The following is a 144179-nucleotide window of genomic DNA, read 5'->3' as shown; positions in this document are numbered from 1 at the left end:
ATGAAAAAGAAATGAAAAATAACCCAACTGAACACCCCACAACATTGACAAAACATTTCTCAAGATATGAGTATTTTGGGGTAACTGTGAGCCAAGACAACTGAGCTTGGCTCTCTTTACAATGAAAACCCTCGCTGATAAGAGGCCTCAAGTTCAGCATCCCTTCAGAAGTAGTAATCCTCTGTTTGTGCAGATATGTTTCAAACAAGAACACAGAAAGTATCACAGTACCTGCCACTTCACTTTACCCTTCACAAGGTCTGCATTTACTCTTCAAAAACATTTGATGGAAAAAGCACCATAAAAGAAAGAAATTGTAGAAAGCACACTAAAAAAAAATAACTATATACATATATGCTGTGGTCACAAGTGCCTTTTGTCATCAAGAGAGGAATCATTCCACAAATAAAAATAAACTAGTGTAGAAGCTATCTATGTGTACCTTCCAATACAGGGCCTTGGTGCTAACAGGAGAAGGGATTTTACTTTATCCATCAACCTTGAGAAATGTGATTAATTTGTAGAGTAAATGTAATATTTAGTGAAAGGTAAAATATGCTTCATTTTCTTTAGCAAACTAATTTATTTTACACAGTGTTTCATTTAGATAAGCATTATAGCTGAATGGTTCATTAAATAATCTTTTGTCATTTTTGATGGCATCTTATTCTGAGTATGCATAAAATATGGGGGTAGAGGGTTAGGCATACAAACATATGCATGAATTTACAAATAGACATTGCTGATTCCTCAGGCTGAGTTGGTTACAGTGGTACATAATTAGAATCTTAGTTGTTGATTTAGTCTCAAGCAAGGCAAATGAAAATGGGTTAAAATTCAGTAATTCTAATAAACTCAATAAAAATGAACAGTCTGAGGCATCACACAGAAGGATGACCTTCAGGACTCAAATAGCAGAAATGTGGTAAGTACAACACAATGTTAACAATCAATTACATCAATTACGAGAAATTCTGTTGTAAATTGGGAACTCTTCAGCTGGAAATGTCTGAAGAGAAGAAAGCCTTGAACATCCTCAGCCAGAGGATGCCTGGTTACCAGCACCACCATAGCCACTGGGGTCAGAGGGCTAATATGATCTCCACAGGTATCTGGTGAAGCATTTGTCAGAAGAGCTCTAAGACTGTGTGAGTGTTACAGTTGTTCTCTGATGAGAGCACTCAGTGTTAAACAAGAGAAAGAGGGAACATGGAAAAGAACAATCTGAGCTTTTGGTTTGTTGAGGCTGGTAAAATGGAAAGCTGAAAAGGGATGTTTCTGCTGCCTATTAAAGATGATAATGTCAGTGGGAAAAGGAGGAAAAGGAAAAAAACTACTTAAATACATAAGTCTGCAACAAACCCTGCCCCTGGAATAATCTCATTATGAATAAATTCCTCTAATACAGTGATCAGCCTACCCAGACCTTGTTGCATGGGCTGGAAACAAGCTTTTGGGTTATAAGAGAGCCCTTCTAGTTTCTGCTATGGCTGTTTATTGAGACCTAAATCCACAGCAAGGCAAGGCAAGGCAAAGCTTTCTCTACAAGCTTTTCAAAGGGACCAGGAGTTGTTCCTCTAATTGTAGATCTTTCCAATGGTCATGCCTCTGTAATGGTGCAGCAAGGAGACCTAATATGAATAGTATCAAAGGGGACTTCTATTTGGAGAGATAATATCCTCTTAAGTCAAGCTAAGAGAACTGGAAAATCCAATGAACTTTCAAGCATTAGCATGCTCTCCCCATTGCTGCCCTGCCAACTCACATCACAGATTTTAGGACAGTACAAGGTAGCATCTGGCCTTTTTGATTGTGCTCAGGCTTTCAGGCTGAGATCAATACTGATGAGAGCAGAGTTATACAAGCAGTGCTCTTTGAAGCTTAATCCTCTGTCCCCTTTGCCCAAGACACACTCTGCTCACACCACAACCTTGTGCTGGAGCAGCAGCCCACAACTACCCTGGTGGCTTGCAGACAGCCTGGATCCACTCACCACTGGGTTCCCAGTCTACTACATTCACACGTGCTCATGGTTTTACAAAGAGGTGGCTAAATGCCTGTAATTGCATAAGTTATGTATGGAGTGACAACAGAATTCAGCCTCCTGGGCAGGAAAGACTAATGCCAAAGGGAAAATTCTTGTAACTCTAAATTGATAAAGTGTTCTTAACTTGAAGGATTTGGGCCCCTTAAATGCTTTACACAGAAAATTAAAGATAAGTCAGACTCCCTTGATTGTGCTAAAAGCTAAAAGGTGCTTAACGTAGCTTCTAGGGAATGAAAGGAGACTTTAAAGTGACCAATAATAGCAAAATATCACCAAGTCCCATTTGGACCTCATGACTTAATCTTCTCCTTGGGAGGATTATTCCAAGAGAGTTTTTAAAAACCTAGACAGAGGAATTACAGATTTGTATATATGTAACGTAGGTGGAAGAAGCATGCTCAGTTTTAATATAGGCCCAAAATAGCAATTTAAAGGTGACTCAGCATTGTGGTGTTTATGAGATGCTGTGGGTGTCAGATAATTCATAGTAGAAATTCAAATGTCATCATACACTTGGCAATTCCCAGAAAATTCCCCAAAGAATGGGGCTGGTAATGTGGGACAAAGTTTAGGGTCATCTGGAAATAGTTACTGTCAATCAAGCTCTTCTAGCAAATTATTATTTTTGAGAGAACTTTGAAGTTTTTTGCATGGAGAGAACATTTTCTGAATCAAATGGAAAAGAGAGGCACTTCAGCATCACCATGGCCTTGGCTACAGGATTAAGCAATGTGCTTAAGCAAGGTCTTCACGTAGCTTCTCAGATCCAAAATCCCCAGGGCTAGAAATAAAGAGACATTTTGTGACTTCCTCTCCCCCATGGTGTCCAGCATCCACTCTGTAGTACTGAACCCCTCAGATTCATCTCAAGACTTCCCATTCTAGGGAAAAGACCCTCACAGAGGAGCGCCCTGGAGCTGTGTTGTGATTTAACCCCAGTTGGCACCTCAACACTACACAGCTGCTTGCTCACTCCCCTGCCACAAAAACTTGCAGGCTAAGAACAGCTCAATATTTGAAACAAAGTGAAATATAATAATAATAGTAAATTGAGGAAGAAAGAGAGGAAAAGAGAACACCCAAGAAAAACAGGTGATGCACAATAGAGTTGATCACCGTGTGCTGAACAACGTCAAATCCCATCCCCACAACCAGTAATCCTGTCCAGGTAACTCCCCCAGTTTAAATACTGGGCATGACATTCTGTGGTAGAGAACATCTCCTTGGCCAGCTGGGGTCAGCTGCCCTGGCCATGCTCCCTCCTAGTGCACCTGCTCAGTGGTCAAGCATGAGACACTGAGAAGTCTCAGGGTAAGCACTGCTCATCCACAGCCAAAACACCAGTATGTTATCAACATTCTTCTCACACTAAATCCAAACCACATCACTCTACCAGCTACTTAGAAGAAATTAACTTTATCTCAGGCAAAACCAGGACAAGCTGCCTCTGCTTTCACACCCCTCTGCAGCTCCTCCCCGCGTTCTTAGCTTATCTTCCCTCCTACACCAAGATTTTGGTGCAGCTTGGGGTTTCTTGTAGAGTCTAGAAAAATGTCTTCATTCTTGCAAAAAGGGAAATAGAAAGAGAAATTTCATGCAAATGGGTCTAACCTGATTCAAGAGGGGGCAAAGGCTCTGCCTCAGTTTTCTTAAAGAGTACTGCTCGGCCAGGAAGAATCACTGCAACACACCATACTGCATGCCTACAGTAAACGCTCATTTCAAATTCCAAAGCCGTGGGTGAGATACCTAATTAACAATATATGGAGGCAAGCTGTTGATATGGCTCACACAGGGACTCAGATATCAGAAAGGGCCTGGTGGGAATTCAGCACTACACATTTGAACCTGTTTAATATTTGGAGCCAGGTTCTCTGTTTATGTATCTCAGCAGGTCTTTATCACCTTCCACTGAAGATAGGGTCAGTTCATTAGATCAGGCCTACATCCATATATTGAGGAATTCAAGTGTGAGCCGTTCTGAACCACAATCAATCATCAGAAAACAGGCATAATTTTAATTTTATAATTATGAGAATAATTGCAAAAGATTAGTAGTCTAGCCAGCTGGAGACTTTGCAAAAGCCTGAAGGCAATTAAGCTGCTATAATTTGAAAGTATCTAATCAATTTAATTTCTTTTCTTAGATAAAGCAGCATGAACTTCAGTTTGCATTGTTGGAGGAGGCCTGTTGGGTGATGAATAAATATTTCTGGTAGATTAACCCAGCCCTATCACAAGTCAGGAAGATTCTTTTTGTTGGTTTCAGTAGGAGTTGATCAGGCTCTGTTCAGGAAGAGCACAAGACCTGTTTAATGTGTTTACATTTACTATTTCAGGCAGGACTGAACTGATTTAACTGCCACCTCAAAACAAACTGACATTTAAAAAACAGGTTGCAGAGACTTTTCTTCAGGTTGGCCAAGCAAAATGCTAGGAGAAAAGTAGTGCACACATAGAATTATCTAGCAAAATCTAAGAAATGGGATGGGAGGAACCACTGAAATCGTGACAGAGTGATGAAACAAGTAATGCTTGCTTCGTATTTCACAGGTCATTCTTATTTCTTGAAAGAATGCCCTGATACCCTGCTGAAATTCAGTGGATTCAAATTACACCACAGACAGGAGAGACAGGAATATCATAGAATACCAGCAGTCTTGAGACAACATGTATTTGATGACACCCTGGGACACAAATCTTTCCAGGATTTTTGCACAAACCTCAGACATCTTCTTGACATTTTTATGGGTTTGGCAGTGGTATAACATAATTCCTGGATCACCAAGTATGCTGAGAGTCACATCTATAGGAACTAAAGGCAATCTCAGGGAAAATACAACCCTCTCCCTATTCAAGATCAGAATTCTCATGGATTTTACTCCTTCCCACCGCAAACTGGGATTAAGCAGCATAAAATCCATACTTTTAAGGTCCCAATAGACAGAAAGTCTTAAACACAATAAAATGTGCCACCCTGCCCTCAGACTGTGACAAAAAGTCAGAGATAGGATTTCAAAAGTGGGCTTGGAATATTCCACAGGTATCACTCTCTTCATGGAGAGTTTGGGGATTCATTGTTATCCTTTTCGTCTTCTTTCTCATCTTCTCACCCTGGGGAAACCCTGGTTTCTGTGGGGTAACTTGTACCATGCACTTGCATCTGCAGCCTGAACACCAAACTGCAGAGAGAAGGAATCAGACTGGAAAAAGCCCAGGAAATACTTACTCATAGTCCAAGCCCATCATTTGAGTAGCCCTCTGGATGGCAACTTGTGCATGCATGAGGTTACAGGCAAAAAGTCTGGGGCCATAGTATCCTGGTCATTCCACCCATATTCTGAGCCACTTTGGATACCTCTGCATGCTGCTGCACCCAGCTGCATCCTTAGACACTGCCTCTGCAGGTACACCACTCTTCTGTCTAGGAGACAGTCACACCAGCTCTGACATCTGTCTTTTTAGTAAAGTAAAAGCTTTTGGATAAAAGACTCAGCATGCCTGATTGCTTTGCTGTTTGCTCGAGGAGAAGGTGTGCTTCAGGGTAAAAGTGCCCTAAGTGCTTCTCTCTGCCAAGACATTCTCATTTAAGATTAACAGTATAGCACTCTGATTTTAATATTTCTACGGTGTAATAAAAGCCGCCCACCACTCCATTTCTGCTTCACAAAGCTAATACGACTCAGATAATTAACTCAAAGACAAATGATTATCAAGCTACAGGACATTCACCAGTGGAGTCATTAAACCATTTAAACATAGAACTGCTGCTCTATTGACTGACAATCTTTATATGATTAGCTGAAGTCATTTCATGATCTTTTCAGCCAAAAGCACAAAATACGACTGCAGTTTCCCAGTTTTCCTCTTCTGAATTGCTACATTAGCTGCCTCTGAAGTTTGAATCACAAAGATTTTTGAAGTTTCTGCTGTTATCTATTAAAGTAATTTATGGTTCATACTATTTCAGGTGGCATACCTGCAAGCAGAGACGGCACTTTTGCTCTAAAGCTGCTTTTAAGTTCTTTAAAGCATTGCTGAAAAGCAGAGGGGAAAAAAAGACTTTTCAAGTAGAGTGACTATCAGGAAAGCATGTTTACTACAACCCACAGCTACAATCAGAACTGCAGCATGACATTTTGGCATACCAAACCCCCCCATTTAGGGCTTTCTCCTGCCACCCTCTTGCAGCTTCATAAATCCCTTACAGTGCATCAGACATTCTCCTGTCACCATGTTGCAGTGTGTTGAAATCCAGAGCAATCCCCACACAATCCCTGATGGCAGAGGTCTCCTTTCCATCTAATTCTCCAGCTCCACTTGCTATACAGAAAAGGGCCAGGAGGAAATGCAGGGGATTAGTTGGGGACAGGCAGAGCTGGCTGCAGGTGCCCTCTGCCAGGACTGTGCAGGCAAAGAGGGCATTGAGAAATCACCTTCCAATGAAAGTCCTTTCTCCGGGGCTCTTGCAATTGCTTTGCTACCAAATGTTATGCAATTTGAACCCTGTAGGCAGATCAAAAAAGAAAGTGGAGAAATATCATCTTGATCTGATTCAGTATACTTATCAGTGATTTGAAAATATAAAGGAAATCACTTTTGCTAAGCTATGCAGATGTCAAACAGATAAACAGTGATGGGGGCTGAGTGTTCACAAAAGCAGGACAAGGACATTCAATAAATTAGACATATACAAAAGGTGTATGAGTACAATCAAGAACCAAACTATGCATCAAGGGGAAAAGAATGTCCCCTCTGTCTAAAGAAAGTGGTGCTGTGGATGCAAAGCCCAAGACTAGAAAGAGACTAGAGATGATAATAATAATAATGAACAACAAAGCATGAGCTCCCAGTGTTATCAGGGGATCAAAGGAGATCAGGGACAGAAAACAAGGGGTCATTCAATACCCTTCCAAACACAATGGCAAGGACAGACATACAAATCACTCCCTTTTCAAAAAGCTTTTACAGATTTTGTGTGTTTTTAACTAGTGAAGGGAATTACCATGAGGAAGAAATACTGGATTCCTTATCTCGGTTGTTTTCTTATCAAAGCTGAAGAGCTTCTCTTTTATAAAAGTGCAGTTCAGCAAGCCTTCTTCAGTCTATGGGATTTGTAAAGCAGTTATATTCTGCATAGCTTTGCCTCATCCCTTCTAGCAATAGTCAGCCATAATGATAATGGAAGAAACAGAGCTAAAATGGTTGTCCAACTTCCAACATGATTTTTGCATTCTTGGTTTGGGATAGAAACAAAATAATGCTTATTAATGTAGAATCAAAATCAGTCAAGTGCCCCAGTATCTTCTAGGACATGTTGAAGTGGCACAGGGAAACCAGTGGCTGGGTGAAGTCTGAGTAAAGCAAACTCAAACTGAGCATCTTAACAGAAGGGATGAACAAGACCATGGTTGGGTAGCAGGAAGAAACTCACAGGATAATGAAGGAGATTCCCTGTTCCTATTGTTGTCAATGAAAACTCTTGATGCTGAAACCAAAAAGAACACACAGACATTGTTTAGTTTATCTGGGAGAAAGCCAGAATTTGCACAACATCATGATACTATTTATGTACTGTTGGGACAGTTGTCTTATGAGAACAGGAATGAGATATAAAAAAGAGAGATAAAGAACAGACTGTGAAACCAGGTGCCTGAATAAATGGTGCCTTTCTTAACACTAAATTGGTATTAAGGAGTAAAATTCCAGTTATCAGAGATTTGGTGACACTCTTATCTATTTTATCACATGACCAAGGAACAAAGAGAACTGGATTCAATGAGAAAGGCAATTACATTTGTTAGCAATCACTATAAATGCATTATAGCAATTAGCATATCAGTATTTGGAATTCATCACTCCTCTCTAACACTTAATCAGTTTAAATCTTTGTAAACTCTTAAATGCTTGACTGAAATGAGCAGCACCTGCAGTAGCTCTGGGTGGATTTCAGATTAAAAATACCATGATTGCTATCTTTGGAAGCAAAAAAATGTCACAGAAAAGTGGTGATATACCACTCCCTGCAATATTCATCTGAATGAGTGCCCTGTCATATATTGCTTTTGAGTCTTTCTTCTTTCTCCTTTTCAGATAAACCCAGCCAAGATCACAGTACTGGTAAAACAGGGCACTGGGGGAGATGGTTTCTAACCCCTTTGAGGATGTCAGTTCCACCTTTTCCTCTTCTAGCAAGGGTTCTGGCTTGATGTAAATCTTTGCATGTAGCAAGTAGGAAAAGAGTGATTTTACATTTTCACAGTGCTGCACAATGATATTACCAATTGCAAATTTAATCTGCAGTGTGGACTGCTTATGGCTCTGCAGCTGAGTCACTGTGAATGCTTGGATCTGCTTTTGTAATTTTGAGAAGGATTTATTTAAAAAAAGAAAAAAAGAAAAAGAAGTGCAGGGAGGGAGGAAAGGACTAAACTGGCTCATTGGTGCTTGGCAAACACCTGAGTCTTTTTCTCTGGAATGGAGGATTAGTGGGCATTAATCCTTCCTGAAGGCAGTGTATTCAGCTGATCCCCATGGGGAGCATGGTCCACTGTGACTATTGAGATGTACTGCCTCAGAAAACCTGGCAACTGGCCTTGTCTAAGTGCCAGGAGCTTCCCCTTGAGAGAGCCCTGGCACCTAGACCAGCAGGGAAAACTCTATTCCCTCCAGAAACAATACTGGGGCTCCAGCATGCTTGAGCTATCCTCAGAAGACAGGCTGTCTTTGGAAGGACTTGTATATTTGTCAGCATCTCACGTGTGGGAGTGCAAGCACAGAACCTACAAGCACCAGGCAAGCCTGGTAAAGATTTTCACAAGAGTTAACCTCTAGTAATATTTCATTCAATTTCCATCTCAGTTTTTTTAAAGTCTGAAATTGGAATCGCACAAACCAATGGCAAAGTTGTAGTAGCAACAAAATACAGAATTAAGCCTGTTTTCAATTTTTTTCAATTGGAACAGGGAACCAATATTGTGAATGTTCAGGGTTTTTTTCAAATAATCTCTCAGTGTTCAACTGCATCCAGGTTTAGTTTCAATATATTGCTCCCTCTTCCCCTTGAAGCTCAGATGGTGGTATTTTTTGTTCAATAAGACAGATGTGGAAATAATTCATTACCTGCTGTAATGCTGGAGGCTGAGGAAATGCATTTATGAATGCTTTAGGGAATTTGTTTACATGCACTCATTCATTGTCTGTTTTACCCAGACTGAATGTCCTTTTTTTTTTTTCTTTTCCTAAACAAGACATTTGGAGACATTCTGAAGGTTAATTTAGCATATCTCAAATGTCACCTAAACGCTCACTGACAAAATTGATCTAATGTCTTTTCCACCCTCCACCACAGCAAACTCTTAGCAACTTATTCACTTAAAAATTCTTTGGGCCACAGTCTCTGCAAACTGCAGACATCTAGAAGCATGAGCAGAACCCTTGGTTGTGATGGAATAAATCCCACTTCCTTGTTTTCCTTTGGTTTCTTCTTCATGATTTCCACAGAAGATGATAACAGGGCAGACAGTTCCACCTACATCTCCATGCACCTACAGACAAGGGTGTTGAGAAAGAAGGGATGGGCATCCTGTAACACCACTTAGGCTGACAGCTTGTCAGACCTTTGGGCAGCAACTCTCAGTGCGGTTTGAAGACAATGGATTTTCTCACAGCTGTTGAAGCCAGTCTGAATCTAAGACACCATATCCGTCAGGCTGTCTGAAAGAAAGCTTTATTCTTGTTAGGGTTGTTTTTAGCCAGATAATTCCTCAGAACTGCCAGCATGCTGGGAGGTGGTGGGGACATTCTTGTGGAGGACGGTTGGAGGTGAAACTGCAGCAGCCCTGACAGATCAAATCTGCACCAGGATCACTGGAAGGGTGCACATATCCATGAGCAAAAATTGCCTGCACACTGTCAAGCCTGATGAGACACCTTTAACTTACAGAAAACTGGAGGCACAATCTTCACTCTACACAAATTCCTGCCTCCCTCCCACACAGGGTGGTCCTGCAAAGGTCTTAACCCTGTAGACACACCAAATGAAAAAAAGATCTGGGTTCTCCAGGTAAGACCTGTCTCTGGCTAGCCTGCATGTTGACATTTTTATATTATTTGAAAGTAGACATAAATATCTAGATTTGTTAGGCTGCAAGTTGAACTTTACCTGAACTCTATGGTTATGTTGTGTAAGTCAAAGATGGATTAAAGTGAAATCTGGAGCTAACAGTCTGAACATTAATAATGGTTAGAATAGACAAAGCTAGCAGCTTAAATATTGCTGAAAAATTAACAGCTAGAGTGGAGAGTCCCTAGGTCATGGTATATGAGCTATAGCAGACACATTACAACATTGACTGCAGAATCAGCTGAAACTCTCACAAAATCTGACCTACGGGAGTATGAAGACAACAACATTGCAACATTTGGTAACAAAACAGGGAACCAACAAAGAGTGATAACATCCCACACTGTAATTTGTCTGATTGTCCATACTGTCACATGAAGGACGAGGAGCTCAAATTGCAAGGGTGTAATTGCCATGGGATTTCTCTGTTTGGGATCCCTCATTAGAGGCACCTGGCTCGAGCTCCCAGAGACTGTGATTGGTCTGTGTCAAAAAGTCTCTAGCAGAGATGAGAGCCTGGTGAAAAAATTTCTCTAACACTGCAAGACAAAGGCAGAGTAAGGCCCCAGTGCCCCTTCAGACTTCCCCAAAGTGAGCCGCTCACTTCACAGAGGGTGCAGACCAGTGCACAAGACAGACACCAGCTGGTGGGTGTATTGCTCTCACCTAACCAGAACTTCCCACCACAACTCCTGAAGAATGAATTCATTGCTGACAAACCCACGCTGAGGGTTGGTCCAAAGACTTGTGAAACTGCTGATCCCCACAATTCAGCCATTTATGCTTGCCATAGTACATCTTCAGTAGTCCAACAACAGCGGGGCATCACCATTGCAAGAAAAGAGTCAGACCTACCAGGGTACACAGTGACCTTGAGCTTCTTTCTTTGTCAGTCAGTACAGAGTGGCAGGAAAGATGATATGAAGTTCCCAACGTGTCAGCATCCATCCAAAGATGTACTCAAGTAAGCTGGCCTGAAACAGACGCAGGCAGATGGTCAAATTCCAAGTTTCAGTTATTTACACGTCTATCAGAAAAACTCAATCCTCATAACTGTTCCTACAGCAAAATCCCAAACAATATTTCTTTTGCTACTGAATGTGACTTTGTTTTATTTGGAAATATCAACCACAATGATCAAGCTCTGAAATACCAGAGTGAAACAACAGCAGGATGAAGGGAAGGAAGGCATTCAAAGTTACTAGAAGGAAAACTGCAATTTTCCAATCAGCTCACGAACAAGGGTTCGCTGACACTCTGACAACTAGAGCTTCAATCAGCCTGCCAAGTCTATTTAATCTAATTTGCTGATGAGATCAGGCCAAGCCTTACTATTCGTTCTGTTCCTTGATCTAATGCTAACCACACATATTGCTGTAGCTCGTGCCATCCACCCCTGTACCCTTGGGACTCTCCAAGAACAAGTGTGCATACAATGCCTGGTTACCCTTTGGTGATAGCACAGAAAGAATCCTTCTTTTTACAAGTCAGTGCTAATCTAAGCACACCAAATGAATTAGCCAAAATGCAATAGTGATAAAAGAGCCTTACCATGGTGCAGCTTCAGAGAGAAGGAGGCTGATATTGTCTCTGTAACTATAATTACATAACAGGCATGTAAAGCAGCAACATAATCACTCAGCCCACACTGTAACTGTGCCTTGGAATTGCACAAAATTGATAGTAAGAAAACAACAAATAAAGGCACACGGCAACACATGCAGTTTCCAGGTGAGGTACAGTCAGTTACTATGTAAAAGACTAACAAGACAGGCCAAGAAAGAGAATTTGCCATGAGGATGTCAAACGCTGGAAGATTTGGATCTGTGACACATTCCACTCCCAGACAGGGATGAGTTTGGTAGCTCAAAATTCTCACAACCCTTGTTTAATCCAGTACAAATGATGGCGATGTAGTTTATCCCTGCTCAACTGCTCTCCTCATCTGCCAGGCAAGGAGGGAGAGGAGGAAGGATCACGAAGGATCACGAGCACATTTCCAAGAGGAAAACATTGCTCCTTGCTGGCTGCATTTTTCAAAGCGAGCCAACACTGCACCTCCATACACAGGATCAATGTAGCAACAGCAGAGCTCTAATTCAGATGGATACTTAAATATGCAACTTTATTCCACTGATTACCCTTTCTACAAAAGGTCATGCTACCATCTCTCCAACCCCATTCTCCTGCATTCCCTGGGATATTTGCCAAAGGAGGATAAGGTTCAAGAGTGGAACAATCTTTGATATGCGGCATGAAATTAACTCAGCCTGCCTCCATTCAAATACACACCTAAATGCCAAAACCACATTTAGGTGTGTATTTGAATGGAGGCAGGCTGAGCACCAAAATGCAAGTTCAGTCCACTGGTTCCAGGTGCTAGACTCTGAGTTACCTGTACTAGGGTAGCCCCTACTTCTCCCTCATCCTTCCAGCCCCCCATCCACAGCACACTCTATGCCCATGGCTAAACGTCTCCCAGAAAGTAAGGAAGCCACTAATCTTGCTAATCTGAGAGCAGAAGCACAAAAGCAAGAGCGGGGGCATTTCAGGCAGCTCACTATGCAGGGCTGAAGGAAAATGGTGCCAACCACACATCTAGAGAAAATCATATCAGCCCCCTCTGCCAGCTACAGCAGCTATTTTTGCTTTGCCATGTAGACTGTGATTTGCACTGAATGCTCAGAATTTCCCCCTCAACTTTCTTTGGGATAGGGATGGACTTCACCTAGAGGTTTATTGAGCTTGCACAGTCATGAGTGTTAATGGACAGCATCCAGAAAGGGCCACTGTTCAGACTGATACACCTTCATCCACAGACAAAGAGGGTCAGCTCCACCATAGCTCAGATTCCTCAGCTGGAGGTGAGTCCAGAGCAACATGAGCAGAAGCATGGTTGTAAGAAGCAGATTTCTTTACTGAACTTTAAAGATTAGATACCTTTCTGAAGCGATTTTTGACCTTCTAAAAATGTCATTTGTATTCATTCAAGCAATTTGCAACATGAAAGTTTAAATATTATTCAGGGGAATCCTTTGTCCTTTTCAAAATGCCGTTATATTCATCAAGACACACATATTTGTTATTTATATGTCTCTTTTTAATTCTATTTTGCTGTAGTACTGAAAGCGAAGTTCATGACCTTTAACTACACTTTGAATTCCTCTTTACTTGCATTGCCTCAAGAATTTACACCACACTGAGCTTGCTGCAAGGCTCTGAGGCGGTTTCTTTACCTTCTTTGAAACATACTTGTCTGGAGGTAGGAACCAGGGCTGTGCTCACGGTTCAGACAAGAGCCCCATGCCCCTGCAATGCTGCTAGCTGTTCTCTGTGCTGCGGGAGGAGAGGGTCCCTTAGCAATGCCTGGGCGTCTCTCTGTTCTCCCTCACACTGGCAGAGCAGTAATTGGGATCTCTGCTCTCCCTCACACCGGCAGAGCAGTGCTAGGGATGCAAACGCCGCTGTACAGATGCACACGAGGTGGTTTTTCATCTGACCGGGCGGGATACCAAGACTGCTGCAACTCAGAGGCACATCTGCATAAACACTCGGGGCCAGTGCTGCTGCAGCTACGTTGCCTTTGTCATTTGAGCTACTGAGATGAAAGCCTTACGCCCCTGCTTTTATGCCAGCTACCATCTTTAAATCCCTGCCTGCAGAGTCAATACGCTCCCAGCCCTTCACCCGTCCTGTCCTCATTTGTACACAGGCAGCAACACCATGTCAAGAAACATCAGTGCTGCAGGTTTCAGGCTCACTCCTTGCTTCTAGCTGTAAGCCAGCACTTGCAAAAAGAGTGTTTAAATCAACCTAAATCCAAAGGAAAACAACTATTTCCAGAATGGCAAAATTCCATTATTTTTGCATTTCCATTTAAAGTGAGAATTCTTTTCTGGGTTATGTATTAGCATCTCATCTAGTTATACAGCTTACAAAGGGTAAAATGTTGACATAAGAAATTTTACACTGAAATGAGCTATGTTTCTGCAGTTACCTGAGCAAAAACATATGGAGAATATGAAAAGGCAAGAAAAGCAATTTTCTAGAGCTCTGATGTACTCAATTTATACAGATAACAGCATATGAAACATTGAACTGAAAGCAAATGCCAGCCACTATGGACCATGACTAAGTACCCTTGGATTGAAGTTGATGCGCATTCCTTCAGTTCAGTTTAGTGTTCCCAAATTCCTTGTTGCCAGCAAATGCCAGCCACTATGGACCATGACTAAGTACCCTTGGATTGAAGTTGATGATGCGCATTCCTTCAGTTCAGTTCAGTGTTCCCAAATTCCTTGTTGCTGCTGAGCTTCATTCCCAGTCAATTAGCAGAAGCTGCACTGTGCTGCCAGGTAACAAACTGTCTCAGTTAGCAAATAAATAGTCTTTCAACCAGGCAAATGTAATTCAGGTGTTCTAGGTGCCAGGTATCATGGATGTGCAAGATTCCGGAAACTCCTTCAGGCCTTTGTGTAATAGGAGCACACTGGATCTGTCCCACTCCATCCATATGGGCTGCTACTGGGTACTGAGTCATGTTCAACACATCAGACATTATTTTTTTCAGCACTTCAGTGTCTGGGAAAACAACCACTAAAATCTTACAGCTCTGTACTGGGGAGGTTTAGCTTGGATACTACGAATATTTCTCCACCAAAAGGGTTGTCAAGTGCTGGAAGAGGCGGCCCAAGGGAGTGGTTGAGTCACCATCCCCAGAGATGTTTAGAAAAGGCAGAGATGTGGTGCTTAAGGACATGCTTTAGAGGTGGGCCTGGCAGTGCTAGATTAGTGGTTGGACTCAATGATATTACAGTTCTTTTCCAACCTAAAAATGATTATATGATTCTAAAACACTCGTGCCCCAGGATTGGCACAGCTGACCAGTGCCAGGGGGGCAGTCTGTATCCAGTACCTGTCCTTCCGGGTGACACAGGTGGCACCTACCTACAGCACTGCAAAGCCTGCTTGCTTTGCTCAACACAACCACATACCATAACCAAAGGACTTAATCCCCTACTTCCTAGCAATTATCTCCTGACCTCTAAATCTCTGGCTGTTTGGTGCAGTTCAATCACTTAATATTTTGTTCTGGATTTTCATACCTGTGTCAATGTTAGCTGTTGACAATGCATGAGATAGCATAAAGCTCCCTCTTTTTAGCCAATTCTGCAGCCTGAGGCTTTCCTTTACATATCACATAGTTGTTTTCTTTTCTTTATCCCTGAGGAAGAGTAGGGGGAATGCTAAATAAAAATAACAAAACCTTGACCTTAGACAGGGTATCTCAGATACAGCTCCACCCTACAATTGAATCTCATGCCCTCCACCTGTGCATGCACACTCAGGCTGCTAACAGCTCAGGTGATAACTGCTATGTACCTCATTTCTCTGTCCCCTCTTAATCACAACAATCTTAATATAAGCTTGAACAATTGTCATGAAACATCCAAAATTTTATAAATTATGGGAAAAACTCCATACTACTAGTATGGAGTTCCCTTGCAACAGGAGAGCACTCAAGCAGAGCTGGTGAGGTATTCAGCTGTGGTCAGTTCTCTACCCAGGACACATTCACAACCTCATAATGCATATCTTCACAGATACTCAACTTTGGCATCAAAACCAGTCCCCACTTTTCACAATTTCAGGCTTTAGGGTGTAACTTTGTAACATACAGCAAGTGTCAGAGAGGGCTTGCTTAAAGTTTTCCAGCATGCATGTTTCCTTCACCTTCATCTCTCAGCTGTTGGCTACACATCTACACACAGTTTGCACAAGCACTTTAAATTAGCTTTAATTTCAGCGACACCAAGTATTACCTTGACCTATTTCCTGTATGCTGTTCCCCATAAAGCTGCAGGAATGCCTCAGCTAACCAAAGGAGAGGGTGGAGAGCCAGCAGACCGTGCTTTCTGGCAGCAACAGCAGTTTGTGGAGCTGCTGACATTGGCTTTGTACTCAGAAAGCAGGCAGCCTTTTGAGCTGTCAAAGCTTTCCAAAACAATCGTCTGGTAAAATGTACTCTGAGGAAAAAGCACTGCTAGAGTACCTTGGATGAAAACTCTGATCCAGCATTGTGCCTAACAGAAATCCACTATTCGCATGCCCTTGGACCACACAGCACACGTGTGCATGCCTAGACCCTGGAAAACCCACAAATGTGTCAAAGTTAATCCCTCCAAAACCAGCACAAGCCAAAATTAAGGTTGGGTGTGATAGTTAATTTATTCTTTCTTTCTACATGTGGACATTATAGAACAGAATTGCTACCACAAAGTATATTTGATTTATACAGCACATGAAATAGGCTACCCAGATTAATTCTATTTAATTTGTTTACCTTATCCCAAATGTTTAGTGCATGGCCACACACCTTTACTCCACACTTTTCAGATGTGCTGCCTTAGATTTCTATTTCATAGCCATTATAACACCACAAGTTTGCATTAGACACTTCAATGAAATTATGTCCCCAACACCCTTGTGAGGAAATCCATCCTTCCCTCTGTATGGACACAGAAGAGGAGTCTTGTATCACCTGGTTTAAGTTGATACTTCCCAGTCAAATTTCCTAGTGGCTTCATGGACAGCTGCAAGGGCTCAGCCCTTTGCAGCAGATTCCACTTGCATTGGTGAAGGGCCCAAACTAGGAAGCCTTTTTCACCCTCAAGTTTGGTTGACTTAGTTAAACTACCAGCAGCTAATGAAGGGGATAAATATGACTCAACCATGCCTTAGGAAACAACCCACTATATTAGAGAAGCACACATCACTGTCTCCTCCCGAGCTGTGGCAATCTGCATGTCAAATGCAGACAAACACACTCCACATCCTTGCTGCCCCCAGGCCAGTCCCCTTGACCCTCTGCACCTCACCAGACCCACAGAAATGCCTCAGCTCCACAGCTTGCCTTCCAAGCCTGTGCTGATGTTTATGCCAGCAAGCCATGAAAAGGGCAGGGATGTGCATAAACTCCTTGAGCACAGCCTGCAAAAGTGAGGCAAGAGAGGGACATTTCTGTCTGGAGTATGAAGCTGGAAATAATGTCTTAAAATCAGGCTGATGCAACCAATATGCCTTATAGATACCTTGTAGGCATCTTGGTCCTTCCAGTGAAAGGTCTCTCTCTCACTCTTATGTATAGAGCTGTGGGAAAAAGCTCTGAAATATAAACACTTTCCAAAGGAAAAAAAAAAAAACCAATTAATAGCCCTATGAACAGTAAAGCCTGCTCTCCTTAACCTTCCCTCCTTTACCATAATAACCTCTTTTCCCATGTCCTCACTACACCTGCACAGAGACAGCACTGTTTTGGGGCAGAGGTACTCAGGCAGCTGGGTTCTGATGCTTTTGCAGGGCAGAAGGAAACTCTGACCTCTCTTGCCATCCTCCTGTGCACAGTTTCACCAAAACCTCTACGAAATATCCTATTAGAGCTCTACCTCCTCATCAAATTTCACTGAACTCAGGTAAGAGTTCAGAAGTTTTTTGGTAGGGCCTGACAGAGCAGGGCTGTTGAAGGTTCAGCATCTCAGGCTTCTATCAGTCTTGTTTGACTTAGCCACTGAAAAAAAGCTGGTTGACTGTCCATGTATTTCTCCATGCTGCTTTTTCTGCCTGGTCGTTTGAAGGTTCCTGTAGCTGTGTGATGAATGAGACTACAAATTCAGCTGATGTAAAAAAAAAATAAAATAAAAAAAAAAAAAAAATCCCCAGATAAATTTCATCTGGACCAATTCTTGATCTGGTTTATCGCCCTGACTACAAGAAATTTCATGCTGGCATGCGAGCTGGCTGGGGGACAATGAATTAATCAGTGACATTTGTGTTTATGCTGTCACATATGTGGAAAGACAGCTTTAGCCAGACTAAATCTTTCCACCATTTTAATATCACTTACCTTAGGAAGGTTTAGAAAAAGATTTAACATTCCCATAACTGTATTTTGCATTAGCCATTCTCTTAATGTCAAATCAGCTTTTCATTTGTTCAAATGTTCATCCTTCATTTTATTTTTAATTCAATGAAAAAGAATAATTTATTGATGTTTTTCTCTAATTGAATGTGATTGCTATGTCTCCCCTCAGCCTTTCAATCTTTCTCAGTCACAGAATAGTTCTGGGAGGTGATATTACAGCTTGTACAAATTGTGTGTTTAGACTTCAGTAATCCTGAGGAAGTAGAAAATCTCTGCCTCAGGGAAAGTTTAGTTTATCCTCCTCTAAATCCTTCCAAAATCAAACACACATGCTAGTAAATGGATAGGCAAGTTTCATCCAGTGATGAGACTGAACCCAACCACTCATGAAGCAAAGCCTGAGTAAATGGGTCCCTGGATACTGGAAATGTAGACTAAAACCAAGGCAACCTCCCTAAAGTCGCTGGAGTAGCACTTGAATGGCACCTCACCTGGCAGGGATAGCTGCTACAGATGAAACCCGCCTGAACTCTGGCGTGCCAGCTGTGCAGGTCAGCACGCTCCGTGGTGACAGCCCACGGCACAGTGTGACATTCCCAGCTCTGAGGGCCCTCCTACACGGACCTTGCTGGTCACTCACAGCCACCCATCTTGCTCTCACAGCTGTGATTTAGGCACTCACAAAGGAGTCAGCAAAACTCATGTATGGGGTCTGTGTCCAAGGGTGCAAGTCATGTCCAGAAAGATTCTCTGCAGTGGACCTCTGCCACTGACTCTGCAGAAACAACAGATACAGAGAACTCAATAAGCTGAGCCAGCAAGAGGTTTTGGCTCCTTTGCTTTTTACCTTGAAATTGTCTCTCTGCTCACATACCCTCCGCTATCAGCTCAGATGGCAAGAGAGAAGGGTGCTCACAGTCACGCCTTACATGAGAAAGTACAAAGGGTTATCAGGAGACCAGAAACTGATTAAATGTGTCTGTACTGTTTGCCCTCAATTCTGTTTCAAAATTGTGTGCTTCCTTCATCCTTGGTTCTTCTTGTAATCTGACCCACAAAAACAGATCAGTGTAATCTGAAACACTGTCAGAGAATACCTTCTGACATTTTGGCCACTTTATCAGAGGAAATTACCTTGATTTATAAAAGGAACAGTAAAATTTTCATATGTATTTACTGTAATTTCCTGTCACAAATTTGCAGAATAAAGTTCCATAAGGAACTGTAAGCATTTACAGAGTGGTAGCAACATGAAAAGGTTCATCACTGTTATTACTTACTTGTGGAATTTAAACAGGAGAGCACAGAACAGGTAACTCTCCACTGTAGTTGCCTGTTCTGCACAGACAGCATTTAAATCCCTTTAGCCACAGAGTGAAATATTACTTTTAACACAAAGGCATTAGGTAAAGCATAGTGGTTATAAGGGTAAAAAAGTGGTAAAAAGGTGGGGAAAGAAGGGGAAAGCACAGTGAGACAATAGGGAACAGAGGTCCTGCGCCTTACCTCACTGACAGCAAAGGTAACAGCAACCATGTGCTGCCTAAGAGAGTCCAGATGATTTGAAACAATTCAGAAAACCCACCTGAACAAAGACAAACCAAGCAGTTAAGCTGGTAAACAATAGTGCTATGAAGTGACATCACCAACCACAGGCCATTCAAATTTTGTGGTTTTAAACACACTGGACATATCCTCTCCTGTTCCAAAAACTCTGACAGCAGGAGTGGGCATTGTACAGGCCACATGTTCACTAAGTGCAGCTCCTCACAAAAGCTTTCCAACTGAACTGCTTAGCACAGCAGAGCAACATCCTCCTGTTGCCTCTTCAGTGACTTGTCTTAATGTGCTTTAACATCAGTCTTGGAAAGAGAACAAAAAGAGGAGCCTCAGAGTGGAAGGACTGTGCAACTCTTCGTGTGGCAGTAAAAAACAATGAACAAACTCTAGTCCTATGTCCAAAGCAAAAGGCAACTTGAAGCAGTGATCACTGAGGATCAGGCAATCTTTTTAAAACAAAAAACTTATTTCTTTCTTGACAAGCTTTCAAGATTTACTGTTATTACTTCTATTACTACTCTTTATAACAACTATTACACACATAGCCCAGAGTAAGCTGCTTGTGGGATATCAGCTTCTCTCCCTTCCTCTTGGCGTGAAAGTTTCAGTTTAAATAGCCAGTTCTGAGTGACTGACTTGACCAATACTTTTTTTCTGGAAGTTTGGCCAGGACTGCACACCCTAGAATGAAAGCACACAAAATAATTAATGACTTTGGAAAAGGCATTCCTTCACCTCTTTTGTAAGCTTTCTTCATTATTCCCAGTGATTAAGAATCCAAACAATCCCTTCATTTTGGCCAGAGTCCTTCCTCTGTACATCAACTCTGCCACATTCATTAGTCAGACCAAATTATATTCCTTTCAAAGGACTGCACCATGACACAGTATGTAACATTTGTCCAAAGTGCTCTTAAGATGAAATCAAAGTCCTTAAGAAACTTGGGTTCCGCTATGACCTAAAAAAAGATGTCATGCAGATTTCCAGCAGCCTGAAGAAATCCCTCAGTAAAGCCTATGTCTGGATGTGCTGCTTAGGGTAGTAGCAATGTTGTCCTCCCTAAAAACAAATCCAGCTCCTATTAACTCATGGCTTCAAGACCACACAGAACACCACATGCTCTGATCATTGGCATAAGCCAGGCATTTTGACAAGATTTGCTAAAACTGGGTCAGTTTGGAAGACACAAATGTCTTCTCAGTTTCAGCTATACAATTTTTCTCAAGTCTATTCTGTTCAGTTTTATCCCATTTTCCAGCACCGAAGAGAAACAGAATAAAGCAAAATGGAACACAGGCAAAAGAAAAAAAAAAGACAGAGACATTCCAAATAAAGTCTGACTTTATTGAAACAATGTTTCCTTTAGACAGTCCAGCTGCCCCCTGACATTGCAAATATTTATGCTTTTCAATTAATTTCAATTAGAACTTTATTGCTTCACTACTTCCTTATGTGCAAGGGCAACTTTACAAAACAAGTCATCAGTGCTGACAGGTTTCCTTCTAAATTCAGATATTAATTCAGTTGCACATCGAGGGTTCAAAGAAAGACAATAAGACAATACATGTCACAAGCTCCTAATTCAAAAGCTTTTTTACAATATCTTTTTATTTCAGGCAAAATCTCACAGATGAAACAAACCTGTAGTTCTTCAAGTAAATAGGCAAGATGTCATTAGCTTAAAACTAGTTACAGATTCTGTAAGCACCACTTCCTAAGTTTCATTCGCTTTAAGCATTGACAGTAGTAAATTCTAAAATTAAAGTTTTGAATAAAGAAGTTGTGGAATAAAATTTCTTGTGATCATCTTGTTCCCATCTATTCTTTCTCAAAGTAATTGTCCTTTTATTTTTCAAGGTCAGGCTGGATGAGGCTTTGAGCAACCTGGACTAGTGGGAGGTATCCCTGCTCATAGCAGGGGGTTGGAACTGGATGACCTTTAAGGACCATTTCAACACAAACCATTTCATGACCAAATTATATAGTAACGCAAAAATAGCCAGTGTATCAAATCAAAGATTCTTTATGCAGCAGCCAGTAGCATGATAACTGCAGCTAAATCCAGCAAGGATCTAGAACAAAGAAAATGAAGGTTAAGGAAAACATCTACACCTAGTCCTTTTATACAATTTGTGTTTTGAGTCAAATGGCCTTTGAAATACTTCAGGAATGTAAAAGTTTCTACTTAGTTTCTACATTTACTAAGCTTGATTCTAACTTTAGCTTTTTCATAAAAATTTTAATGAGCAGTGGAAGATAAAGTTCTCCAACTACAGATGCATTACATTTTAACATTCCAAATAAAAGCAAGACAGCAATTCATACACCATCATAAAGCTAATTTAGGAAAAAAAAATAGGCAGCATCCTACTCTTGGCTATTTTCAGGCTTTGCTACGTTGCTTAAGCCAAGAAAAAAAGCAGGTTTTTCAGAAATAGTAAACTATAAAAGCCAATACTTCAGAAGAAGCTGGGATTTATTTTGCAGAGCTCAGACAGAGATACCTACACCAAAACACTAACTGCCTGCAAATAATGTTTGCTAACAGCATCTCAAGACACTCCAGGGACTTGTAGTCAGAGAAGCTGAGCAACTGGTTGCTCAGTAACATGAAGATGATACTGCTCAGGTGCTCGAACACAGGGATTATTAGTAATGGAAGCAAGAATTTGGTGCACTGGCTTTGAAAAATAAGCTTTGTCAAGCCCAAAGAATGAACCAGAGTGATTTGTCTCCTTTGAGGCAGACATTAAAGGAGAGAGGTTTTCCGGTTGCAGGCTCAGTATCACCTTTAAATGCAATCTAGTCAGTGTTTTCATATTCTTCAGGCTAAAAACTGGACCTCATCCTTCCTACCAAGCAGGCAAAACAAATGCTGCTTGCACTCAAGACTCATTTTAAACATTAATAACCTTGACAGGGTGGAAGACTGGCCACAAGGATCTTCCCTGAGTCCTCAGCCAGATATGAAATCAATATTATTCATTCACTCTGTGTTTTCTATCCATATCTCTTGATCTATTGGCAGTAAGTGTTCTATATATGCTGTAACAGGAAGTAATAAAGTTGTTGAACTATTACATGATGAACCCACTCAAACAACTGATGCTTTCAGACATTATATGAATTACATCAATAATGGAAAATTACAGCATGAGATCAGGAGCAAGCCAGTTTGCTGAGAAGGAGATTCTGCCTACCCCTGTAAATCCTCCTATTACTCTGTTCCAACCTAAAAGGTCAGCTTAAAGCTCCACTACAAACAGTTCATCACAACACTTGACTTTGATTTTGTACTGAAACAAAAGTGCTTATATTGTACAGCTACAGCTGAGAACTTATTGTAGCACTGACAGGTTTCACTACCCAAGCAAATTCTGCACAGCTGACCAGCTCTCATACTTAGAACTTCTGCATGCCATGCAAAAAACCAATGCTGATTTCTATGTTTATACTCTTCCTTATATATCTGCTTTTGCTAAAGAGTTTTCTTCACTTGGAATGAGTTCTGCATTTTGGAACTCCATGTCTTAATCATAAAAATCCAAGACTTTGATTCAAGTTCACTATTTCAACTGAACTAAAAAAAAGGCAAAAGAGCATTTTTTAAAATGGTATATGAACAGAATGAAGTGCAGGGCAGTACTGAATAGGACTTAGCACCTTCATTTCACAAAGGTGCTTCATTTGGATTCCATACTGAATATTAAGCTTGCACAATTATCAGAAGTCTGATACCAAATTCTGTCCATTGTACTGAAGAAATTTAATGCAAAGCAAGCAGTATTTCAGATTCCAACAGACATTTCAGGCAGATTGTCATAGTTTAACCTAAGTAAGCAGCCAAGCCCCACACAGGCATTTGCTCACCCCTTCACCAGCAGGATCAGGGAGAGAATCAGGACAGCAAAATCCAGAAAAGTTGTGGGCTGAGACACACAATTTAAGAGAGAAAGCAAAAACTGCACATACAAGCGAAAACCAAAGAATTAATTTAGTGCTTCCCATGGGCAGGCAAGTGCTCATCCATCTCTGGGAGAGCAGGGCCCCACCACTCACAGCCGTGACTTGGGAATACAAACACCATCCCTCCAAACATCCCTCCCTTCTTCCTCCCCTTCCCCACTGTGTTATACACTGAACATGATGCCATGGTCTGCAATGTCCCTTTGGTCAGCCTGGGTCACTTGTCCTGGCTGTGTCTCCTCCCCACCTCCCACGCACCCCCAACTTCCCACCCAGTGTGGCAGCACACCTTGGCTCTGCCAAAATACAGCTGGCAGTCAAAACCAGCACAATGAGCCAATATTACTAAAATGTAATGGAAACTGTCTTCAAGTATGGAAGTATTCCAGCTTTATGCCTAAATTACTTCAAGGCCTGCATGTATTTAAAGCCAAACTTACTTGTGTTACACATTTATTGATTCGGATCTTCCAAAGAGAGAAGCAACTTCAATGAGAGCTAAGAAGCCTCCAACTTGTGTTTTCTGGCTGAGGTTGCAGTGATAAGCATAATGTTAACATGGTGCTCCTATGTGTTAAATGTTGTGTCGTTTAAACAAAAATTCCTTCCTTTGAAACTGAGAGCAAATTACTGAGATGACAGGAAATTCGTAACATAGGACACCTGATTCAAGAATTCACAGATTTCTTCCTCACAATCATATGCTGCATTTCTTACTCCATATTTTTTCATTACTAAATTTTATGACATTAATATCAAACAGATGAAAATAATTATTTGGGTTTCAGAGCAGTTTAAAGAGTGGAACAGCATAATATCCCTGGAGATGAAAATTTGCAGTGTCTGGCCATGTGCTGAGTAACAGTCACCTCCTCAATAAATGATGAACATTTTTACAAAAGCACATCTTTGAACCTTAACTTTCAAATGTTTCTTCGTTCCACCAGTCTTTTCACATATTCCTGCACTGATATTTTGAATAAAAAGGAAGCCAGAAAGAGATGTGTGATTTTGGTTTAATCATCTGCAGTCCTTCTGTGCGTTTTTTTAGTTGAAAGTTCAGCTGCAATTGTATCTGCTGTGGTAACTGTGTTATACGTCAGTTTAACAGACATAAGAGAAGCGTAACACCTACCAGAAACATGAGCACAATTTCCGTCTTTCTCTTTTTTATTTAACCACATAAGTACATGTCAACAGTTGGCATAAACTTCATAAAAATACAGTACCTTTTTGTGCCGAAACACTAGTCACAATGTTTATATAAAGACTTTTTCCTGCTTCCTTGAATTCAATTAACATTTTAAAAAGTGACTTCCCAAAAGCCCTTTTTATGTGAGTTTCCTTATAGAAATTTTTCCAAAATCTATTCTGTAAAAGTTAAAAAGCTAATGCATTTTCAGCCGTTCTCCCTCACCCTCTCAATAAAACAGATTATAAAAAAATAAGATGTCTTAGAATACTGATCAGTTGTTATACTACTACTTTATCACAGGTTCCCATTTAATTGACACTGTTACAGGCGTGATGGATGGTGTCCCTACAACATCCAGGCTCACCAGATGCTATTAGGGCTGAAAAGACCAGTCACACCAATAGACTGATGCGAACAAAAAAACCGAGTTGAAACAAATCCAAACCATGAACGACACACGGTGAAACATCAGACCTTAGCACTCTTATGATGCAGTAGAATCACAGTTACTGTGACAGCTCCCAATGGCAATAAACATACAAAAACTCTACCAAGTCAGTTAAACGACTAAAGGGTGTCCTCGCACTGGGTATCTCGCAAAGTGAGCTCTCTAGTATCTAATTATAATACTGGTGTGACATCAAGATGACAGAAAAACAGCAGAACCAGTCTAATAATGCTGGAGCAATTATACCCACACAAGTGACTATACCCAACTGGGATAAATTTCATTTTTCTTTAATGCTGATGAAAAAGTCCAGGCAGGATCTAATATATGGGGAAAGGAAAAAGAGCATTAAATTTTGAAAGTAATTTCTTATCAAGTTAGGCGCTGAAGGTCTAGTTAAGGCAGTGAAGGATTTATTTTAGTATCTTTCTAAGGCTATGACAGATTTTTCCTGAATAAAGCATTTTCCCTTAAAAATTTCATGTATATTATGCCAGCTTATTCTGAATGCATAAGAATGCTAAAAACTCTTGGACACTGAGAAGCTAAACTATTGCTTACTGCAAATATTACCCTTATTAGTCTTCTTTTTTAATATCAATAGGATTCCAATAACATGCACCAAAAAAATGAAGTCTCAAGTCCACCTACGAACTTTTCCATAGCTACTTTTAGCTCTTTTTGGATCAGTGTTAAATAAAATGTGCAAACATATAATCATTTGCATAGCAAATCTCAAGGGACTGACCCTGAAATAGAAATCCAAACTGTTAGGTTTAAGATATTTCTATAATCAGAATTCACTTAAAATGGTAAAAAATAAAATACACATTTTTCCATTTTAAGTCTAGTAAAAAAGGTATTTCTGATTTAGAATTCTTACAGTTACTAGTTTAAAGATTTGAAAGACTGATGCTTCATTGCATTGAAATGTTATTCCTTTGGAATCTTCAAGACTCTGTAATTGCTATTTTCAAATACTGTGATGAAATATGGCCTGGAATCCTTGCTCATAAGGGTACATAAAGGAATTTTTCCTCTATTAGCAGGATCTTCGACATCCCAAATTTCAGGCATACTGCAGCCAGGCCTAAAAGACAGGAATATGAAAAGAGAAATTAAGAAATGCCATGAAAAACTCATGAAGCTTCCTTCGTAGTGCCACATGAATACTTGATCGTACCATCTGTATTTTTTTAAGTTTGTCTTTATACTAGAAAAATTATCAGATTTCAAAATCAATAAATATAGTAGTAATTTAAACATAGTATTGAGAATGTGTAAAATGCATCTGGCTTTTGTGGTTATGTAATAAATAAAGAATTAATTTGGAGGAGGAAGCACATAACACAAATTATGCAGCACATTATATATTACCGGGGATCCTTAAATCTTCCTATAAAATGGAGAGCGATATACATATTTCTAACATTTCTAGAGAAAATTCAGGAAATAAAACACCTTAAAAAGTAGTAATTCCTTGCTTTTTATAAAAGATCATAGCCAACATCAATTCCCTGTACAATTGCCTAAGTTATAAAAACTTCGAATATTCTAATTTTATCAAATAACAGAAAAGAAATTGAGCAGATAAATTTAATTTTATTCTAAATGAAAAAATAAAATCAAAAATCCGAATTAATTGTGCTCTGGACACCAGACAGGGAAACCAAGGGGGGGGTGAGGGGGGAAATAAAAGCACAGCTCTTTCTGAAGAATATCTTAAATGCAACAAAATTTTTAGTGACTACTAAAATGGTCATAACATTTTGGTGCTCCAACTATCTTTTACTCTGCACCTTTTATTCACACTAGGCTTTCATTATACACACACATCTGTTCCTGCCATCAGAGAACAACTGCTTCTTTCCTCTGCAATGACTTCTTTCCTTCAGTGTTTTACAGAGAAGTTTAAAAACCCATACCACACAATTTCCAGGATTACACAAAGAACACAGGGCTGCTAATGAGGGTAAAGTCAATCATATCAGTTACTATCTACACATGCTGGATAAAAATGTATTTTGGACACTTTTAATAAATAAACCACAAATCAACACTCCAAAACTTGATATTAATCCTAGACTACATATTTCAGGGGTGTATCATTCTTGTGAGAAAGAGGGAGATTACTTACTTTTTTCTGCTTACACACAATGACTCTTCAAGGATGTAGTAATTCACTCCTAGTTTCATCAAATCTCTTTTTACTTGACTTGCAGGTTTTCGACTGTACATGGAATACACTACTTTAGTTCTTGCCCTTCAAAATAAAAATCTAAGGGTTAGCTGCAGTAGTGCATGAAAATGTAAGCTTTAACCTTAGACTGGAGAGGAAGGCTTTTTTATTTCACAAGGTAACTATGCTAAAGCAAAGTTTACATTAATAATGCCATTTGATCATGTCTTCAGAAATATAATGACTCCAAGAACAAGTTATACAGCCCTTTGTTTTTTCTGTACCAGGAAACAACTGTGTAACAAGATCCATGGGTACTGTGATCTGGAAGTGTAAAGGTGTCAAAGCAATGCATCCACCGTGTAATACTCAAGGCTAGAAATGACCTTGCTTGGATTGGGGTGATCAGGAGGAATCAACGCTGTGCCAAGTCTCTCCACAAAAGATCCCCATCACTGTGTGTCACTTGCTGGGACATTTTGAAATGCAGAGCACAAGACCTGGAGCCTGCCTACATCCATCAAGCAAAATCAGCCCTCTGACACCATGATCCTGTTTTGGAAGTAGATGACCTTTAAGGTCCCTCCAAACCAGGCCAGTCCATATCATATCCAGGAACATCTTCCTCTCAATGTGCAAAGCACGATGTTCTTAAAGCCCATCCATCTTCTGACACTCAATACAGGTATTGCCTGTACACCTTATTTTTCCCAAACATGCCCTGTCCCATGATTTTGTAACTAGGACAGAATATTTCAGTTGACAGGGACCTACAGTGATCATCCAAGTCCCACGGTTTGACCAATTTGAGGCTGACCAAAAGTTAAAGCCAGTTAATGCCAGGCAGAGAACTAAGGACATAAGGCATGTAAAAGAAATCCCTGTCCTTTCTCTTTTATCCCCCTCTATCTTGCTGCCTTCTTGTTCGTTGGATTTCTTTCAAGCAGTCTCACCAAATTAACAAAAAAATGATGCTACACTATTAAATTTAGTAGAAGACATTCATGACCTTTTCAGATAAATCAATTTCAATTTAGGCAAATATCCTGATTTTGAAAATAACAAGAGTACAAATCTTAGTAACTCCACCACAAAATTTCAGCTTCAATAATTAAGCAATGATAACAAAAAATGACAGCCCATCACAGAAAGCTAACAGAAATAAATGTACTGGCTATCTTGGAAAAAAAATATATCTGTCTACAATGGCAGGAGTAACTAGAATGAAGAAAGGATAGAATTGTACTGATAAAATAAAATTCCTTAATTCTGATTATCTTGTATGTAAGTTTGAAGCCATATCTGTCCCTAGAGTGTATCCTTTTTGATGAACACAAATCCTCAAGAAATAAAGCAGGCGTTTTCAATCTAACTGAAATAACAAATCCAGTTCTATCAGATTTTAACACATTTTACAATATAACACAATGCCATTCCTACTGTGTATTACAGACATTATGAGAATCAATAGCAGACACAAATAAAACCTCAACTGCAACATTTACCTCAATCCTGCATCTTCATAGTGAGGATGATTTACAATAGGACGAAGTGTAGACAATTTAACACTTGCCATTGTAGGCATTGCTCCTGCAAAAACTGCATCTGAAATACACAATCAAAGGCATTTTTGAAATGAGGAAACAATCATTCCTCATTTTGAAATGACGAATCAAACAATTAGAGAAGCAATTCAAATATCAGAACACTAATCCTACAGAAAAACCATGAAAAGGGTAGGGTACTCCTTTTTAAAAGGCTGTATGTGACATCAACAGGAAATGCACAAAATCAGTGTTTTAGTTTGGGTTTTTTGTAACCTTGAACTCAATATAAGCAATTAGATAACTAAGCATTTAAGAATGGAGATTTACTTAATACATCTTATTTTTCTTGAATGGGTAGAATAACATACTTATTATAACAACTCTTTCATCAGTGTTACATGGGCTGTAAAATCTCAGTCCACTATGGCTTTAACATATATTCCCTTTAGAAAGGCAAGTACCTTGCTTCCAACCAGTTTTCTGACAGATTTTAGGAAAAGAAGGGGTGCAACCACAACATATATAGACATTTTAAATTCTCTTCTAGCAAAACGCTGATCATGTACCCATATACAGGACGAGCATAATTTATGTAAAAACCTATTTTAATTCGACTTGGTAAAGATGCTTTTGTTAAAATACTCCACCAGTGGTTAGAAGCTCCAGACCAGTAGCCAGGAGTCTTACAAAGACAGCTTTTGGAGCCTTTTTTTACTAGACATAGCTTTTATGTGGAGAAGCAGACATGCCAGAGCTACAGATAGTAGCAACACCTCTGCAGTCATTTGTGACAGGTTCCACAGTTCGACCTCACAATAAATAGGGACATCCTATATTATTAAATAGTTCACCTTTATATTATTAAATAGTTCACCTTGTCTAGTATTGACTTGTATCCACTCTAGAAGTTCTTCCTGTGGCAAATTGCTAAATTCTCCCATGATGTTCCACTGAGTTCGAAGGTTTGCAGATCCCTCTATTGTCATCAATGCTAAAATAGCAAAGACCAATGTTTTGGGCTGGACTTTATAGAAGAGCCATCCAAACAACTGAAATGCAAGAATCAATTAATTCCTAGACAACAATTCTGTAATGTTGTATGCAGAACAATTAATTTTTATTTCTCTATGAGGAATCTAACATATATTGCACTATGAAACATCTCTGCTATTTCTTCTCCACTAAACTTCAGATTATAATTCATAGTATTACAATATAGTTCAGAACATAATACTACATATAATACATACTGTATTTCAGAATGGAATTCCTAAGAATTACTCATGTTTTACAAATATTGCACATCACATTTGCAATTCTAAATAAATTTTAAAAAAAAGAATTAAAAAAATTCACATTAATGTAAACTTTTAAAGCTCAAATATCAAATGTCAAGTCTCCAATATCAAAATCTGCAAGTAAAGATGCTTCAATAAAGCTAACTGGACTTTTACAGTATTTTATCTCCTGTTTCCACCTAGAGTTTTTATCTGTAGTATACAGATTAGAGATTGTACTGCAAACTTTTAAAACATGTAAGAAAGACAGACTTGGAGGATAGTAAGCTTAATGCTGCTTTATACCCCACTCTTTCCTTGCTTCAACTGGGGCTTGCATTGTTTCCTAATGACAATTTTCACAATATGTGAAAACAGATAGTTAAAAAAGTAGTACTAAACTTGCTGTGTTGAAGCTTGATTTGAACAGTAACACTTCACCACATCCATATTTGAATCATTAAGTTAGAAAGCATAAACAACATCGTCTTTTTTCCCAATTAGAAGGCTCCACACATCAAAAATATCAAACCCACACTAAATAAATGCATTTCATTCATAGTACTGTTACCTGGGTTTTTTTAAATTAAAGCATGAAACAATAAAAGAAAGTCTCTCAGTAGAAGCTCCCACAAGGCTGACTACACCAATTAAGTAGTGTGTGTTACCTTTTTTATAAACCAACCAAAAACTACCTCAGATTATTAAAATTCTCCAGCCACCTCTCCAAAAATACAGTATACTTTACTCTCATCCCTAAAGACTCATTAAACACTCTGAGAAAAACAGCAATACTATCCAGGGAAAGTAAATATCCCAAACAGGCCTGACCACTGTGTGGATCTGGAAGGATGAAGGGAAATTAATTCATTTGTAGGCTGTTCTATATGAGTAAACCTCCTTTTCACCAACAGCTGCAAAAATGTCACTTCATTGACATGTTAGAACTTTGACAGTTCCACAACGTTTAAAATCAAAGAAAATTACATTGCTGTCACACTTTTATAAAGCCTCACTGATGTTCAAAGTCTCTGAATTTAACACTATTTTGTTTACACAAGGAGCCTAGAATGATTGAATATATATGAAATGCAAAGGAAGCATTACTTTCATTGGATGCTGTTCCTTAGGTGTTTTGGTTTTTTTTTTTATCAATTCAAGGTTTTGGGTTGTTTTTAGTTTTTTTGTTATTTTCCCCAAATGAATACTTTAAGTATTTCTCCAGCTATTTTATTTTGTTTTCAAAATTTCCACTCAGGATAGCATCATTTCCCTTAACAGAAAGAGGAAATGTGTGGATGTAAATGGTCAAAAGTCTGAACAGTAACAACAGCAGATCTGGGCCTAACTTGAAGCACAAACAGTAAGTTAAATGACAAAACTGAACCAATCCCTAATTTAATTACTCCTCTTTTTTCAGCCTAAGAGAAGTAAAGGTTCTAGTCACAGGTTTCTCATACTTAAAATGCAGCTGTACAGAACAAGGGAGTTACTTGCTTTGCAAAGATGCAGCTACTTTATACTTTTATTTCATTAAAAATCCTTTCTTGAAAATGTGTTATGAAGTGAATTACTTGCAATGAAAATCAACATTAGATCACTTCTTTTCACCAGAAAGCATTCCAGACAATGAAAATACTCTTTATTAGAAAAAGGACATTATCATTTTTATTGCCCATCAGCTGCCACAAGCTCCTGGTAATGGAAAAATGCAAAGTGCAAGAATTCATGCAATGGGCTGAAACAACACAACATACAAAATTTCTTTTCCATGTGCAAACAGTAATTTTTGGCCTCAAAACAAATTAGATATACTAACATACTACTGCAGCTAAGCTCTCATGGTCTGCTAGATGAAAGGATAGTGTTGACCTCAATTGCAATAACTGCCTATCTTAAATTCGCTTAATTTTTTCTTGCATCTGTAAAACCAAATTGTCACTTATTAACTTATGTTCACTCAAATATGTAAAACTTTATCCTGTGATAAAGTGTACTGAGTGTTAATGAATCATTTTGTCACAAGTCCCATCTTCCTCCATCCAAGAAACTCTGGATCAGTATTGCACATACAATCAGATTTTTCAGCCTCAAAAAACTACTTCTCCTCAGCTGCCAGTAGGATAGAAAAAGCTCATTAAAAACACTTGATATTTTCCTGGCCCTACAAAAACAAGCAAACCAACCAAAACAAGAACAACAAAAAAAGGTTTTCTTATTGTTTGCTTAAGTCTTAGAAGTGATCTGCTCAAAGGAGGCTCAACAGCCTTATGGGGCAGTGTTTCTCTACCATGCTGAAGCCAGCCCTGTATTGCTTGGAAGATTATCAGCCTCCCTCTACTAAAGCAAGGACACACCTTTTCAGATCAGAAAAAAATCCAGCTTGTCTTCTACAGGTATCAATCAACATCAACCTGGGGAACAGCTGGACAGGCAAAATAACCTTCACTAATAATAGGACAAGGAAATGGATTTTATTTTCCTTAATGCTGTTCACCTAAAGTTGGATTCACTTGAACACTTCTCCTCAGGCTCAAGCCAGGTCCAGGATATTCCCAGGGTGTATTATGTAGCACTGCTGGTCGTTTATCCCTTTCTGCACAAAATAAATGTCTGACCTGCAGCAATCTGAAGCCCTTCCCTAGCAATCACGACCTGTTTCTTTCAAACCAACTATGCCTCCATGATGCTGCAACGAAGGAAGGAAAAGTCACTGGACCAGAATCACCTGATCCAACAGGGCATCTCCCAGCACAGGCTATCATCTGCAACTGCAGCTCCCTGGAAAGATCACTGTCACTCTACAACAGCAAACAGCAGAACAGGCAAAGGCCCAAAATGCAGCTGGAAGCAGCAGATAAAAAAATATTGATAAAATACTGTCTTCCCTTCCAATATTTACACATTTATGACATGTTATGGTACCCTCTAAGATCCAACAGGCAACAATCATGAAAAGCACCAGCATTCACTAACTGGCCTGATGACCTCAGCTGCAGTACTAAATACCCACAACAATACAGGAAAAATTACTGAAATGCTATTACTCAGGTGTTTTTTTCAAAAAGTCACCATGCAGCTAAAAAAAATCAGCACAGATTTCACTGTGGCACAAAGTATATAAACATACTTAGTTCTGAACTTCACTACAAAACTCTACTACTACCACCACCACCACAACCAACATGGCAGAAAAGCCCATCAAGAAATACACAGTTAAAAAGAAGAACTAAGAACAAATCAATTTTGGACAGCATTAATTTAAATCATAATTGTTATCTAGAAATTGCATGTTAAAAGAACATTTTTTTCATTTTGCTTTTCTGACTTCTGAAAAGCAGCTTCATTTCAAATTACTCAGAAACACCTCATGAAAGTTCACTTAGAAAAACAATCAGGGCAACTGCTATTGCTTTAACAACCAGATCACCTAAGAGGATGCCAGAATTTCAAGAACAACTAAGAGCTGCAAAACTGAACACCTGTGAATGTTCCAGAATAGCAAGCATGCAGAGGAAATTCCTAAGTCCCGACACTCAATTACAAGGTGGCTAAAGAAAGAGGTTTTGATAATTTCTTAGCATTTTATATTTTAACTGTAGAGATTAATTTGATATTGGCAAAAACACTTGGCACTTTCACCTATGCCAAGTACATCAGGCATCAAGAAAGGGATGAGCACATTTAAGCAAACTGATCCTGTGCAATCTGTCCAGTGTTATGAAGAACTACCTTCTCTAAAGATCATTTAGGAAGCAGTTCAGTTTTCTGGGAAGCAATTATTTGTTCACTGGCCTAACATGAGATAGCGTTCTCCTCTCTGCATAAATCTGTCTCATTCACTCATCTTCCAGTTGTTTGACAATACAGGGGTATCAGCTGTTCCAGAGACAGGAACTGCCTTCACCATAGCACCCTAAATTCTCCTTTAGACACTTTCTACAAAACCACAGTGCAGTGCAGGGTGACAGGAACCTCTGAGGATCCAGCCCTGCTGCTTTGAGCATGGTCCCCAGAGCAAAGTGCCCATCGTCCATGTCCAGACAGCTTCTGAGTACCTCCAAGGATGGACACGCCACCACGCCCCTGGGCAATCTGTGCCAATGCTTTTCACCCTCCCAGAAGAAAAGTTTCCCCATGTTCAGAGGGAACTGCCTGTGTTTCAGTGTGTGCCCATCGCCTCTGGTCCTGCCACTGGGCACCATGTGACAGACCCTGCCATTCCTCCCAGCTCTGTACCATCAGCAAACATGCTGAGGGTACACTCTGCCACACCATCAGTCCATTAACAAAGACACTGAGCAGCCTTGGACCAGCACTGGCCCCTCAAGTTACTGGCCTTCAAGTAGACTTGGCACCACTGATCTCTGGGCCCAATTGTTCAGACATTTTTCAATCCACCTTTCCTGCCTGCTTCCCAGACAAAGGACCACTTACCCTACTTCTGCATGTTCAAAGCTTCCAAAATAGCTATTTAAATATAGATTTAATCATGTTCACTTCTCAGAAACACAGATAATGAAACATGGAAAGCCTATTCTAAGACCTTTTCTATCTGGAGGAAATCTAGTAACATTTGATGTTACAGATTATTCAAAGTAGGACGATTAAGTCTGAGTTAGGCATATGAGTTTTGATTTTTATGACTGAAATGTTTTCAACATGCAAGACTTCAAACGAGACTTCTAGAAAGAATTAATAGGCAAGAAATATGCAAGGCAATAAGCTCTGAAGAGCTGTGAAAACACAGTGTAAACAAAGACAAACACTGGATAAAATTAATAGTCAATAAAAACTAGCAGTGGCATAGAGGTGTGCAAACACAGTAAAATCTAAGATATGTCCCCCTGTGCTCAAGCTTGATACACAGCATGTTAACTTGTATAATAATGCAGTTGGACAAGTTGCATAAAGCAAGCCTTTTGCTTTATTTGGGAAGTGGGGAGAATGGAACCATTTTTGACAGGCAATATAATTTAGTTTATTTTTATCTGGTACTCCCAGATTCAGCAATTACACACAAAGAAATATGCTTCAGGACAAATATCTGTGTAATAATCTAAGTACTGAGACAGCTACAGGATAAAAGAGACCTTACCTGTTTTGAACACACCAAGGAAGCCATAATACACAGATGTGGTGTTAAAAACAGCTTTAGTCTCATGATTAAAATCGCTAGGACACTGTATGCCAACAGCTGCAATGCATGGAATACCAGCTGAAAAGAAAAAAAGAAACCACAAGATGCAGAAGCAAATTGGCATACTTTTCATTTCTGTCTTAAACACACAATTTCATTTTCAGTATAGCTTAAATGATGAGCTTGTCTGAAAGAGTCCAAGTCAAAGTAAAGATATCCATATTTCAAATGGTGATAATGACTTCGTTATCTTTTATCTAAAGTGCATGTAGTATGCTAATAAATGGAATAACAGGAAGGAGAAACATTATCAATAAAAGAAAAAGGAGCTAGAGAAACAGCTAGCTATTTAAAAAATCCTCAGCCACTATCAGGCTTAACTTAGACAACAACAGAATATGTAAAACTTCTTGTATAACCTCATTATACAAGAGGTTAAGAGACCTCTTAGAAGTCAAGAGACCTTGCTTTTTAGTGCCCAAATTACACAAGTATGAAGTAAGAGAAGAAAATAAGATCATCCTTGATAATGACACAATGAGAGGCAGCCTGCTTTAGTATTCTGAAAAGCACCAGATATGTCACTCATTACTCCTAACATTAATCTATGTTACTTGTCCAAGTGCTGTGCTAAACCGGAGGCATTTTTGCAATCAGTGCTTTTATCTGATTGATTATCATAGAATCATTTAGGTTTGAAAAAGCCTCTAAGGTCAAGTCCACTCATTAATCTAACCCTGCCAAGTCCACTGCTAAACCATGACCCTCAGTGCCACATCTACATGTCTTTAAATGCCTTCAGAGATGGCGACTCCCTCCCTGGGCAGCCTATCCCACTGCTTGATAACTCATTCAGGTATTTTTCCTAATACCCAATCTAAACCTCCTCTAAGGCAACTTGAGGTTAAACCATGACAGACATCTACCAACTCTCTGGGCCACCTGATCCCAGTGTTTCACCACTCTCATTGTAGTAAAATTTCTTCCCTACAGCTTGCCTAAATCTACCCAATTCCAGTACAAAATCATTATTCCTTGTCCTAATGGAACAGGTCCTGCTAAAAAGCTGTCCTTGTCTTTCTTACAAGCCCCCTTTAAGCAATGAAAGGCCCCATTGAAGTCTCCCTGCAGCCTTCTCTTCTCCAGCCTGAACAACCCCAACTCTCTCAGTCTGTCTTCATAGGAGAGGTGTTCTATCCCTTTGTTTTTGTGGACCTCTACTGGACCTGCTCTAACAGGTCCACGTTCTTCCTGTGCCGAGGGCTACAGAGGGGGACACACTATGTTGCTCTGCAATTTTACTAAAAAGAACCATGTGTGCTACAAGAATCATTATGGCATATGTCAAAAGAGAATTTGAATATTACACGTCATGTGATACCCCAGTAAAGGAACTAATCTCCTTCCCAGTTTCCATGTGGGAAACAAAGTCCAGCCTAGCTTCAGTGTCTTTTGGAACAGCTACAGTAAAAGCCCAAGATTCCTCTCTTGGAGAATCACCCCTATTAGCCAGTATATTCCTTTGTTCAACATTTCAGAGTTATTCTGGTGACATACCAGACCCAATTTAAGGTGAGGGAAATAATGATGCAAATACTTAGATGCAAATAAACCACCTGTATCTGCATCAGCCCATTGCAACCTGCATTTCAATACTGAGTATTTGCATCAACCATTGGAATAAAATTGTGCAGAAAAAGAATCTTACCTCACCATGGTTAAAACGTTCTTCTCTGAAAAAAATAACAACCCAAAACCCATCATTATTTATGTACTACAGAAGAAATGGTTTTATATTCGAATAATCTCTAATGGCATTAGACAATGCAACGAATCCAGTAAGCATGAATCAAATGTCAGAATTTTTTCCCCCCCATACAAGTTTTGAAATAAATTGCAAATCTTAACTATCTTCCTCAATCCCTGTATCTATTTGGAAATCTCAAGTATTGATTTTAGCAGGTTTTTTTAAAATTACTTCCATGAGATGAAACTCTGGTATTTTTATAACCTGGAAGAAATTAATGGGGGAAAAAGAATTTGCATTCACTATTTATAGTAAAAAAGCAAAAAAAGCACATAAATACTGCTTTAGGAACAGAGCAGAAAACTAAATCATTAAATATAAAATCTAGGCATAAATGGGTTAAAATGTTTAAAACATGTTTAGCAGATAACCTTCATTTTAGTTATAATATAAAAACACCATTTGCAATACATCCATTCAGTTACTGAACTGCACATAACTAACCTTTCAAAAAGGACTTACATAACATAGAATTCCGAATTTTGCAGCAAATAGCAAATCAAATGAACTTCCAGAACAAAATTCAGTTTTACATTAAAAAAGAAGACAATACTTACTTTTCATATCGGCCTGGGTGAGATAAGGACCACAGAATATATTTAATTGCCTGAAGAAAACAAGAGACAAGAAAAAGTATGAACATACTTTCAAAAGGATTTTGAAGATTTTCAACATTTGCTAAATCAAACTACACCTGAGTAATCTCTTTTTGAGATAATGATAAAAGACATGCAATGTTTTACCCAGAACTTCTTTTAGCGGATGTTTAATTAGCCAGGCAGTTAGCAGTTATCCCATCTGTTCCTGCACAAACTGTAAGTTGTTTTTACACAAATTATACATAATCAAATTTACAAAAACAGTTATAAACTCCAGTTATAGCATTCATCACCTAAATAACAGAAATTTCTTCTAAATTACTCAGGACTGGACCTTCGCAAAAATCTTTGTAATGAGAATACAGAATTTTAAATACATGTTCTTGAAAACCTCTGATTTTCTGACTGTACTGGGTTTACATGTCAAGGTTTCAGTAGCCAGAGCATTGCAGGGATGGCTTCTGTGGGAAGAGATCAGGGGCTGCCCCCATGGCAGAGAGAGCAGTTCCAGACAGCTTAAAACCAGACCTACCACTGGCCAAAGCTGAACTCATCAGCAACACTGGTGGGGCCTCTACAGATAACATGTTTACAAAAAGGAAACTCTGCAGCGTGTTTAAGAGAGAGCAGCAAGAAAACTGGGAGTGAAACGAGACTCAAGTCACCGAGGTCAGTGAAGGAGTGGGAGGAGGTGCTCCATGAGAACCATGAGATTGCAGCTTTTGGAGAACACCACAGTGATGCAAGTTTAGGGTTTTTTTTTCCCCTGGAGGGCAATGAAGGATTATGGTGGAGCAGACAGAAATTCACCCGAGACCTGTGAGGACCCCATGCCAGAGCAGGTGCGCATGTCTTGAAAGATGCTGCAACCCACAGAGAGCCCACAAAGGAAACAGCTCCTGGCAGGAACTGCAGCTTGTGGACAAGAGCCCACAAAGGAGCAGGTTTTCTGGCAGGAGCTGCAACCTGTGGGGGACTCATGCTAGAGCAGTCTGATTCTGAAGAACTGTACCCCATGGAAAGGACTTATGCTGACCCCATTCTTAAAGCAACTGCAGCCTATGGAAGGGACCTATTGAGCCTGGAGATGAGAAGATGGTTTTAGTTTTTGGGTTGCTTCTTGCATTTTATTTTTAATTCACAAAAAAATGCAATTTTGTCTTCCTTATTTCAAGTCTGGTTTGCTCATGACAGTGAATCAGTGAGGCCCCCATACTTATCCCTGACCCATGAGATTTTTCTACTCTTCTTTCCCCATCATAGTGAGGGTAAGGAATGGCAGCATGGCTTGGCAGGCACCTGGCAGTCAGGAAAGGTTAACCCACCACACCAATTTCTTCCATATCAATTTCTTCCCATGTCAAAATAAATAAATAAATAAACAAACAAACAAATACATAGCAATCCCTTCCAAAAAAACTGAAATGTAAGTTCAAGGTAAAGGTGACTCACTAAATCAATCACTTACCCTTTTGATGATTACCCCAAAAACCACCAGAACAACTGGTAATAGCAGAGTCTTTGTGTATCTCACTGGAGTCTAAAACGGAAATCAAGTTCGTTAATTGCTCTCCTTCATCTGTAATTATTTTAATCACCATTTTAAAGAAACTAATATAAGGAGATCTTTCTGGAGTAAAATGTAAATGTAAACTCCACCCCGCAATCACACTAAAGACATAATACTAGGGTCATCAGTAAATTATTTCCAGTTCTTTGGCAAGCCATCCAAAGATGACAAATAGATTGTATCTCATCTGAATTTGAGTACTATAGGTTGAATAATCTATAAACATTCTAAATGCATATGTAGGCACTGATAAATTTAAAGAAGTCTATTAATGCCACATTATGAAGCTTCATGATGTTCTGTAGTCTAAACCTACTACATAAGGCCCTTGCAGCTCTCACTACATTTTCCAAGGCCAGGTACCGAGAGCCCCATAAAATCTTGTTTGCAGAACTGTAACCTTTCATTTATTCCTGAGGAAGCACTTCTTTCATTCAAGCAAGCATATTTCTTAGATCTAAAATCAAAACATTGGTTCGGTTTAAGTTCACTTAAAATGCAATAAACCCTATTTAATTTAGCTTTAGTTCATTAATTTCTCTTTTCAAGTATGTATTTGAACTAATGACGGCTGTAGGAGCTGTGGTTCTCAAATGTTTTAAGTTATAAATAAAGACAAAGCAAGAAATTCCCTCTTCCAAAATCACATATTTTGACCAAATTACCTCTTTTTCCATGAAGTCAAATTCAGCAGCGCAGGTATACATTAATGTATCAAAATCCTTGTAGCCAATAAATTTAGATTTCAGTATGTTTCCTATATGAGCCTAGCAGGATATACAGGAAAGAAATACCAAACTGTAGTAAATGGTCCTGTTTTCCACAACAAAGTAGTATAAATATGAGAAATTATACTGTATTGAGAAATATTTAAATTAGAACAGAAGTTTGTATCACTTACAGTATTGTTACAAGAGCACCAAAAATCTACTTCCCGTGTATTAAATAACATCTTTGAGTCTAACACAGATTGTATGGTGTTAAATAAAAAGCAGAAAACAGAAAAAAAAATTGTATTCAACAAAGAGTATAGTTTTGCATAGTCATATTTCAATACTCCGTGCTCCTGTTTTTTACCCCTTGATACACATTTGGAGACAGGTTTTTAACAATAGAATAAAGGGGCTGAAATACAGCAAAGACTGTACCTGCTACAACAAGCACCTCAAATATATTCTGAAAATTAGTTTCAGAGAGGAAGGAATTAACAGACTGAGTAAATAAAGGTGTAGATAGAAGATACACAAGACAAACAAAGCTCTATAAATCCACATTTAAAACAAACACATAGAGTATTCACTAAGACAAAAGTAAAGATATTTGTGTTTTTGCAAATTTTGGTAATAACATTTCAAAGTGATAAAACATAATGAAAGAAAAAGTAAAGATACAATCTCTCTCCCACTTCTGTAAAACAAATTCTGGAAATTCAGGGAAGTGTATCAACAAGATGTCAAAATCAAATATTAGGAATGACAGAATTTTTGAAAGATACCAACCAGATACTCTGATAAAAGTACTTACATCATCAGCTATTCCAAACACACGAGAAGTCAGGTATTTCAAGGTGACTGTCCCAAATAACCAGGCACATCCTTCAATGACCTTGAAAAATATATTTAGAATGAAATGGATGCCTTTAACTTCTATAAATTTTCTCTTTTTAAAACGCTTCTTAAATTTAGCTACTACTTATAAACTCTCCTATGTTACAGCTGAAATAATTTTGCACAACTGATTTACACTACAGCTGTGCCACTGCATACAACAGTGCAGCAGAGGGGGTAGAAAAGTTATCTTGAAACAGGGGCAGCCTCGCTGTCTGTTCCACCTGTTTTGCACTTATCAGTGTGTAGGGATTGTTTCTGGACAAGAGCTGCTCCATATTATCAGGTTGTGCTAGCCTGGTAATTCAAATCTTTGGAAGAATTTGCTGATTTATAGCACCATGTCAAGATGATCTGAGGTAAGAAGTTGGTGGAAATATAATTGTTTGTTATGTCCAGCTACTACTTTTGGTTATGTATACAGTTTATTCCTGTACCAAGAAGGTTAAATTCTTGGCAGTGTAGCTTAATTTAGCTAGCTCTTTATAAAACTGGATCAACTGAATAGGACAACCTGTCTCAGTATCTTGTATTTGGGACTCACAGCAGAGGCTTTCAGAAAGAATTCAACAAAAACCTGATCTTTGCCCTAATGTAACCAGGGTTTTTCTGTGACGATGGGCTGCATTCAATCATCTCATTTAATGGCTGCTAAGAAACCCAAATACCTAGGAGGTATCCTAATCCTTTACTGAATGCCTCTGGGTTTTTTTCTTCCACAGTAACTTTCTTATCCCTCACAAGCTTATCTCTGCTGCCATAAGAGGCACTAAAAAAACTATAGTTATATTCTACTTTTCTTCACGGCTTTGCCAGATTTACCGTTATTTTACAAGATGTAGAATTCTAACATATTTTAAAATCTGAGCTATTTGGTAAATTTACATTAATAATTATCTTCATACTCAACGTCAATAGATTTTGGGGGAAGGTATTATAGTTTTTGATTTTTTTTAGGTAAGACACATTGACTGGGACTACATGCAATATTAACAATGTTACATATTAATTTACAAAATAAAAAAAAATAAATGCTGCTTTCTCTACAGGTCCTTCTCTGTGATTTCCATCAAGTACTCTCCTTTTTGGCACGTGCTCAGTAATGAATTGGTGTGTTCAGAGAACTTTGGGTAAGAATACTGAGATTTGTCTGCTGAATGGTAGCACCTTATTTAGGATCAATTATTTTATATACATTTTTGGGGTGGTGGTGGTCTTTTGAAAACTTACCATTTAATCCCACCCTTTGCTTCTGACCTTCTAATGTTCATACCTTATCTCATGAAGTTTAGTTTCTTTTATAGTTCCAGTTAGACAGCTTCTCCAAAAAGTTCCTGAAATTTATGTACATTACATTCACCCACACACCCTTATCTACATCCTTCAGAGGAGTCAAACACTTTTGCAAGGCACGACTTCCTTTGACAAAGGCTGCATTGGATGTCTCTCATTATGCTGCACGTACATACAACTTAACACCTCTTCCTCGTATATCATACAAGCTTTTATTCTTTTACAAAACCCAGATTTATTAGTTTGCTGTTCCAGAAGTGCCTTGGATCTCCATTTCAAAACACTGACATGAAATTTGCCTACACTCTGATTTTCCCTGGTACTACAACCAGGCATGCAGACATGCACTGCAGTTTCCTATAAATATTTTAATTCCTTCCAATTTTAATTCCTTTATAATAACTGTATGAATGTCATCCAGTTTTGTTAACAGCTCACCCTTCATTTAATAAGAATGCCTGTCTTAAGTCAGGCATAGTCTTGGTAGGCTCCCATTTCAGGTGTTTTTACATGTTAACATTATGTCTTAAGCAGCAAGTCAATTGTCATGTTTTCTACAGTGTTACATTTTATTCATAATAGTTTTGGGAGCGTTGTCCCTGTTTAGACATAACTTCTACTACCCTCCAAAACCTCACCCACACACTCTACAGTGTTTTACTCTGACTTGCTTCCCTATGTAATCTTAAGCTGTTTGCTGCTATCATAAAACTATTCTTAAAAAATTATATAGATATCTACATTTTAGTGAATATCTAATGCAGTACCTTAATCTCCATTTCTGCAGGCACTCTTAGCCTTTTACTTGCCTTTTCTAAACTGACCTTTACTTCAAAAGGATTTCCACACAGATCTCAGGTTTTGTAAACATGAAAAGTTGTCAATGTGAAATTAAATGTGTTGCCATTTAAAGGCTATTTCAGCTTGCTGATATAAATGTGTGTTTATGTTCTCCTTATTTCTTCAGAAATTTAACACTAATTGCTGGGAACATTGACAATTTATTAAAGACATTAGTGCAGCTATAATCCTTGATTTTCAATTATTAGAAAAGCAACCAGAAGTTGTTTCTGTATTTGACAAAAAAAACCAAAAAAAAAGTAATAGTTTTTCTCTGAAATTCAAAATATTCGAAATTCCTTACCCATACATAGACTTCTCTTTTGCGCCTTTTCAAGACTTTAGGACTCCATTCAAGAATTCCCTAATAAAAAAAAATAAATTAATGCACATTCTCAGGTAACATAGTAAAAAGAAGCTATTCTAGTACCCTGAATGAGAGGGTTTTCCTTTTGGACAGCCTAGCACATCATATATTTAGTTATTAAAAAATCAACCATTATTAATACAACCTGAGATACGAATATATATAAAATATAGTATGATTTCACCCGGCACTGGCAAAACTTGCCAACATAAAAACTCTTACTGCAGTTTGAGTGCAATTATGGAAGACTACTTTTCTCCTGAACAAGCAAGGAGATTCTGCATTATTCAGTTCTAAGCTTCTTTAAGTCAAAACCAATGGGAAACTGAGCTCTGTCTGCTTCTGTGAACAACAAGACACTGAAGCAAGAAATAAATTACTGGCAGCACACTACAAACCATTTTCAAGTAAGGCAACAGAACATGGAGGGCTGTAGGAGTCACTCCTTTCTGTTTCACAATATGTTCATTTTATGACACAAGGAAGACCCATTTTAGGCTAATTTGATGAGCAATGTAATTAAAAGCTTCCAGAAATCAAGTCCATGTGTGAGACTGAGGCCAATATAAGCATCCAAATAACACACAACCAACAAATACTTCTATCAAAGCAGAAAACGGGCAAGGAACTCAACAGGCTGAGAACTCAACTCAACTGTACTTAATATATCATTACAAAAGCTGCTAGAAGAAACTGGAATAGATTCATAACAAGCAAACTGTACTACAGCAAATATGCAGCCAAGGCAGTCTACTACTAGCATAAGTGAGAAATTGCCACACTCTGGCTGATTGACAAAATACAAGCAGACAAAAAGAATCAGAAATGAAGATGATTTGCAGCAAGCTAAATAGGATCTGCTCACAACACTTTCCTATTTCTTATGTACATAAATCCTTTATGAGGAACTATACAAAACTGAAAGAGATTGTGGGTTTTTTCCTATTTAAAGAAAAATTAAGATAATGAATAGTGAGATGATGAATCTTCAGTGAGTAATTTTGCTAACACAGTGGTATGATGCAGCAGTTTCAAACAGTCTTAAACCACTGTAATATATGGCTTAGTCATTTATTCTGCTCTAGAGGATTACTATCAATAAGAAGCATTTAAATGAATCTCCTCCTTGCTCATGCTTCTTGCTTTACAGTCACTCTGGTCAAAATTACATACATGGTAAATTTTATATTTTTATAAAAAGAACAGAAGTATAAACGTAGAAGAACTGAGTCTTAAATGAGTTTCTCTTACAAAGAGGTTTTGGTATAAATTCATGATTTCTTGAATTAGTATTTACCCTTTCACCAGATATCTTTATGGTCTAATCCTGTCTCTCATGTGAAGGGTTCCTCATCTGTCTGGTAGTGCAGCAGCTGCACGTTTTACATCAATACATATCTAACAGTACAGCACTGCAGTCTCAGCACAGCATATGATTCTTCTTAAGCAACTTACCGAGATAACTACTAAAGATGCAGCATAATATGATGTCAGTAACATTGAATTACCAAACATCAGAATAAAACACACCAGAAGAGATACCTGAAAGAAGAAAATAAAAATTATTCTATTTAAAATACAAAAGGTAAGGATTACCTAATGTGTCTTTAAATTTAAGAAGACCTACTTTACAACAAAGTGCAATCCTGGTACACTTGCAAATTTGTTCTGAAAACACTGATTGTAAGGATCCAATGGCAGCAGGCAGCCAACTGCAGATAATTGTTTTAATTTTTTATTAAAAGTATGTAAGAACAAATCCTGATAGGATAAATTAATGTAATACAACAGATAAATTTCTGAAGCTATTGCTAACATATTTATTTTTTTCTAAATTACTCCATGAGTTTTCTCCATCCTGTTTGTTACCTTTTAGAATTCTGGACAAACATAAAAATTAATACAATATTTGATGTCTTCTTTCTTCCTAACTGATAAACATTTATTTAAAACACCATCATCATCACAGTCAAGGAAGGAGAACTCTGTTTGATCATATGTACCTAATTCAAGGCTGAAATACAACTTTTATCCACCATCCTGATCTACTGTGCTCTCTTTTTTAACAGAAAGCAATCTGAATTACATTTTCCAACTTAGAGGGCAAAAATCAATAAGCAAGCTCTATCTTCTTTTATACACAGGAATAAGGAAAAATAACACAGTAATTTGCAGACTTTTCTACTCCCCTCTTCACATAGTTAAGACTTTCATTTTCCACAGAAGGAGGAGGGTAGGAGGGAGGCAAAAATTGAAAACACCAGGAAACAGACTGGCAGTTTACCCAGACTCAATAAGCTGTCTCTGTAACATAACATGACTGTTTATCTATCTGAAAATAGGCTATTTAAGGCATTTCAGCACCTAAATTATGATATAGCTATTGACATAAGCCAGAAAGCTTAAGCATGTCATCCTGCTTCTGTCAAAAAGCTACCAAACAAATCTGCTTATTTTGTCCCTGCTTTCCATGAGAAATGAATCACATAGAACTTGACATTGCCTTTAGTTTTTCATTTACAGTATTTCAAAACATGTTTTAAAACATATGAAATATAATTTAGTTTCCTTTCTGGGGAAATACTCTCTTTTCACCCACTGAGTTAGCATCGCACAATTTTAGCAAGAAAAAATAATTTTAAACACCATCACATTTCTTAAAAAAAACTTGTCTACATCTTCCTTTGTATTTAAAACTGTAATCCCACTTCAAAAAGCAAAATTTGATCATTATCTCAACTTTAAAAATTGAAAACAGGTATTATGCAGAAACTTACACACCTTTTACTTATCTTTCCCTTCTTTCTTGACTTTTTCACACAGTTTTGAAAAAAACCTGGTTTTCAACTTAACAGTTTCTTTTCTCATCCTCCTTTCTAAGTATCTCCCCAAACAGTTAAACCACAAGATCTTTGCATGGTCAAGACTACAGTAGTTTTCAAACCCCAATTTTAGTTCCAATCCAGACCCCTCCCTCCCTTATCACTGCATGTTTTCAACCTTTGTGCAACTAAGGAAAGTACTTCAGACAAAGGGTCTCTTTTCATGCTTTGACCTGTTTGAGGAGACTTAAGTTTTATTTTAAAAAGCATTACCATATGAGCAGATAGTATCTTCTGTAATTTGCTGGAGTCAATATAACCCATAATACACACCGCAAATAATGAAGCTATCTAAAATCAAAAGTGAAAGGGAAGTTAAAACAATTTGCACTGGTGTACTCCTTCATGCAAAAGGAAAGATTATTCAAACAATCATTAACTTTTATTGCTACTTTTTGTTAAGTACTCAGGTGTTTCATAATTATCTCTTACAAAAATCCTGTTCTGGTGCTCTAAAAAAGAATTATCAAATACAGTTGAATATTTAAGAAATAAGTATTCAATTTCATAAAAATCCAAGTCACCAAAACACAGCACTAACACATTACCTTTCACCTTTAAATTTAAAACAAAATTTAAAAAAAATCCAAACACAAAAAAAAAACCAAACACAAAAAAAAAACCAAGCCAAACAAACAAAAACCCAGACCAAATAAACCAAACCAAACAAAAAATGGGAAAAACCCAACAAACAAATGAACCAAAACAAAAAAACCCAAAATATATCAGTCAAAACCACAAAATAATTACTCATTAATTTTAAGTTTTCAGCTAAGTACGGAAACATCCACAATTTGCTGCTGAGGAAAATAAGGCTTGTTGACTTATGGATTAGACAGCCTCTTAAAAGTCATATGGGAAATTAATGAAATTATGAAGTGACCTTGAATTTGCAAATTTCAGACTCAGCTTCTTGAACAGGTTATAGTGATGAGTTTTCCTCAATATTGTACAGAATTTATTGGTTTCCTCTTATGCATTTAGAAACCTTGCATACCACAGCTTATATTGATTGTTTAAAGCTACCAACTCAATCTGCTTCAAGTAAGGCAGACAAGTGAAAAGGTCTGGAGACACAGATGGATTTCAGTCAACAGGCTACATTTCAACCAACTCAAACACAAAGAAAGTTGCTGTGTGACATTATCCTACAGTTCCAACCAGCATTCCCTAGATTTCAGTGCTAACTACAGTTACCTCAACTATCCAAAATCTCAGACTACAGCACTACTCACAGACTCATCAAAATTATACAGAAAATCATGCAAAATCATGCCAGATATTACATGCCATGCAAACACGGGTACATTTAAAAATTTTAACAGCCTGATCAATGCCTTTTTTAAATTTTTGTGCTTCAGAAGACAAAGTTTTTTTTTTCTTGTTCTAATGTACTGATCTCAGGCTAGAGGCTGTTTATGTGGGAAAAGTAAATATTTTTAGTCCTGGAGACAGAATGGTAAGTGGTGTAAACAGTCAACTTTTAAACTCAACACTAGCAAGACTGATGTGGTAAATGGTGAGAATCTTTCCTGACAGCGAGAATGAAATCTGGCTAAAAGGAAAGTATAGTTGTGAATTCAATGGCTGTCTATACAAGCAGTCAGCTTGTCCAGGTTAGACAAAGAGGCTATTTAGAGGTAAATATGGGCTTACCTGAGTTAGAAGAACAAACTGAGCAAACTGCCAGGGAAGCATGAAAAAGATATTAGAAACACACAGTGCAATCAAGCTTCCTGTATTAATACTCGGAATCCTTGGGAAAAAGAGACAGAATAGGCATCAGTAAGTACAATTACACGGGTGTTTGCATATAATTGAAAAGTACAATAGAAAATGCAATAAAAACACAGTTATCTTGGAAGATAGCTAGCAATATTGATCAACTACAAATAACACTGCTCAAGTAAATTTAATATCTTTTTTTCCTTGAGTTTCCATGACAACATCTCTGATATTTAATGTTCCTTAACTGTTTGATGAGTCACTGATTACCAAACAAGTCTTCTCCTGGCAGTATGCAGCAGAGCAGGCCAAAGCATGTCATTTGCAAGTGCTTCACCTTCTTGTGACAACTCTACACTCAGGTCACAACCATTTCCATTTCAGCTGAAACCACAACTGTTTCAGAATGGTCTGCATTTGAAAGTGATTTAACTCCTCTCTCTCACATTTCTTCCATATTTACTTTCTGCTAGCAATCCTGAGTGATGTTTCAGGGAAGGAGACAATGACAAGTACATGAAACTCATCTGCAACTGAAACCCCAGTCCATTCTCCATGTCTGGAAATAAATGCTATTTAAAATATTTAATCCTGTGTTGATTCAAGTTCAATTCTGAAACATGTCATGTTTCAAATTTCACTAAATTCTAGAGAGCACATATCTTTTCCTCATACAAAAAACACAAATTAGTGACAAGAATTAAATACTTTTGCTTTAAACATCAATAACTACAAATCAGTATGACCTAATAAAGGAAAATTGGTGGTTGTAAGTGCTAAGTTCAACTAAATCATAAATACATTGTAAATCTGATGCAATGGAGTTGGTGGAGAAGCCCTTAAGTATGAATGGTCATGCTTATTTTCTACAACAGAGGCAAGAGAGTAACATAATCATGTTGCAAGCCAGAAATAATCACGGAAAAGCAGGGCTAATGAACTCAAGAGCATCCCTGCATTAATGTAATTAGACTGCTCTAAATCATTGAACTAGTTAATGAGACTAGTTAATTAGTCATAGAAAACTGCAAGAACATACTAGCTTATGGGTGCCTATAGCATCCTTTGTTGCAAAGCATAGGCTTACTCTACGTGCAGCCAACATACCACTCTCCAAGAGGGACAAAACCAATTGATGAAGTATCAGCTTGTTTCTCATGGGAAGGAAGGGACATCAACCAAAAATTCTGATTTTTACTTTAGACACGTATTTGCCAACACAGTAATTCTGATTTTTATGTTAATCATGTCTTCAAGTTGCAAAGTTTTTCCTTTTATTAAGTGAGTAATATGACTGCAGTTCTACTGGTGCAGCGTCTGTAATGTAACAGCCACAGGAAAGTTTCTCTGTTAATGACACCATTGTTACAGCACATGGAGGCATTTAAATAAATATTTAAATAAAGACACTTAAATAAATGTCCTGTGACATTCATTTTTTTTAAAGCATTGTAAAGACCCAGCATAAACTGAGAGGTACCTGAGAATATAGGTCAAAATCAACATCTGCATCACAAGGAATGGGTACGAGAAACTTTCACGAAGAGGTGGAGTCCACATGACACGAGTGCACTGAAAATAAGAACCGGGTTACATGGTAACATTCACTGATATATTTCCATAAAACCATGCATTTGCATTTCAAAATGAACTACCACAGATAGTCCAATAAGGCAAAAACCAAGCTACAAGAAGTTTTAGTTAGAATGTTAAAAAAACAAGCCAGGAAGCAGAAAAGAGGAAGGAAAAGGAAGAGGCTTCCACACTTGGGGCCTAATATACACTGTAATTAAAATAGAGCACTGCTTTTCCAAAACGAAATGTGGCAGCTAGAGAATATCCAAGAAAAAAGCAGGGCAGCAGCTGCTTGTCCCTGGTTTTGCTGAAATAATCAACTCTTCCTAGATAAATAATTTTCAAATTCATGCAGTGACTTGCCACACATAGACAGAGACAGTGTGCTGGGAAATGATCTGAAGGATAAAGCAATATATTCCTCATTATGCTAGAGTTCTTTAGGTTATAAACATTTCACATTTCTATCAGTAACAGCACATTAAGTATAAAATCTGAAGCTGCCCTGCAAAACAGGCCAGTATTCTAAACTCATTAAATTAAGTTCATACAGGCCCTATACTACTTATACATAACTTATGTATTCCACTTTTTAACCCTAATTAAAGCAAAACATAATACACTGAAGTCAACTGAATAGTTTTTCAATTAATTTCTTCATTAATGGGGTTCATGACAAATAAATAATGGGCCTCATGGCAAACGGCTCAGCTACAGCTGTTGACTCCAATGTCTATATTCAGATATTCATAAAGTGCTTGCACTGACCTTAGAAAAAAGAACAAATAAAACTTTACAGGAATACTCTGACATACAAAAAACAGGTTCAAATTGGCTATCAAGAGACTTGTATTAAAAAATAGAAGTTCTTTAAAACTACAAGAGAAAAATGTAATTTATCAAAACATAGACTATAATGAATCTATGCAAATACTGTAGGATATTATTACCAGGATGTTCCTTCTCCTTTGCTTCCTAGAATCTTTAAACCATTTTAAAAAATATTGTTTTACCAAACAAGTCACTAAAATCAACATTATATAGTTCCTTGCTTATTGTCTTACCATTTCCCAAGTATGTTAAATTAATAGCGTAAAATAAAAGCAAAGAACAGAAACCCATCACATTAATCACAGTCCCTGACATCAAGAAGCACTCTTTGTAAATGCTGCACTAATTATCATCAAAATAAACTTTTCATAAATATATGTATTAATATGCTGTCCTCAGCTGACTGCACAGATGTGATGAGTTAATTTTTTTTTAATAAGCAATAAATATAACCATGATTATTCTAAATCAGTGTAGTCATTTTGCATATTTTTCAAGACTACAGCAACATTTGGTTTACCAAATCTTATGATACTGGAGAAGATAAGACAGGAAAAAAATGATGAGCATATACAACCATTAAAAGGAAGCATTATCTTAGAAGTGGATTGACTAACATGGGCTATGCTACTTTTCTATATTTGGAATGTAATTCTACACTCAATCATCTGTGGATGATTTATCAAGGCTGTAAACTCACTCCGCTGCAGGTAGAAATATATCAGATTTGTCTAAGTTTCAAATCATTTAAACACAGTAGCACAAGCACAGCACAAACAAAAACATACAGCCTTAGGGTCACTAGCCCACGGCCAGAGAGCACTTTTACATACCAATTTTACATAGCATTAGAGCTGAGATACCAAGGCTTGCAGATCAGGCTTACTTGTGTAGCTCAGTCCTATCCTTCCCAAACAGGAAAGGAAATTTTTGGCAGCTGGTCTAGCTCGACCCACACAAGATGATTTGCACGTAATCACAAGCCTGTCAAAGAGCTGGGCCCTTCTTACACACACACAGGCACACCCAGAGCATGGCATTCAACAGAGCACCCCATGAGGAGAGAGCCCCTGTGCCCCTGGAACTACAGGTACTACCACAACTATATACACAACAATATCAAGTAAGTCTGAGTTATTCCATTCAGCTACAATCCAAACACAAAAGTGCCGGCTGAGATCCAATGCTGCACCTCTGCAAGTATTTCCTATTGTTCTCCAGAAATCCATACAGCTGAGCTTGAATCAGGGTGGCCTCCCTTAAGCCCTACCTAAGCCCAGACTACATCTGTGCAGAACTATGCAGATCTGCTTTCACACCATTCTCCAAAATACATCATCTGTGCTTTTTCCCCAAGTCAAGTCATTCACAGAGAGAGAGGCTCTCCTACAATCACATATGGAAAGAACTGCACTGTACCACAGTGAAATAAATGGGTTTTTGCTACCACTACCTTGAAGTGTTCAACACTTTTCTTTCTGAAGTTACAGTGACCACCTTCACACGCTTGGGAAAACTGTGCCTATTTTATTAGTATTCACAAGCAAAGGATGAAACATCATTTCACTTCAGGATGCCATTAAGAACAGAAATCCACATAAAATGCCATATTTACACTCACAGAGCACAAAATAAGTTTAGCAACTATAACGTTTACCTGTTCTCAACCAGACACTTCAACATCCATGGGTGACAATGCTTTAACATGTTTTAATTCTTAAATGCCTGAATTCTTTAAATATCCCCATGCATACATGGGGGATATTTAAAGAAAATACATTTCAAATGAAACTTGAAAATAAAATAGCTATTTTATCACACAGATTTTTGTTTTATAAGAAAACTGTCAAAGATTACTGTGAATGGAAGCATCTCTAATTCTGTTATGTACCATACACGTTCTTACAACTCAGTGTTCTCCACCAAGTTCAGCTCAGTAAAGTAAGAAACCAAGACATAAATTCAACCCTAAACTAATTTATAAGATAGTTAGCTTCCATTTAGAAATTCTTTACAAATTTCCTTTCATAAAATGAGCAGTAAGGGAAGAAAAAAACAGCCCAAGGGAATAAGAATGAAAGCTATGATTTTTCTTCCAAAATATGAAACAATGACATGAACAGCATTAACTGGGAAAACCAGAAGATGTTGTAAGTGACAGTTCCTTTATTTCTTCTTTCCTGTGATGCAGCTTACTTAAGTTTAGCACTGGAATCCTTTACATATATACATTATTTCTAAATCCTGTGTATCCTGGGTATAGTATATAAGTAATACAGAGGTTTCTTTGCATTTGTCTTTGTATTGATGAATTTCCAGTAATATATACAGCAATTTAAAAAAGCTTCTGGAGCTTACTCCAGATAAGCTATGGTAAATGTAGCTCAGTTAGTCTAAATCCTGTGTATCCTGGGTATAGTATATAAGTAATACAGAGGTTTCTTTGCATTTGTCTTTGTATTGATGAATTTCCAGTAATATATACAGCAATTTAAAAAAGCTTCTGGAGCTTACTGATATGGTAAATGTAGCTCAGTTATGCATGGTATGGGTATGAAAACAGAGCATTCTGATGTTTTGAAACTTGAAGTAATTAGGCTACTAAATTTCAATCTCGGGACCAATTTACAATATATTTCCTTTCTGATTTTTTATTTTAAGCACTAAAGGGACATTTGACTGTGCTATGTATTTTTCAGTCATAGTTTATTTTTCTTTCCACTGTCTTATTAATTTTAATTGAATTTAAGTTATTTAAATTCAATCTCAAATAAATAAGCAACATCACTACATTTAATGAAATGAGAATTAGCTTAAACTTCAATAATAACTAAAAACAAAAAGAGTAGTAAGAGAGGGAAACCTACCTCTCCATGATTGAAAAAGAAGCACAACACAGTAACAAGGCCTCCTAGACGACTCCCACTGTGAAAAGAACAAAAATAGGTACAACAGAATCTTATCATGGTCAATGTTGCTTAAAAAATATGAAGCTGCACTTGTGTACAGCTAAGTTTATTGGGGAGAAGGGAGGAAAGCTCTCAAACATCATGGGAAGGCAATGGAGTACACACAATATTAAAATACTAGTTAGTCAGACAGTGTTCATTTCAGAGCAAACCAGTCCTTCATGCATCATCTCCTTTTCACAGAACACCAATTTTAATGTTATTAACTTGGAAAACAGTTATTCCACTGCTCACAAATTTTGGTTTAGATCATTACATCTGGTGCTTTTAGAAACCAGGCAATATAAATGCAGTATTGCTTCCCTAATGTCTTGAGCAGTAAATTTCAGAATCTGCATGCTCAGTCACCTAACAGGAAATTCTGGTCTGGATCGGAAGATTAATTTAGGGTAATCAAATCAAGCACATTCAAAAAACATACTTAAAAATTAATTCATTATATGGTCAATGCAAGATACAATTCAATTTTTATGTGAAATACTGCAATGTTAACATGGGGAAGCTTTTTAAACCTTTGACTTAAGTATTTATTACATTTCCATACCAATCAAACTCATCTATTGAATAAATAGCAAAAGTAAACCCAAAGATATTACTTAGATTTTTCCCATTTCAGAAGCGCAATAGAAAAGTTTCCTATTTGTTTGAACAGATTTGTAATTGCTCAAGTTATGTGATATAAAGCAAAGAACATTTTTGCGCACAGAAGTTCACTACTACTCTGAATGACAGATGATACCACTTTTGCTACTAAACAAAAGCAGCAGCCAGCTGTTAAGATTCTCAAAAAAACAACTCCAAACCAAACAACAACAACAACAAAAAAAATCAACCAAAAAAAGAGCCAACAAAAAAACCCCACTTCAAATCCTCTCAGATCCTTCACCCATCACTAATATACAAGTCAGTATATTGTATATATACAATACAGAATTGTATTGTATATATACAATATATACAATATCAGTATTGTATATATTATAAGAATCAGTAGGTTCTGGATACAAAACAGAATCAGTAGGTTCTGGATACAAAATCAGAGGATTAAAGATACGAAGTGCAATCTCCAGGAATTGTGCACTCTTGCACATAAAACTCAACTTCACATCCCATAAATTTGAAAACCTTCAACACTAAAATGCAAAATGATAATAAGAACATGCTTAACAGTAAAAATGTTAGCCCTAGAAACAAAACAAAAATTTGCCAAAAAACACTCCAAAGCAGAAACAAAACTCAAGGTCTATGCTTTCTGAAGAAAGTAGTGAGAAATAAAGAGCTCGCCGATTTCTCAATGAGCTTTTTTTCAATGAATTTTAAAATTCATATATAAAATGTGAATTTCTGTGTAACTCCTTTAAGAGCAGTATTGCAAGTTAATGACAAAAATATTCGAAGTTTACCTACTTCCTCAAAACATGCACTAGGCAACTTCCTGTTTTTATTGACAGTGTCTGCCCTGGGCTATTTCTTATTTTAACTATCAGCTTGAGAAAGAGAAAGAAGAAAACCCATGACAATGAAGCCAGAAAATGAATGAGGGAGAAAACCAATCACATCTCTCAGAGGAAAATACAGCTGCCTTTCACTTTTTGGCAAAACCAACACATGCAAACAGATGTAAACAGAAAATGTATTTCCACTTCTGCTTTTCTACTGAATGTGGAATCTATTTTTGTATGAAAAGTATATTACAGCTCCTGAAATGTAAGGATACTGAAAACACAAATTTATAGAAGAAGAGAAGTGCATACAATTTGTCCAAAATGTATTAGGTCAAAAAATATTTTGCCTTCTCAGTCATGCCAAAATGGAAATACATGCAAATATGACTTGAAGCAAAGCACTGGGAAAACCCCAGTCTTGGTTAAAAGTACACCATCACTCAACTTGTGTTTAAAAGGAGTTACAGTGATAATTTTAAGAGCAGAAATATGTCAAAAGCTGTTTAAAATACATAAAAACATCCAGTTTTATCCTAAACCTGGTGGTATCAATGAGATAAAGCCTCAATAAAATTTTCGACAACTTTTTTTCCAGCAGCATCATCATTATTTTAACCAAACAGCTTCTCTATTTCCGTATTTTTAGTGACAATATGTATATAAAAAATGCTACTGCTGTACAAACAAATAATCAATATCCCATAAAAATATTTTTACACTCACTTTTTCAAATTTTATCTAAAAACTGACAGCTAATACCAACTGAATAGCCCAGTTTCAACTGCCTTACCTGAGGTATGTACCATATATGAAGAACAGTGACATCATGAATCCATTCAATAGAAAAATCACAGCAACATAAAAGGAAGCAGGGTCTCCCAACCCTAAGAAAAAACAGTTAATATATGTTGTCAAATATAGAAGAAAGGCCATATTGGTTATAAAGCACCATACAATCAGTATACTATCTTAATATATCTATATCATATATAAACTACCAGTATAGTATCTCAGTGTATCTACAGAATGAGACAATTTAAAAAAAAGTAGGTGTCATTAAGACTATTGTGAAGATTCAATCAGGAGACCACAGCTTTAAAAAAAACCAGGAAGAGTAGGGGTAGATATAACATTGGGGCAGTCAGTGACAGAATAGCCAAGAGGGATGCATTAACTGCAGAGAAAAACATGTGAGGTTTAGAAGGTAGAAAAACTGCAAAGAATATTCTCTAGACTACATTTTTATTTCATGGAGCTTTTTAGAACAGGTTTGTTAATCCTAGACTCAACTTCCCATCTCTTGCAGGAGTAAATCCATCTTTAAACGTATCACACACAATGCTCTTTGCTTTCTTTGTTTCATTATAAGCAAAGATATTTTCCAGCAATGCAAGTCTTTCAATTTATTCATTAACAGACACTTCTGTGCTCACTCTTCTGCCGCTATTCTCTTTCCCACTATTTCTTTAAACCCTCCTGGCTCTAATCATTTCAGCAATACAGCATAAAAAGCCTTATTCATTAAAGTGAATGGCAGCAAAACTTCAGTTTCATATGCAGCACTGATTATTCCCCACTGCTGAAAACACAGCAAGACAGTTTTCTAAAGTAAGATGATGATATGCTCACGAAACACAGTAGTCTCAATAGCTGGTGCTTCTGTTGGTTTTGTTTTCATGAAAAACAGGAATGAAAGGTTGTACACTGTTTATTGCTTCATACAAAATTAGAGAAAGTGAACCATTCAAGCTCTGAAGTTCTTACAGCCTTTGTGCAAAGGAAAAATACTAACCTGTCATCACACAAAGGCATTCTAAATGATAAAATGAAAAACTTCACAAACTACAATCTATTATTCAGCTTGAACTGACTGTAGAACACCTCAAAAGCACTTCTTGATAAGCCACTTTTATTGTTTAAAACATACTTCACAAGCCAATATTTCAAACATGGGAAAAAAAAAAGTGGCAGTATCCTTGCTTTGGTGTCAAATCAAGGTTTAAGATTGAAATTCTTATGCTGAATACCAACTCATGAGAGGAAGAGGATTCTTCTCAGCAGCATCACTAGGTAAGATTTCTTTTAAAAATCTCCAAAATTAAAGGAGGAAATTTTGAAATGCAGGAAGTTGGAACGTATTTGGGATCCTTCAGAAATTACAAAAATTAATACATGTACAGTAGCCCTCCAGTTACATTTAGGACATCCTATTCTTTGTAACAATCCAACATTATGAAGGCTCAAACAATAACTGTTAAGTTTTAAGTCCAGGATAGGAATTCAATCTAGGCAGGAGGAGTTATCTAATAAGCAAAACCCATATTTTTCACCCTTGGTAACACAGAGATATTTATTATTTCTGAAATACATAAAGCCACAAGTACATGCTTCCAAGGAGAAACCATGATAAACCAGAATTTACCTTCACAGCTTTCAACAGGGCTAAGCCCTTTTCCTCTGTTTACAGTCCAACATGTCTTTGTTGGCAGACCAAGGAAATCCATCATGGTGGTATATATGCGGTACCAGCTGGCAAGGACCACCTAGAGGGAAAACAGGATTAGAAGTTTCTGCCCAGAGTAACCTCTCATGACAACTGGCCCTCTTCCAGGCTCATTTTCAAGCTCAGGATTTATCTCAGCACTTTTGATCACAATTTCCTAGAGGCATCTAACAGACTTCATTAACAGACTAAAATTATGCCTATTGATACTCAGATGCCTTATAACAGAAATAATTTCATGCATCAAGCTGCAATATTCAGAAAAAACCCCTATATGTATTGCATTGTCTGGAAGGCTCCTGATTTGAGTATTTTTGTTTATCAGATATTAAAATCACAGATGCTGACAGGACAGTTGACCAAACTGAACCCATTCAAGCCAATTAATTTTTTCCACCTCACAAGAATATAAGTGGACCAAAGCTTTAGGATTTTCAGTCTGTTAAAATTTGATAGGTTAATTTTAAGCATGCACTACAAAGGGCTTGCAATGCAAGAGAGATGCAATGCAAGAGAGCATTTCCCTTTTCCATGAAAATGCTGTAGTGTTCTTATAACAACTCAACTGAATCTCAACACCTGACACAGAAAACATCAGTTTTCTGTGTCACAGCAAAAATGAGAACTCATCTCACAGCAAAGTCATTAGTTAATAACATTACCAAGCTATTCTGTCAGGATATAACTGACTTTATAGAGTTCATAAATGAATAATGTGGCCATTCCAGTTGAGCTGCTTTGAAAGTTATAACCCTGGGGTTCCCAGACTGACAATATGTTTCACCACTGCAGTATTAGCTGCCTCTGCCCTGTGTCACAGAGAACATATATAAGAAAGATGATTCTCTCTTCTCATTCCCCATACAATTAATAAAACTCTTTATGTCACTTCTATCTTCAGGAAGGGCAAGAAGGAAAAACAGACAATGCGTGTGAGAATGTGAAGGAGTAAATCCTCCTGGAAACCATTTCCAAAAATACAAAGGACAAAAAAGTGATTTGAAGCAATCAGCACGGATTTACAAAGGTGAAATCACACCTGTCCAGCTTTATAACTGTCTGGATAGATAAGGTGACAGCTGTGGGTATTTTTTTAATCTGGTGCCAATCTGTTCTACATCTTAAGACTAGATGATGGCACAAGGGAACATCCTCAGCAAATCTGCAGGATAAACACTGGAAGGAGTGACTGATCCTTGTGCTGCCATTCAGAGTGACATCAAAAGGCAGGAGAAATGGGCCAACAGGAATCTTCCCAACAGGGAAATACAAAGTCCTGCACTGGGAATAAACACCACTGTGCGCCAGTACAGTTGGAAGCTGACCACCACAAAAGCAGTTCTGCAGAAAAGGGCCTGTGAGTCTTGGTGGACAATTTATACTTGAGCCAGCAACAAGCCCTTGATGCAAAACAGACAAATATATCCTCAGCTGTATGTCACCAGGACAAGAAAGGCAACTCTTCCCCTCTACTCAGCATTGCTAACACTCTATTTGCGGTGCTGAGCTCAGTTGTGGGCTGCCCAAGACCAGAAGGACATAGAATAAAGATGACTGAGACAGACTCTTTTTGGTTGACAAGAGATGAGACAATGAGCACAAATTCAAATACAGGAAATTCCACTTACATATAGGGATAGAAAAACTTTTTTTAATTTGGGAGTGATCAAACACTGGAACAATCTGCAGAGGTGTAGTATATTCAAATTGAAACTGGAGATGACCCTGAACAACCTGCTCTACTTCACCCTGGTTTGAGCAGTGTTGAGACTAGAAGACCTTGAGACAGCCCTTCCAACCTCAACTGTTCTGGAATTCTAAAATTCATTAATTTTCAATGCCAAGGCTCCAATCATCATGGCTGACCTCATCTGTGGCCTTCATACCCTCACAACGTAAATCCTGTATATTTAATATATAACTACATCTTCCTAGACAAGACTCCATGCCTCAACATCGTGCCTTACAAAGTACAGTATCCTGAATTCCTGGAAGCTTTCTAAACATCAGTGCCCTGGTGCTTCTGGCAGTGCACATGTGCACTCATGAACCAGACACTGCCCCATCTCCAGACAGTCATCATTAGGCCTGGAGAACCAAATCAGTGTCTTTCTTCTTATCTCCTGAATGTGCTTTGTTAAGGACATCTGAATGGCATATTTGCATCACCAGCCCTGAAGCTGACATTAGCAAAGCATATAAAGCATTCTTGCCAAACCAATGTTGCACCAAAAAAAAAAAAAAGTCCAGTGACAAATTTATCAACTTAAAAATTTAACCTGCTCATGCCATAAGTGCCTGTGTCTGCTGCAGGTTTAACACGTGAATACTCCCTAAAAAGTACACCTAAAACGGTATCAGGCTAGGTACTTCAAGCAAAAAAAACCCTATTTTTTGCCAAAAGCTACTTTACATGAAACAGTTAACATGGGCATAAAAATGGAAACAAATCAGTAAGCAGCACAAAATTGCTAGGTCACTTGGAGCACAGTGATGTTTCTGGAATTTCTATCTATCAAATAAGGAAGTAAATGCAAAACCTGGAAAACAAAAGCCTAGCTTTCAGACCCAGGAGCAGTCTTTGGACAAGGCCAGGTCTTTGCTGCAAAAGAGCATGCAGAAAAGTCAAGCCCTTTCACTAATTGCCTTTGAGTGTGCACTTTAAAGCCAACTACATGGATCTTTGTAACACACTCCTCATTTCAACTCACATCTTCACTATCACCACCACACACAGAAATATCAACTGCTCCATAACAATGAACATCCAGGGAGCAAATTTAACATTATCTCTCCACCACAGAAACTAACACATTATCTCTCCACCATTTTTCAGCAGAAATGAAAACACTACAATTACTAGAACAAGCAACTATGGAGCAAATACTTGAAAGATCAACTTTATTTGGATTTTAATGTTGTACAGGTACAAGGACAACCTTGTAGCATTTGACAGTTTTTTTACTGCTTATATGTATAATTTACATAAATGATGTAGTGATTGCTACACACTCATTTTACTTTTTTCCTTTTTTTTGGAATTTTTAAGGCTAGTACTGGCTGTACACGTAAGTGAATTGTTTTACTTTTCTTAATTAATTTAACATCCTATTTAGCAATGGGATTTACAGATTGGGTTTGATAAATTTAATTTTAATATCCATTAAACAAACAAACATTTTTAGAATTCAGCCTTATTGCTACTAATGGGCTGAAAGAGCTGGAAAGATCCCAAAATATCAAACAGGAAATGAAACACTTTCAGGAACCATGACTGGATACTGAGCATCTGAAGGAGAAATTTTACTGCCAACAAATAAATCCACAAGCATCTTCTCACCACCCAGCCCCATTATATCATAAGAAAATTCTATAAATTTGGACAACATATTTCAAATGACAGGTTGCACCTACTGACAGTTTTATAAAGACAGCTATGTGAAAATAGGAGTACACACTTAAAAAACCCCCCAAAGCAGTATTTACAGGAAGTCTAGACATTAAGCAGTAAATGACTGAAAGGAATAGAGGAGACTATTTGTCTGCTTTGCATGCCCACACAGGCACAGAAAAGATGAATGAATTCATACCTTATCACCAATTTCTATGAGCCAGTATAATCCTAGAAATCTGAATGAACAGACAAACCTACACATTTTGCACTGTAATCAAGCCAGCGCTCTTATAGAATGTCAGCCACTATATCTGATTTCATCACCTAATTTATTTAGTCATCTTTCAGGATGATACTGATGAGTCTTTAAGAACAAGTTCATTTGACCAATAATCCTTGATTTTTGAAAGTGAGACTATAGCTGAAGTCAATAAATTTTTTTCAGCTAAAGGAAATAACTCTAGTATTCAAATGATGTTCACAGTAGGGCATTTCTAGAACTGAATTGCAATCCATCTGGAATTAGAAAAAAATTCCAAGCAACCCTAAACAAGTGAGAGGGCAACAAAGTGCTCATCTGCATAGCATTTAGTTCTTCCACAGCAAGGACTTAAGAAGCAAATGAAACCACTACGTGTAACTTGTACAAATACATGCACACCAAGAACTCTTACACATACAGTTCCTGACAGCAGCTCTGCTCCAACAGAGCTGGAGAATGAGTATAAAAGCTAGTACCCAACAATCACAGCCATTATTCGTTGGTTCTTACAAAAATAAACTGCTGCTGAAATTACAGAAATGTACATTAACCAAAGGAATCTTCCCTTTGCAGAATGTTTAAGACACACTGGCAAAACCTTAAGAGACAGAAACCTCATCATTTCTGTACTTTAAGCACATGTTCTTTTTACTGAGAAAAAAGCAGAGTAGGAATATGATCTAACCAGGTAATAAGTCTAACATTAAGTATGCACAAATCAACAGCAGTCAGTCCTCCACAGACAAATTTCCTCTGCAACATCTAAGTAAACTATTACCACCCATGGATTTCACAGCCACTGTGAACTGTGATGTGCTTGGTTCTGTCAGTTTTTTGTGTCCTACAAAAAATGGAAAACAAAACAATCTCTTGCAATCGTCATCACTTCAGTCATTATTGTCACATACTTCTGATAATTCATACATCTTATATCCTGAAGTAAATAACATCAGCAACATACTTGCTTTCAGGGAAAAGAACAAAAAAAGGCAGAAGTATAGAATTGGTCTGCAACTTTTGGGCACACATTATTAAGATCTAGAAAGCTTTCATAGTTGATGAAAATACCTGAAATTTAGAAATTGATCATCATGTATGAAGTAACATTCTCATTTGAAATCTGGAACTGAAATACAATATTTAAGCAACACTTCATTAGTCACTGTATCTTTGTAAACACATTTTCCAAAGCAACTTTTACAAATTTGCAGTCAAAGGTAAAACAACCAAAGATTTGCAGAGGGTACTATATTTAAAACGTAACTCACCTCTGGGTAAAGATTGAACCTTTGTAAGGTGTTAATCACTAAAGGATATTCAGTTAGTTTGTCATTCATAATGGCACATACTCCACTCCAAAATGATGGTGCCTCAATAATGATCTTGAAGTAGGAATAATAAAGACCCTACAGAAGAACAGATTAATTATTTACAATTAAAGATGTCACTTCTGCCTCGGGAACCACTACGTACAAGCTTCATTTTTAAACAAATCTGGTAACATAACAAACAGGACAGAATTATTGAAGATGACTATCCAGTTTTTCCCTTCTGTTACTGCCACCGAAACAAGAGATGTGGGTTTGCTTCCACTTTGTTTCATAGCATACCTGGCAATCTCTCATTTGGGCTGGTAATTATGCATTACATAGTGTTTCACAATTCTCAAAATAAAAGCAGACAAAAGGTGTGTGTCTGTGTATATATATGCCAACATATATTAATTGAAAAAATATTTAGACAAAAAAGGCTGCATAAGAAGACTGTAACTGAAAGCAAGGTATAAGGTACTTGCAGTTTTCTATTTTGGGTCCTCTAGAACCATACTTTAGATTATATTTTAAGTGAACTGTGAAGTGATACATTCATAGGGATCAGCTGGAAGTCACATAAATACTTTGCACATAAAAGTGTAATGCACAGTAGTTCCAAGAGATCAATATGTATACATATGCAGAATGTATTAAGAAATTTTGGAAAGCCCGTGATCAGATTACAGACAGAAGTTTTCCAAACACTGAAACATAATCTAACCATTTCCGTGCGAAAAGCCATTTCTCTTTCCAGTGTTGACAGGTGAGAAAAATGACGGTCATTTTCAAAAAGAGTTGTTATGTGACACCTGCCAAAAAATAATAACAATCAAAATGGAATAAAGAGGTTTAGAATATGTACTAAGTCATAGATAGCAAAGAACATTCAATGAATACTCAAAGTTTACGTACAAACTGCTATTTTAAGTTATTAATATATTATACCAATATCCTCATCTATTCAGATAATTTGAAATTGAAAAAGTATAGACAAAGAGTATTTATTAAATTCTGTTATGGTATTAGTAACAATACTATAACACTATATACTATATATAAAACTGTAATGCATTTTAATTTAAGTGCACACACTTATGGATTAAGCAGCAATTTTTCACCTGAAAAGCAGGCTTCACTCTTCTCTGAACAGGCTTAAGAAATCTTTCACGCCATCTTCACAAGAATAGAATTACTCAATTCAAACATAATTTAGTCATGAGAGGAATGTTCTAAATATAAATTATCCCAATATCCTCTCTAAAAAAAACTAAAAATTATATTTTTATTATTTTAAAATACCATATTACTCTGAAGCAGTAAATTTAACCTTACCAATGTAGGACTCCTGCGAAAACAGCTGTAAAGGAAACATAAGGTGCAAAGTTACTCAAATTTTTAAATAACTGAACATGAAATTGTGTTCACTGCAGTAATTGCAGTACTGCTTCAGAGATGCACAGAAGGTACTCAAGACCCCAGAAAACAGAAGAATAGGAACATCTGAATTACACCTCCACAGCCAGGTCTTTGAAAATTTTCTTGGTATTCAGCACTAGGCAATGTTTCCACCTACATCTTGCATCACTCAAGCTGACCCACCAGCATCTAATGCACACATTTCAGGTATCAACAACAAAACTGAATTAAATGCAGTTTTTTAATAAGCATAAATATTTTTTAGAAGTTTTATGTTGCCTATTGTGACTGTTCACTCAACTCCTGCTCAGATTTTCACTAACTCATGCTAAGGCCTGAAGCACATTACGAGCAGCAGTGCTAGGTCAAAGCAAGGGCAACCAACAGGCAGAACCTGGTGGCCTGAAAGGGCTTAAGGTCACTCTGCAGCCATTATCACCTGCAGCCTGCTGTCTCCTGCAGCATTCTCCTGCACCTCCTGGTGTATTGATTGTCTGGCAGCTTCTTCAGAATCTGCTAACTCTGGAAACACTACAGATCAAACTTTCCAAGCTTTAAGGTGAAAAAAAGTTTAGCAAAAAAGTTTCTGAAGCAGATCCCGCAGCAGCTGGGCTCCTGAGGTTTTCATGCTCCCCAGGTGATACAGCAATATGATGAAAAAGGAAGGATGAACACTCCCATCATCATTTAGGTAATTATTTTGCTGAGAGGTGCACAAGTTAGAAGTTTCAAGTTGACCTATGAACTAGAGAACTTATGAGCTCAAAAGCTCATACCTTAAACGATGATTCAGTGAATTCCTATGTTAGACCAGCCTGTACAAAGTGGGCTGGCTCTTGTTTGCCATGTTTGTTTGTTTTCCTTCCTAATGGACTCATAAAATAAATTTTCATTTACAGAGCACTCTGTGCTGTAAATATGAGAAATCCAAATGGACCATGACAACCAACACAAATCTAATTGAGTCTGTAATTGCTAAAAAATTATAGACTCTACACACAATTAGGTTCCATTTGTCCATTTGAAGACTATCTGCACTGCTGCCATGTAGACACAGAACAAGGGAGATAGTCTGAGGGACAAAGGAAAGAGACAAATGCTGATAAAGCAGTGAGTTAACAGTCTAGGTCTCTGACCTCTTGAGTATGACAAGACCCAGAGAGAGCAGGAACCACTCCAATTCACTCGGGCAGCGCTGACAACAAATGCAGCCTTCCACGGAAGCAAAGCCTGCCCGAGTGAGGGATAATGGGAAGGCATTTAGAGCGACCACAGTGCTCCTCCTAGACTGAAGGGGTCTCCGTTGCCCTCTAGGCTTTCTGCCATAGAAAGATCTGGCAGACTAGTTGTCTTTAATACACAAAATCTTTACTGTTAATGAATAGCTGTAATGAATATGCACATAAGCTGTATGCAGCAGAGAGAAAACAGAGAGGACAACCACCCTCCCTGCTTAGACCCAGCTGTGGCCAGAAAGGTGCTGAGCACCGTGTCCCTCTCCAGGGTGCTGACTAGCACACACCTTCCCTCCTTCTGGCACCCAGACACTGCTGCTGCCTCTTTGAAGACGTGGAATGAGTCAAGGTGCTTGGACACTGGTAAAACACACAGCAATGACTGCATGCTGATGCAGAATATAGTCTGAGAGTTAGGGAATGTACATTTGTTCAAGCTGCATGTTACAAGACTAGGGTTGTCTGTTTCTGGAAAGCAGCAGGGATAAGAGAAAACGCCTTTGCAAACCCACTAAATTTGTGTGGAATGGAGTGGACCGAATGTACACTTCATGTCCTAGTATATATGCCCTATATATATATTATATTAATTCCTCCGACACAGAGCCTGGAAGTGCTGCTGCTGCCGCCAGCACTTGTTATCATGGTCACAACGTATTATATTATCCTCCGACACAGAGCCTGGAAGTGCTGCTGCTGCCAGCACTTGTTATCATGGTCACAACAAGGTTCCTAACTGTAGTGTGCTGCATTATGACCTAATTTTAAAATTTAAGTTTTGTAAGTGAAGAGATCCAAGGTGAAGCTGGGTAAGAGAAAAAATTACCACCACAAAACAGAAAAAAGAAAAACACAAAAAAAATTTCTGAACTAGCTGCTGGTACAACTTAACAACACTGACCTCATGTTAAACACTTCACACAGCAGTGTGAGGTGGTACTACACCACACTGAAACTTCCCTCAGAGTTTTAGAGCTTCACTTCTACCACTTGAAGTAGGTTCTTTAAAGACAAGACTGGACCCAGACAACTGGGTTCCTGTTAGAAAATGAAGACCTCAATCTTTCACTTAAAATTTCATCTTTTTGCATAGTTTCTAAAAAAAAAAATCACCAAAATTGCTTGGTGTAAGCAGAACTTAATGTTTTAGGAAAGGTTCAGGAACTGCAGGGGTTATTTTTATACTAAAGACATTTACATTAGTTCTTATGGAAAGCTGCAAATGTCTTTCAGAAGAGCAGGCATTGACATGACATGGATTTCCAGGTAAGCACGTCAGTTCTATCAGCAATGCAGCAAACCATATTCCATACAAAAAAACATGTTCTGCAGCAATTGTATGGAAAGAAACACAGCAGCCCATATCTTTCTTAGTTATTGCTTATTGACTAATAGTTACACATGTGCACAAGGCATTATTTTATTTCTCAGCAACATTCACAAGAGTCTCAGTAAGATTAGATACTGAAATACATTTGCATATACACACACACCAACCATAAAAAAAAATTAAGACAGATCACATATTAGGAAAGAATATAAAGTCCAATGCATCTTAGTTACCAATATTGTTCATTAACTCAAATTCACATGGTTCCAAATAAGGCAAATATGCAGTATTTTATTGATGCAAATAAATTATCTATTATTATGGAAATTATATTTCACATCCAGACATACCACTTATTTCATAGAGGAAACAATGTCCTTAAATCTGATTCTTCCCTTCAGTAAATGTTTTATTGAAAGTCAATGCAGTAAATGTAAATACATTCACAGTTATTTTGGAGAATTTCATATACATTTTCACAGTATCATTCTATTATAAGTACGAAGTGAAGACCTTTCATAATCACACAGCAATTAATGTTAATTACTCATATTTCAAGAGACAATGGGCTTAATTCACAGACTTCCACTCTAAGTCCAAATCAGCATTTTTCAGCAGACTGCATTAAGCCACTTTCTGATGGAAAACATGCAGCTCAGCTCTGTCAAATTACCACCCTTTGATCTCATTAATGTCCTTACTGGAGAGGGAATGAAGGAGGGGACAGGAAGGGAATACTGTAGTCCTAATGCTAGAGACACTTACACAGCTACTATGTACTTGAACTTACAGATGCCATTTTCTCACTCAGCCTAAGAAGCCCTAAAACCAAAGCACATGATAAGATTTTTGCAGACTAGGGCTATTATGTAAAATCTGATAGATTTCCTATTTTTGCATGTGTGTTATTCTAAGAAAAGCAATATGAATGGCATATAAAAAGGATTCCAATTCGGGAAATTAAATACTGAAGAATACAGCCATTCTTTGGCTTTATTTACCAAGAGAACAACAAATGCTGAGACACTATAATCCAAAAGGATGTGAAGGGTACAATAAACTGATTCATATTTTGCAAATATCCACAAAGTGACCGAGTGGGAATACAGCAGAACTGAAAACAATGAGGAACCTGCAAGCATCGACTACTTCTGCAGCTTAGTCAAGTTCTGAGATTCTGTGCAATATAATAAGGATGCCTTCAGGAATAAGGCCTCAAGTCAGTGGTGATTATGAAAAAAAAACCAAACAACATAATAGGGTGAAGTGCTGTATAAGAACATCCTTGACAACTTTACTGCTGCACATAAATTGGAGATAATTCGTAGGAGAAAAATACTCACACTCTATAATTAAACTAGCTCCAGCTGTAGGAGCCTCTGTTTTTAAAATATGGGCCTTAGATCTTTGCAAACAAAGCAACAACAAAAATTCAAATTCCACTAAACTTAATCAAAACTCACTGTTTCATACTTAGTATATGTACATTCTTTACTACTGCAAATACTGTATGCTAGTACATACTTTGCTATTAAGATTTTACTCCAAATAAAAAAAACCTCCCTGAAATATTTAATAGATTTAACTGGGTTTCATGGACAAATTCAAATTCCAAAAATTGTAAAGCTCTCTCCCTAATCTGCTCTCAAATTTCAATCAGAGGAAAGCATTTTTCAATTCTGACCATCATTTAAGCACTTCTGTGTCATTTAAGTAACTACGAGTCTAGGAAATGCTGAATAAACAGAACCAAGTAAAGCAATTCAGGAACACTTTATTCATTAATTAGTTTGTAAGCTAAGGGCTGTTTCCCTGCTACTACTTTGCAATGTAATTCATCAAACTGAAGAAACTCCCTCCGGCAACCAGGACTACTGGTGATGTGATTAACTGTACCAGCATCTTTGGAATACCCTGAAAGTCTTCATTAAAATACCTTTTAGGGTATATCTAATGGCGCAGCTGACAAACATGCTATTACCTAACATCTGTTAACTTTAGGAACGCATCTCTTTGCAAATACTTTAGGTGTTTTTTTCAAGACTTTGGTCATTAATCATTCCATTATTTACTCAAAAATATTACCAAAGATAATAACATCCAAATTTACATCCCTGTACAACTGTATGTTCTTCCACCGAACAAGCTGTTGTGATCACATTACTTAGTAAGAGCTGCTGCCTTTTGTTTTTTTCCCCTACATATTAATGACTAGATAGGAGAAACACATAAATATCTGGAATTTTTTTTCCTATAAATATTGTGATACCACATCAACTGCTACAGTAGCAGCTTTCCAAAAGTTACCAGGTAGGAGGTTATTTCCTGTCCCTTTTGAACATCAGCTATGTTTTTTTTCTTTTTCAAAGTTGTATTTCCAAATATATTTTGACACAATTTCCAATTACAGAGAAAGAAAGGTAAAAAGATCAGTAATCCCCCCCCACGAGGTATTCCTTCTACTTACCCAGAAGGAAGGTGAGCCAGATGTTGCTATCAGCTTTTGTGACGAAGGCCTTTCTGTCGACAACAAATACTGCTGAAAGAACACAAGCACCTTAAGCATCACTTAAGCACAGCGTCTATAAAAGGAAATCTGAGTTCTGCAACCTTAGTTTTATGTAAAAATCTTGACTAGACCTCAAAAATGCTGAAAGAAACTTCATACAGCAAGTTCATAACTACACATAAAAGCTTGAAACATCACTACGGTGACTATATAAATCACCAGGTTGTTAATTTCTGAAATAACTTTTACTGAATAACTTGTCAAAAGGGAATTTCTTCACAGTTATGTTACTGGCAAATTTGCTCAAGCAGAAAGTCAGACTTCTAAAGAATACTCAACCCTCCATGCTTTCCAGCAGAAAGAGGCTGGTCATGCCAGCACCGCAAGCTGCGATAGTCAACACCTCCAAACAGAACGCTTCCACAAGAGTTTCTTACACAAACAGCACGCTTCCCCACTTCTCCCCCAAAGGATGCCGAAGTGGTAAAAAGCCCTTTCCCCTTCCCTCGCCCCCGCCTCTCGCCGATCGCTGTGTGGGATTTGTCAGCTTTTCCCTCTCTTTACCGTCCCCGCGCTGTGGCAGGCTGGGGCGCGGGCCCGGGCAGAGCGAGCGCGACCTGGCTGCCGCTGCCCCGGGCAGCGCCGGCACCGCCCGCCGCCTCCCTCCCTCCTTCCCGCCGCGGGAGGGACCTTCCCGCCCGCCGGACCCCCATCGCTGCTCCCCGGGAAAGACGTCCCGGCGCTCCCTTCCCCGGCAAAAGCCAGCCCGTGCCACGGGGCAAGGGTACCGCCACTTGCCGGAAAGAGGGACGGCAAGCGGCGCTGAGCCCCACCGCACTTCCCGCGGGCGGAATGGCCGGCTCCCATCCCCGCGGGGGCAGAGGGAGCGGGGAGGGGGCAGGGTTCGGGGCAGGAACCTCACCTCGGAGCCGGTCTCCGCAGAGGCGCAGGAGACTCAGGGGGCCGCGGCCCAGCACGTCCCGCTCCCCGTCGGCCGCGGGCCCCTCCCGGAAGGGTCCCCGGGGGTCGCCCCTGGCTCCCCGCCGGCCGCCGCCTCCCTTCCGCATGGCGCGGGCCCCGCCGGAGCCCTGCCTGCCGGGCGAGTGCGGCCGGCGGCCGCGGCTGGGGCTGGCGCCCGGCGACTGCTGCTGCTGCTGCTGCTGCCCGGGCTTGAGCGGCGGCGACTCTTTGTTCCTGCCTCGGCTCGGGACGACCATCTCCGCATAGTCCCCGCCGGGGCCGGGGCGCCGCGCCGGAGGGGAGGGGAGCCGAGCCGAGGGGGGCGGTGCTCAGCGAGGAGCTTCCCCCACCCCCTGGCAGGGCCCGGAGGCCACGGGGCGGAGCCGCAGCCGGCGGGCTCGTAGTAACGGGGCGAGGGGGCGGCCGGCCCTCGCTCCGCCGCCCGCTCCGCCCGCTCCGCCCGGCTGCACACGTGGGGGCGGCGGGGCGGGGAGCGGCCCCCGCGGCCCCCGCTCCGCCCCGCCGCTCTCGGACGCGCCGCCCCGGAGCCCGGCGAGGAGGGGAGGAGGGAAGGGGAAGAGGAGGCGGGAGCGGGGCTCTTCCCGCTCGCTGCTTCCCTCTGCTTTGCGAGGGACGGCCCCGGTTCTCCCGTCGGTCCCCGTGCGGGCGGGCTGGCGGGCCTGCCCCCCGCGCTGCTGCGGCCTCGTCCTCCGGCACCTCTGGGTGTTTCTTTCACTTGCCTTTCCTGTTCCCGCGCCGTTCGGCTTTGTAACATCGTCTGCTTAAACTGAGTCCGCTCCAGAAGTGCGGGGCACCTCCTCCCCCCGCCCAAATTCCCAAAATTTTAACTCTCAGAAGGTGACTAGGCTGTGTTGTTGCTACCTCCTATAGGGCTTCCGCGGCACAGAAAACAGTCCTATTCCTTTTCCTACTCCTTGTTCTAGAGTTTTATTGTGGGTTTGCGTTTGCAAAGCGGCCTTTTTGCTCATGAGCACCCTGCAGATCCAGCTAAACCCTTGCTTTGGGTTCAGAGGTCAAAAGGCCCACATAAACTGTGACACGTCCCCTTGGGCCATGAGGTGTTTCATGACTTCCAGAGCAGTTCCCTTCAGGAGATCCCAGTCGCAATCCCTGCAGCTGCCACTGTAATTACTCCTCTGAAGAGCGGTGAATATACAGCACAAGTGCGGAACAAGACCCAGCTACAGCAAAGCCGCTGTTCCTCCCCCTCCTTGTGCTCTCCTGCTCGGCACAGAACAGCACTCAGGCACGGCTCATCCGATAGGGATATATTAATAATTTAAATACCACTTTTTGCTAGTGTTGATTAAATATAGCAGAGTATAACCTCATTAGTAAATGCAGTCTCTCCAAACAGATCCATTTCACTCTTTCCTCCCTGACCTCTTATTTTTATCTTTCTGACTAGCTATTCCTTGCCTTCCAGGTGCTCCTTGTTGCTGTCTTCAAGCTTTTCTTTATCCCTCTGCACTCTTCATTTTATGTTCTCGCTCAAACAAGTTTTCTATCTTTGAGTTTTGTATTCAACTGTTTACTTTCCCTAGCCTTTCCACTTTTTTCCTCTCACATATGTAGGTTTCTCTAAAATGTTTACAACCTCTTTATGTCCATCTCATTTTCCTAATTATTTTTATGAATCCTGTGAAACACAAGGTTTGAGTCTAATGTGCCAAGTACCATGCTAAGTTTTTTAAAAAAAATATTTAACAGATAACTGTCATGTTGTTAGCACAGGAAAGTAATTTTGGTTCAGATTCAGCTATTGATGCAATGGAAGTGTAAGAACAGGATGGCTTTTGCTCTCTTTGTGGTAGTAGTAGTGGTAAGGCCATTTACACCCCAATAAGGTTCTGAAGATAAACCTGGTACTAAGCAAGCCAGCCTGTGGGTCTGACAGAAATCCTGTGTGTCCAAGCCCTTTTGGCCCATATTTCTTTCCTTTCTGGGGGAGAATCACCCTTCTACCACTAGCTGTTTTGGGCAGATAACTGCAAAGGACATGTATTACACTGATCTCAAGAAAGCAAGCAAGGAAGAAACACAATTTTTCATATAAGACAGCCGGTCTCCTGAGTACCCAGGCTCTTCTTCCGACATGAATTATGTGTGGCAGTTTCATATTGCAAGAAACATTTATCTGTGCTTATTACATAATAAATATAAATGAAGGCATAAAAGGAACACCTTTCAAGTGTTTGAGGATTACATACTATTTTTCCCACCTGCTTTTCAGGAGAAAAAGTCTCACAGTCTGCTCTTCTTTGTATTTGATTTTAATTGAGTAGCCTTGTTATAAATTCAGTAACCAAAGGAGTCTGTTGTTGCTGTCTGAGTGATTGAAGGGTACAGACTCCAGATAGAGTTTTGTACATAACCAGCATAGAAAAAGAGCAATATGATACGTTCTGCTGATTTTTAACTCCTGTAACCTATATTTCATTTTTGCCAAAATCAATAGAGTCATGGAACACTTAGAAACTCGAAAGGTTGATATTATTAAGGTTCATAAAATTGCTCTGGGATGGCTCAGCCGTTGAGATTAACTGGGCCTGCTCCAGCCTGCAGCAGATCAATTACCTTCAGGCTGTTTTCTCTTAATAAAACTCTTCAGGCAATTTATTTCAACAGGTGCCACCCACAGAACCTGGCTACAAAGGCACATACTACTAAACAATTCTAAAGGTTTTAAAAGTTACTATAAGTGTGCAAAAACAGAACATCACCTTCTTAAATGTAAAGGTGCCCATATTCAGCAACCATGAATTGCTATAGAAAACCTCCAGCACTATTTCAGAAGAGCTGCAGCAGAGCAGGGCACCTCTAAAAATAAGATGACATTTGTTTCAATCTCTAAGACACAAGTAGTAAGAAATAAAGCTTGGGTTTATATCTTCACAGGAATTGCATATTATTTTTTTGAGAAGTGCTATGTTTAATATCCAGCATCACGTTTCAGACAGTATAGCTCATTACTAATCCTGCACACTACAGCGAAAGGAGTGATTCCAATAAATCTTCCTGTTTATAACAAAAAAGGAAGGGAACGAAATAAATATAGCTCTGAAAATAAATTAGATTTTTCTCAACTCTCAAGGGTGATGATAGACCTATACAAGTACATAGGAGAGACATCATCTTAATCAGATTGTCCTAACTTCTTTTGTCCAGGGAAAGCAAAATCCATAAGAGTTTGTTCCACAGTTTTCTGCTGTCCCAGGACAAGGCACATTCTGGAACATAGTATTTCTGTTTCTGCTGGGTCTTCTCTATCTCTTTGCTCACACATTTTCTATGATCACTGGACTGTCCCTTCATATTTCCAAATCACTCTGACAGGTATCAGCAATCTCAGCTGGATAGTGGTTGTGACACACTGTCAGCAGAAATAATTCACAGTCCTCAGGAATAAGCCTCTGCTAGTGAAGCACATTGGCCTTGGCAGTTCCTATAAATTCTCTAACAGCATTTGTTCCTCGGGACGCTGGACAGGCACATCTCGTTACCAAACAGTCCAGAGCTTGCATTCCTCCCCCCACTCATTCTCATCTTCTGTATTGTTTCATTAACACCAGTTCTCTTTTTCTCTTTCCTCAAGTGAGACCTTCGCTTTCTAGTTTGTTACCAATACCAACCCTTTCTCTCTTCCGTCACCTTCGAGGTGATCTGAATAAGGGTGCCTGTAGAGATTCCTTTTGTCAGTCTGTAATGATATTTCTCCTACTGCTCTGCTTTGTTCCAGTGGAGCTGCCTCAGGGCGTATTCTGCAGATTTTGTGGCAAGGCTGCCGTTTCCACCTACCACAGGGCTTTGCTTCTGTGAAGTTTCTGTTGATCCCCCACACTTTCACACGTTCAGCAGCAGACTTAATAATAGCAGGACTGCATTGTAGCAAGTTAGGGAACTTCAGGCTCCCTTTCCTTGGTTCATTTAATCCAAGGTTAGCATGCAATGAAGACTTGTTCTAGAAAGTATGTCTCTTCAGAAAACCACTGTGTGACTGCCGCATGGTTAGATGTACTCAACCTAGCATTAAATGAGCCATTTTGAGTGCTGAGAGCAAGAGAGCTGCTGCAATGTGGAGCTCAGAGCCTCAGGTAACTAACCAGGATGTTAGAGTGTTTTGAACTCCACGCCATATGGCCATATCTGACTTAACTCATTATTTATACTACTTGAGCTTCAGCCACAGAGCAGACAAATTCTTACTTACAGAAAGAACCTTATGAAAACAGAAATATTTGGAACCTCTTCTTGTGAAGACCAGGCTAAATAAAAGTGCAGAAGACAAAGGAGTCTCATAAAGCAGAAGTGAAGATGCAGGATTGCCATTGGAGTTTGTACACGGAGGAATTTGCTAGGGAAAACCAAAAACAGCAGAATGCAGTGGCAAACTATTATAGTGTGTATCTTGTCCTATTTAACAGCTTTGTGGGACCAGTTCACCTTCTGCAGGATACAAATATTCCCCCCTTGAGCCAACCCCTTTAAACATACATTACCTACATTCGGAGGAGGGGAAGTATGCTCCTGCCAGGTTAGTAATCTGATCTCTGCTTGCACATCTCTGCTCTTATGTATCTTCTCTCACTTTTAAAGTTGCAGTTGCATTAACTTAACTTTTATATATATAAAAACACCATGTAGAACTGGATTATCTGTGTCTATAAGGCTAACTGCTCATACAAGTGAAACCTTGTTTCTATTAGAAACAAGAACAATTTACCTAGCTTGCCTACCCTGGCAGCAGCAACAACAAAAGAAACAAAAAATCACATATTTTGAATGAGAGGTCCTGAAAGCCCTTATATCTTTGACATGGAAATTACTTCCTTTGTTTTTATAATCTTGATTATAAGTCTCAAACTTCCTGCTGCCAGAATAACACTGAAGAACATTAGTGACTCAGAAAACCTAATTAGTCTCCACCAGAGCTTTCCTTATTTCTTTGCTTTTGGTTTCCAGTACCATATATTCATGCTACCTTAAGTGCTTCCCTGCAGCTCTGAAAAAAAAAAAAGTTACAAAAAACCATAGCAGCTAAATACTATGACGTCAGGAAAGAAATTTAGGCTACACTGAGAACCTTTCAGGTAGTTCTAACATATTTCCAGTCACCCTTCTTTCCTTGCTGCAGACAGAACGATGAAAGCAGCAGAGGCCTTCATTTGCCCTATTGAGCAGCTGACTGGGAAGATTTGGCAATGCCCCTTCCTAAGGCATGGAGTGTGATCATCTCCTCCCAACTGAGGCCTGGAATGTTTCTGTAATTCTTCACTGTTCTGAGGACTTGTAACTCCTCTGCATGACATAATCTCCTTACAGGTTTCAAAATGAAGATCACTTGCTGTACATGCCACATTCTCATTGCGTGGCATTTGGCCACTGTGAGTAGTCATGCTAATTTGGCATAGATGCCATGATTCACAGCCACAGCAACTGCATCTCATTATGCTTCTATTTGAAGGAGCAAATTACAGAGTAAGTTATCCGAAGCCCACAGAACTCAATATTTACAAGCAGAAGTGATGGATCCGGCTTTCCCTAACCTGATTTACTAGCCACGGTGGTTTTACTTAATTTTTTATGGAGTCGGTGTTTATCTGCTGTGTCTCTAAGTAGCAGCTGCCAAAAGATGCATCAGAGAACACGGAGGAAACAGCTTGCAGCGACAAGCAGAAGCTAAGTGGTAACAACAGAACAGGACCATATGAACATGGGCTGAGCTACTACTATATTTCATGGCAGATGCTCACTGTGTGAGATTGAGAATATAGCCACCACTTATGGTGGAAATAATAGGAAGGTCAGCAATGGACTTAGAAACAGAAAGAAAGCAATGATCTGGAAGTGCTAACAGACTAGCTTTTGAGTGAACAACTGGCAGAGCAGCCAGATGTGAGAGACAGTGGGGCTCTTGAAATATGTTGCCATATTGAAGTCAGTATAGCTGCATCGCTGGAGATTTACTGGCAAATCTGTTTTAGCAAGAGAAGCTTGTGGACCACTGTTGAATACAAACAGCTGTATCAGAAACAGCAGCAGGGTCTAAGCTTGACTGTTCAGATGTTAGCAAGTTTATTTGTTTCAGTCTTTGCTTAACCTGATTTTCATTTCGGTGGGGATTCCAGAATGTGCTTTGCTGTCCTGCTTACTGGAGGTAAAGAAGAGGCACATTAAGACAGTGGTAAAAAGTACCTTTGGCAAACTGAGTAACACAGCAGACAAGACTGAAGGCAAGATAATCCTACACGTCAAACACCCCTTAAATGACAAACAAAATCATGGCTTGGGAATGCTGCTTGCTTCCTGTATATGACTGAGAAGGGGTGAATTCTTTATGAAAAACTGAGGTGACTAACACAGTCGCTTTGATGGCTGCAGGGCATCTTCTTGGTAAATCTGGTCTTTTTGCTAGATAACTTATGAAGAGGAGGAAAAAAGAGATACTGAGGTTGCAAACCCTTTAACCTATACCCATCCAAGACTAAAAATGTGATACAAATTTTATACAGAAAAATTTTGAAAATGGTACTTGGAGTCACTGTTGGTGACTAAAAATAGTAGTTGCATTTTCTCATCTCTTTCCTCACCTTTTCAAATTTTTGACAGTCTGTCTCAGAGCATGATCCTAAATACTTCATTATACATTCTTAAACTTCATTAAGAATAGCACCCAACTCAGGCTTTAAAGTCTGTGTTCATAAAACATTAAGATGTGCCACAGTGTCAAGCATCTTGATGGAATTCATCCCTTTTTTTCAATTTGTTCTTGTGGAAATTTGTAGTACCCTTACACTGTCTCTAAGTCCTACCCCTCCTTGCTTTTTGGCATTATTTCTCTAGTCTCTAGGACTACTAAGAAACAAACAGCTTTTTTTTTTTTTTTCTGTTGGAATAGAGAATCTGTCTGATCAGCTGTGTTCACAAGAAGGCTCAATTACAGCCCAGGTTGAATCTTATTTTTGAGGTCACAGTGCCCTCTACTGTCCAATGCATTCTCTCTGCTACTGCATCATCATAATTAAAAACAACAGCAGATGAAATAACACGTTCATTTGTGTTTCAATATACTCTTTCATCTAGGCTAGTAGGCCGAGTCTGGGGTTGTTTCACTGATTGAAAAGAAAACAGATTGTCCGGGCCATTGTCATTTCTTGCTGACTAATGCTGCTTTGTCAGAGTTGCTGATAATTTAAATTAAACAACTGATCTATGCAGATCTTGAATCACACCTGACTTGTAAATGTTGAGTAAGTCTACATGAGGAAGCACTTGGAGATGCATGCAAAGTAAGAAGAATCAGGCCTGTGTTTCAAGTACAAATTGTAAATACCTCTGCCACAGATTTGTATTGCTCCAGGTGATCATTCCAGCTCTGCAGATACAAATTACCTGTTTCATACAGAGGTGTTCTTTACAAGCTCCCCTTCAATTTGTGTTTGCCTTCACTCTCTCCATGAGTGCTGTGTGGCAATGCAGGTAGTTTCACTTCCCTGGGAGTGCCACCTGGAGCACCACAGACTGTCCTGTGAGAATGCCTGGGACCATTCCTGCCAGCTGTCAGCACTGAAGAGATTATGTGAGTGGAGGGGAAAAATTCCTAAAATACACTGTTTGTTTCATATTCTCAATTTCTTTTTAGTCTGACAGAATAACTGATTATGCTCAGACAGCAGCAGCTGACTTACTGTTTTACAAGGCAGGTGCAACCACTCCAGTTCCTCAATGTGCTACAACTTGTTTCCCAGTAAGGGATCTCGTAGCATGGCTCCCCGTGGCATGACACGTGGGAGTTCAGAGGATTTCTCTTCCAGAGAGATTCCATTGATGATATATATCAAGGTGTATGCTGATGATGGACCGAAGCCTGAATATAGGATGGCATTCATTTTCTCCTGCTAGCCCCACAGCAAAATAAGTAGAATTCACTAAACAATGCACTTTCAAGTGTGCACTTACAGGTGTATGTGTTTGCATGCATGTTTATATAAAAAGCCTCTATACAATACTAAAAATCTTGCACTGCTGGGCATGAAAGGCATACTTCACAAGACAGATCTGTCTTTAGCCATTTCTCCCATGCAGCTGTCATGTCATCAAGTCACAGAGCATTTCATTGAGTAGAGCTGTGGTTCCAGAATAAGTCCCAGGGTTGCACTTCAAGGAAACTATGGCCCACTAGTAATTCTGGGTTTTGCTGAAGAAATACTTCATGGAAAGGATGCTTTTAAAATTGCCACTTAATGGAAGGAGAAAAGGATGTCAAAGAGCAGAATGCAGAATAACTGTCAGAAAAAGATGATAATGTTTTAAAAGGTATTTTCTCTTTAGAGAAGACTTTCTGATCTGTTGAAGTGGTACTTGGAAAAATTCTGTCTGCCTTTCAAACAGAAAGAGCTTCAACGCCCACTAACAACTCACAAACTGCCTGTACCAGGTTTAAAGTAGTTTCATGTTAGTACACTGTATGTGGAGCTCCATTTCACAGGCAGCATGGAACCCCCACATTTCAGCTGCCATTATAAGCCTTAGTGCCAGCATTGTTAGAAAAATTGCAGAACAAAGAATACAAAATAGATGATGACAATCTTACTTTGCAGTAATCTATTCACTTTAGTTAGTACTGGGCAGATCTCAGCTAAAGGAATGTGTCTGATAGTGAACACTGCACTTCAGTAGTGTAAAGACTGAAAGCAGTGAAAGACTTTCACTTTTCTTTCACTTCAGTAGTGAAAGACTTTTCCTAATCTCCTTTATCCCTTGTTGTCATCCTTATTTTACATCAACCATGGTAGTTGAAAAGCAGATTTTCCTCCTCCACCAAGTACATACAGCAGAAAATACCCTTAAAGTCTACACAAGGAAGATGTAAAAAGTGACCCGGAGAAGAGTAATCAGAGGGAATGTAGTATCAGTTTTCAAGTAGGCAAAAGGTTGCTACAAGGAGTGACAGAAGCACTGGATAAGGAGTGAAAGGCTAAAATTTCAGTCTGGGTCAGGTTAGATATTAGGGCCAATTTCTAAAGAAAGAATAGTTAAATAGTAGAATCTTTAAAGGACCTGTGGAGTCTCCATTGTTGGGGTCTCTTAAAAACAAAAAAGATAAACATCTTCCAGAGGTGGTTTAATTATAAACTAATCTTGGCTTGAGTCAAGGAGATGATCTCTGAAGACCCCTTCCTGCCCTACCTATTATTATTATATACTGGCTAATCCCTCAGTGAGTATTTATGAAAAACATTCATCCCAAGTATCCCCTCACCCAGCTTTGAGCTGGAGACCACCCAGCTCCTAACATACAGAGGAAAATGCTACTTTTACCCTGAGATACCATGCTGCCTATCACAAAGGCTCTATGTAACTTGGACATTGTCAGTCTTCAACAGTAAACTACATTGGCAGCACCTTCAAATTTTGCCAATACCTGAAAAAGAAGGAAAAAAAACAAAGAAGAAAAGAGAAAGAACTCTGGAAGCAGAAGAGCAGGGACAAACCTGTAATATTTGCTTGGGCCTTTCTTTTGAGGTGGGAGAACAGAAGAAAAGAAGGAAGAAATAACACTGAGTTTGCAGTTGAAAACTAACCCAGGTCTTAAAGAGGCACACAGGTTTCACTGCTAGGTCTGCCACAGATCTACTTTGCAAGTAAAGTGGATGGTCTAAAATGAGGTGATAACAAGGAAGGAAGAGAGTTGTGACAATAATTGATTAGTAGCATTGAGAATAGGGGATGTGTATGTGGAATGAGAATGAAGAGGAGTAGGCAATAAATGAGGAAGAAAATGAAAAGTCAGAGCACAAAGAAGGAAAGAGGAAAGAAAAGTCATATTAGAAAATAACCTTTAATGTGCAAGTGCAACAGAGGCCTAACTCCAACAAAGAGTCTGTTCTTTTTAGTCTTTCATATGTTTTAAAAGGAGTGCTACAGGTAGAAAAAAAAATCTGAGTGCTGAAGTGAATCTTGGCTCTGGAACTTGCATCCCCTGACCTGTTGCTATAGTAGGTCAGACACCCCGAAACATCACGCTCCCAAGGACACGTAAAAGCCAGTCAGCCATGGCTACATTTCTCATGTAATTCAAGAGATTGAGAAGGCATCCTTGTATGTACCTTCTGTACCCCAGGATACAATAAATGTTGCTTTCTCATGGCATAATATCCACTCTATTGCCCTCGTTCAAGACTGGGTCTGTCTGTCTCTTCTGTGACGGATTTTTGCCGCTGTCTTCTTTTGAACTGACTTGGGGTTTCTTCCTACTCAGGATTTCCACGAGTAAGTCCCAAAGGTCTTGTGAAGAGCCTGTTTCTGGTCCTTGCTCCTCACTGTCACTACTACCTGAATTAGGATCATAGAATGATATAAAATACTGCGTTGGAAGGGCCCTATCAGGATCATCGAGTCCAACTCCTGGCCCTGCACAGGACCCCCTGAGAATCACCCCATGTGCCTGGGACCATTGTCCAAACACTTCTTGAACTCGGACAAGGCTTGGTGCTGTGACCACTTCCCTGGCGAGCCTGTTCCAGTGCTCAGCCTCCCTCTGGGGGAACAGCCTTTTTCTGATATCCAATCTAAATCTCACCTGACTCAGCATCATGATGTTTCCTCAAGTCCCGTCCCTGGTTATGAGAGTGGGGAGATCAATGCCACTCCTCTTTCCCTCACAAGGAAGTTGCAGACTTGAGCGAGGTCTCCCCTCAGTCTTCTCCAGGCTGAACAGACCAAGTGACCTCAGCCGTTCCCCACATGGCTTCCCCTCAAGACCTTTCACTATCCTCATTGCTCTGCTTTGGATGCTCTCTAACAGCTTCATGTCTTTTTTATATTATGGTTCCCAAAACTGCACACAGAACTCAAGGTGAGTCCCTTGCCCAGCTGGCCATGCTGTGCCTGGTGCCCCCCAGGACAGGGTTGGCACTGCTGGCTGCCAGGGCACTGCTGACTCACGTTCAGCTTGCCATCAGCCAGGACCCACAGGTCCCTTTCCACAGCACTGCTCTCCAGCCTCTCATTCCCTGTGCACACAACCGGAGTTGCCCTGTCCCAGGTGCAGAATTTGGCACTTGCCGTTGTTAAAGTCCAGAGAAGAACAACTGCACCCCTTGTGCAAGAAGAAAAGGAAAGCCAAAGAAGGCAAAAAGTTCACACCCACCTTGCAAAAAGAAAGATTGCAACTGCACCTTCAAGTTTTTCTTACACATCTCCTGTTGTAAGGTCCTTAATAAACACTGTCAGGTTTCTGTCCTGTCCCTGCTCTACACTTTGGAGCTGCCCTATCTGTGTCTTAAAGGCTCTGTAATTTTAGCACTAATGGAATTGGATTTTTTTTCCTGTGGTTTAGCTCTCCTGTTTCTAAAAAAGCTCTCCAAACATGGCTTAGAAGAAGAAGAAATTCAAACTCTCTGTGTCTTAAAGGCTCTGTAATTTTAGCACTAATGGAATTGGATTTTTTTTTCCTGTGGTTTAGCTCTCATGTTTCTAAAAAAGCTCTCCAAATATGGCTTAGAAGAAGAAGAAATTCAAACTTAAGGCCAGTCATATGTCTTTACTCCTCAGAGATGCCGGGGCTATGGCAGACACGTGCTTTGGACTTCAGCATTTCCATTAAAAGGGAATTATTCCCATTTTTACTAGGGAGTTCAGCTGAGACAACCTGATCCTTTTGCAGAGACTGCATTCATCTTTTCCAGTGTATGATTACATTTCTTCCATTGTGTCCACTTGAATTCAAAATCCAAAATCATGAAGATTAAGAAGGAAAATAAGTCCTTATGCTCACGATTTTTACTGTTTTCTACCAAAAAAGATGATTGGATACATGATAAGGAAAATAAGTCCTTATGCTCACGATTTTTACTCAGTTTTCTACCAAAAAAGATGTTTGGATACATGAATTTGTCTAATTATATGAAATTATTTTTTACTATATAGCCAGTTTCAACTTAATTTAATGCTAGACTTGAAAATGGTGGGGTGTGCCTTTGTAATTTGGTGGCTTCTGTATTAATGACAGTTCAGATCAGCATGATCAGTGAAAGCAAAAGGGGACAAAATGCTGAGACCGTCAGCTTGCTTTCTGAGACCCAAAGTGAAGGGCTGCAAATGTATGAAAATGATTGCCACGAAAGAAAATACATGCATCTTTATGCAAACATGCAATCTGCATAGTTTTGCCCTGAGTAAGGTGTTAGGTGTGGCACGATTACCCGGTTCAGCAGCAGCAAGTCCTGAGCAACTATTCACTTACACAACTCTGGTGTGGAAAGAAAGCTCTAAGTGGGTGCAGACATCTGCTTTAATCCTTGCAAGGCTTCCTGAGCTTTGTAAATTGGCTTTTGTGTAAATGAAAATCAGGCTGTGTATTTTCTGCCTGGTATGGTGTTGAGTGCATGTTCCAAAAGTATTTAAAGATTACTTCTTTATTAAGATACAGAGCAAAATAATTGTTTTGTCTACCTGGAAGAAATTAGAAGTAGTACATGTGGATACAAGCTAATTCTTTCCTCTTGTTCAGGCTCATTTATTGCAGACAACAGTAATATTTGCTTAAAATAGCAGAGTAAAAACATTTATATCTTACCATTTATAATCCAAAAAGACATTTATGTCTTGCCTGGATGCCATCCAACCCGTAAGTAGAAAACAAACAAACAAAACTACTGTGATAGAAACAAACCCAATCAACTTAAGAAACACAAATGGATATCCGATGCAGGCAAGCACACTTTCTCACTCACCATGTCGATTTTGCACCTGAGGACCTGGTGGAAAATCTGGGAAAACATAACATACCCGAGGCAGACTGTGTAAGGGGAGGGGGGAAAGGGATGCCTGAAGAACATCCGAGGCATTCCAGTGAAATTGTGCAGCGGCGGCAGGAGAGGTCTCTGTGCAAAGAGCGGAGTTCCCGCTGTGTCACAGGGGTGGAGGTCAGGGGCAGCGGGAATTTAGGCGGCCCGTGGGGAGCACGGGAAACGCTGCGTGCACAAATCCCTCTTTTTCTTCCTTGTGTTTCCCCTGTGGCTGGTGGCTCTCCCGCCCGCCGTGTCCCGCAGGTGCCGCCGGCAGAGGGCACAGCGCGGCCGCGCTCCCTCCGCGCCGCGCTGCCGCACAGGTGCGTGCCCAAGGACCATCAGCTTCCCATGGGGATGAACAAACAGAAAAGTCCCTGTGCCTGTGAACCTTCAGAGCAGGCCAAGTGTTAGGGCACGGGTGAGAAAATCGCTGAAACTCAATGATGCCTGACAAGAAATCATGAAGGTGACTGCCCTCCTTTTTTTTTTAATCTTTTTGTTTGTTTTGTTTTTTTTTTAATCTAACAATAACAGCTCTGATGAAGTGGCAGTGAATAATACAGTAGGTTAAATAGACACGTGAAGGATTGTCTTAGGACCCCACATGGCCAAGAAGTTCAGTGATAAGCGCGTTTGTCAAAAGAAAGATCTGGTTCCTGGAAGCGGAAATGAGTTTCTAATTCAGACCAAATGATTTTCAGCTGGAAATAAAAAGAGGAAACTATATCAGAAGTTGAAAATAAAAAGTTATTTGATAGGTGATAAAGTGTTTTACTATTTCAGTTGAAACTGATGTAAATTAGTAAGTTTACAAGTTGTGATTAACTTGAGGACAGAGTCAAATATTTTCAGTGAATACGACATTGTGCGTTTACTCAAAATGTGTGGGTCTTCTTGTTCTTCATTTAAATCAGCCCTTCATACTCCCCCAAATTTGATTTTTGTATTTTCATTTGATTCTGAATTAATTTTCCCCTATTTTTCCAGTTCATCAGCCAACCAAAAACCAGCCACAAACCCTTTTTTTTGAGTCCTAAAGGGTGTACAAAGAGTGATAGTGAAAAGTCCCTTTGCTGTGACTGTTCATTTTGGTTTTGTAACTGGAATAAATTATATTAGAAATAAATTTCTTTTCTGACATAGCAACAACAGCAAAAATTATTCTGTTTCCTGTCCCAAATATTAAAAGAAAAGTGTCCAAACAAGAATTATAAGTTGGTTTATTTATTGGTATCCTGAATTTTGAAACATTTATTCTGCCTTAGTTTCCTCCCACCTTTTTTAATGGACATGGGGTTCTCATGAAATTCTGTTTCTTATGTCCATACTTTAAATAGCAACACAAGGTGAAACAACACAAAATTCACAGTAAAATTACCAAAGAAAAATCAGAGGATGCCTTGAAGTGGAAAAGGTTGGTTTCCCAAATGCTGAATTCAAATGTTTTAGTCTTAAAATTAGATTATGGGGAATAGCCATCTGATATTAAAATTTAAAAGTACTCTTGTACCTTATAGCTCTATGTGTGGATATCCAATACATGTGGGTTTCGGTGGAGCAAGGAGAACAACTAGTTTATAATGTCTTGTATATACAAATAAGGAAATCCAGTTAAAACAGCTGAAACTACACTTGTGTTAAATAAACAAGCTCCCTGCTGTGGTCCTTTCCATCACAGAGATCCACAATACCTACAGAATCAGGTTTATGTCTGAACTTCATATTTAGGAATCGTGATTCTCTTTACTTGCAAAAGTGCAGACCATCACGTAACATTTTTGCAAAGGCTTGGTTTTTTGGGTTTTTTTTTAACTTGTGATTTCCTCACTAGCTTGAAATGTTTCATTCAAAAGCTGATTTTCAAAGTGACTTCACATGGAGAAATCTATTTTAAGGCATTGGTTAATTCAACATCAGTGAAGTGTGGAGAGGAACAAAAATGAAGTCATTGTTCATTGTGAAATATGTCATATTCAATGGTGGGGGAAATTTTGCAGACCTCTCTTTCTTTTCTCAATTTTATTCCAACCGATTGGTGCACTTATTAATTCTTATGGCTTTCATTAGTTAAATGAAGATGATACACAGTTCTCTGTTTCCTTTTCTGGGATCTTTTTCGTCTTCTCTAAATAATTTCTCCATCTGGATGCATGTTCAGCACTTGCCATGAATCACAGATAAAGCAGAAATCCATTATTGCCATCCCATTTGTTGTCTTTGTGTGTTTGGATAACTGGTTTAAGCCACAGTTGAGCAGCTTATTTTATGTGGACATACTCCAGAACCAAAGCAGTAAACAGGGAATTACCATTGTATTCTAACACAAAAATTAGAATAAGCATTCATATTTCCTGTGTTTAGGCATGCTTACACTGGTGCTTTTTAAATTTTTTTTCAGTTAGAATCTGGTATAGCTGAAATTTGGATGTATGATCTGGTTTTCCTTCAGGTTACGTGTTATGGAAACCTTCTTTCTAAGCTAGAGTTGTCTTTAACCATACTGCTGTTTTGTTTATGGTCACATTGCACGTGTGACTTTTAGTATTCTTTTTTGTGGTTTTTCAGTTTCTCGTGTGATTTTAGGTTTTAAAATGTCTGCCCTATTCTCATGTTATCATGCTGTGCTTAGCCAGTGCAAAGTTTTGTGCTTGGCACATAGGGCAATTCATCTCAAAATTACATGTTATTTGCTTAATTTGGTATTTCTATTTACACTAACTCTAAATACCCACTTGGATCTTATGATCAGCTTCCAATTTATTTCTGCAGTTGCATCCGGACAGTTGCTATTTACATCTTTCTGGATTTTCCAGTGTGTCCATTCTGGTGAAAACGTCCATCTCGTCGCAGCTGCACTGCGGATTCATATTTCCAGAATAATGCAAGTGTTAAAAATATTCTAAGCCATAAGTTTTTGTGTGTGTGAAAGAGAGACTCGTACATTGCAGATCTTAGGCTCTGGGCTCTTAGATCACTTGGGGAATCCACAGCCTTGAGTGGCTCTAGGCACAAGCTGACGAGGCACTTCCTCAGCATCAAATACTCTGCATGTTTATGTGTTTGTGGGCAAGGTGGGGATGAACCAGTCCCAAACCTGATGCCTCCTTTGCTGCCTATACCAAAGCCCTGAGGAGGAAAACATTTTGCTTTTCCTCTTGGGGAAATTTTGCATGCAGAATGGCAGCAGCTGCTCAGGAGCAGGGTGGGAGTTCCTGGCAGTGGTAAAAGCGTGCTGATCTGATGCCTCTCAGTGTCATTTTACATTCTGATTTCTTTTACGTCAAGACAGCTCAAGCTTATGCCTCAAATTTTGGACAGCAAAATTCAATTTTGGGTATATTGTCATGATGGCAACTCTGCCTTTGTGATAAATATATAGGCTATTCTTCTATAAGCGAAGTAAAAAAGAACTAAGCTCTGAGGAAGAGGATCCGCCCCCAAAAAAACCAAAAACAACCACATCCAAAACTCCACAAAGAAAAACGTAAATTAACCTCTTCAGTTCACATGAGTTCTCTTATTATTGAATTAGCAAATGGAAAGGAAGTATCCATGTGTTCTCTAACAGTTTGGCCAAGGTTGAAAGAACAGAAGAACAAAGGCATGATATTATGGCATGGAGCAAAAGAGGCTTTAAAATAATTCAGGAACAAATGTTAAAATGTTTAGGCTGGTCTCTGAAAAAAACCATAGACCTTCTAAAATAACAAACACTATAGAAAATACTTTCTGTATAGGACTCAGAAACACAAGTCTTTCTAAAATTAGTGTGAGCTGTGCATCTACCTTTATAATGGCTTTGAAATTTCAGCCTATAATATTCCTTGTTAGTCTTTGCCCTCATCAGCTATATAGGCAAGAAAACATTTTCTGTGACTGAGAGCACAAGTGAGTTGTCTGTCCAGAACTACTGCAAACCATGCCAAGTTGTCTTAAGTGCTAGATAGGCTCTACAACACATACTAATTCATTTAAGAACTCAGAGATATTTAAAGCCTTGTAAAGGAAATGATGGGAGCACAAGTGTTAGACTTTTATATGTTCAGTCAAAAATTCCTAGTGAATTGTAAAATGAAGGAGCAAGGAAGGCCAAAGTCTTTAACCATCTGAAACAATCTAATAATCTTCTGGAAATGCACTGTTTGAGGTGACTATGTTAACTGAAAATGAAGAGATTAAATAAAGTCAGGCTGATAAATCCCCTGAGTACAACTAACTTATTTGTAATATCATTGGAGATGAGTTGTATGACTGGTGTCTCAAGTTGGAAAGCTATGACATTCAGAGGGAAGGTAATTGAAGCCTGACATTCCAAAGCCCTCGGTACATGTTCAGATATTATCAATGCAAATCTTACAGCCAACAATTTGCATAAAGATAAAAAGTAATTCCTCCTTTGGCTGCCTTGGGATCAATCCATGAGAGAACACAGGAAGAAATAATAATTGATTTGTGATGATGTATCAACCATGTATTTAAGAGAAACAGAAACTGCTCTCCCACACTCGACTTTTACACCAGAGTGAAGACCAGTGAACACCATAGAGTTCTTTTTTCAGAAAATCAAATGGGATTTTCAATAGAAAAGACCCTGATTGAAAGCAGTCCATTTTCAGTGACCCCTATGAAGCACAGACTGCCAGTTTAAGCATCACAATTTTCTCCACCTCTGCGAGAGCTCAAAGAGAGGGTTGTTTCTGATGACACCAAATACCTAAATGATTTAGTATTTATACTTAAAATTGTGTATGCATTGTCCCTAGGAGCTGACTGGAAGACAGGTGCAGACTAGAAGGGATGACAGCATGAACCTCACCAATTCCATATAATTCCTTTCACATCATTTAAGACACCTTAAGACAGAGACACTGGTAAAAAGCACAGAAATCATTCTAGTTTGAGGTGACAAAGTCTAGAATGATTTTTGTGCTTTTTACCTGTGTCTCTGTCTTAGGGCATTTTAAATGATGTGAAAAGAATTAAATTGTATTGGTGACTTCTGACACAGTTTTTTTGGTATATACTTTGTTTCTTCTCTGACTCTCTCAGAACAGCTGACCAAAATTAAGCATCTAAATAGAGAAGAGCCACAGCTGTTCAAGGAACTGTTATCACCTCCACCTTTTGAGGGATTATTTGTTCCAAATATCATCAATTACAGATTCAGCTGCAAGCATTTTCCCTTTTTAAATTCATCTTACTCTTTGAGCTATTCTGCAATTGTTGGTAATTTAAAGAGGCAAAGAGCTAGCTGAAGGACAACCATTCAGTTCCCAACCATTTCTGCAACTACCCTTCCCCAAACACTGGAGAACACAAACCTTTGAAAGAGATGCTCATGGAGTTTGTGAAAACATGACTCACACCCAGGAGATTCTCTAGAACACAACACCCTAAACCACTCCAAATTACTGCATATATTCCTGGTAGGCTTCACAATGGAAATAACAACAATTCAAAGTCAAACAAGAGGCAAAAATTGTTGCTTGAGAATGGCTGCTTGATTTTAATTTATCACATTGGTTAGTCAATGCATTTCCTGGAATAGACCTATTTTCCATCCTAAAAAGCCTTAAAAATACTGGGTTTTTATGTGTCTGATTGTCAAATCATATTTTATATTAACAGAGTATTACCGTGTAGATTACCATGCTACAATGGTAATATATCTAATACTCTTTGCATTGGGACAAATTATTATCCCACTCTTCAAAAAAACCTCTCTGCCCAACTTTTCTGATAGGCATCCCCATAGATTTTTCTTGGTTCCTCTGGTTATTACTCTGGAGAACAAGGACCAGGTCTGATAGACATCCCCATAGATTTTTTTTTTGGTTCCTCAGGTTACTACTCTGGAGAACAAGGACCAGCTTCTATACTGCCTGCAAAGGTTCCTAGAGCCTCATTGACCAACCCTGACATCAATGACTAACTTTAATAAAGATCTTGAACATTAGACCACTGTCAGTTCATTTTTTAGAGTTATTATTAGTGATTATTGTTAGTTTGTATATATTGAATTGTTGGTGTATAATCTTAATATTTTATGTGTATTTGAAATGATTGTGATTCAAAATATTGGTTACTGCTCTGTATTTCAAGTATACCATTAAATCATGGATTCATTGTGCTCCTGCACAGGAAGTTTAGAAAAATAGCATTCTCCAAATAATTTGTTTTCTGCACTGCTTATCTCCAAGATAGATAATTTGGATATAAATCTGTTTTCTAAATGTGATACACAAGGCAGCCTACAGTCATCATGACTACTCATCAGTCTCTTCAAAGTAACCCTACTGGGAGACAGTTCAGAATCTTCATTTTGTTTGATCCCCCAGTTTCTCTTTGGAAAATTGCAAATAAAGGCTCCAGTTATAGAGGTGTTGCACAGACAGCTTGTTCCCAAAGGTCTTGGTTCTGCAAAGCACGAGGAGTTTTGCTGTTGCAGAGCCACTGCAATGCTTGAGCACTGATTTAACTTCATGCAAGCAAGGCTGCTGATTTCAATGGGACCATTGGCATAGCCATGCCTTGAGCCAGTGTACAGCCAATAGTTCTGATTCAGGAAAGTGCCAGTGCACGTGCTTGGTGTCACTTGTAATCAAGAAAGCCCCCTTAGCCTGAGGTTAAGCAAAAGACTTTCACAGCATTGAATATCCATGAGAGAATACACGTGTTTTGCTACCAAGATGCCATAAAAATATAATGCAGAGACAAAAGGCATCATACAGAGTTACCAACTCAGCGATCTATCCTGATTTTCATACATTCCAAATGTTAGTGAGATACATTAATACATGGCTGCAATTTAGCATAGTTCAAGGTAGATTTGAATTGCCTGAGGCTCTTATCTCCTTGCTTACATTCACAAACCAAGACGATGCTGCTGCTACTGTTCCTTGGAACCTCACAGCTCTTCCATCCCATAGAGCTTCTTTGCAAACCAGGGATCTTGTGACCTAGTTGCAAAACACCCAGCAGCTGATCTCAATTTGGGAACAAGATAAACTATGGGTGCATAACAAAAACTTTTGGAGCAACGTGAGGATTTTGTCAGAGGCTGCTTTAAGGGATGGCTCTTACAGGAAGCTTGGAAGCACCTCAAGAGATCATCTGATTGTCCTAAGGCAAGATTAGCTTTAATCACATCATTCTTGAGTAGTGCATGCTCAACCTGTTCTAAAAGACCCTGAATGATAGGTATTGCTCCTTATACTCTCTAGGTAATCCTGTACTGTGTGTCACTATCTTTCCTCTTTGAATACCTTAGATAAAGTCTCAGGTAACTCTCTCTTGCTTTAATATATGCCATTATAATTGAAATAAAATCCTTTTAAATAAATAGCCTGCAGCATTTATGGAGAGGAATTTACTCCTCACTTCTTTTCATTCTTCACTTCTCCTGACTTAACAGAGCTAATTCCACCCTTTTCTTATACTGTGTTTCCCAGGTCTGTATTTACTGTCTTGGGGACCCTGAAAAACCCATATTTCAGCCATTTATTTGAGTTCTGCTGGCAAACCTAGGAGTCTTTATGAATATGATTGCAAAGCATTTTGAAAACGAAATTATTTGTGTAACTCCGTGCAAACTACAATTGTATTTAACTACAGTACAACTATCACTCCATATGAATCTAAGACTTAGACCACCTTTTGTAGATGAGCAGCCCTAGCAAATTTTGTGTACTATCAGAAACATCTGTGACTGGTTCCACTGCCCTCAGCAACTTGGTTAGAGGAAAAAAAAAACAGAAGCAGAAAGATTTGGCTAAATAAGAATGATATATCAAAACACCCAATATTTTAATGAAAGAAACTGAATATCCACACATTTGCACTTCTGTACAGTTTTTGTGATATATATATAATTTTAAGCTGTTTACAAATAACATTTAATGCTTCAAATATTACATAATGTTGATATTATATTTCTAGCAGAAATAAATATATTGCACTTAAAAAGAAACTTTTCATTAGATGTTGCTTCATAGTTTATGTTCACAACTTTTTTTTCCATAAAAAGATTTCCCTCTACCCCCACCCCATACACACAAACACACACTTCAGTACATGGTGAATGTGCTCACGCAATGCAATATAAACAACAAAGTCAACACAGCAAACAGAAGAACTGTGGTACATTCTGTTAAAGAGGCTACATCCAGTTTTTTTACCTTCCTTGTTTTTAAACCAAATCTTTCCTCATGTTTCTGAAGGTACAATTAAAAAGAAAAAGATTGTTTAAATGTGCTAAAGGTAAAATACAGCAAACTGTATTTTTTGTCCTTAAACTATCATAAAAAGTTACTTCAGAGCTTATTTAATTCACTGCTTAGTTTTTTCTTAAAAAGATAAAATAAAGAAAAGAAGTTGTCATCTGATAATCTAGAGATTATATGCAAGGACATTTGATTACAGAGTAATACATAAATCCTCTGGCCAGTAAGTAGGTGGTTAGTAAAGAAACCACATCTCCTGCAGCAGAAATGCTCTGTAAATAATAGTGAGAATAAAATCTCACTAAAATTAAAATTAATTTTGCAGTGAGTGTTCATCCCCCTGCAGATGATGAGTATACGTACTGTGGCCACAACTTCCTCAAGGCAAGAAGCCATAAGTGTTACACTGATCTCACTATTGCTTTTACCCTTATCTAGGAGTAAATGACCACAATTTATATTGACTTACACTTTTGGAAATTATCCCAAGGTTTTGCAAAAGTTTTTGTTGATACATCTGTTTCTGTACAGTACACACATATAAAGAGGATGTACTACATAATGAAGTTGCCAGCCCAAATGCTTTTCAGTTAAAAAAGGATCCTTTTCAAGTGCCAGTTAGTGTTTGCTGGATGTTGGAAATGGCAACATCTTCTTACATGTGTACATGTTGATGCAGTGTCCCGGCCTCCATGGGTAAAACTGTCTGGGAGAAATTCTGCAATTGCATTCTGAAGGTTGTGATACCAAGCATGTTAGCTACCACACAACTTATCATCCTTGGACTCGTGAGGAAGCATTTCCATTAGGAACTCTACCTTTATCTACTTGGTCTATGCTTGTTGTTCTGTTTGCACCCAGAAGAGTACGACTGAAACCCAGTGGCATTGATTTGCTATCTTTGACAGTGCCTCAGGCCACACAAAGCAATGCTGCAAACCAAAGACATAAATTAAAAATGGGAGGGTTTATGTTTAGATTCTCAGGGCTCCAAAAGTAGAAGAAAAAATATTCGGACAAATACATCCAAATCAGTTTTGTTAATATATGGGATGCTTTTGTTGAATTAAAGACTGGAGGGTGTTGACAATCTATGGATAAAATGGTAATACAGGAAAAACGCAAAAATACTTGGAACACTTCCAAGTAAAATCTTATCATTCTCTTTGAAAAGCATATTCAGGCATGTTCTCTCCACTCTTCTTAAAAAAAGGCAAACAGCTCTCCCCCCCCAAAAAACCCCAAACAAAATCAAACAACATAAACCAGCTCCATTTTTCTGAGCCAAGAAAAAAGCTCATAAAGGTGAAGAGCACTTCTCATGGGATATAAAACGTGAATTGTATTTGGAAAATAAATTTTAGATTGTATTTGGCATTCCTAGCCCATCTACCAACAACAGATGTTATGTCCTGAAAATGATGCAATTTTGACAGCAGTACGGCAAGTCCCTAAATAAATTACTGGGCTATTGTCAAACTGGTGGAGTAGTGGAGACAATTTTTTTTTTTTTTCAGCAAAAGTGATTTCACTCCTTAACCAATTAATAACAAATTCACATTCATTTTCTTCCAGTTGTGAGTTCAGTGCTAAAACTGATTTGTACTTGGGTTTTAATCTTTCCCGTACTGTTCCTATATTGTTGCTGTCATTTAAGTCACTCTTCCTACTGCCAGACTTTATTTTGAGATGACAATGTGGAATGAAATCCTGCTTCCATTACAGTCAATAAATTTCCACTTGACTTCAGTAGGGTAGAAATTTTATTCCTGGAATCACTCCCATGCTTCCCCAGGCCTACAGGAAGGTGAGAGGGACATGGAGCAGAAACACTGCTGAGGTGGCAAGACCTCTTCACTGGACATCCTATGGCCTGTGTGAACTTAATCCCTTTAACCTCAAATCTCTGCAACAGGTTTTGTAGGTAGGACTGTGAGGGCAAAGAAGAGGAAGTGAGGAATGGACATACCTATTGATCTTATTCCTGGGGGAACCTGTCACAAGCTGCCTTCATTCCCTTGCTTGGGACCTGCCTGTGATTCTGCATTAGTGGGAAACCCAAAGGGTTTCTGCTGCAAAGGAATTAAACCATCAGAGAGAAGCACAAGGAGGGATGAGCCCACTGAGAGAGACTTGGTCTGACTGGAAAAATCAAGCTGTGGGTTTTGACAGACAATTCTGCATCATCTGTAATACAAAATTCATCAGAAAGAATTTGGAAGAGGCCTTGGCTTTATCATGTTTTTGTATCAAGACAGCCTACTGCCATGTTATTTCAGATATGAATCACAATTCATTTGTAGTGGAAAGCCCTTTTCTTTCATTTAATTTTTTTTTGGTAAGTTGTCAAAATCCAGTTTCATTCTCCACAAAGAGCCTGGAGAATTTTCTCTGAAACAGTATAAGGGGCATTTCTGCATGCCAAATATTGGTGTTCTCAGAGCAGAGACTGGGACAGAGCTGAAAAGATTGTGCAGTTTGTTCTCTGAATTTGGTTCATGAAGGAAGGTGATGTATGAGCAGCCTTTATGTCACATGTTGACCATTCCTAAATCAGCCCACCTGTTTCAAACTTGTTTCTGGAGTCATGTAAAAGTAGCCTACTTACTTGACCCTTTCCTGATGGAAGTATCAGCAGTAAAATTACTGGCTTGAGTTCTGAACCTAACCGTATTCCCTGAACTCCAGATAAGTTAATGAAGCTGCAGAAGGAACCAGGTAAAAGAAACAGAATTTCCCCACAGGCTTTAGTGCATCCTAGGGTCTTCGTACAACTCTAACAGAAGTGAAACACTGAAGAGCAAACTTTCTTCCAAACCTCTTCTATAATTATTGTTTCTGCAGAGCCATGTTTACTTGAAGAATTACATTCTTGTAGGTTCAGTATCACTTAATTTCCTGAAAAATAGGGCGTTCATCTGGAAACCAGTTATAAGTAGGCACAATCTTGCAACATGCCCTTTTCCTATGAATCTGATAGACTACAACAAAATCTAATATTTGGGTACACCAAGACAAATTCAGTGTCTGATTCTGAGCCATTTAAATACTGCAGAGCTTGACCTGTTATATTAATTTATGGAACTCCTTGTAGCAGGTCTGAATTGTAAATAAATTTTCATTTTTATTTACACACAGAGCACAGGAGTTGCAAATGGGCCCAGGTCAGTTTTCATCAGCAGGTCCAACAGTGATTAATGGGAATTAGAGTGATATTGCAGAAAACTTGGTTGAAAAGGTGATTGAAATGGCCAGCTTGAGAAGATTTTTAATTCAGCTACTAGAAAATACATAATGGTGGTCTTTTTCTGTGGGATGCACATGCCTTGCCCTGTACTTTGCAGAGATGGGAGTAGGTGATTCAGTGTACTGCACTCTGCTTTTTACCATGACACCAATACAGAATGGTGAAAAGCAGAGGACAATAAGTCTGTTTTGTGTTCCAGCTCTACAGAGATCTGTAATATATGAGATTACATATTTGCTAGTTCTCTTTTGTCAGTAGATGTATTATTGTCTATAGCTTGGATGCAACTCAACACAGAAACTGCGTCAACTTATTACTTACAGTGGAATCCCAGCTCTTGCCACACAGAAAACCAACATCACACTGGTACTGTTTCCAGTAGTGCAAAGGATTCATGCTAGCTCTCTGCAGACAAGGTCATTATCTTCTTATGCCTCTATAGCTCCTCCATTGCATCAGACACAACATACTAGAAAAGGGGACAGGACTTTGAATGAGCCCCAAATACTAACTGAAAAAAAGTCAGACATGAATAAAAAAAAAAAGACTTTTGTGTGAAGTTCTGTACTGATATTTTTCCAAGGAAACTCCACCATTATAGCGGGACATGAAAAAACTGGTTTTCCTGGCCAAGCTGATGCCTTTTGTAATAACAGCCATAACCAAACCCAACAAAATCAGAACAAGTGGAAAGATACTCCAATGCCACTCATACCAATCCATTAATTATAGTTTGATCCAGAGAGTCTATAGAGTGATCTAGACTGAAATTGGGTTAACTTGGTACACGTGTGCAGCTGGAAACAGGTCTTCAGTGGCACACACAGCAGCAGACAAGCACTGCTTTAAAATTGGGAATCTTGGGTTTCTAATTTTAAGTAACAGATTTTTCCAAATCAAAATTTTTCTTCATTATATCTTAACCGACAGTTAAATTGTTCCTCCTCAGATTTAGGACCAACTTCCTTTTAGACAGAAGGAAAGAATACAGTATTACTATTACAGTCCTGTAACACAGTTCTTTTTTTGGAACCGATAAGTGTTTTGTGAAAGAAACAAAGAAAGAAAGAAAGACTTGTTAATAACGTTCTCTTTGTGATTATAGTAGCAACTAAGAAATACTGGTTTTGGTGAATATATGCCAGTCTTAAAAAGGACAGTGGTCTTCTCCACTTTGTCCTGTTTTCAGCAAATGTGCTGAGATAGCCTAAAACATGCTCAAAGTTATAGCAATACATTTTTCTGTTTAGATGCTCATCAGTCACAAGAAGAGATGAAGATGAGTAAGAGTATTGCCTTTTTTAGAATTCATCTAGCATATGAAAAAAGACCTATAGACAATTAGTTTGTACACTGCTGCTTAAAGATAATCTCTTTCCACTAGGAATAATGCACCTTTGGAACAAGCTGCACGCAACCAAAGGTCCTGGGGACTTTGGGATCCATTTTGGCTGTGTTACACATAGATCTGTGAGCAGCTCCAAGCTGCATGCCCTCTTCTTGTGATCCCTCAAAAGAGGAATCTGTATCCACGATGCATTTTTTTAGCTGGTTTGTCATGAGTTCAGCGCTCCTGCCACAGGCCTTTTGGGAAGGTCCCTTGTATTTTGTCATAGCAAACTTGCACGTTTAAAATCTTGTGTTCCTCTTGCGGTACGTCACTCATACAAACGGTGTCATCACTGCGGAGGAGTGACGCAGTCCTTGGATAGCTGCATAAGGACCCTGCTGAAAGTAATGGTGGTACCTTGGCATGTGGAAGGATGGGAAGGTGGGGCCGCTACCTTGCATGGAGCTGGCTATGGCAGAGGGTGTCAGAGGCATTCCCAGGCGGCTGTACGGAGGCAGAGATCCTTGGATCGGATGAGGAATGGGTGTAGCTATGGATGCAGTGCTGGTACCCAGGGCACTCAGAGACTGTGGATGCTGAAATCCTGGGAAACTGGTTGAAGAAGAAACCCAGGAACTGAGGGACAGGTTATCAGATGTTGTAAAGGCTGACCCTGCAAACAAAGAGAAAGAATACCTAACATTGGCACACGAAGCTGGTAAAGTAGCAAAAAGGGAGAAAATTAGTCCTTCACAGCAAGCCTGATTTCAATGACCAGTTGTCATTGGAAATACTTCCCAAATACTTCAGTCTTTAAAATATTGTTTACTGGTTACTGTCCTTTATCGCTATGTCTTAGACAAATTTCCATTTTCAGAAGCTGGTTGCAGTGGTTTCAACAGTAAAATCAGCTTTGCACATTGAACATTTTATATATTAAACACTGAAGGACCTTGTAATGCTGCCACTAAACACTGAAATATCTACTCTGACATGGAAGCTCACAGTATTACATCCCTGTTTTGAAGACATACTTGTAGATTTTTACATCAGATCCTTAGTGGAACTGCTGTTTTGGGGGTTTTTTCCCAAAATTTCAGTGTGGCAAAAATGCAGAAAAATGTAATTTGCTCTACAAGTTTTCCTTTTTTTTAAATCCCAGTAAAAACTGTCAACACTACATCTTTCCAGTCAAGCTGATTCTTCCCATAATATAGAGCAAAAAATCCTAAAAACATAAATGTTAAAGTATTTGTTGTTTTTCCAACTATGTACAGTAATCTAATAAACAATATCAGTGCTAATTCATAGTAAGAGGTGCAGAATTTGCTCTGAAAGTAATTTCCACAAATCTTCCAACTCTTTAAAATACTTTCTGTTCCCTGATAATTGAAGAATCATTAAAAAAAGAAAAGAAAAATAGTTTCTTAAAATTAGAACTAATTACTTATGTTGACAGTAAAATTTTGGGGAAACAATAATTTGTTTGGATAATTACACATGGTCATTTTCTAATAATTTGATGACTGTGTTGTCCTTCATCTCTCTAGTTCCTAGATGCATCTGGTCACCATCATATGTCTGATTTCTAGAAATGGGCAATACAACTAAATGCTATAAATAAACTCATTGTATTCCCCTTTAAATAATAATTTAACTCTTGTCTCTTATGTATTTTCTTACTTGACCAGCTTTCTTTAGAATTTATAAGAAATTTAGAAAATAAATTTGTTGGAAAGAGTATTTGACAAAATATTATTTCAATTCAGTATTATAAAACATTCTGAGACAAAACATTTTGTAACAGGTGCTAGTTTCATAAATCTAATTCAAGAAGGGAGGTTCATCCAAACTGTAGAATGAAAACATATGAAGACTTCTATCCATCAAGGAAAACTTAATAGAATTAAGTAAAGTAACCAATCATAGCCACATACTCAAACTAAAACTATGAGCAAAAAACAACAGAAATAAAAAGTGTATATTGTTGGGGTTTTTTAAAAAAAAACCATCATAATTTCTTATGGGATATATTCTCAAACAATGAATTATTTTTCCTCTGCTTAATGAAACAAGTAAAACAGGAAAAATAAATTGTGCCAATTTAGCAGTAGAGATAAACTTGAATCAGATCCTGGTCCTACCGCTGAACCAAATCCTAACTGCTGGGAAATTAGAATCCAGAGCCAAACTCCAAGAATTACTCACAGACCACAGCAAAACCCTTGACAAATCAGAGGGTATTTGAGCATTACTGCACTACAGGGAAAGCAGGGTGCAAATCTGGATTTGCCCAGAAGGTTCCATTCCGTTCTGTTCCAGGTGGCTACTATGAATCCTGTGGATGTGTGTGGATGTAGGCACAGAGAAATTATGCATTAAAGAGTTTCCATTGAATTTATATGTTTCCTATTTGTTAGTTCCTTTGGAATTAGACATCTTGTACTGTAGGTTAGCTGCTTCCATCTTTAGATGGCTGAAATTTGCTGAGCAGATAATGCTCTGGGAGGGTGCTGAGGTAATTACCAAGTCTATCACTGCTATTTATTTATTTGTTTTATGCAGAATAAGATAAGTGATTCTTTCTCATGAATGACTGTGAAATTATTGTAGGGCTGGAACACTTCTCCTATAAGGAAAGGCTTAGAGAATTGGGCTTGTGGAGGCTTGAGAAGAGCAGACTTTTGGGACACTGAACTGCAGCCTGTCAGTGCTTAAAGTGGGCCTATGAGAAAGCTGGGAAAAAAATTTTTACCATGATCTGTCACAAGTATGGGCTTTAAAATAAAGTGGATAGGTTCAGACTAGATATAGAAGATAATTTTTTTACTGTGAGGGTGGTGAAACACCAGTTGGTGAAAGACAGGTTGCCCAGAGAGGGGCCGGATGTCCCATCCCAGGAAATATGCAAGGTCAGGTTGGATGGGGCTCTAAGCATCCTGATCTGGTTGAAGATGTCCCTCCCTGCTCACTGAAAGGGGTTTGCACTACATGACCTTTAACAGTCCCTTCCAACACTAACTATCCAATGATTTTCACGAGGAACTTCCTCAAGCATCCTTTCCTGCTCCAACTGATTTGGTCTCCAATTGCAGGTTAGTGCTCCAAATACCACTTTTTCCACCACCAAGGGAATTAGAACTTCTGAGGCAATCAAGTCTCAAAGAGCTTATAACACACACCACCCAGCAATGCATATGTATTTGGCTCTCAACTCTTATTTTTGTGGGGGAACGTCCATCAGTTTTGCATGCAAGGTAATTTTAAAATTCATTGGCAGAAATTAAAATAACTATGGAATTTCATTAAGAACATTGTTTCTCTCCTTGTACCTTTGAGGAGTTTTCCTTATTTAAGGACACTAGACCTAAAGAGAGAGGAAAGGCAGTACCAGTTACTCATTGGTAAGAGCAGTATGATTTACCTTCTGTGCATGTCTCTGGTTGCCCAGAACACTCACATCCCATGTAGCATATGGCTCCCAGATTAGAAAAAAGTTCTTTGCCATGATTCACAATTTTCCTCACTTACTCATTTGCCATATTGCGAGCAAATGCAGAACTGTACCCTTTTATTTCACATAAAATTAATTGTAATAAAGTAGTATATCCCCCCCATGACACCTTTCTAAAGACTCTCTTCTGAAGAGATTTAATGGCCAGCTGTCATACTGCGGTTCACCTGGTTCATTTTGTCACTCCCAAGGGAGGACATCATACCAGGGAGAAATTTAATCTTGAAGAGAAGGTGCTTTGCTCTGAGCACTTCCAGCAATGGAAAATTTAATGCTGTCTTCAGCAATAGCTGGCCGAGGATCTAAGTTGACATGAAGCAAGGTAATTCCCCAGAACTGTGTGAAAGGATGGCATCAGAGCAGGTGAAGTTTCTTCAGAAACTCCATAATCTGATGACCTGCTCTTAGAATAGATGTGTAAAAACAAGCCTACCTAATCACATTTTGCTGAAGAGCAACACATGGTTAAAAATAAGTGTGTTTTCCCTGCACAAGTCCAAAGAGCTCATGACCAGAAAGAATGCTGTTATCTTAGCAGCGCTGTATGAAGTTAGAGGACAAGACAAGGGCACTGCCAGTCGGAAGACAGATAGAACTGCTTTACCTCAAGTGGCTGTGGCATATCAGGCAGGTCACAAAGTCAACAATGCAAACTATAATGCAACACAAGTTTATGCTAGTCAGCAATCCTACAGGAAGGGTTTAAGATCTATTTCCAGTGGTTAATTATGACAGATGCAATTTCTCCAGTAAGTATCCCCGTGAAGATCAAGTCTGTCTTGTTACTAGTTTTGCTACTGCTAACACAGACAAATTGTTTGGTAAAGCATTTAGGGGTAATTGCTTCAGCAATAACAACACCTTTAAGAAACTAAAAGATAACAAACATCATTTTTTTAAGGGAACTACCAAATTTTCTTCCTGAGGAAGAAAAGCGGGTTAACCACAGGCTGGTTGAAGATGGTTAGAACTGTCCTCTGTTCACAGAAGGCTGGAGGGACAGCAAGTGGCACATCTACACAAGTGGTGTGGAGCCCAGCTAGTAAGTCCTGCCAAGAGATGGGGAGTGTTAACTTGTTCTCAGCACCACAGTAATGAAGTTTCCTGGTTTGCAGACATCTTGAAGAGGAAGCAGAACTAATTATCTCCTGATGGCAAAGATTATATGATCATCTCTAGAACTGCCTCCTGAATTGAACCATGCCAGTGCTGTGGGCATATCAGATGTCCCAAAGAGCCAAAAGGTAACAAGTATTCTTCTTCACTGTATGACTTCATGGCATAGAGACACACCAGAGAAATGCTTTAGAGTACTATGGTACTGCCTGTGGTCCTGCTTTTCTCAGTAATAACTGAGTCACCACAGTTTGCATCATGAGCACGTTTTCCTACCTCTGCTTTGTGTTGCCTGGCTGTCATCTCCAAGATCATCTTCTCCTCCATAGGTCCGAATGGGGGATCGAGCATAAGAATGCTTTTGGATAAGGCTCTCCACACTTTCTCTGTAAAAACAAAGAACCTAATATATCAATACCATCCTAAACAGCATCCTATTTTGTTAAGGCAAGTACAGGCCTTTTCCTGTCCAGATCACAGCTTTCTCACACAGGCTCTCCAAACTTACTTAACAAAAGACTTACCTCATAGCATGACATTGGAAATGCCAGATTTGGCCTGCATTTTTTAATATTGCGGATCACCACTTACCAGCTTCTTCAGCAGAGTGAACTTCCTACTGTGCATCCTGGATGTGGTCTCAGACAGTGAATATCAGACCAGAACTCTTCATAAATTTGAAAATGCAAACTCTGCAGTTATTTGTGCTGAGTGATGAGTCTGGGTTCAAAGAGACACCTGTGGTCCAGCTCCTTTCAAACAAGCTTTTGCAGTGCACATGACCACCTCATTTGCTGCTTTTCCCTTTTTGCAGGGGCAAAGACAGGTGTGTCCAGAGACAACTCAGCTCTGACTCTGCTCTCTCAGCATCAGAGTGGAGGGCAGTTTGTAGCAGGAAGTCTGCAGATACTACTGATCTCGTGCCACATCTATTCTGGGAGGTCAGACGTGTCTGCCAGGCCTCTGCCTCGCTGGTAGCACAAATCACTGAAGTCACCCAAACCATTTTTAAATAGAAGGAAGGCATATCTGAACGATAAGCCTTAGTAGTTGGTAAGGAAGATCCAACTTTACACGTTCCAAGCGCATTTCCATGTAAGTAGGTGGCATTATACCAAAGATGAAAATTACCTAGGCACATTTCCAAAATGGCTTTGACGTTCTGTTTAAGGAATCTAAGTAGCAGTAGTTGTTTAAATCTGCTACTTGATGAATGTTTTGTCTGAATTTACCATTTGTCCATTCATACTTGCTAACACCCTTTGCTTAGACAGTGAGCCTGTTCCAGAAATTCCAAGGAAAAATATTTTTCAAGTAACATGATAAATCACAGTGGCACATGTTTTCCTTTCCTACAGAAAGTCCATTATGGTCATTTTGTCCTTGGTCTATCACTGGCATCATTACTTATGCTAGTCTCCTCAGAAAAAAATAAATAAAGAGAGGATCTTATCAAAGTGATTTACTTGTGTCAGGCTTGGAAGTGGACTGAAAGCAATGGCAGTTCCTACATAGAGGATGATATAATTGGATTACTGCCTTTTAAGTGATTGAAAACAGTAGGCATATCAGGGCTATCTTGAAGAAGATTTTCCAAAGAAAAAGACAGATGGCATTGTTTACATTATGTGCTGAATGCCTCTTGAAACATTAGACTTTCTTCTGAAGCAGAATGTAAAATGCAGAGAATTTTACTTGACCAAAAGGACTATTTCATATAAGTACAGCATAACAGAATAACAAATTAGACTGGTGTTGTCTGAGTGATTTAGATACTGGTATATAAACATATTCATAATCCAAGAATTACTAGTCTATCAAGGTCTGAAAAATAAATTTAATACAGGTGATTGTCTGTATTGTCTCTATTGACTTTATTTCCAGTAAGGGTCTGCTTATAACAGCAGATACTACAGCATGTAGTAATATCCTGATGCAACAGAAACAATGCAGGCTGTAGTTTTATCACAGTGGGCCAATTTCACCTCTAAAGCATTGGATCCAATGGTAGCTTGGGGATAAACTCACCCCAATAAATTTACATTTGAATTACCTACAGGGATTTAAAGCTAAATCAAATGCCCACAATTATTGCAGACTAAATTCTTTCCAGATGGGTTTGTATGCTAGACAGAGAACTCTATTATTCTATATGGTTGTCTTCTTTTAAAGGAAAAAGAGAGATGACTTCTTAGTGAACCCTGAATCTGCAAAGTTTGAAACCAGGGAACTATGTGGTAGGTTTATTTATTTATTTTATGCTGTAGTGTTACAGATAGTATTCAAAAGGTTTTGGAAGATTAATCTCGTTCATCAGCACAAGAGGCAAAGGTTTTTATGGCAGAGGGAATGTGGAAACTTGGATCAGGGAAAGCAACTAATCTCACAGAAACAGTTCCTTTTGTGCAGCTGAGATTTAATATTCAAAACTGTATGAGCTTATCTTGACTAACCACGTTGGTTGGTTATGCTATAATCACAAAACACCTACTGAATTTTCATTTTAGAGGTTGAGGCTGTGACTCTCATTGTGAGTGCAAAGCATTGAGATTCACACCAGAATTTAGGCACCTGCCCCCACAGTCTCCAGGTGGCTCCTCTCCTTTCCACATACAACACATACTGCATATAAACCTCCAAACAGACCTACAAAATGCAAAAGGCTGAGCTCACCTAAGTGTGCAAAAGGAAACAGAAAAAAAAAAAAAGCGATGTATTTTCTCCACTCAAAAAGCATATCTCTGAGTTATCCTCCAAGCACTGTTTCTTCTACTTAGAAAAACAAGAGCAGAAGGCTTTCCTTCCCCTTGTGTTTCAAAGGAAAAGGGCGTGGTGGCCTCTGCACCATACTGCAATATTCCATCCTCAGAGAACACCACTTGGAGTCTGGATAGAGAAGACAGCAGTTGCAATTCATTTAACCTATAAAAACATTTGGATTTTCCCACACAGGCTGGAAAGAGGAGACTAACCTACTCCACTCTTTATAGACAGACGTGTCTTAGGACTTGACTCCAACACAGATACGTAGGAAGAAGCAAAACTTTAACAACAAGACTTAAGTGCCTGTGAAATCTAGTTCAAAATGCAGCAGCAAAGCTGGAAATCTGGAACACAGATTCCTTCTTATATCCTTGTTTCCACTGGGTACAAAAGGATATAAACATCAAAATCTTTCTGAAAATTCTCCTTGTGGAAGTATGAACCCTTTAGGTTATCCCAAATATGGTGCTCTGGAGAGTGGATTAATAAAATAATTTTATTTCAAGTCCCAAAATATTACACTAACACTACTAAAAGGGAAATACATTATTACCTCTGGCTTTCTAGTTCTGCATGCAATTTTCAATGTGGTTCCACTTATTTATGAAAATAATTTTGTAAATTACTGAATAATAAATTAATATTTCCCACTTTATGATTCTATGCTTAATTTCAATTTCAGATATTTCAATGTGGTTCCAATGATTTATGGAAATAATTTTGTAAATTACTGAATAATAAATTAATATTTGCCACTTTATGATTCTATGCTTAATTTCAAAAATGGCAAGTGAAGAATATGGTGGAGGTTTTTTTAAAGATGTCTTTGCTTATTTTTCAGCACTGTTCCACAGTAAACATGTTGTCTGAAGAACAAAGTGACTTCCAGTAACTCAATACTCAACTTCTGTCCTGTTTCTTTGTTTGAGATCAGAGACTTGCTATCTAATACTGGGACCTAACAATTTTTACCTTTTAATTGTGTAAGAACTCCACAGTTTCTTTATTAGCAATAAATTAGCATTAAACCTTGTTCTGAGAGAGATCACAAGCTGCCAACTGAATAAAGGAAAGATGTCTTCTTTCTGTTAAATGTTTTTGTGTGGTCTACCAACAAGTTCCATCTTCCATGCTGTTCTTCAACTCACATATCTTGGAAATACCCACAGGAGGGGAAAAGCATGCACATACAAACAATGTATTACTATGATTAAGTTATGCAATGTGTACAACTGGATAATTAGTAGGAGATGACAGGCTGGAGAAAAGCAAGTTAGGGACTGAGAAAAAGGATCCATGTGCCAAATGAAAAGGGAAAAACTAAGCTCGTATTGGCAAGCACACCACAGGGAAGATGTGAGGAAGGACAAATGTGAAGAGAGATAACAGGAAAAGGAACTCAGGCTGATCCCAATAATCTGCATTCCGACAGAAGCACACTTTTAGTCCTGTCAATAAACCTTATTATGAATGAAGCACTTGTCTTCTTAGTCCAAGAAATAAAACAGCAAAATTTGAACCTGGAATCAAAGTATGTGAAAGGCTGAAAGAATTCATCAATTATAAAGGGTTTAGGGTGAACAGGAAACATTTGCTATTCTGCAGGTTCTAACCTCTTGATTAAACATTTCGCTCTTGCCTCTGCTGGCAAGCGATTCCAAAAATGAAACTTCTGGCTAGGGATGCTTTATGTCATAGAGTTCCAAGCTGAGTCTTTGGCCTTGTTTAGCTAACAGTGCCCTGTATGTACAGAGTAGCCTCGAAGGACTATAAGATGTGAAAATCCTGATGTTACTGACAAATGATTCACTAACACTTTACAGACCAAACCCAAGATTTGCCATGGATTTGAGCTAGGAGAGGGCAGAGAACAGAGTTGGCTTGGTAAGTAGCTGAGGCTCTGTATGAGGGTGCTCACTTTCTTTTGCTGTCAACCCAGATTACAGACATTCTCTCAGGAGATGATGAAGTCCCAGATTACCCTAAACAGGATCTTTAATCAAGGTGAAGGAACAGGGCTTCTTTGTAGGTGGGAGCAGGCATCTCTGATGTAATTTTTTCTGCTCCTTTTGCTGTTTCTCTACTTCAGCTGTGCATGCACAGCAGCGTGGTGATCACCACGGCCCTGATTCTGAATTTGGCAGAAAGGAGATGGGAAACCTACCTTCTCCCTTTAGGACAAAAATCCTTAGGACAAGATATTTAGGGTTGGTGAAGGTGACAAGAAAGCTGATTCAGGAGTAGCTTGCTGGAACCAGGACATCACTATCTATCTCAGATCTATACCATGGCTACAAAGAGGGTGAAGTTTGATGTAAGGGGCAGCCATCCCTTGCAGTGGAAGCCAGGATCAAGCTTCTTTGAAGACAACATGCTAAAGTCAAACTGTGGTGAGAAAGAGCAAGTGGCTGAGCCAGGCACTCTGAATTTATGTCTTCTGCACAAGTTACTGTTTCAGGAATGGCTACAAGAGGTAAAAAATTAGAGCAGAGCTAAGAAGCCTCTTATTATTAACTGGGGTTTTTTTACCCCTTGCTATCCAAGGGCTAGATATGCAGAAAGGTAAGGATATTCCCAGAATCTGCTCCCTGTTCCTGCTGTCATGGGATTTGCTTTTTTCTACTTTTTTTCCTTGTTCTTTGCAAGGAAAGGCAATGTCAATTTAAAAAAAGAAGGAAAATAATAAAATAGTAAAACTAACAATTGTGTTTTGCTTGACCATTCCAACAAAAAGAAAAATACAGAACAGAACAGGATATAAAGTGTATGAATTATCAGTTTGCAGCCTGAATGGCTTCTTTAGTTCTGCATTTCAAAGGTTTCCTTTTTTTTTGTAGCTGCCAGTTAGTATGTTTGGAAGAAAGCCCAGATAACAGAAGATGTCAGAAGTGAGGTGAGGTGAAGACAGATGGAATAAATGGGCTGAGAAGGCACAAAAATAAACTTGTCGGAAGTCACACTGTAGTAGGACTTTTTTAAGGGAAAAGATGACTAATTTGTCCAAGACGCAAGTGCTAAAAACAAGCCTCTAAAAAAAAAAACAACCCCAAAACAACAAAATAACCTAACCAATGAATACCCCCCCAAAAAAAACAAGAAAAACCACTCACCTCCTGAAAAACCAAAATGACATTAAGTGCTAAAAACAAGCCTCTAAAAAAAAAAAAACCCAACCCAAAACCAACAAAATAACCTAACCAATGAATAAACCCCCCCCCAAAAAAAAAAAAAAACAAGAAAAACCACTCACCTCCCGAAAAACCAAAATGACATAGAGCAAATAGATTTCTGTACAGCATCTATGAGTGAAGAACTTATGCTGTCAGAACTACTGTTGAGATATCACTCAGCCTTTATGTTCCTGTGGCTTTTATTTGCTACTTTACATATGCACATACATATAGATGTATCAATTTTCTACATATACTTGCTCCTACTGGTAGATAGAGGCTGTGACCACAGAAACATAGTTCAGGTTGTGGATGGTCCATGGGATGGACCAAATCCTTGAGCAAACACAACAAAGTAGTTCTGTTTCACTGCTTAGGTTAGAACTGAACCAACCAGGGACAAAAGGCCTACAGGCTACAGTAGCTCTTGTGACCTGGCCCAAAAACTAATCCCAAGTTAAAAGCCTACAGGCTACAGTAGCTCTTGTGACCTGGCCCAAAAACTAATCCCGAGTTAATCAAAAACTAATCACTTTCACACAGAGTCCAAACTGCTGGGCAAGTGTTGGATGGATGCATTACTGCAAGAATTTATACAAGAAGGAAGGGAAATGAGTCTTAAATTAGGAAAAATGTAGGGTTTGATGACTGTAGAATAGCAAGTGTACCTCCGCAATGATGTCTACTGTCACCCTCTCAGTCAAAATTGTAGATGAGCTGTAATATGCATGGATGTGACAAAGCCTAGCTGAAGCCATGGCATGGGAAAAGTAATGACATTTATGAAGAAGGGTCATGAAGTTATTAACACGCTCACACCACTTCTCTCAATTGCAAATAAAAATGAGAAAACTATCTTACATAGCCAGCCCCATGGAGCTCCACTTCATCCAGGGGAGTAACCATTTCTTTCTGACTGTAACCAGATGATGAGAGGTGACTACAGAGATGTCCTGTGAAATTGTAGGGGGAAGTCCCTGGAAAACTTTCTCTGGAGTGGAAACCATAGGTCTAATTTGACATCATCCCCACCTGTTATGCCCACGCTACGTCTGCATGAGGTGAGTGGAAACAATTAGAATAATATTTTTATACATTTTGCACAAGTAAGAAGATAGATAACAGAAAACCTGAGTGGAAAATGAGCCAGAGTATGAGTGCTTAAAAACTTAAGGTAGCTAAAGAGGATTTAAGTGGCATGGTGGGGGGAGGGCTGGATGAAAAGGAACAGTTGCCTGGCTAATGACAAGCAGAGTCAGATGAACCAGATTTGAAGGGACTAATTCAGGTGTTTAAACATAGGCAGGTAGTGTTTTCAAGATTTGCTAAGGCATCCAAGCCACCTGCAGTGTTCTGGAAGGGATGATGCAGAAAATACAGACAATCCCTCCACCCGTCTGGAGCAGCAGCTGAAGGCTGGAGAAACCTCAGCAACATCTGGAATACTGGCACTAGATACCAGGTGTTTAGATGCCAGAATCCTTGGTATTTCTCCCTAAATTCAGGACTTCTTTTCTTCTCTGAACCTAAACATCAGAGATGATATCTCATGGCTGGTCACTGACATTCACAGACTGACAGCTGGCTGAGAATAAAGGATCAGCTGGCAGTTTGACTTATTGGAGAACGATGACAAAGCCCTACTTAACCATGGATGTGGGGGTAGGTCAGAGAGCCTGTATGTGTTTCTGGCTGTTGGTAGAGGCCTTTCAAGAGTCTGGGAAGTTCTAGACCAGCAGTAGGCAACAGGAATGGAAAAGAAGGCAGCTCAGTGGGATGAGCAGGGAAGGGCTGGGAGAGAGGATGGCTGTGCTCAGCCCATCACTGAGCTTTGACTGATCCTTCAGCAGGGAAGTGCCCCTATCCAGGCATTAGCATGAACTTTGCTTACAGCCTTGTAAGCCAGTGTGATGTATTTCCACATCTCAGAGATGAAGCTCCTCAGGGGAAAATCTGGAATTTCATTACCATGCAAATCCACTTGGGATGCTGCTCTCTAACTTCCCCACCCCCCCCCCCCCCCCCCATTTTTCCCTTCTCTGCCTAAAAATTACTTGGGTGTGCAACCATACTTTTCCATATTTCCTCTTGAAGTATCCCAGAAGCATTATTGGACTTGTGCAGATGGGTATACTCATTTAACTCTCTCCTTAAATATTAAGAATCCTCACCCTGAGCTTATCTATCACATACTTGGCTCCTGCTCTTGAAATTATCACCTTTTTCACTGGATTTTTGAATGGTATGTAATTATGATGGTTTTATTTATCTATTTATTTTTAACAGGCTAATTTTTCACAACAGCTCAAAAGATAAATTCAGACTCAAGATGAAAAAAATTCATCTGTTGGGCTCTGCCTTTGCATCCTTCATGCCTGTGGCAGCTTTTTCTTCAGCAGAAATGCCTCACTACTTAATTTGGCATCCCATAGTCAACACCACAGTATGCTAAGCTCCACATTCTGGTAATTGCTGCTAAATGTTCAATTTTTTTCATCCACAACCACAGTGGGAGCCGTTTTATAGTAGAAGAGATGTAAATACCATGTAAAAAGATCAAAAGGTGAGTCAGAAACTTATCTAAATCCCAGTAGCCCCAGATAAAGTCTGCCCCATTGCTATAAATAGATTACCACAAGTAAAGTAGGGAAAGGGTTGATTGAACCTTGCATGCTACAAAAAGTTCAGTATATACCAAACTCACCAAAGATTTTTTTCCATAGTTAAAAGACTTGCATATAGCTATGAGTACAAGGAAACCATTCTATGGTATTTAGACAAGAACAAAAGAAAACACAGGGCATTGCAAAAGCATTGCTGTTGCCTACCTCCTCTACTGCTGTGCATATTTCACTACCTTTATATATATTATTTCAACTCCAACACATACAATTCCAACAGATTTAATCCTAATGGCATTTGCAGCTTGAATTTCTTACATAAGGATCGTAAATCTAGAATGGGAAGCCTGAAATCGTTAAAGTCACATATTTATAAAATCATATTCAATTAGGTTAAAAAAGCGCAATTTCTGTCATCATGTCATAAAAAGATGTGTTTTTCTCTCAGATCTACTATAAAGAAAAGCTCCCTATATTGTTACAGATAGAGGCTGTTTTCAATCAGTTACAAGAAGCAATCCAATTACTGGATGGTTTAGTGCAGTAACTGACTCCAGACTAATTTAATTTCTTTAGGTCTCTAAAGATCAATTGATCTGATTTGTTTCCCTCCCCAAAGGCTGTTTAGGAAAAAGCAGGCTTAAATACTTGGAAATGAAATACAAAGCTCTGTGTGCTTTCACACTACTTAGGTCATTTGGAAAAGCTAGAATTCAGGATAAATGAGTGCTGTCTTGGCCCCAACATCATGGGATGCTTTACGGGAGCCCATTAGGATCACCACGCCACACTGTAGATTACACACGCACGTGCTGAGTGCACGCCTGCTGAGGAACCAGGCTGGAAAAGTATTTTCACAGCTTCTAGAGAACTAGACAGTTTTCAAGAGCTGTGCAAGTGTGTTTTGGCCTTCACAGTCTTTTCCTTGGAAAATAAGTATTTTTCTCCAGCAGTGATCTGATAGTTTCCAATTAGACTGAGCAAGAGTCATGCTGTGCGATTCAAGAATCACCTATTTGCAATTAATGTTGCAGTAGACATCAAATAAGAAATTCTCCCTGTTGTCATATCTCACTTTGCTATTTCCTTTGCTTTGTTTCAGATTTCTTTAAGTGATTTTTCTTGTGCTAAGATGAAATCTATAGAACCAGTGGGCACTTAGAGAATGATGTCTTCATGTGCCTGAGTATTTTAATGGCAGAACCAAATAAACCCCTTGATATTTCTGCACCATTTGTATGATTTAGGCAATTCTAAAACACTCTCTTACCAGCCCACTTGCCTGTTACACTTTTATTAGACTTGATGTGTTGTGCAGCAGATTTTGAATTTTTAAATAATAATTATAATAGTAATCAGGGCTAAACTTTCTAATTTAAGTGAAAATCAGACCTGACCCAAACCTGGGCTCTCAAATCCAGAGTTTTAATGCAAGTTTAATACTTTTTACATTCAGTTTCTTGTATTCATTGCAGGCTTCACATTTGTCTGCCTTATCTTTCATGGCAACATTTGTGCCTGGGCTTGGCTGCCTGTCTCAGGCTCTATTCTTACTTATCAATAAACAAAAGGGCACTGCAGCTTATGCTCAGCATTTCTGACTCCATGCCATGTGCTGTTATAATAAGATGTCCTCTGGAAAAATTCCCTTCATATCCAGCACCACGATAGTCTGTTCATCTGCACAGAGGTAACTAAGTTTTTCTCCCAGCTTATCTGTTCAGACTCTTTCCGCCCTTGCAAAGCTGTGTTGTTAGATGTCTCTTGTCTGTAAAACAAGGAAACCTCTTCTGACAGGTCCTTCCTTGGCTATTTATTGCATACTAACCTGAACTTTGGATGCTGTTTACCTCAGTATTCTCTCAATACAGCAGGCCATGCTATTTTATTAAATTTGCCTCTTTTGTTTGTTTGTTTTCATTTTCAGTTAAGGCTTCCACTTAAGAAACAATTTACAACTACTTTGCAAATGTGCACTGCAGCCTAGGAGCTTTCTTTCCCCAAATTACTGTTCTTTTACCCATTTACCTAACAGATCACTTGTGATCCAGTCACTAGTAAGGTGTAAAGGATACGACTACTTGCCATCCATGGGCCTGCTTAGATAGATGTACTTTTGAACTGCTGTGAAGACTTTCTCTAGCTCTGTGGCTATGACTTCACTGAGCAGCTTGTCCCCTGCATGCACCTGTGAAAAATGATTCACAGATACATCTGGATATCTCCACATAGGAGCCTGGAGGGTTTTGGCCTCTCCAAACTTTCTTTCATGATTGTGTGCTCATAGGAAAAATTGGATGTGCTATATCCATCTCCATCGAGTTCTCTTCCAGCTTAAAGGACACAAGCAGCTTAATTTGCTTCATTTGCCAAGTTATTTGACACGATACCATAAATATGTGATGTGCTGGAAAGCTACCAAGAGATTGAAGTTTATTTCCTAACTCAGCTGTGGGTTAATGCTTCTATCCCTATGGCAGCAGTTGCTTGTAATGAGCTGTACACACACAAAACAATTTCCAGATAAAGCTTTCCCCTGATGCAGCTTGTGATACAACTTTGGTGAAACAAAAATGGCATCTTTGTTGTCAGAGTGGGAGTTATGGGAGTCATCCTGATCACAGTAATTGTCAATTTGGTGTCTGGGACTGCTGAAGTGAATTTTGGGAGCTCTCCTCTCTCTTTTCCACAGTGTTGAGCAGTGGGGAGCTGTAAAGATGTTTTTCACAGGACCACTGCCCTTGTTTCCCATTGACCCAATTCACAGCTCTCAACAGGATTAAATGGCATGATAAGAAAAAAGCTTTTCATTCTGAAGTTGTAAAACTGACCCTCTTCCCCCTTCAAGAAGCCCCTGAGGAAGAGGAATATATTGGCCCAACTGGAACAGATGTCAAAACTCAAAACAGCTCTTTCTTCATAAAGTTTATAAGTATTTTTAAAGGATGTGGAGGAGTCTTACTATATGCAGCAAGATAACATTAAAATGCACAGGTTCTCAGGAGTTGAAAGGATGCTTTTCCTACAAACTCTCTCTTCTCTTTATCTTATCTGCATGGAAAGTAAACAGAAAGTCCCCATTACCTCTCGATATCAGTGAGTCTGGAAGAGTCACGGAATCCTTTAGCAAAAGGGTTGCTGTCAATTTTCAGCTTGGTTATCTGGGGAACACAAAAAAGAGCAGCGTTACACGAATACAGTGTCGGGGCACTGCCAGTACAAAGTGTTGAGCAATCCATCCCCAGTGACTTTGCTGCTCGTTCCATCCGCATGCCCCGTGCGTGTGTGCTGCTCCTGGGACACTGCAGAGCTCAGGAGCCAAACCAGGGAGCACTGCACATGTGACAGTGGAAAGACCAAGGACTCAGCCTTCCTGTTGCCTGAAGCAGAATGAACCCACCCACAGACAGCATTACAGCTTCCAAATACTTTACCAGCATCAATCAGCTTGTCTTGTCCACAAGCAGCACAAATGACCCTGCTAACAGCTGAGCCTGCCTGCTGGAACTGCACATCAACCAACACAAGCCCCAGTGACCTGACGCCATGGCTTCACTTCACCACCACCTTTTTTTTTTTACTGGGATGGAAATCTTCTCAGCCAGGCCTACCAGCCACCACATAGGGGCAGTTTAACTGGTTTTGTATGAAAAGAGGCTGAGGAAGGGAAGGAAAAATGTGGGGAGTGCTCAGATTTAAAGTGACAGAACTTGGATTGAAGGAGCGACCCCACTGAAACTATCACAGTCTTGAAAAACCATGGATCATGAATAAAAGCTTCTTCAAAGGTAGCTATAAACCTGCCCACTCATTCAGTCAGCCTTTCCATTTTGTCTGAGCAACCCACTGACCAGGAACCCCTCCTGCCCCAAAACATCTGAGCTCCCCTTTGTGGTGAAACTTTTTAGTCATATGGTGGTGGCTTTCAATATGTTTTTTTTTGAGGACCAGGAAAAATATGCACCATTGTTCTTGTGAAATTTTCTATCTACCAAACAAATTTAGATTTGGTGAATAAAACCTGACACATCATTGTAATATTTGGATTTTCCAGCCATACTTCTTCCAAGAGCTAAAAATAAAATTGTAAGTGGGAGTTAGAGCTTGATGAGAGAAAACACAGGACCCATCCTGCAGGGCAGTGAATGCCACCAGCTCTAGCTTAAGCCCATGAAAATCAACAGCTCTCAACATTTCATATTAAGGAGTTTTGACTTTCCTCTGACAGCCTGACTTCCCTCAAAAAAAAAACTGTGTCAAAGGGGCTACAACCTCATTTTTAATAACTGGGCCTCAAGACTCAGGAAAAAAGAAATGGGATCTTTTCCAAATCCTCAAACAATGAAACACTCTTATCAAACAAATATTTTTCAAAATGGGATGGCTTCTCCCCCAAAATAAAAATTAAAAAAAATAATGATTAAAAGGACAAATATATATTTATACAAAATGTAAAAAAACAAAGAGGACAACTGCACCCAGCTTTTAATTGTGAGAAAGAGGTCTTCCAAGGAAAACACGGAGAGGAAGGGACATGCTGACAAAAAGAAATTCTGAGTTTTTAATTAAGGGTCTGTCAATGGTCAAACACCATGGACCTGAGGGCTGGTGGAGAGTTTGAGGCTGTCTCATCACTCATGTACAGCTGGTGGAAACAACCTTGAAACCTTGTCACAAGGACCTTGAAACAGCTCAGAAAATTAGTTATAGGCTCATTCTACTTCCAAGACATCCATAAGCCCTCAGCTCATGGTGATGTTGCAGAGTGGCAAGTTAGTGCCTCACATCCAGTGAAGATTTTTCCGGCAGCATTTTGAAAACCACCTTGAAAAAGACAAGCTCTAACTGGTTCCATTGACTGAGATCACCGACACACCAAGCCAACTGCACTACAGAACAATAAGGATGTCTATTCATCTCTTGAGCATATTTTCACCAATCAAACTTCCATCTTCCTGATATTAAAGTTTTGGTATGACATCACAGAAGAAACTTTTTGTATCCACCAAAGCCAGATGAGACTCACAATCATTTATGGCCATATTTTTCCTGAGAGACTGTCTCACAAACAATCAGAGAACATCTGCTAGAAAGCATTTTAAAATGAAATCTGACCTACAATTCAACTCTGTGGCAGTGGTTTGACTGTTTAAATAAATGCATGCCCTTTAAATCTTAAATTATGAGATAGTTTGTTGAAAGTGTAATGTATTTAGCTTTTATCTAATAACCTCCAGAAATGTAATCAATCCCTCCTTAAAACAGTTCTGAAAGAAATGGCAAAAATGAAAAAAGGCTCCATTTTCATTAGTCATAAATAAAAAGACAACATCAACCTCTAGGGGTTCCGGAGATGTTCCATTGAGAAATTTTCCAGGACTCAATGTATGTGCTTTTAGTTTAGAAACATCTCTAGTGTAAATATCGTCGGTAGACAAAAATCCATCCTACAGAAATAAATTCTGGGTTTAGCTGGTTTTGTGCCTGTTACTATTTTGCTGGTTTCTAAAGAAAGTTACGTGGAAAAATCTAACTGCCTGTCCAAACATTATTTTCTTGAGATTGCCAGGTGCTGAGAATGTTTTCTACAGCATTCAGATACAAATCTAAGTCTAAATCAATACATTAAAGCCTTAAAACAGGATGTGGGGTCTGTCGTAAGGACTGACTTAATATTACTAATATTACGTTCAGAGCTTCTTTGGCATCCTATGCATTAGTTTCAGTTTATTCATAGCATTTCAAAATTGCTTTTGCTTCCTATTAGGAAATGCCTGGTTCTTTAAATAATCCAGCAGGTACATTAACTCTCTGATGCTGCCTGCCCACATATTTGGGCAGTGCCTATATTTTTCTGAACTTGAAGGAACTAAGGAGCAAAATAGGTGGTTTTTTTTGAAGTACCATAGTCAGTAAGTCCTTAAAGCACGCTCTGAATCGCACTGAAGGCAGCAACATATTTCCACTGACTTAAAGCCCAATCCACCATCAAGCAGAGCCTCTGTTCTCTGATTGTTTATAGACTTCCTAAAATTACTCATTAGCAATCCATTGTTATGATCTCCTCCATTTTGTATACATTATTCACTGGCATGCAAATTGAAATTCAAACATCTGGATGTAATCTGGGCAGCCTCTGAACAGCATATCTCTGAGTGATTTTCCCTACGTTTGAGCTTTACAGCTTAATTAGTCAACTTTCTAAGCCCATGAAATCATCATGTGCAAACCAGAATCTCTCTCAACTCATAGCTTGTGGCATGAAAGATCACTGCAAATAAGAACAGTTCTTTAATGAGCTATAATTAGAAAATGACTAAATGTTAATATGCAAGCAGCTTTGTATAGACAGAGGGGAAGACAAAAGAAAGCCTCTTACTTGCCAGTTTCACTCTCATGAATAATCCTTACTGCTCTTTGAAGTCTGTGCTACTACTGTATCTTCAGGAATTACTCCTGAATGTGAATAAGATTGCCATGGCAAGTTAGATTATGGAAGAAATTTTCCTAGTTTAGATTGGGCAGAAGAGAGTTTTCAGCAGGGTGGGATCCAGTTACATCTGTGGAAATTAGCAATTCTACTCACCAATTGATTCTGGTAGGCAGTAACAGCAGTAAAAACTGTCTCTGGAAAGATGAATGTTCTGAACTCTTCTGATTTCAGATTTAGCAAAGAAGCTGTGTGATCCTTCTTCTTAATGATGTGCACCCTTGGCTGGTACTTGTGCATGGAGTTCAAAATGATCTACAAGAAAGAATGACAGAGCACTGTCCTGAGAGGAAGGTTGACAGGGCCCTTAAAGGCTATAAAACCACGGGGAGAGGGGGAAGGGAAAGATCTCATTAACACTACAGGGGAAGCATCTGAAATCTACCCAGCCAGGGGCTGGTTTTCAGAGCAAATTCTCCAGCTCCTTTGGGCAGTTCCTGGAAATGAAGGTGGAAAAGCAGGAGCTAGTCTCCTCTCACTCCTACGCCACTGTTGAGCATGCATTTCTTGAGGCATAAATACTTGTTCCTACAGGTGAGATGTTTTACATACAGAATTAGTCACTGCCAGAGTGTGCCCTGGTTGGCAGATGTGAATAGGTAACTCCTGAAAGCTAATGGCCAAGAGCCTCCACTTGCAGATATGTGCATGTGCGGAACGAAAACAGTCACAAATCCCTCAGAAAAAAAAAATACGGAAAAAATTAGACCCATCCAAAAACCTACCAACAGCAGCACAAACCGTCTGACCAAAAGTAAAACTCCACGTAGCCTCTCACTGTGGCAAACCTTTAAAACAAACTCCTTCGGGGGTGCTCTTCACCGCAGACTACCAAAAATGAGAGCAAGGAGGGAAACCAGCACGGAACCCCCAAATGACTGGGTTTTGCTATTCTATCCTCATTAATAATTGTTTACGAGCTCCCAAAACAATTCTAAACCTAAGGTACCAACCAACCAATTTCAACGTTCACTGGAGTCAAACCAAGCCAAAGCAAGTCCCCCTTGCTTTAGTTACCACTGGCTGGAGGCCTGTTTGGCGGTCTCTAACCACAGTATTACAATATAAGAATTAAATACAGAACTCCGCTCACACCAGCCCTTGTTTTGGATATAATCACAGTCACAAGACAAAATTGGCAATGGTGTGGGTGGTTCTATTTTGCAGGGGCCATAACGACATTACAGTCAGCTCCGTACATCTGGAATAGCTAATGTGCATTCCTCAGGAAGCGTTAACTTCAGCTGAAACATAGCAGGAGCAGTGCAGTATTTCATGCTAAGTCAATGAGAAAGGTTGCACGTTGCATTGGAGTGGAGAGCTTAGAGACAGCTCTGTCATGGCTACAATTTCCATCAGTGTTTTTCTTTGCTGCTCCTTTGGGCCCAGATATTGCCAAGACTCACACTGGGACTTTGTGGGGAGGCACAGAGCAACAAGAAAGACATTGCAATGACAGTGAACCATCATCCTGAAAGTGTTGCCTGTTTGCTCTAACCAGCTCAGGTCCCTTTTCAAAGCACTTCACCATTTCATATAGGAACACACACAGTGGCCATGGACCTTGCCTTTCATATCCTTAGCACTTTTCCCTCTCTTTGTAACATTTTCTTACCATCCTAGTTAGTCAGAGTGCTCTAAGCAGATGGAAAAGGCATTTTAAAGCAGGATGTGTGGATGGTGATGAGCTTACTGAGGGGTTGGCCCTCAGACCTTGGTGCTTTCCATTGCCTTTCGTGGCCATGATATACACACCAAGGCATTACATCTGAGCAGCAGTGGGGAAGAAGGAAGAAAAAGTTGAGAGCAGCTCCCTTTCCTTTCAACCCTCTCTGAATGCAAATTGTGATAAAGGAACTACATTTCTCAAACAAGACTATGTAATCACTTATGAAAGTTTTACATAAAATAGAGTACACAAGGATAACGTCCCTTGCCGTGGTGCTCTACATTTCTCATTCCCACCAGATCCAAGTCTGGTCATTCATGTACAAAACAAGTACTGAATGGAGCCAGGAGGTCACAAAACATCCACGACCAAGGAAAATGTCAGTATTTCCTTCATGTGAGGGTCTGTATGTGTGGTTCCCCACCTCCACCCCCACACAAGCTGCTGATGACACACAAAGACACTCCTTAATATCTGTATTAGGACCATATAAAAACAGCCCAAAGGAGTGAGATCCAAAGGGTGTTCCTCACAGAGTAGACTCCAAGAGTGGCCTCAAAGTCCAAGCAGTCTCCTCCTGCATGGTGTAGCTATCAGAAAATCCCTTGTGCCAGCTCAGAGACAATCCTGCTGGCATGTCCCATATATTCATGGCAGCCCCCCTGCACACACTTGCTGGCAGCCACAGGCCCTCAGCCACCCATCCACCTTGTGCTGACAGCCTGAGTCAGGGGGATGACCAGGATACCTCCTTACAGGATCCTGATTGCTGTAAGGTCAGGCAGGTTTGTAGGCATCTGGCTCCCACTGGCTACAGACCAGTCACCGGAGGCAATCTGGATGCCAGCTGCAAAATTCCAAGGTGGTTTTGAATTCAGGAACTGTGCTGTGAGTGCCGCTTCCACATTCACCAAATAACAGCATTACCATGTAAAGTTTTCTTTCTGAAAGCACAAAGGTTCCTAACTTGTGCCTGGTTGACTAAAAATACTTGAGCATAACTCCATGAGGCTATTCCACAACCCCTTTTCAGTTTTCACAGTTATTTATTAAACATGTTCACAGCTTTGAATTTGCTATTGCATAGATTCATGTGTTTGAGTAAATGCCAAAAATAATGCCAAGTATATTATTACAATAATGTATTCACTCATGGCTCACCTCACCATAAACCAGAAATGATGGCACTCCAATGAAGGGCAATGAAAAGTTCTAAAGAAAGCACTCTGTTCGAAAAGTATCATTAAAAAAACAGGGGAAAAAATGTCACACTCATAAATATTTCAAAGTCAGAAAAATGGCAATAACTTGCTTGGCCGTAAAAATCTAGAGATAGGAGCCATTTCCTTCCTCTGGTAAAGATATCTGAAAGTGTTTCCATGCAGTGAGCTGTATGCCATGCACACAGAGATTAGACTTCTGCCTGAGGCTTGAGGAGAACACGTGCATAACTCTGGGGTTACACATGCTGCTGAAGGTACTCAATCAGAAATGCTTGCCAATCCCAAAAGTCTCGGAATAAGAGAAAACAAACATATGCTAGAACAAACAAATGCCTCTCTTCTCTACTTCTTCCTTTTCAGGAAGGGAACCACCCTACAAATAAACCACAATTACCTTAACACCCAAAACTGTCTTCTGCATGGTGAAGAAAGCAAGCAACTAGAACAAACTGGAATCAGGCTGGATCCATTTTCCCTACCTGTAACTAGTATTTAAAGGCATCTTTTGGGTCATCCAAATTTCCTTGTAACCAACATGCCTTATCAAACATAATTAAAAAATGAAGACTGGCTCTTCCAAACTGAAGGGAGAGATTTCAGGAGGTTTCAATTCTCCTCTTCATACACAGGAGTTCAGAAATGCCATGAGGCATAGCACAGTGAGTCCTCCTTAAAGGCTCCTGAGAACTGATTTCTTCCTTTATTCTACTGATCATCCAATGAAGGCATTTGCCTAACTTCAGTAAGGCAGCACATAAAACCTGGCATCCTGATTTGGAACATAAAGCCCCATTAAAAAGAGAGTGCTCTATGAAGGGGTAACACCTGACACTCAAATCTCAACACAGGATCAAGCCTTCAGGGCTTATCCTTCACTGAGCACACAAAACTTTCCATTGTCGTTGGCTGTCCAGAGCCTTTGTGTAAAGAATGGGATCAACCTCTCTTCTCCGGAAATTAATGGGAAGGCTGCGTCTCAAACGCTATGGATCCTTTTCTCCTGCTGCCTGTATTTGAGACGATTACATCTTCTTGCTCTGCCACATGTCTCTGTTCCCGACAGCTCCTCAGACCCACTTCTTCTTCCTACTCCTCTGGGCTTCTGGGAACTGCAGCTCTCCTAACTAGCTTGCAATATACTGCTGCAAGCCCTTTATTAGAGGCACACATGGCCCCTGTTATGATGAAAAATGCTTCTTTTTAAGTGCTCACGTATACTGCTCTATCATCACTCGGTGATAGAGCCCACAAATCTTCAGCTTTGCCCTTCTACAGATTATGAAATAAAAGAGAGGAAAAAAGCAAAACCATTCTCCACAAGTCCTGAAGGGAACAACAGTGGGAACTGGGTTCAAGAACAATATATTCACAGATGGATCTCTACAAAAGAAAAACACAAAGGCATCTATCTGGGCTTTCTTTTGTTTATTTGTTTGTTTCAGCTACTTTTGATGCTGTTATTTCCAGGATGTATTTTAAATGATCATGGCTGTGGTTCAATTCTCAATTCTCGTTCTTGAAACGAGTGAAAATTCGCTTTTGGATGAGAAACATTTGCACAGAACACAGCTGAGACAAATGGCCACTGTCTCTCACAGTGCAGGCAATAAATTCCACACTAGGGAAGGGATTTCTGATACATTGTGTTCAGCAATTGTTCAGCTGAATGAATTAGTTATCCTACACATGCTTTAGAATTCAACATCATTTCTCTCTTCCCAACACCTCATTTACTAACACTGCATTTATGCTCGTTCTTCTAAACTGAATTGCCCTGTTCTCAGTCAACAATTCTTTCAAATCCATCCCCTTGCTCCTTCTGCCGTCTTTAAGAGAATCACCAAGCCCAGAGGCAACAATTTTAGCTCTTTCTTTGCAATTTGGAAGCACTATCTAGTCATTCCTGCACTTCACAGGCAGAGAACAGGACAGACAATACCTATTCTTACCACCTACCACTAGGCACTCCGATAACTACAGGAGTTGTCCCCACTGATGGAGCACAGCAGGAACCCACGGCAAGCAGCTCTGAATCCTATTCACCATCCTCCAGCCTCAGGACTTGGGACAACAGACTAGCACCAGTCAGAGCTGGGACCTGTCTCTTTCAGAGGCCCAAGCCCACGCTGTGGCACCTTGACTTGCAGTTAGCCCACAGTTATTTCAAGGGCAATTGAGGCACACTTATGTTTTATACTTCTATAGACTCTGCTTTGGTGTCAGTCAGTATTTTCTTCTGACTCTGAGCCCATGCTGCGATGAGTCTGGAAGTAAAAGAGCTCTTATTGACAGACCCAACCCTAGCAGGTGGCCTGAAGTGACCTGTAGGGAGCTTCCAAGCACACATATAAAAGCACGTGGGTTTGCTGGCCATGGCATGTGGCAGAGCATGGTGCCAAGTCACAGCAAAATGAAAGCAGAAGCACAACAAAAGGCTCAGCTGCCTTCCTTCTAACCCTATGTTCAACTCCACCCTGAACTTGTCCCTGATGGATGTTTTGCCTCTAATGGAAGTAGGAGCATGATTTGAACCATTGATCCAGACTCCACCTTACAAAATATTACAGAAAATCCTGACTTTGAAAGTTGCTTGTTCCTCAACAACAAAGGAACACAAAAGGACCCTTAAACATGTTAAACCAAACACATTCAAGCTTCACACAACATCTTCCACCCCTGTGGTGTGAAGGGCTGGCTAAAAGAGGTGTACCATGGGGACCATGGCAGCCTTTCCCCATGGCAGTATCTCTCTCATTCAGCCCCGTGGCACAAGCAAGCAATTCCTTGGTGATCTCTTTTCTCTTTCCCACCCATAGATCTACTCACATGGCCATGCTGATCCAGCTCGTTGTTGGTGAGTTTGACTTTTTCAAAGGACACCATCTGCTTCAGCAGTTGCTCTCCTGTGAACGGGGAGTCAGGGTGCACATACAACCTAAAAAACACAGGGAAAATGCCTGCTCAAAATAAAATCTCACGTCTGGACTTGTGTGTGGGCAGGACCTCAGTATGAAGTCAAAATGTACATGTCATTTTGCTTTTGGGGTATGCAGTGGTTTCATGGGCATAGACTTCCTGAGAACTGAGGGTAATAAAAATCTGCTGCTAGAACATGACACCATCTCTCCCAAATTAATGAATTCCTGAAATAAAGCTATTCATTAAGGACAGTAAAGCAGATGACTTATTTAATTCACTGCAACATAATTGAGAATCCTGTGTCTGAGTGCTAGACTGCTCCTTAACCACAACTATTATTTTATCCTGCTATCTAAAATGGAGACATTAACATTCCCTGTTGTGTCTTTTTCCAAATGAAAAATTGATCATGTCTTTCCCCACAGCTGTACTAACAAGCACTTAAAATAACAATGACTACAACTCCAAGAGAAAAAACATGGTGTCGTTACAGAGATAATGGGGGAATGCAGATAAAAATGCATTTTTCTTTATATGTAACATTAAGCCGTGATAATGATTTTAACCTGCACTCGATCACACATTTGCTGTAGTGACGTCTGTTTATAAGAGGTTGAAGGCTACAGTCCAGCACAGTGGTCTGACATGAAAAATTAATTGCAGCACTGCTATTAACAATCCTACACTTGGGAAATTAAGCAGAAGAAAAGGAAGCAAGAAGACATGCAGATGCAATGATATATACATTATGACTACACTAATTACAAGTGCTGTGCTGTTTAAGAGCAATGATTTTATAGGAAAAATGTATTGTGAAAATTATTAACTCAACCATTCTTTTGTGATGGCAAATTAAGAGCTGGTCTAGACCTTCAGCTGGTGCAAACCAGCCCTGTTTTGCTACTGCCCACATTGGTTATCACTCACTGAGGGCCTGACTCTCATTTTGGGTAATGTCTTTGGCCTCACAAATGACTTTCCTGCATTAGGTGGGTGGGGCAGGAGTGAGCTGCCAGGTTAGGAAGATAAACATTTGTCCTCGTTGTTGAGCTACGATTTTAGAACGGAAAACCACTAAACGGTGGGGCGTAACTCTCCAATAGAGCACGCTGATCCCTAATCAAGGAATGCCCATACTAAAGAGGCTGGGGAGAGCGGCCCTGTTGCTCAAAGAGGAAGGAGATTTGATCCCATATTCTGTTTTTGCCAGCAGAATCCCCAAGACACAGTGAAACTGAAGTTTTACCAGCATAGCTCGCCTCAGATGTGCAGGATGTTTTCCTTACATTGATCCAAAGCACAGCTTGGCTGCTCTAGCTATGTTCATGGGAGGGATGCTGAGCCAGGATTCCTGTCACAATAAAATATTCCTACCATGCAGGCGTCCTCTCTGCTATCGACTCTGCTGATTGCACTGCAAAGCTCATAAAAAATGATGATGTATCTGAAATCCCAAGACCTGGAATCATGTTGTGTCAAAAGAATCTTAGCTCTCGTGAAAACTAACTTTGCCTTCCTCTAAAAAACTGCAAAAATTTCAATATTTAGAGTCCTGAATTAGGGAAAGCAAAACAAAGAGTGTCCTCAACATGCCCTGCAAATTTTCAGCCAGCCTTGTGATTTGTGATTTTTTTTTTTTTTTTTGCGCCTGCCTCCTAATTTTGAGTGTCTGGATAGCTAATAGTGTTTACTGCAATCACAGAGTGTCAGACTCAGCAAGGTTTGGCTAATTGGGACCAAGAAGCCAAAGCATTCCAAATATGTGCAGGGAATGAGTAAAGACCTCCCTGTGCTGAAAAGCTGAGCACAACTGTTTTACACCATCATGGTTAATGCTTGGCACTGCTTTAAAACTACTAAGAGCCTGTAAACAGTACTAACAAGAAAGTCACTGAAGGATGGGCACCAGAACATCAGTTACTGGTATACAATACCATAACAGACCTTACTTTTCTTTGCCCATTTGCTACACCCCAACAATCCCGCTGCAACACAGGGTTCCACCTGGTGAGCTACACCTATCTCTCACACTTCTCCCACAGCCCGAGCTTGCACACCTCAGGGAAGAGCGTTGAGCACTTGACATTGCAATTTCTGAAGCTGAAGTTGTTGGCAAGACCACGAGTGTGCACGAGCAAACAGGTCAGTGAGATAAATGTGCACATTCCAGCACGGCACACGAGGCTCTCTCAGAAGCTTGCCTGGGGTCTGCTGCCTAAGGCCAGCCAGATGTGAGGGGCTCCTCACTTCGATTCACAAAGGATTTAGGAGCCATATTTGGGGGTGAATTTGCTCTGCAGTATATAATGATTCATGATGTATGCAAGGTTAGGGTACTGCTTCTTTCTTGTGTATTTTGGAATGCAACACTGCACTCCCTCTATTTACTTTAACAGATGGTCTGGTCCCTGTGCATGCTACTTTTATTTACCATAACATCTCAAATAATTCTCAAAATATAATACCTTTTAAAGTTTTCCTGCCTAGAGTTCTCTGTAAGTCTGTAAACACTAAGTTCATTAAACAAATTACTGTAGACAAGTACAGTTTAAAAAATATATATAGTGACAAACTTTTGAGTGAAAGGAACAAGGCAAAGAAGGAAGAATATCAAATAAAGGTACATGCGGAAACTTAGTGAACTGATGTTTCACACAGTCTTAATGTGGAAGACAAACACAAAATATCACATAGGAACTCTATCCCCAGATACCACTTTAGAAGACTTACAAAAGACTTTCTGAAAAGTATTTTTATTTAAGTGCTCGTTGCAACATAAACTTGTTCATTGCAACATAAACTTGTCTTCAACATTGACAGCAGGAAGACAAGGATAAAACTGGTTTTAATAGAAAGTTCCCTGAAGGGCTAATCTTTCAAACAGAATCGCAGAATACTTATTAATTTGGAAAAAAAACCCCAAAAAACAAAAAAGAAAAAACCCTAAAAACTGTCAGTGTTGAAAGTTATTTTTAAAATGGAAAGAGTAAAACCATCAAACTGGTTCAATCCTGCAAAGTCTTACAGCCAGGCACAATGCAACTCCTGAATTATTCCCCTGATGTCACTGTGCCTGGGCAGATGCAGGCACTGATGTGTGTGGGGAGTAAGTACCTTGTTACCAGTTCCCAGACACTAAACACACACACACCTCTCACTAACACTCCTCAAGCAGGGAGAGCTGAAACCCCGTGTTTGGAGGACAAGAAATCATAACTTCGTTAAGGGTTTTGTTACTGAAGCAGGACCAAACTCGTTTCAAGATGGGAGGAGAACTACTTTTAATCTCTTCAAGCAAGACTGAGGCCTCCCACCTGAAAAGATGCATTAACACTCTAGAAGAAGCACTGGTAGTGCAAACATCAGCATGCTGAACCTCTTGACATCCTTTCTCTCACCAAAGAGAAGTATAAAGAGGAGACAGTGCATAAATGTATATGTAAGTACCATCTACACAAAGAAAAAGCTGTCTCTGGCTGTGCTCTATTGCTGTCTATTGCTGATCAATTGAAAATGAAGCAGGAAAGGTGTACATTCACACACGGGGGCAAAGCATCCTGAACATGGAGCAGCACAGATTTGCACATAGGGGCACTGACCTGCTGAGGACTAACAAAAGTTATTGCACTACCATAAAAATAACTTTTAAACTTCAAGAAGGTTTTATCCAATACTCAGTAGGACAATTGCTAATTATTCCAGTCTCTTGTCTTACGTTCTAGTATTTCCTTGTTGGGCAAATCTATGCCAGAGAGAATGCGAATTAGCAACCTATTTAAAGGTATCCCAAAAGGGGCGTGAACAGGAAAATAAGAATGGGGGAAACACTGCCTTAAAATTATTTCTGTTCTTCTGTTATTTCTTCTTTTGATGCTGACTCCTTTGGAGCAGGATCTGTGTTTTTTCTTTGGGTTTTGATCAGTGCCCATTACAATACGTCAAATGAAGCCCTCAGACGTTAACCACACTGCAAGAAGGAGTTTTTGGCCATGAAAACAAAGCAGACATAACTCCTAGGTTGCTGTCTTTAATCACAGCTTCTCTGCTTGCGCTTTTTGTTTGTTTACTTCCCTGAACAGCCTTCCAGAGATCACCAGTCACCAAGATTTCAGTTCAACTATTTATATAAGGAAATTGCGCAGAATTTGGTGCCTATATTCACACACCAAAAAAAAAAAAAAATTGTTTCCATTTCTTGTGTTTCACTTATAATTTCTGCCTCTGTAATAAGCAAGTTCTTAACCCCAGGCTAAGCCACCTGGAGCAGATCTGTGCTCCTGCGCGGAGCCCTCTGCAAAAAGTTTCTTTGAAGCCAGAGAGGCATCCGCGTTATTTCCATATCTCCGGCTCTGACTCAGCAAAGCCTTTCGACATGTGCTGCAGCCTCACCGGGCTTGGGGACTGAAGTAGGTACAGAAGTGCTGGGCTGAATACGATGAAGTGTGGGTCTCCTCTGAAGTGCCCTCCCACTGTACAGCCCAGCGCTGCAGCCTCAGTTGCCCAGTGCTTAAAGGAATCAGTCATTAGTTACATTGATGGAATGACTTCAGAAATTAAATTTCTAAAGCATTTGTTTCTGTAGAGAAAAGTGAATTTATTTTAGAGAGTTTATTTTACAGAAGGTTTTTTCCCTGATGTCTCAGAATATGTTATGATCTTTTAACGAAAAGAAAAGTAACTGTGCTGAGGAAGTGTTCTATACTTTGCCTGCTGCCTAAGAGATGATTAAAATCAAGAATAAAATCGTTGGTTAGCAAATGCTGGGTATGTTACAGAAATAATATCATTTCAAGCATAAACAGCAATGAGCTGCAATTTATTTCTAGTTTGGCTTGGCTGCTGGTGCCTGAATGGCTTTAAATTATAAGGTCAAATATTGGGGGGGGCAAATCCAAGAGACACATAAAAATTATTTTTTTTTCAGTTTTCTTATCTGAATCACGACAAACTCAAATTAAAAAAATTTAAATCCCAGTATCTGTAAAAGAACTCTTAACCAAATTCTGCATATCTTGGAATACTCAGTATAAATCAAATCTCAAGCAGAGATTTGAGGCCAGATTTTGCAACACAAAAATTGTAACCAGAGTTTTGTAATGAGCTTTGTTGAACATGAACTCAAAAATCTCAGAGCACTATTTGAAAACAGAATGGTAAGATTAATACAAGATATTTTGTGAAGAGGGGAAAAAAATAGTAAAGAGAAATAAAAGACCAGCAATAAAATCTACAAACCTTGCAGGGAGAGGAGGGTCAGCTTTTCCAGCCACTAACCAGGAAGACCTGTGGTAGGCATATCTATATCTTTTATTGTCCACAGGAACTATATCCATTAACACAATATACTTGGCTTCAGGATCCACTCCTGAGAAGGAAACCCTGATCGTTGGAAACATTCTCCTAAAAAAAAAAAAAAAAAAAAAAAAAAAAATAGACAAATCAGAAAATAAATATTTGGGTAGAGAACAGAAATAAGAAAGCATCTGAAAAGCTGCTAAAAGTAGGAATTACACTTAAGTTCTCTGCAAAAACTTAAAGCATGTATTGATTTTGCTTCCTTACGACGGGAGTTAAAACTTGTGTCCCTCTAATACGGAAAAAAAAAGCAGCTTGAAATCGAAATTATATTTGGGAAGCAAAAAGAAAAACATGGTTAAAAGTGAATAAGGAAAGGAAGAATATACTATTTGCCTCTTAGTTAAAAGTACACAATGATTTCAGAAAATAGTTGTAGCTAAAGTACATAGATACTTAGGAACTTGGATTTTCTTTAATTATTTATATTTTGCGGGATCCTACAGTAAGGGAAATATTCCAGAATTATTTCCATTGTTATTCTCACATTTTACATGTTTTCTTAAGCCTGCTCACAATATTTCTGAATGGAATTTTCAAAACTAAAACATTTCTTCTCTGTACTGTTTTGACAAAACACAATTTTAAAACGTAAGGTTATCCTGTGGACCAGAAATAAAGATAAAGTTCAATATTTTAAACTGTCAAAAATTATTTAAGTTGCATGTTTTGTATTGCATGTTTTATACCTTTTTTATTTTTAATTTAAACCATATACCGATAGAGCTCACCAGTTAGGGGGAAAAAAATCTTCAGGTAGCTACATTAATGAAAAGTAACTTCGGAGATTAAGAAACCCGAAAAGACATTTGGCTCCTCCGGACTGCGATTGACTGACCCAAACCCCACAAGCTTTACTGAAGAAACGGCATAGTTTGAGGTAAGAAGAAAGCCCGAAATTCTTTTGCGCATTTTTGCAACGGAGAGAAAAGAACAAACCAAACTAAGCTCTGACGGAATCACTTCCCCACGACGCCGATTTCCCCTCGGTCTGTACCAACCCAGCGCCTCAAAATCACCGCAAGATTTCAGTCACAAACCTGATTATTCGGAACACAGCTCTTCTTCCCTGCCGCCAGGACGCCCCGGTGGATTTCAGCCCCGCCGCAGCGCCCGCAGCTCGCCGCCGGCCCCGGCCGCTTCTCCCGCTGCCCCAGCGGGAGCCGAGGGCTGCGGGAACACGGGGATCACCCTCCTCCCCTCCCCTTAACCCAGCCGTGCTGCTCTCCCGATACAAAAAAAAAAAAAAAAAAACAACCCGAGGGGTTTCGGTAACTTTGCCCTTTTTTTCCCTGTCCAAAGCCGCTTTTGGAAAGATGTCCAGAGGGAAACCAAGGGGCTGCCCAGCCTTACCTCCCGGATTTGGTGATGATCATCTCGGTACCCAGTTCGTGAAACTTGTCCCAGAGCTCTTTGGTCTCCAGGCTGCAGGAGATTTTGGCCATCTCCTCGCTGGGGATGATGGGGGTGGTGGGGATGAGGGGCTCGGTGCACAGGGAAGAAGGGCTACTGCTAAAATCCCCGTGAGGGTCCAGGCTGGATAAATCACTCAAAGGCTGGGCGCAGGAGGATTTCTCAACGAATTGTTCTGCAGGGTTTCAGGAAAAACAGAGGGAGACACAGAAAAAGAAAGAGAAAAAGAGAGAGAGGATTCAGCCAGGACAATGCGACCACCGAGACAAGCTATGTAAATACATACATATATATACACACACACACATATATTTATATATATATATGGCATTTATCGTTCAGTTGGCTCCGCACACCGGGCCGATTCTTTAGGCGTCCGCTCATCATTTGAGGGCGGCGGTGTTGATTTTCGGAGATGAGCTCCGGGAAGAGCCGGCAGCGGCGCCCCGGGAGCAGCGCTGTGACCGGCTGTGATCCGCTCCGCGGGGCACGGCGGGGCAGAGCCAGCCCTGCGCTAACCGAGGGGTTCCTCGGAAAGGTCACTAATTCTCATTAAAACGGGAGCGTTGGGCGCCGAGGGGCTGCTGAGGGCCAGGGTCACGCTGGGGGAGCGCGGGACGCTGCTCCTGGATTGCGCCTCTGGCAGAGAGCGCAGCGCAGACGGAGCCCGAGCGCGGCCGCGCAGGCTCCGCGCTTCCTCGGCGGGGAAGCGAACCCCAAATACTAATTAAACAGCGGGCACGGGCTCACCCTCCCGGAAAGCTGGGTCTGCCCTTCTCCCAGCCGGTTTGCTGACACTGAACCCGCTCCTTTGGAGAAACAGGCTCCGAGGGAGCTGCGTGCGGCCGCGCATCCTACGCGGGTGCAGTAGCTGCTGCCGCCCGCCGCGCCTGGCTCCTGCCTGCCGCCCACCCCCGCAGGCCCCGGGAGGCTTCGGGCGCTTCAGCAGCTCCGCTGGGAGCTTCCGCCGGAGGCGAGGCCGGGAGGGAGCCGGGCTGCGGGGGCTCTGCCCGGCCCCGCGATGCGGCACCGGGATGCGGCGACAGATCCGCCGCCCGGCGCCAGAGAACGGGAGGGGCACGAACGCGCCCTGCCCCTCCAGGGAAAGGTTTTGCCTAAAGCTCCAGTTAATAAAACAGAGTCACAGGCAGTCGTTTCCCTTTGACTTTTAGTTGAACGACATGAGGGAACGGGTTAAAAAAATTTTAAAAGTTAAATTAAATAAGCATTTTCAGGAAAAAAACCCAAACAAAACAAAACAAAAAATCCAAACCAACCCCACCAACACTAAGTTTTAACAGAAACCCATGTAAATACGCCGACCGGGAATACTACAACGTTCCCGGCCTACATTACTTAGTCTTCCCGTCCAGACTTAAAACTGAATTTCACAGTGAATCCCTAGACTATGTGAAATCTTTTGAGACAGTTGATTAGGTGCAGCAGACACTGAGGAGCTGCCTTTTCTAAATTCTTTTAAGATTGAGTGTAATCCTGTTCATTGGCGCCCTGAAAGCTTAACACATATTTTGTCGTTTTCTGCGAACTCCTAGATACACGCACTCCTAGATACATACAAGGATGACAAACCGCAGAAACTTGGAGAGGGGGAGGAGGGGAAGATGTTCATGTTTTTTAAAAGCTTTCAGGATTCTGAATCGAGGCAACCGAAGAGAGCGAAATCGCTAACCCGAAAATCGCAAATGCTTACAAAAAACTCCTCCCGGTCTGCGTAGAGCAAAACAGCTTATATGAGCCTACATCGAGGAGCTGTGCAGTGAAGGGATTTTCAGTTCTACAGTTATACGCACAAGTTTTACTACCGCTTGTAAGCCTAGGCACGGCAGCGGAGAGTCTCTAATTTGGCTTTAGAACCAGCGCGGATTTGCAATATCTACTTAAGAGATCCATTTCATGTCGGCAAAGAGAAATTGAACTACCGTAGAGTGTGGGATTATCCTGCAAATGGCGAAGCTGGATGAATGAGAGGCATAACTGAAACTAGAGGAATTTAGGAAACTCTTCATGCTATAAACAGCCTCGCCTAAAAACGACAGCGGGTAATAAGGCGCTCAACCTTCAAGCTTAGGTGGTGCAGCTTTCCCCTCTGCAGGGGAAACCTTCGGGCAGGGGGAACGCGCCGCTGCCCGGCTGATGGAGCGCTGGGAAGGGTGAGCCAGGGCGGACAGGACAGACGGACGGACCCCACGGACACCCCCGTCCCCACTCACCCAGAGGCTTGATGGTGCTCTCGGGGGACTCCTTGTCCTTGGAGCTGCCGCTCGACATGAGGGCGGCGATGGAGAAGGCGTTGGCCCGGGAGGAGAGCTGCGGCTTGGGGGGCGGCGTGTACTCCATGGCCACGGAGCGGGGACGCGGCTCGGTGCGGCGCTGCCCGGACGGGGCGGGGGGAAGCACCGGCCGGGGGTGGCGGAGCCGGGATACCGGGAGCGCTCTGCTCCCGGCGCCGCGCGCTCCCCCGCCTTAACGCGGGGCCGCGGAGATCCTATCGGCCGGCGGCCAATCGGCGCCGGGACACGTCAAGGGCCCCGGCCCGGCCCGGCCCGGCCGCGGGGGAGGGGGCGGAGGCGGGCAGCAGCAGGAGCTGCAGGAGGAGGAGGGACGGAGGGAGGGGAGGGGAGGGAGAGGAGGGGAGGGCTCTGCCCGCCCGCGGAGTGGGGAGGGGGCGGCCGGCCCTCGGGACAGCTCCCCGCAGCCGCTCCCGCTCCCCTTTCGGGCACCCCATCGCCGCTCCCCGCCGGGGCCCCGGCTGCGGTTCGGGGAGCGCCATCCGCTCCTCCGAGCCCCGGGGGCGGCAAGGAGGGGGCAGGCCGCGCGGCCAGGGATGCTCCCGAGAAGGTCCCTAGGCTATTCGCTTTGCCGAGGCAAGAAACGGCGGAGAGGCGCTTGAAAGGACGAAATGTAATTGTGAATTTTTCTGGTGCGTGTGTGTGAGTGTCAATTTTCTCTTTTACATTCAAATATTAAAAGACCGCAGCTTTCAAAGCAGCCGTTTTCGTCGTTGTGTGCTTTCTGCTGGCACAGAATGTTCCTTAAGGCTGATCGTATTCTTGGTTTTGCTGCACCGGATCCCAAATATTGTCATCCCGGTGAGATGTACTCGCCCCCACCGACTCCAGGTGAGACCCTTGCAGCATTCCCTTCTCAGCCAGACCAGTGCGTGGGCCGCTGATCGCACGGTTTTCTTCAAAACCGTTTCATCGGCTGCGCCGAAATAGATGATATTGATCAGGAGCATAAGACAGAGAAAGTCGGGACGGGCTGATGGTACCAACGAGTAGCTTATTCCAAGGCAGTGATTTAAGTAAGTTTCTCACCAGTGCTCTTTCACACATACAATGTAAACACACTCTCATGAATAAATGAAATAAAGAAAAGCGGTGCGTTTAATTAAATTCATTTAAATGAAAATATCACTGAAGATATTTACTCTCTATAACGACTCACAAGAGGACGTGCAACTTTATCAATGAAGTTCCACCTTTTAAACCTAGAACACAATCCAAGGACTCTTGTTATGCAGGGTCGTGCCAAGAGCCATACGTACCCGGTGTCAATCCCGTTCCTACTACACTAGATTATTATGGAGAAAGAATTATTTGGATCCCCCTACCCGGCCAGTGGAGTGGGGAAGACGAACCAGTGCTTTATCGCTTTGAGATCAGTGAGAACCACCTGCAGTTTGCCCTTTTGTTACCTGAATTTGCTAACAGATAGAATATCTATCGCAAACGGGACGGGCGTATTGAGAAGTGCCTAAAGCGTCTGGCAGAGGATTTCGGCGTGGCCCACAGCGGTCTGGGGGCCCGGTGTCGCCTCAGGCATTAGCGGGAGGAGAGGGCGAAAGCGGAGAGCCCAGCCAGCCCCTCGGCCGGCGAGCCGGGAGGGTCGGCTCACGAAGCATCGCCTTTTGCTTGACGCCGGGAAACAGAGACGAGAGGTTCTGCCGACACCAATCTTTAAAAAACAAACAAACAAAAAGTCCCCTCAACACTTTATCGCTTTATCCCGAGGGACATCCCGGCAAATACGGGTCCGGTTTCCCTGCGGGACAGTCCCGCTCCTGGGACCCCTCCGGGCGTGCGAGGGGCGGCGGGACGGGGATCCCGAGCTCCCGGCCCTGCGCTCCTTTGACCCTACTTGAAAAGCAAGGTCCGGCCTGCCTGAATGAAAGACAAAGAAGGGTACAAACAGCCGGGGAAGTTATCCTCTTCACCTTTCCTCTGGTGGTGACAGGGATGCCTAAGTCTCCTTCGGTTTCCTACCCCCTGTACGCGACGCGCAAGTAAGGATAATAAAACCTGTCGAAGTAGCAGTGCAGATCCTACCAAAAAAAAATCAAAAACTCACACCAAAACTAAACCGAAAAAAACCCCAAACAACCAAAACTCCCAAAACAACCTCTCTTTTCCCTTTGCTTCTTTCGGTCCCCCAGCAGTGAGGTTGTAACATACCTGTCCCTAGCAGGGGCTGCCCCCGGTCCGTCGGGGAAGAGGGGAGAGGGGCCGTGGGTGTCTGGCTATTTCTGTGCGTCCGTCTGAGAAACACGGCTCAGTCCCGGCAGCTGAGGAGCTCCGGACCGATTGCTGCTCTCCAGTCCCGCGGGGCGAGCGGTCCCTGCCCCGGCCCGGGGAGGAGGGCTGGGCCGCGGCGGGGCAGCGCTGCGCGGTGAGCGGGGCACGGCGCGCCCGGGCGCGGAGGGGAGCGGAGCGGCGGGCGAGAGGCAACAGGGCCGTGGAGCCGGGACGGGGCTGCCGGTCACCTCCGGGCGGGAGGTATCCCCCGGGGAGAGGAACCGGCTTTGGGGGCTTGCAGATCTCTGCTCGTACCTTGGAGGTAAAGAAAAACGGGATGGAAAGAAACCAGGAGCTTCGTTTTTATTTTATTTTAAATGGGTCCGTCCACACGGGATGGCTTTTCTTTTGCTTGGTTAAGGCATGCAATTTTTCGCTCTATCCGACGAGAATCTGTATTTTTTTTAGGGTTTTTTTTCCCTCGCTCCGCCTCCGATAAGGAAATGAGCCCTGTCTAGACGCCCAGAGCACCCCCTCCTTCCCCGTGGGCAGGGAATGGGTCTCAGCTCCGGCCGCCTAATCCTCGCTACGGCTCCCTCCCCCGCCGGGGCCGAGCTGGGGAGACACAGGGATCGGGCAGCCCAAGGGCGGAAAGGGTGAGAGCCCGGCTTCCCTGGGCTGCTTTGCCGTCCCTGCCCACGGCCCTCTCCGGCGACGGGCCGGCTTCCAGAGACCAGGGGGTGGCAGGGGAACACACCACTGCCCCAAAGCTCTTGATGCCTCTCTGCTTTCCCAACCAAGTGGATGATTTAGAAACGTCCGCGCGCTCTTCCCAGGGGATGCGAACCGGAGCTGCCAGTCCCCGCCGCGCCCAGGCACAGAGCGGCTGTCACCGCTGTAGCGACCCCCTCCCGAGAGCAGTCACCAACCCTGCTGCTCCCCAGCAGGGCGGTTGCCTCGTTTGAACCCGTTTCAATTAAATCCTTCGTTATTGTTTACCCGTATATGAAGAACACGCAATCTACACTGCAGTTTGTTTTTAATCTAGCAAATCCATGTGTTTGTCGCTGCTGTCAGCCTGCTGTGGCAGAGACATTTCATTAGGCTTCATTATTCTTTCAAAATACTTTTTTCCCCATTTTCCTTTGCCTAAAAAGCTCCTTAGTCTCTCGTGCACCGGCAAAAAACAGCGTGCAGCAATCGCTGCACACCTCAACTCGCTCGTTCGGTTCCCAGCTTTAATCAGGATTGGGTCTCAGTTTCGCCGTCAGCTTTCAAATAGGGAGCTTGCAGCCCACTTCCAAAACCTTTCTCTGATCCCTGGCGAACCAAGGAGAAAGCTCGATCCCGTGAAAACCGTGAGCACCGCTTCTTCCCAGCCCTTTCCTCACCTACACAAAATCACGACGGGAACGACAAACGAGGGACAGAAAACCCGCAGAAACCCGCCGAGCAACCTATGGTCCAGAGGGATGGTTTCAGGTGCTCCCTCGCCTGCGTGACAAGAGCTCCGGCGCTGCGCGTCTCCGCGCGGCCGCGCAGGCCCGCGGGTGACGGGGAGTGCGGAGAGGGGCGCACACCGGGCGGACAGCCACGCTCAGGTTATAAGCATCTCTTTCGCGCAGTGATGGGGGGCCGTTGCCCTTTTATTTTATTTTTCTTTCGTTTTGTTTTTTTTTTTTCTTTTTTGGGGGGGGTTTTCTGGTTTGGTGGGTTTTTTTTCTTTTTTTCCCCGCAAAAGCCCCCACGCCGCAAAGACAAACCTGTGCTGCGGCACCCGCGGGGCTGCGCCCCGAAAACGGGCCCGGCACCGAGCCGAGCTGACACCCGCTCTTCTCACGGCTGTCCCTCGGCATTTGCCTCCATCCCTCCTCCTCCCCTCCGGATCCGTAGCCTGTGCGGAGGGCAAGGACCACGTTTCCCTTTAATTAGGAGCCTACGGGTGCGGGATGCTGCTGCCGAGACCCTCCCTGCCGCCGTCCCACGCTGACCGCTGCTGGCCCGGTGCTGCCCGGGGCGTGTGTCTGACCCTCCAGCCCGCAGCCCCTCTCCAAGGTAACCTACAGCGCTGCTTTGGGATTGAGTTTACTCCTGCCTCGGGAGGGAAGAGTTAAAATCTTTTGCTCTTTCTTATTTTTCGCCCTTGTAGATAAAAACGGTTTCTCCATCATAAAGAATGGTGTTTATTCGCTCGGGCAGGGTCTCCGGCTCGCACGCTCCTGCCTTGCGAGAGAGCACCGCTACTTTACAAAGCCATGGCTACAGCGCTACCCGGCTCTGGCTACTCTCCCCTGCAACGAGATTATCAACCCTGTCCTCCGCTGCACGTAATTCTATTGCTCTGTCCACCGGATTCCCCCTCTCTTTGCGCTCCCCGGTATCGGAGCAGCCCCCGCTCCCGGCGCTCTTGCTGCGGCGGGGACATCGCTCCCCTGCGCTCTCCCCTTCACGGAAAGAGCCGCGCCAGCAAGACAGAAGCCCAGGTTCCCGAGATCCAATTTCACCACAAAAACATCTCAATGTCACCTACAGCGAGAAGGTGGCTTATTGGAGCAAAATGCGAGGCATTTTAAACCTATTAGGCATCTCCCAGATGCAAATCCAATGGTAGAAAGAGAAAGGCTCTATTAAGACCCGAGGGCTGACAATTAGATTATAGTCCAATTGCCAGTGGATAATGTGCTAAAAGCTTTCCCATTTAGTGTAACTCCTCGCTGAAAATTATTCACACTTTGCGGGCTGCCGCGCTCCTGGATGGGAGACGTCTTTGTCCGCGGAGAGCGCGAACAGCCGGGCGCAGCTCAGCGCAGACACACGGACGCACGGACAGATGCACACGCAGGAGGCTTCGCAGCCAGGAGGATCATTGTTAAACACATCCTTCCCGACCCAGAGCCCAGTGGCAAATCTGTTTGTGGTACAAGCTGACGAGCGCACGCAGAGCCGCTGCAAAGGCGCCAGGATAAGCGCATCCAGAGACACCTATTCCAGCGTGCCATGCTGTGCGTGTATAGCGTGGTTTGGGTATGGTAGAGATTGGAGGATCATCTAGTTCTCACATATTGCCGCATCAGCTGGACACATTTAGATTTTAATGTCCCTTCACGTGCAGCAAATACACTATTTTCCGTATAAACCTAAAGTTTACATTTAATGACAGTTATGACATTTTCACTAAAAAAAAAATCCGAGTTTGGGTACTCCACAGATTATTTTTTTCGGTTTAAAACTGTTGCTGAAAACTGACGAAATTTTCACTAAGGGCTTGAACTCCTAACGCTCTGCAGCTATAGTTTGAAGCACCACGAAGCAATACACGACTTCGTGTGTGATTTAATGCCAATATTGCAAAATCTTTGTCATGGGGTGAGCGGGCTCGCAGCCGCCGGTGCCGTGCCTGTCTCGGGGGGCGTGGGGACTGTGAGCCTCCCTCCCCGCGGCGGGGACAGGCTCTTGCACCCTCGGGAAGGCGATGCTCCACGCCGACCGGCCAGCGCCACATCCTGCCCCTGCAGAGTCTGTCCTGGACCCGAGGGCGGTGGAGGGCAAGGCTGGGCTCTCCATGGCGGGATGGGCTAGGCAGAGGCAGCAGGGCCTTCCTGACTCTATTCATCAACCTCTCCCTCCTTTCATGTCACACGTACCAAAGCAGGCTCTTGCAGCCTCGGGAAGACGATGCTCCACGCCGGCCGGCCAGCACCACATCCTGCCCCTGCAGAGTCTGTCCTGGACCCGAGGGCGGTGGAGGGCAAGGCTGGGCTCTCCATGGCGGGATGGGCTAGGCAGAGGCAGCAGGGCCTTCCTGACTCTATTCATCTATTCATCAACCTTTCCTTCCTTTCATGTCACACGTACCAAAAATCATGAGCCTTTGTGGTTTTTTTTAAGGTATACACATATAAATAATTAACACAAAAGTTTGTCTTGCTCATCTCTCCCAACATCGGTTAATTGAAAACTAAGGCAAAATGAGCCATCCCCCCAAACAGCCAGAACTGCCAGGACCTATGCAATGCACACCAGGCTGGAAGGGACCGAGCACCAGCTTTGGATTTTGGGGCTTAAATCAATAGTCAGAAATGAGTTGAAAAGCTGCATCTTTAACACTCTATTTTTATACAACCATTTTATGCTCAATTCCAAATCAAAGTCCTTAGGAGCTCTTCCACCTGTTTTGCAGAGTTAGAGGAAATATTAATTAACTGGCAGAATTAAGCAGAAAGGCTGGTGTGTCAGAGAGGAAAGATAAGTTTAGGAAAGCTTCTTCACAGGTCTTAAAAAAGACAACAGAGAACACAGAATTGTCTCTCCAACTTCTTCATTGGAGAGAACTACATTTCAATGGCTTGGAACAGAATCTGTTTGTCTGGTTTCTTTACACAAAAACTATTATTAATTTCTTTACCCACAAAGCATTTCAGAACACTTCAAAATTTTATAAATCATAAAATGTGACTTGTTTACTTAGCAGACGGGAATGTTATTCAAGATGAACAAAATGTGCTTGTGTGTACACTTTTCTATACACATACATACATCTGCAGTACCATACACTTAAACTTGCCCAGTGGTGCTTTTCTTAGTTGCCTTCCATGAAACAATACAAGAAACCCATGGTCTGCCACAGCACAAGATTTACTGTAAGCCGAAACCACTGCTTTGGACCAAAACTTTAGTGAAAAACAAGACTTATTTCAATGCTCATTTTAAAGGCAAAAATTCATGCCAATGATATGGAAGCTGTTTGCCAGAGCATTGGAAAAATCTCTTCTAGTTCCTGACTTTTGAAGTCTCACTGGAGTTGAGATATCCTGACAGGCGTATGTATGTCTGTCTATTTGTCTGTCCTTGAGATAGGACAGAGCTTCTTCTTGATTTTCACCTTGATGATGGAAGTCAAGATGCAGGTCCTGGCAGGCTGCAAGGACATGATGGTTCACTCCCCTTTGATCAGGTACAGTGGTCCACCCAAAATTTTGGGCTTGCAGTTCTTCAGGAAAGCTGTCACTCACATTGTTTGTGGGCTAAAGTAAATTTCTGGCTGGCATGTGTCTTGATTGTGCAGTTGAACAGCTTGGAAAATGTTCCTCAAGCTCCTGAAACAATATTTATTTCTGCTTTGTTTCTTGTATCTGTGAAAGATATTTTAAGTAAATCTCTTTTTTTTTTCCATTTTCTTTCAGGCCTTTTTGTCTTTTTCCTCATTTCATATTTAATTTTTATTAAAAAGTAATAAGTCATAACTTTTGAGCTTTATTAAGCAAGCAAGATTTAAATGGCTAATTTATTTGCTGTGTTTTGGAAATTGCCCATTTAGGGAATACTAATAAACAATAAATTGGCAATTTACAAGTATTTAGAACAATTTCAGCTATGTAAAAAAAGTCTCAAGGAGCATTTTTTGGTTAAAAAAAATCATCAGACTTTACACAGCCCCAAAGATGACCATTTGTACATTTATGAGGAAGGGTAAATTTTTCTCTTGACTTTTGCAGCCCTTGGATTGGTAGGAGAGTTTCAGAGTTGTCTGTAATGGCAGTATGAAAATAGGAATAGTGGGAAGTGCTGGGAAGAATGGAAACCTCAACAACTAAGAAAAAAACTCTCTGGTAAATGTTAAAATTTTTCTTTTCTTTTTTTTTTTTTTTAAATAGAAGAGTCTGGTTTGGGGTCTCCAGTTCGAGATGTCTTGGGTGTTACTTACTTAATCTAGATTTATAGTTCCTTGCAATTTTTTTCTTGTGTCCAAAGTTCTGTCTCAAAATATCCAAAGCTAAGGACCTAAAATTAGAGACTGCCTTTGAAACTGCTGATCTCTGCATATTTTCCCTCTGTGAACATACAGCAGTAGAATACGCCCTAAGACAATAAGTAAAGAAAATTAGTTTTGCTTTGAAGGCCAGTGGTAGAAAGCATTAAAAGCAGGCTATCAGCTGCTTCCCAAAAACTTCAGTAGTGGTGCTTTTTCCGTTTTTGCTCAGTGATGTGTCTCTAATTTTTGTCCACCTCTCCTGGTAGGTGTAAAGAAAAATGGTAGTTATAAAAGAATAAAGGAAAAGAAAAAGCAAATTAAAAGATAGAAAGCAAGGATGAGTAAGGTGAACATAGAAAAAGGAGGTTGCATTTCTGGCCCAGTGAGCTTGGAAAGTGAGAAGAAGTGCTGTGGTTTACAACTCTCCCAGCTGATGCAGAGCTTGTAACAGAGTGTGTGATACGGTCTGGGAGCAGCACTGCTGTCACTGAAGAGCTGCTCCAGCAGCCTTCTGCTGCCTGAAGTCTCACAGCCATGATCACAGAAACCCAGCGGGTGAAGAGAGGATCCTGCTGCTGGACCCACCAGGCACCACAAACACCAGATATTTCTGGCTTGTATCCACATGGTAAGGATGGAGGGAGAAGAATTCCCACACTGTGGCATGGTGAAAGGCATTGCTTTTGCTTATTTTAACAGTATGGGGAACAGGACTGGGGGTGTTCTGGCATAAAAAGGATTTTTTTTTTTTTTAAGCCTGCAGTTTCGAAAGCATTCGGGATTAGGGCTTGAATAACATATTTCAGTACCCATAACATACCACTGATTTATCTGGCAACAGCTAAGCTTGCAGAGCAAAACTAAGCTTATTTGAAATAACGTGGTCGTAAATAACACTGGGGGAAAACAGTTCACAAGTTTGTGTAACTCCCAGCATACACTTTGCTGGAAGGCTGACACCGAGAGGGTTTTCGTTTCAGCAGCATGAAGACAACCCCACGAGGTAAGCACTTCCTGCCCTGCCTGCACGGGTTTGCAGGAGAAGCCAGCTTGCTTCCATTAGTTATATCAAAGTGAGGAAACCAATCAACCTGGAATTTTCACCATGAAAAGTGGCTACAAGCCAAGTAGGTTGCCATCAGCTTTCAGGTGATCAGAGGTGAAATTATGGCCCCTTTAAAGTTAACAGTTCATTTAGCATGGATCAGAGAAGAGCTTGAACCAATATTTCAGTTCAGCCTTACCAGGAATTTTTGGCTGGTTTTAGAACTTATTGTTGACCATAGTACAGTATTCATGGTTGATCTTAAAATCTTCACCAATAATGAGTGCAGTATTGAAAATACAAATCAATTAGGTTTCTGGGTGACATAGAAACTAATATTGCCTTATGACAGACATGAGATTATAACAGTTTATATTAAGTGAGTGTGTAGTTTTTGCTAATGAAGAATCTTTATGGTCTTGTAGTGCTCAAATCTGGCAGTTTAAAATATAACTAGACAAGAGTAAGTCATGTGTTAACCTCAAGCTTTCTTGCAGGGTACCAGGTTGGGCTGGGTTTTTTGAGATACAGGAAAGGTTAACAAAATTTGACAGAATTGTTACTGCTGTTACTATGAAACACAAATGAAACCTAACTAATCGGATAATACTTTGCTGCTTGTGTTGAAGAAATACAATCATAGATATAGTTCATAAATGGGTATGTCATGTATATTGGATATCTCAGAGATAAAAACAAGGGGGATTTTAAAAGTGTGAGAACAGCTCCTTTTCAACAAAAAAGACAGCATTTGTTATCTATCATGCATCTTATTTTTTTCTGTAGAAGAAAAATCAGGTTTCCTGGGCTTTTAGTTAGATGATCTTTGGTTACACCAGGACTGAGCAACATTTGCAGTGTCCTCTTTTGTCCCAGCATTAGGGACATAAATGGGGATCTTTTAAAAAATATAGAATAATTTAGGTAGGAAAAGACCTCCAAAATCATCAAGTCCAGCCTTTGACTGATCACCACCTTGCCACCTAAACCATAGCACTATGTCCCAATTCCAGTCATTTCTTAAACACTTTCAGGGATAGTGACTCCACTATCTTGCATTCCATTCCAGTGCTTGACGGCCTCTTCCATGAAAAAAATTCCTCCTGATGCCCAAACTGAACATCTTCAGTTCATGCTAGGATGCTATGTCCTCTTGTCCTGTCACTGGCTGCCTGGGAGAAGAGGCACCTTGCTACAACCTCCTGTCAGGCAGCTGGAGAGTGTAATAAAGTCACCTCTGAGCCTCCACTTGTCTAATATGATTTACTCTCTGTAGAATCTGCACCAGCTTTGTTGCCCTTCTCTGGATATGCTCCAGCACCCCAATGTTTTTCTGGTAGTGAGGGGCCCAGAACTGGACACAATACTCAAGGTATGGCCTCACCAGTGGTAAGTACAGAAGGAAAATCACTTCTCTGGTCCTGATGGTCACACCTTTTTTATACAAGCCAAGATAACTGGGCACTCTGCTGGCTCATGTTCAGCTGGCTGTTGACCAGCACCCCCAGTTCCTTTTCTGCTGGGCAGCTTTCCAGCCACTCCTCCCCAGGTTTGCAGTGCTGCATGGCTGTTTGCTGTGAACCAAGCACAGGACCCAGCACCCTGCATTATTGAGCTTCAGCCCATTGATCCAGTCTGTTTAGATCCCTCTGCAGAACCTTCCTACCCTTCAGCAGATCAACTCTCCTGCCCAACTTTGAACTTACTGAGGGTGCACTCTACCCCTTGTCCAGATCATCAACGAGATGTTAAACATGCTGGGCCCTAGGGAACCCCACCAGTGACTGCTGGGCAGGAGAGATTCCTCTTGTGCAAGGTGGCCATCAGTGGAAAAAGAGAGCTCACTCCTCCTCCATTCACCACGGCCCTGATTCTGCCTGCTAGGATCCTGCAAGGATTTTGGACCAGGATTTGGCCTTTCATCTCTATCCGTAGTTACCCAGTATACCCAAATCCTGCCACAACATAGTTGGTGATTAGTAGCCAAGGTAGCCCTGTGTTATACTAAATTAGCCTCCTTGTGTTTCCCCATAACCACTGCTGAGGACTAGGGGCAACGTATTTTGCCTCCATGGTAGTCTCTTAAATTTAAGGTTAAACATTTCGTCTTTTTCTCTGTAAGAGATATTTTTATGATGAAAAGCAGCCACGAAATGAAGTCATAGGCTTTAATTCCATCTGTACATGGATTTCAAAGGGAATTTTTTTTTTCAAATAAAAAAATACATTTCACTAACTGAAACATTTTTCCAATAATGGAAATTATTATCTTAAACAGGTTAAAATTGTATATTTCAAGTTGAGGAATATATTTTACATCATCACTTTTTAATTAAGGATTTCATCAAGACCATAGGTCTTGCACAAGCTGAAATGAGTGGGTTCTCTTTAAAAGCCTATGGCATCACCCCTTTTCATGTATCTGAGTTCATATCCCTCTTTCTATTGCAGAAACTCTTGAGCAAGTATGGAATACAAAACCCTGCAACTTTCAACTTCAAAGACAGCAACCAAAGTACGGTGCAAGAATTTTAATGTTTTTTTCTTTCTAACACCAGGAATGCTTTGGGTGTCAGTGCCAAGACAAACCTCGTCCCTCAGGTTTGAAACACTTGGATGTAAGTGATCATGTGGAAAGTGATATTTGCCTTTATAGAGTGTACAAAATACTAAAACTATTAACTGTGATTAGCATGGATCCCTAACAAGGCCTAGAATAAATGAGAATTGAAGAGAAAATTCCCTTTATCCTACTAGAATAAATTATGCGGGTTTACTAAGCAGATAGTAAAACTGAGGCTGGCACCATAAAAGAAAGAGAATGATGTACAGTAAGGCTATAGGAGGGATAAGAGGGGGAAAGTTGGGACATAATTTAGTGAGTGCTTTATAACAGGTGTTTTATGTCAAAAAGGGAAACCCAAGGTTAATTCTGGCAAAGTAAACAGATGTATAGACATATTGGATATTTGGTACTAAAAAATACCTGAGACCAAAGGTTTAAGAGTGAGAGAGAAAAAATGTAGTGCTAAGTTCCAGGGATGGAAATGCTAAGAAGAAAGAGTGGCTTAAGCACAGCTAAACTTTGACAGCTGTAATGACAGCTTTGTACCTCAGGTGATGCCTCCACCCTTCCTTGGCAATGCCACAATTAATCTTGATCAGTACCATGTGGTAATTAGAGCACAAGGTCGGATTTAACTAGTCTTAGACTCTAGCCCAGAACTGCAACTCTCTGTGTTCCTGCTTTGCCTTGCCCAAACCCAAGTGGAGTGGTACCAACCTGCTGCAGAACAGGCATCAGAATCTGCTGATTAAAAGCACCACCTAGAGAGATGGTGTCAGCACTGCCTATAAAACAGGGCACTTGGGAAGGAACCTTGATTTGTAGACTCTGAGCTTTCACAAAGAAAATAAAGTCTATTTTTAAACCTGACCTTTCTACCCACCAACAGCTAATGACACAATCATATTTAATTAGGTCAGTTTTCAGAGAGGTTTTAAAATATATTTTTTTTTAGCAAAACAACCAATACACGAACCTTTTTACTTTCTTAGTTCAATTTCAAAGGGTTGCGTGCCTTTTGCACTGATGTGTTCCTAGGGATTGGGAAGTGCACTTCTATGTTTAACATGCACTCATGTTTCCAGCAAAAGAAAGACTGCATGAAATCTGTCACTTAATATCTGAAACCTGCATGGTTTCCTTTTCTTCAGCTTGACAGGGGAGATTATGCCCACAAATAAACATTCCCAATAGTATATTTGGGCTCTTACCACTTGGCATCTGTCAAACAACTTGCCATCAGCTTTCTAAAATTGACAGTTTCAGTAGATTTCTGCTAAATGTTGAAAAATAGTTTTGCTGACCTCTTCTTTGTTGAGGATTCAGACACCAGCTGAGGCAGCTGTCCAGTCTGCAGAATGATATAAGAGAAGAGGAATTAACCCATCAGCAATTGAATTTGGAAATGTCTTTAGAGAAACTACTGACTGCTGCAGAAAAAGGAGTATTACTAGTTCTGCTGTCACTAAAATGGATGACATCTGCTAATCTACAGTGACTGATCCTTCTCTTATGTGTGACCTGAGCACTGGAGAACTGAATGGGTGCAGACCAGTCATAAGCACAACACAATGGTCACCACCACTTTGCTGGTCTTCTCCTCTAAAAATTAAGTATATACAGTTTTGAATAACATTTTAACCTTATTATTTATTGCTCTTTTGCCTTAAAATTTTTTGTCTGTTGTGCTTTCCATGGTGGTGATGGTGGAAGGAGGAGCATGCACTTGTCCCACCAATGGTGGTGTAGATTGTAGCGATGGTGGAACTGGAGATGCAGCCACCTAGCACAGAGTGAGATTTCAAATGTCAGAGATCTCATGTCAGTTATCCTGGTTTTGTTCTGTTAACACAAATGTGCATTCTTCAAGATGCACCATGTTGAAATCCAGAGAGCCAGCTGTCATGGAAATGAGAGGGCTTCCACAGAAAATTGAGAACCCAAAAGAACCAACTTTTGAGTGCCTCTGAAACACGTAAGGGAGGGATGCAAGAGCTACAGAGGTAGAGAAGGAAGGTTGTGCATTAGAGAAAGAGAGGAAGTGAAAACCATATTTTCTTTTTCCTGTCTTTTTTTTCAACAAAAGAATTTTCAGTTTATTCACGCACTGCCTAAGTCATCTGAATGCTATCTCATGTCATCACTGGCAGCCTACAGTCCTTGACATCTGTAACTCACTTTGGTTCTCATTTTACTTTATTTTTTATTATTTTTATTTTAAAGAAAAGTAGTTTCTGCTGTGAAATGCCAGTTCTTCTTCAGAGCACATAAATGTTGACATAAAGCTGAAACATCATCACATTGAGCCCCAGACCCAGAGGAGTTAATAAGCAGAGATCTTTCTGCAGTGTTCCTCCTGTGGTGTGTCACTGTTTTACATTCTTAGGCCACTATTTAGATGGATTTTTGCTAACACACAGTTGCTGGTGAACTTGGCCCAGCTATCCACTGGAAACATGCCATGCACCATCTAGCAAAGACGAGGTAATTTCATCAGTTAACCATATTAGTTCTTGATATCTTAAAATAACCTCCCCTCAAAGCCATAAATCAGGGGGGAAGGATGTAACAAACTTT

General features: G+C 40.3%; 2 protein-coding genes across 4 annotated transcripts; both read right to left on the bottom strand.

The window, feature by feature from the left end:
* Positions 1 to 24771: 24771 nt before the first annotated feature.
* Positions 24772 to 70275, bottom strand: DPY19L1 (dpy-19 like C-mannosyltransferase 1). 2 transcript variants are annotated; one of them, XM_039715145.1, is made up of 23 exons: positions 69800 to 70275; positions 68836 to 68907; positions 63720 to 63744; positions 63109 to 63196; positions 62343 to 62480; positions 57338 to 57458; positions 55706 to 55799; positions 53369 to 53426; positions 49576 to 49667; positions 48027 to 48126; positions 46584 to 46661; positions 44944 to 45030; positions 43426 to 43485; positions 40906 to 40986; positions 40047 to 40148; positions 39280 to 39351; positions 37770 to 37819; positions 37114 to 37138; positions 35364 to 35483; positions 29863 to 30037; positions 28947 to 29046; positions 27400 to 27525; positions 24772 to 26352 (listed from the first exon to the last, which is right to left on the bottom strand). In XM_039715145.1, the coding sequence occupies exons 1-23, from the start codon at positions 70092 to 70094 to the stop codon at positions 26196 to 26198; spliced, it is 2316 nt and encodes a 771-aa protein (XP_039571079.1). In that variant the 5' UTR covers positions 70095 to 70275; the 3' UTR covers positions 24772 to 26195. The 2 variants fall into 2 exon arrangements, with proteins under 2 accessions (XP_039571079.1, XP_039571080.1); XM_039715146.1 differs by having other exon boundaries at positions 25983 to 26352; positions 68836 to 68904.
* Positions 70276 to 90449: 20174 nt separating this feature from the next.
* Positions 90450 to 130229, bottom strand: TBX20 (T-box transcription factor 20). 2 transcript variants are annotated; one of them, XM_039715229.1, is made up of 9 exons: positions 129936 to 130229; positions 127645 to 127879; positions 126172 to 126336; positions 120844 to 120952; positions 115222 to 115380; positions 111720 to 111796; positions 100358 to 100467; positions 95906 to 96124; positions 90450 to 94590 (listed from the first exon to the last, which is right to left on the bottom strand). In XM_039715229.1, exons 1-9 carry the CDS (start codon positions 130060 to 130062, stop codon positions 94577 to 94579), a joined length of 1215 nt encoding a protein of 404 aa, XP_039571163.1. In that variant the 5' UTR covers positions 130063 to 130229; the 3' UTR covers positions 90450 to 94576. The 2 variants fall into 2 exon arrangements, with proteins under 2 accessions (XP_039571163.1, XP_039571162.1); XM_039715228.1 differs by having other exon boundaries at positions 90450 to 96124.
* Positions 130230 to 144179: the final 13950 nt, after the last annotated feature.

The sequence above is a fragment of the Passer montanus genome, unplaced genomic scaffold, assembly GCF_014805655.1.
Source record: "Passer montanus isolate IOZ18808 unplaced genomic scaffold, ASM1480565v1 scaffold32, whole genome shotgun sequence".
NCBI lineage: Eukaryota > Metazoa > Chordata > Aves > Passeriformes > Passeridae > Passer > Passer montanus.
The sequence above is the reverse complement of the archived record's forward strand: the minus strand, read 5'-3'. Positions and strand labels throughout refer to the sequence as shown.

Excerpts from the sequence above, each read along its gene's own strand:
- DPY19L1 (XM_039715145.1), bottom strand. The coding sequence starts at position 70,094 with ATGGTCGTCCCGAGCCGAGGCAGGAACAAAGAGTCGCCGCCGCTCAAG. Across the intron at positions 40,149-40,905 it reads TGTTTGGAATAGCTGATGAT|GCTCATATAGGAAACATACT; the intron begins GTAAGTACTTTT and ends ATATCCTGCTAG. Across the intron at positions 37,139-37,769 it reads CACCCAGGCCGATATGAAAA|AGAAGAACGTTTTAACCATG; the intron begins GTAAGTATTGTC and ends TATTTTTTTCAG.
- TBX20 (XM_039715228.1), bottom strand. The coding sequence starts at position 130,062 with ATGGAGTACACGCCGCCCCCCAAGCCGCAGCTCTCCTCCCGGGCCAAC. Across the intron at positions 126,337-127,644 it reads ATCATCACCAAATCCGGGAG|GAGAATGTTTCCAACGATCA; the intron begins GTAAGGCTGGGC and ends TTTTTTTTTTAG. Across the intron at positions 100,468-111,719 it reads AGACTCACTGATATCGAGAG|AGAAAGTGTGGAGAGCCTTA; the intron begins GTAATGGGGACT and ends TTGTTTTTACAG.